The sequence below is a fragment of the Acomys russatus genome, chromosome 28 (assembly GCF_903995435.1).
Source record: "Acomys russatus chromosome 28, mAcoRus1.1, whole genome shotgun sequence".
Classification (NCBI taxonomy): domain Eukaryota; kingdom Metazoa; phylum Chordata; class Mammalia; order Rodentia; family Muridae; genus Acomys; species Acomys russatus.
Window position 1 is genome coordinate 26,162,596 of NC_067164.1, and position 144,179 is coordinate 26,306,774.

The 144,179-nt window shown below is 40.6% G+C and overlaps 6 protein-coding genes across 8 annotated transcripts; all 6 read left to right on the forward strand.

Moving 5' to 3' along the window:
• Positions 1-6,560: 6,560 nt before the first annotated feature.
• Positions 6,561-68,797, forward strand: LOC127211011 (zinc finger protein OZF-like). 3 transcript variants are annotated; one of them, XM_051170831.1, is made up of 4 exons: positions 59,389-59,535; positions 65,579-65,705; positions 65,921-65,975; positions 67,164-68,797. In XM_051170831.1, exons 1-4 carry the CDS (start codon positions 59,515-59,517, stop codon positions 68,731-68,733), a joined length of 1,773 nt encoding a protein of 590 aa, XP_051026788.1. In that variant the 5' UTR covers positions 59,389-59,514; the 3' UTR covers positions 68,734-68,797. The 3 variants fall into 3 exon arrangements, with proteins under 3 accessions (XP_051026789.1, XP_051026790.1, XP_051026788.1); XM_051170832.1 differs by lacking the exons at positions 59,389-59,535; positions 65,579-65,705 and adding an exon at positions 6,561-6,648; XM_051170833.1 differs by lacking the exons at positions 59,389-59,535; positions 65,579-65,705 and adding an exon at positions 23,926-23,963.
• On the forward strand, positions 24,089-26,386 carry LOC127210460 (zinc finger protein 709-like). The gene is made up of 3 exons (XM_051170136.1): positions 24,089-24,104; positions 24,156-24,216; positions 24,990-26,386. The coding sequence occupies exons 1-3, from the start codon at positions 24,089-24,091 to the stop codon at positions 26,311-26,313; spliced, it is 1,401 nt and encodes a 466-aa protein (XP_051026093.1). The 3' UTR covers positions 26,314-26,386.
• LOC127211010 (zinc finger protein 878-like) lies at positions 38,884-55,000 on the forward strand. The gene is made up of 4 exons (XM_051170830.1): positions 38,884-39,134; positions 50,070-50,196; positions 50,400-50,457; positions 53,322-55,000. The coding sequence occupies exons 1-4, from the start codon at positions 39,132-39,134 to the stop codon at positions 54,925-54,927; spliced, it is 1,794 nt and encodes a 597-aa protein (XP_051026787.1). The 5' UTR covers positions 38,884-39,131; the 3' UTR covers positions 54,928-55,000.
• Positions 68,798-89,738: 20,941 nt separating the features above from the next.
• Positions 89,739-100,117, forward strand: LOC127211014 (zinc finger protein 709-like). Its single transcript, XM_051170840.1, has 4 exons — positions 89,739-89,873; positions 97,221-97,347; positions 97,539-97,593; positions 98,620-100,117. The coding sequence occupies exons 1-4, from the start codon at positions 89,871-89,873 to the stop codon at positions 100,028-100,030; spliced, it is 1,596 nt and encodes a 531-aa protein (XP_051026797.1). The 5' UTR covers positions 89,739-89,870; the 3' UTR covers positions 100,031-100,117.
• Positions 100,118-116,957: 16,840 nt separating this feature from the next.
• Positions 116,958-117,908, forward strand: LOC127211022 (olfactory receptor 63). Its single transcript, XM_051170853.1, has one exon. It carries the CDS (start codon positions 116,958-116,960, stop codon positions 117,906-117,908), a length of 951 nt encoding a protein of 316 aa, XP_051026810.1.
• Positions 117,909-127,437: 9,529 nt separating this feature from the next.
• Positions 127,438-128,438, forward strand: LOC127211033 (olfactory receptor 10H1-like). Its single transcript, XM_051170861.1, has one exon. It carries the CDS (start codon positions 127,441-127,443, stop codon positions 128,386-128,388), a length of 948 nt encoding a protein of 315 aa, XP_051026818.1. The 5' UTR covers positions 127,438-127,440; the 3' UTR covers positions 128,389-128,438.
• The last annotated feature ends 15,741 nt before the right edge of the window (positions 128,439-144,179 follow it).

Sequence of the window (144,179 nt, forward strand, 5' to 3'; positions counted from 1 at the left end):
TTATATTTATTTTATTCTAAGAATTTAAAATTTTATTCTATTTTTTCCTCAGTGACTTACTAGATATTTCAAAAGTGTATTGTTCATCTTTGATTTATTGATTTTTCTAAAATTTTCCTTTATTAATTTTTAGTTTCATTTCTTTGTGGTTTATTTGATAATATATAATAATAATAATAATAATAATATTGTTATTATTATTATTATTATTATTTTATATTGTAGAATATGGTCTAGTTTAGAGTAGTTTCCATAGGCTGCTGAAAAGAATATATTCTGTATGTCTTAATTATATCCTTTATTAATATGTAGTAAACTTTTTATATCTTCTGATTTTTGTTTTTGATGTCTATTTAATCAAGGAACTAAATATGCCAACTTGGCTTACATTTCCATTCACTGGACAGATTTACTGCCATCTTTGACTCCTGTCTATGGGTATCTTTATCAATGAAGTATGTTTCTTAGAGGCATCAAACAGTTGAATCTACATTTCTTTTCATTAAAATGTTTTAAAAAGATTTATTTTGTGAGCATGAATATTTGTCTACATATGTCTATGTGCACTTAGTGCTTGCCTGGTGGTGCTCACAGAGGTCAGTATTGGGTTTAGATACCTGGAATTGCAGTTAACCACCACACAGATTGATAACCACCACATAGGTTGTTACATAGGTTGTAACATAGGTTGTTAACCACCACATAGATGCCAGAAACCAAACCAGGTCCTCTGTAAGGGCAGAAAGAGCTCGTAACTACTGAGCCATCTCACTGGTGTCTCTCCTAGCACTCTTTTAAAAACATTTATTTGAATGGGTGTTCTGCCAGCATGTATGTCTGTCCATCACTTGTATGCCTGGTGTCCTTGGACCCAGAAGAGGGCATAGAATTCCCTGGAACGGGAGCTAGAGACAGTTGTGAGCTACCATGTGTGTTTGATTGAGATTGATAGAGGTAACAGGAAAACAAAGAATGGCAGGCATCTCCAGAAGTAGAATTTTTTTTTTTCTTTTTGTTTTCTGAGACAAGGTTTCTCTGTGTAGTCTTGGCCGTCCTAGAAATCACTCCATAGACCTGGTAGGCCTTGAACTCAAAGATCTACCTACCTCTGCCTCCCAGTGTTGGGATTAAAGGTGTGTGCCACCACCATCTGGCCAGAGTTGTTTATTAATTAGAACAGGTGAGATTGAGATGGAAGATTCCTTCTGCAGGTCATCTCCTCGAAGTCTCAAAGTGGTAGATAACCAATGGAGGGAAGCTTCTTTTATTCTACCAAGTGAACTCAACTTTCCTGGCCAGAGCTTCTTGGTCCACCTGTGGCTTTTTAGGCCATTGGGTTCTGGGAATTGAACCTGGGTCCTCTGAAAGAGCAGCAAGTGCTTGTGACCACTGAGCCGTCTCTCTAGCCCAGATCTTTTATTATTAGTTTTTAAAAAAAAGATTTTATTTTTACAAGCTGTATTTATTTTATGTATATGAGGGCTCTATTTGTATGTACACCTGCATGTCAGAAGAGGGCATTAGATTACATTATACATGGCTGTGAGCCACCATGGGGTTCCTGGAATTGAATTCAGCACGTCTGGAAAAGCAATGCTTTTAACTGCTGAACCATCTCTCCAGCCCCAAGATTATATTTTTGTTACATGTGTGTTGTACATGTGTGTCTTCATGTGTGGGTGGGTACCCATGGAGTCAGATTTCCTGGAACTGGAGTGACAGTTGGTTAATTGGTGTACACACTTTAAATTTTTTATTTTATTTATTTTTTGTTTGCTTTTTGAGACAGAGTTTTTCTGTAACCATGGCTGTCCTGGAATTTGCTTTGTAGACTACATTGACCTCAAACTCACAGGGATCCACCGGCCTCTGCCTCCCAAGTGCTGGAATTACAGGCATATGCCACTTCTACCCAGCTAACACTTAACAGTCTTAAGCCATTTCCCCTAATTTTAAGTTTATTTTTAGTGTGTATGGGTATTTTGTCTGTCTGTCTCTATACCACTGTATGTCTGGTGTCCTCAGAAGCCAAAAAATGCTGTTGGATCTTCTGAAACTGGACATACAGATGGTTGTTAGTTGCCATGTGGATGCTGGATACTAAAGCCAGATCCTCTGCAAGCAAGTGCTTTTACTGATGAGCCATCCCTCCAGGTCTTGGAACTAATTTTTTAAATCCAATTATCCAGTCTGCATGTATTTATTCAGGAATTGAACCGTTTACATTTAAGGTCATTTTATTAATTCCTGTGATTCTATTGGTTGTTTTTCTGTCTGTTTGGATTATTGATTGTTTTTTTTTTTTTCTTTCTCCATTGGCCTTAAGGGTTTGCCTTCCTGACAACTTCTCCCCCAGGCAGTGTTTCACTATGTAGCTCCAGCTGTCCTGGAACAATGTAGACCAGGCTAGCCCCAAACTCACAAAGATCTACCTGCCTCTGTTTTCCAAGAGCTGGGATTAAAGGTGTGTGCTACTCTACCTGGAAAAAAAAGCTTCATAATAAATACGTACAAATAAATAAATAAAATAAATGCAAATAAATAAAAATACCACATAGCAAAATTAACCAGACTCAAAATCATACAAGGTAATGAACTTATACAGGTAGGATTGACATTTGGATGGAAATTGTAGAACTTCCCATTAAAATGTACACTTTTAGTATTGAAAATATTTCAGGCACTTATCCACCACCAAACCCAAGAAGTCGACGACAGAATTAGAACTGGAAAAACACTTAGCTTTATATCTTCATTCATAACTGCTCATAATGTTATGAATGAATGTTCATTCATAACATTACTTGCATTTAGTCCCTCTTCATTCTTGTGTTTTGTTTTTTGTTTTTTTTGTTTTTTCTTTTGCAGCTTATATTATTACTTCACTACTTTGTTTTTGTACATCTTGACTATGTGTTCTTTTTACTTGTATGTTTAGAATTTCAAATGCCCTTTGTGTTTGGATGTGTGTCTTAATTTGGGAATTTTTTCTGCTGCAATTTCATTGAATAGATGTACTTTGCCTTTACTTTTTAATCTCATGTCTTCCCCCTATCTCATGGAGTTGTAGTGTAAAACCATCTCTTCAGCGCCCCTTCCTTTGCTTTTGTAAATTTAGGTTTTGACTCCTTACCCTATCCCACGGCTCTTGGATGTTGTGATATTAATTTTTTGTCTACTGATAATTAGACTGTAGTGTTGATTGCAAGCTCTATATCGTCTTTCTTCCTCTTATCCATGGTATAGCTGTTTGTTGTGTTCTTTATCTGATTCATTGAGTTTTTCATTTCTTATTATTTCTTCTTCACAAAAATATTGGTTCTCTGAAACTTGCAAGAAGTAAAAGTGAAAGGATGAAATACCAAGTGAATAAAACCACAAAGCAAATGGCCATAGCTATACCATTACTCTAAAAAAAGATGTTTAAGAGAAAAACAAGTATCGGAGAGAAGATAGTTTTAATTATTCATGCTATAAAAGCTGAGCTTTAAAAAAAAAATGAATATTGCCTTTGCCATTGCTTATTTGCAATAATGAACTCAATGTGAATCAACTGGGGCCTTTGAAACTATGAGAATAAATATAGACAGGGTATAGGGATGATTTTCAGAATAGGACTCAAAAGCATGAACTCACTAATCGGGCTTCATCAAATAAAAAAACGCCTGGAATGGGAATGAATGAAGAGACGATTTGTAGCCTCAGAACAAATCTGCAAGGTGATGTCTGACAGGGATTTACTATCTAGACTATATAAAGAACTCAACAGAAGCATGAAATTGAAATTTACATAAATGGGCAGATAATAAAGTTCAACTGATTAACAAAAGCATGAAAATCTATTCAGGATCTTAGTTATTGTTGCAAATCCTAGAGCTGCACTGAGAATCAGCCTCAACCTGTTCACAGTGGAGGTTATCAAGAAAAGAGAAAAGGAGTACACATGTAAACACAGAGATAAAGAAACTCTTAGACACAGTCGATGTAATGTGACGTCAGCAATATGGAATTTCCTCAACGAAGTAAAATTATAGTTTCCGTATGATTGGAGAATGTAAAGGAAGTACTCACATTGGCATACAACAAAAACATTTTCATATCCAAATTTATGACTTCGTTGTATAGAATAGCCAAGTTCTATTCAGAAAATAATTTACTTTTGATTTTTTAAAAATGTATACAAATATTTAATGTGTTTTAGTTATTTTTACATGCCCTCACAACTCATTTCTTGACCTACTGAATTTAATTAGGATTGTTTGAATGAATACGAGTAGATTTTTAAGGGTCTCACTCTGTAGCTCTAGTTGGCCTGGAACTTGAGAGTTTTTCCTGCCTTTGCCTCCTACTGGGATTAAAGACTGTGCTACCACATACACTCAGCTGGTGGTTTGTTTTTACTGGAGTGTGGGCAACTATAGCATTGAACAAAATTATTCCTTCCCCAGAAACCACCAAGAGTTAACATCTCAGAAAGGGGTGGGCACTTAAGAACCCCTCATCCAGATGGATGTCTTGTGCAGGTAACCACAGCCTCTGTGAATTCAGGAGACACTGGATAGATTATGTCCAAAAGACAGCATTTCACACATCTCCTTGATGTTGCATTTAGGCCTGGGCACTCAATAGTCACTTATTCTCAGCATTTTGACCAGTTGAATGGTCTCTGCCTCAACTGTTAGCTACTGCAAATAATGTTTCCTCACAGTGAAAGCAGTACATATCTATGGGTATGTTTATAAATATTTAAGAAAAACTTTGACAGCATGTCAATTTAGAAAAGCAACAGTAGCTAGCTGGTTCCCCCTTAGGGCCTGTAACCTCCCTAGCAATGGATATCTGACCAGGTTTAGAAAACCAAGCATGTGTTCTTTCCTGTGGAGAATCCCTCAAATCCAATCAGAAAGCAGTTGGTTACCTTGTATCTTCATTAGTTTCTATTGCTGTGATAAAACATTACCAAAAACAACATCATTGAAGGAAGTCAGGGCAAGAACCTGGAGGCGGGAACTGAAATAGAGGCCATGGAAGAATGCTCTTTACTGGTTTGTTCTCTGTGGCTTGCTCTACCTGCTTTCTTATACCATTTAGGACTAACTACCTAGGGTACCACTACCAGCAATGAGCTGGGCCCTCCCACATCAATCATCAGTCAAGAAAGCGCAGTCCAGGCTTGTCCACAGTCTGGTAGAGCCCTAGACTTAGTTGAATGTCCATCTTCCCAAATAACTGTAGCTTTTGTCAAGATGATAGAAAGCTAGGCAGCACACCTCTGATGTGTCCCGGCCCGTGGGACAAATTGAACCAGGGTTCACCTGAAAGAGGGAGTGGGGATTGAAAGTAGGGTACAGAGACGCACGAAATAATGAGTCAAGTCTGGAAATTTCTGATCAAGACTCCTTTTAATGTGGAAGAGTAACTAAGACTATATATAGCAAGGTCAACAGGATCTATTCTAATCCCACTCTCCCTAGCCCCCAGGCAAGAATACAATAGCCTGAATAGCTCCCTGTAGAACTTCCTTGATCCTCTGGGTGGTTTTCCCTACTTCTTTCAAAGGTAAATAGTCCAAGGATAGCCTAGAACACAAGACCTCCTTTGGCAAAAGTCAGCAACTCGAAGGTCACAGCATGCAACCTAAGCATGGGGTTTCTAGCATGGCAGAATTTGGCATGGCTCCCCACACACCTCACTGACCTTCTTGCTACTACTGCACTTGTGGCATGTGTCGCCTGGTGGGTTGGTATCATAGCACTCTGGATTTGCTGCTGCTCAGATCATTGAAGACTTTTCTTCCTCAGCGTAGAGGAAGCTCTCGGGTATTTCAGCTTGGTCTCTTTCTTCTTCTGTGTCTTGAGTTTTGACTCGTTTTTTACCCTGCTTCCTGACTACTGCAGAATAGCCGTATCATACAACAGCCTGGCTGGATATCAGTGAATGAACTGATAAATTATGATGTCTATTAAATTACATATGTAAGTGTGTGATCTTGTGGTCTATGTGTATGTCTGTATACGTGTATAAATACTATGCTGAATTGTACTATAAAGAAGATAGATCCTGGGCGCCAGGGAGAATGGCTCAGTGGCTAAGAGCACTTACTACCTTTCTAGAGGACCCAAGTGTGACTCCCAGCATAGATGCCCTGTACCTCACAACCACCTGTAAATCCAGCTTGGGATTGGCATACATGCACTATACTAACACGTGAATACATCTTAACAGAAATATATCATAAAAAAAAAAAAAAGAAATATATCCTGTTATTTTTAGTAAAATGTTTTGAACTCCAGCACCATCTTGATAACTAAGCCAGACAGAGGAAGGATAAGTAGTATATATTGTACACTACATGTAGAAAACACACCTGAGAAGTAAAACAGAAGGTAGGAGCACAAGGAGCAAGCAGCATATATACAGGGGCTATTTGGAGACCAAAGCATGAAGTGACCTAATCAGGTGGCTATGTATCTCCCGTGTTTTCCCACTATCTTCCTGTAAATGTGTCTGCTTTATTCTAGGAGCCAGTGACCTTTGAGGATGTGGCTGTGAACTTCACTCTAGGAGAGTGGACTATGTTGGATTCTGGTCAAAAGAAGCTCTACAGAGACGTGATGAAGGAGACCTTTATGAACCTGATCTCCATAGGTAAGAAAAAAACAAAACCACTAAGATTCCAATACTTTAATCACAGCTGTTGTTTCTTGCTTACCTGTGTAGTTGCATGATTTTGAAAAGTGAAAGAACAGTGTTGTCCAATGCTTGCTCATATTATAACAGAAAAATATAATTTTGAATAAGCTTTAAGTAGTTTCTTTGGGCCGAGTTAGTGGTGCATGCCTTTAACCCAGGTAGATCTCTGTGTGTTTGAGGCCAGCCTAGTCTACAAAGTGAGTCCAGGACAGCCAAGGATTCACAAAGACCCTGTCTTGAAAAACCTAGAAAAGAAAAAAAGAAGAAAAAATAATTTCTTTGGGTTTACTTTTAGGGAAAACAGAAGAAGATATTGAAGAAGAGTACCAAAATCCTAAGGGAAACGTGAGGTAAATTAAGATTTGTACCAAGCATTTGGAAATCTGAGAACCTTCTATAATACACTGCGCTTGAGCACTTTGAACCATTGAAAGATCCTAGCAATATAAAGTTATATGACATTTTCCTGAGATTCATTATGTAGCTTCCTTTCAAAACACTGATCGAGTTACACTTAGGCTTGAATATAAGGTGTGTGAAATAAAGTGAATTTTGGGTTTAGATTTTAGATTGAAAGCCATTTTGCGTTATGAATGTTCAGTTGTTATGTGTGGCTTATGGCATATATGATTAATGTTTATGAGATGCCTGGAAGTATTACAGAACCTTATTTGATTGTATGCCATCCTCAGGACCTCTAGTTAGTGTTTAGTCATTTATTGTTAATAATGACTCTTTTTTAAGCATGTATTTATTTGTGTCTGTGTGCATTGGTACATGGTGCAGTTGTGGAGTTGAGAGGACAGCCCTCAGGAGTGGCCTCCCTCCCTTTATGCATGTCTCAGGGCTCTAGCACAGGGCTTCAGGCTTGCCAACCAGTGTCTTTGCCTATTGAGCCAGCTCACCTTCCCAAAGTTTATACAACCTTAGGGAAATTAAGTCAATATTTTATTTCTTTCCTTCGGAAAGGGTCTTTCTGTATGGTAGAGTTGGGCCCCAAACAGGCTGTTCTCCTGCCACTACCTCTCAAATACAATCATGAACCAAACATCCAGCCTGCAGTACCTACGAACAGCCATAAAACTATAGTAACTCTTTCTATTTTTTGCAGAACTCTGGTGGTTGAGAGACTCTGTAAATATGATTATGGTAGTCAGTGTGGAGAAACCCACCGACAGAGTCCAGAGCATATTATGAATGAGAAAATGCCTTCTGCAGTGTCTGGACACGGGAGAGACATGAATGCTCATTTGCCCTCTGATATGCACTTCAGACGTCAGACTGCAGAGAAGTCATACCAGTGTCAGGAACCCATGGAGAAGGCGTTTAAACATAAGAAATGGTGGAAGGGCTTCACTTATTCTGAGTTGCTTCAGATGCATAAGAGCCCTCCTATCAGACAGAAACCCTATGAAAATAAGCAGTCTATCGAAACCTCTAGGAATTTCACGTCTGATCACGATTATGAGGGAACTTACACTGAAGAGAAATCATATGTTTGTAAGCAGTGTGGGAAAGCATGGAGCGATTCCTGTAGCCTTCTCTGGCACGAGAGAAGTCATGTTCAAGACAAGCGTCACACGTGTAAGCAGTGTGGAAAAGCATTTAGTCGTCCCTCACAGCTTCACAAACATGAGAGGATTCACACTGGTGAGAAACCATATGTATGCACGCACTGTGGAAAAGCATTCATTGACCGCAGAACCTGTTACAATCATGAGAGGACCCACACTGGAGTGAAACCCTATGCTTGTAAGCAGTGCGGGAAAGCGTTTCTTCGTTCCTGCCAACTTCTCATCCATGAAAGAATTCATACTGGAGAGAGACCTTTTGTATGTAAACACTGTGGAAAAGCTTTCACCTATTCCAGTGCCTGTTATTATCACGAAAGAATCCACACTGGCGAGAAACCCTGTGTTTGTAAGCAGTGTGGGAAAGCATTTAAATGTTCTGCATATCTTCACATACATGAAAGGTCTCACAGTGGAGAAAAACCCTATGTATGTAAGCATTGTGGAAAAGCCTTTTCTTATGCCACTGCATGTCACAAGCATGAAAGAATTCACACTGGAGAGAAACCATATATGTGTGTCCAGTGTGGGAAACTATTCACTTTGTCCAGATCCCTTCACATACATGAAAGATCTCACAGTGGAGAAAAACCCTATGTGTGCAAGCAGTGTGGGAAATCTTTCACTCAGGGAACCTCTTTGCGAAGACATGAACGAATTCACACGGGAGACAAACCTTATGTATGTAAACAATGTGGGAAAGCGTTCATCCAGCGTGATGATTGTTACAATCATGAGCGAACTCACACAGGAGAGAAACCATACATGTGTGTTCAGTGTGGGAAGACGTTTACTTTTTCCAAATCCCTTCAAATACATGAAAGAAACCACACTGGAGAGAAACCCTATATATGTAAGCAGTGTGGGAAAGCGTTTACCTGTTCCACATACCTTCTCAGACATGAAAGAACTCACAGTGAAAAGAAACTCAGTGGATAAGGTTTCTATCCATGTGAATCATGGGAATGTCTTCAGCTAGCTTGTATTTTGAGGTATGAGAGAAGAAAATGGAGAGATAAGATGACGAGAGCTGCAGACATAGAATTTTGGTCCTCGTATGTAGGTTTCTGTGAGATGACAGCCTGTCCATCAGGTGTGCTGCTGTGTGCCTTTCATTCCAGCAAGGAGAAAGTAAAGGCTAGGCAATTACAGTATATAATGAAGCCTATGCTGTTTACTGGGTTTGAATTCAGCTTGGTAGGTTAATGAGCTAATTCCAACTAAATGGAATTGTCTGTAAATATAAGAAAGTTGTCTTTTACTAATAAGATAAAATTTATGAAAAACTCTCATGTGGTTGAGTCCTATGAAAGAATTGTGAAGATATTGAAGGTTAATTTGTGTTGAATATTTCTGAAAATAAACCATATGGAAAGAGTTCTGAGTATTTTTTTTAGAAGACTATTTACGTAAACTATGTTCTGTTTTGCTGAGTTTATAATGTCAGTGTGTCTCATAACAACACATATACCAAACTCACCAAAAAATTAAAAATAAAAACATTACACTAATTCACAGTACTCTGTCCCTTCTCATAATTTTTCTCTATTACATGAAATTACTAATAAACATTTGGAAAAATTAAGGCACAATAAACTCCTTGTGAGAAAAGTTAGTTGGCATAACCTGCCCATGGGTCGGTAATCATCAGCTTTGATTGAAATCTGGTGTGCTTAGACTTCCCTAAGTGAGGCCCAGTGCACATCTTACTGCCATTTGGGACAAATCACTCTGCCCTATCCTGGGATCATTCTGAACTGCAATGAGCAAAATAGTTATTTTTGTGTATGTGTGTTTGCCTGTGCACCATGTTTATTCAGTGCCTTTGGAGTCCAGAAGAGTGTGTTGGATACCCCTGGAACTGGGGTTGCAGAAAGGTGCAGAGATTTTTTTGTTTTGTTTTTGTTTTTTGAGACAGGTTTCTCTGTAGCCTTGGCTATCCTGAACTCACTCTATACACCAGGCTGGTCTTGAACTCACAGAAATACGCCTGCCTCTGCCTCCCTGAGTGCTGGGATTAAAGCATGTGCCACCACTGCCCAGTGGTTCAGGGAATCTTAACCCTAGTTTGCTGCAAGAGCAGCCAAAGCTTCTGACTGCTGAACCAGCTCTCCAGTCCCAAAGAAAGTATTTTCAAATGTAATGTTGCTGCCTTTAAGGAGGAAGTGCCAGAAGTTGATGCTATTAAGTGTGCTTGGAATAAAACAAGTCAGTCAATAATTGGATGAGTATTATTTTTAATAACTGGTCTAATACAAGGCATCTTAGCTTTTCATCATTATTATTTTACTTTTGAAAATATGTCTGGCAAGTAACTTTGGTGTGATTTTTCTTATCTGTGATCACTGCTTTACATAGAATGAAGAAGGAGAATAGCTTGAGCCCATGATTAAAGACCAACAAAATTCCCAAAGAACATCAACAGGAAATGTATTTTTAAAAAGCCTGTTTGCACTAATTAACATAAGTCTAAGATCGATAATGTACTTATACAGACCTATCTATAACTACATAAACATTTTTATAGTTATTGTTAATGTCAGTGGAAATGCATGTGCGCATTCCTGTCAATTCCTTATAATCTCTATCTCTTAAACGACTATTAATGACAAGTATATTTACATTCTCCCAGTATAAGGCTAGTAAAGGAGAGGAATAGCACCACTGTTTTCTATAAAGCTTATGTTTCTCAGAAAACATGCATTATATTGACTGGAGAGATGGCTTAGCAGAGGGCCAGAGTTGAATTCCCAACTCTGTATTAGTCTACTCACAACTGCATGTAGCTCCAGCTTCATGCCTATGGCACCCACTTCTATCTCCTTGGGCATCTACATTAATTGTACATACCCAGAAACACAATCAAATTGTTTAATATATTAAATATATATATTTATGTATAATATATTACACATATATCAAAGCATTCATTAAATGGTAGTTTTCAAGCATCCTGCACATGTCAGTGTGGTAGATGAGGAATTAAGCATGCAAAATTGAAGGATTCTTTGCTCTTTCTATATTACAGAAAGATTGATTCTTGAGGTGCTGGTGTTGATAATTTGGTGAGAAAATTAAGAGTGGTGAGCAAACACTGGACACTGACTTTCAACTGTAGCTTGTTGAAAGTCAGTGGGTTTTTTGGTTTGTTTTGTCCTTTTCAAGACAAGGTTCTCCGGGTAGCCTTGGAGCTCATCTGTAGACCAGACAGGCCTCAAAGTCAGATCCACTTGCCTGTCTCCCTAGTGCTGGGATTAAAGGTGTATGCCACCATTTCCTGGCTGAAAGTCAGCTTTAGAACATTTCTCCAATGTGGTTGACCTTGGCTTTGATACATCCTCCATCAGTAAATATTGAGGGGACCCCAGTAATGGGCTTCTTTGAAAAGAGCCCGGGTTAGTCATGCCAAAAGGGGAAGGGCAGAAGCCTATTTTTCATTAGGATTAACAATTTGTCCTGGGAATTCTATTAAGCTAATAGCAAAGTAGCAGTGATTTCTAAGTAGCCATTGGATATCAGAGAGAGGGAAAGGGGTGACAAGAATATCGGGTTCTTTTCCTAAGGTATGTAGGGCTCGACCACTGCCATTTTTAATCATACTGGCAAATGCACCCACCTCTGTTAGAATTCTAGGGGCACCACCCACTGGGGCATGGAGTCATCCCAACACGCTCTAGGGCTCATATAGGTTTTCTACAAGCATAGGGTAGGAATAAAAGATAAGGGTATCACTGGGTCATATCTTCCAAGGGTCATATCTTTTAGGGCATTATCATTTGACGTGGCCTGGGTCCCAGGTCCAGCAGGTTGGTCTAATTACTGCTTGCTTCCTAACAAGAATGGTCATACCTTAGATCAAAGGTCCCAAGGTCCTGTTTCTCACTCAGGGATGTCTAGAGTAGTTCAGGATGTGGCCTTTTGCCTGGGCACTAGGCCAGGATCCCAGACTCTTTGAGGGAGGTGGAAGCTGAGTTTTCCACCAGAGTGTCACAATTTAGCACCTGAGACTGCATGTCTCAGAAGGCTGTGGAGACACAGGAGCTCCACAAGCCTGGCATAATACAGTGTCACAGCTTCTGTAGGAGCAGGCAGAGGTCAGAAACCTGCTGGCCAAGCAGGTCTGTTGAGATGCAGGCCCGGCGGTGCTTCACAGGGGTCAGCACTGAGCTAGTGGCAGTGGTGCAGCAGGCCCAAGTGACTGTAAAAGGCAGTTCCACCATTGTTGCCTGACTGTCGGGGTTGGAGTGGGGGTGGGGATGGCCAGCAGTGTTTTCCCCCAGAATAAATGGAATCTCCGACTGTCATGGTGAGGGAGTGATGAACAAGAGTGGGAGAGCCCCAACATGCCAGCCAGCCTTTAGTTATAAACCTTGGGCAGTCGGGAGGGGTTGTGAGAGTGAATGTATCTGATTTACTAGGGCAAAGGGGTGCCAGGATTTTTTGTTCATATATGTATACAGTGCTCTGCCTGCATGTACACCTGCAGGCCAGAAGAGGGCACCAGATCTCATTATAGATGGTTGTGAGCCACCACGTGGTTGCTGGGAATCGAACTCAGGGCCTTTGGAAGAGCAGTCAGTGCTCTTAACCTCTAAGCCATCTCTCCAGCCCCAGTGCCAGGACTCTTTAATCTACATACAGTGGCATAGTACCTCATTTACATGCAGTAACATGGATTCCTATCGCAAGAAGAAAACAGTACTTAATTATTAAAGGTCATTTACTGGAGGCTAGGATCTCCTCAGCATAAGAATTCTCTGTGCTGGCTGAACAAGTTCCTTATCAGGAAAGAGTCTAGCCTGTAAATCTTCCTTGAGGACTATGTGACACTCCTTACAAAATCTGGGGTTACCAGATCAGGTGGAGTGGGAACCCCCTCTCTGAGAAAAGGGAGTCCAAGATACATTTTAGTAGAGCCCTAGAAAAAGGTTTTCTGAACTTGATAGCTTATTTTTGTTAAAATAATAACTTGAGCTGGGGTGTGGTGGTACACACCTTTAATCCCAGCACCCAGGAGGCAGAGACAGGTGGATCTCTGAGGCTAGCTTGGTTTACAAAGTAAATTCCAGGACAGCCAGGGCCACACAGAGAAACTCTGTTTCAAAAAACTAAAAAAAGCCATAATTTGAGTGTGGATGACAATATCCCCCTTGTGAATATTAAGGTATCAGAAGTCAATCTCATGGTAGAGGAAGCAATGGAAGCCAGGGTGAGCCTTCAGAGTTCAGTGTTGGGCACCTCTGCCTCATCCCTAGGGAATGACCCACTGTGATGCTCTTGGTCCAAAATCAGTGTGATCTGGAAGGTTGGTAATATTTTACACTTCTGAATGTAGTATTTCCTTGTGACCTCGGGCAAAGAAACCTCTTTGTTCAAAGCTCGCTTTTCATTCCTCTGTGGAATACTTCTGCCATGCAATTCCATTTTTTTCTCCAGTCATTGTATAATTGCATTCTTTGTTGCTCTGTTGTAATTTTCTTGGCAGAAAATGGCGTGAGAAAGCCTTAGCTTGACCTCATCTCAAAATCTTGAGCTTTCATTTCAAGCCCTCTTTTTTGTTCCTGTGCCCAGATTGATTTCCTAAGGTGATGTCTTGTGCTTCCTCTTTAGGGTACTGAGTCTGAAAGATCCACTGTAAAGCTGTAGCACTGTTTCTTGGGGATGGGGAGGTAGAGTAAGAATGGTCCCACTGCATACACAAGGCAGCGCGCACAAGCACTAAAAGTCCTGCAGAATGTTTCCCTAAATGCCACGAGTCTTCAGGTTGTGCCAGGTTTGTTCTAGTGAAGAGGAGAGGCTAAAAGGATAAAGAGTTATAGTTGTCATTTTCGCTGTATTAGCATCCTGAAAAGCTGCTTATCCCTTTAGTTCGGCTTGTAGGAGGCGGGAGAGTTTTAGTCACCAATCAATGACGCTGTTATTCCCCTGTCCAATGAGAAGCGCAGATAATCGAAGGATTCCGCCCTTTGCTGCCATTTTGGATCCTGTGCAGCAGCGGGGGAGGGTCGTGTCAACTCTGCCTCGGTGACTGTCACTTTCGTTTGCAGGCTCCTTGGAGAGGGCACGGGATGCGCCAGAAGCAGAGAATGGTGAGTGTGCCAGGAGCTCCTGGATTCGAGGGTGGCGGGTTTGTGATTCTACGGCGGCTTAAGGCAGAAGATCAGCGTCCAGATATGTCCCCTCCCTGTCCCCTCAGTGTTGAGTCTGTGCTTTGGAAGTTGAGCGTCTGCAGAAATTGCAGCTCTGGCAGGTTGGTGATGCTGACCCCAAACCGGGCTGTGAATGACAGTGGGTGGTGAGCGCTGTTGTTTGTCTTCCTGCCCTCCCAATGACGTTTGCCCTGCTTTGGTTTTCCTCTGTGATCACTGTGTTTTGCTTTTTTTGTACAAGGCAGCGACAGAGAGTATTAGCACACAGTACCCATGTTTTCAATAGGAGAAAAGAAGTGTGTGTGTGTGTGTGTGTGTGTGTGTGTGTGTGTGTGTAGTAGATGGATGGAGGGAAGAAGAAAGAGAGAGGGATAGGATAGGGATGGTTGTAAGATTTTCTAGAAGGGAAATATTTCTAAGGACTAATTGCACCCAAAACAAAACAAAACAAACAAAAAACAAAACAAAGCAAGAGCAGAGTGAGCAGGGAAGCTGACTAAATGCTGGAGCTTTGTGACTAGCACCCAGAATTGCCTCTAATGGAATCATCTCAATTCCAAATGGCTTAGGAAGCCCTTCTCTTTAAGTTGTGTTGCCCATAGCACACAAAACCTCTTTCTTGGACTGGCTGACTCTACTCCATATATGCAGCTTTTTAAAAAAAAAAATGGACTTCTCACTCTGGGAGGCAGAGACAGGTTTATATTTGTAAGTTCGAGGCCAGCCTGGTCTACAAAGAGAGTCCAGGACAGCCAAAGCTAGACAGTGAAACCCTGGGTCTCAAAGGACATCTCATCGTTACGGTTACTCTCTCCATCATCCTGAGGTCTACCTTCAGCTTGGCCTTCTTCTTTATTGTGTCATATGTTTGTCCTTAGTGGCTCCCTGGGTCCCTGGTGCAAGGCTCCTCAGCCTTTCATCGTTCATGTCCCGAACTAACACCACCTAGATGGCACTTTGAGTTTCAGTTTCTTCTTCCATCCTAGGCTCACTTGGACCACAGTAGTGTCAGCTTCTGTGTGGTGACTCTAGGGAAACAACCTCTCAGCAGAGAATACCCCAGGGCTGGATTCTCAGGTCAGGGTTTCACATGAATTTGCACTTCGGAATATTTGATGGGTAGGGTCTTACCTTAATGCAACTGTTCCTATTGCTGATCAGAACATGTAAGCCAAGTAAGTCCTTTCCTCCCCAAGTTTATTTTTTGGTGTGTGTGTGTGTTTAAGATGTATTATTTATTATATATACAGTATTCTGCTTGCTTGTATTATGCCTGCACTCCAGAAGAGGGCACCAGATCTCATATAGATGGTTGTGAGCCACCATGTGGTTCCTGGGAATTGAACTCAGGACCTTTGGAAGAGCAGCCAGTGCTTTTAACCTCTGAGCCATCTCTCCAGCCCTTGGGTTGTGTTCTTTATCACAGCAAGAGAAAACAAACTAGGACAGGTAGGGGTATATGCACAGCCTAAGTCAAGGAGAGCCCCAGGCTATTAAGCTGCTCCTTATGCCTGTCTGGCTCAACTTCTCCTTAAAGACATGTGGCCCCGGAGTAGAGAAGGCAGAAAATCAGTCACCTTGCACCGTGTCATGATGACTAGGAATGTAGATTTGGGCAGAGGCCAAACATTGTGCAGAAATAACCTTATATTCTATATCTAAAGCTGCTACATTTCTTGGACAGTGTCCAGAACCTTCTTATTCTGTTGATCCAGGGTGGAATAGACATTTACCTTGTCTCTGGTCACATGAGTGTACTTGGTTCTTCCTGTTGGTATCTATTGTTGAAGGACCATCTGTAAGTGGACCTGTGGATTCCGGATGAAACAAATTATGTAAGCTTGCTGAGAACATTTAAGTTTAAAAGTAGATGAGAATCGGGGGGGGTGGGTACTACCTAGGGGAAGAGTGCTGGTGGTATATATTTTGTAATTTTTCAGGTTTACCAATATCAAAGGACTTACTAAATAGTCACGAAAGTATTAAGGTCACACTGGAGGTGAACAATAAATGGCCAAATTAGACGGCCCAAGATAAGCCTGGCTCTCAACCTATATGATTTCAGCTTCACACAGACTTTCATTTGCCTTCTGGAGGCTTTAACGCACTGACCTTTTCTCTGTGAACTTCAATTTATAGTTCACCTTGTGGGCCATGCGTCATATTTTGTGCATGGGGAGGCCAAATATTTTCTTGTCAGTGTTAGAAAAGCCCCTTGTTAGGATCTAGTATAGATGAAGCTGAGTAGGCAGGAAGGCAGTCTGCAGGGGAGAGAAGTAGTTTGTAAAGCCATATATCTTAAGGATGATAGAATTTTAAAAAGAATTATTAGTTTATGTGTGGGCGCTTTGCCTGCATATAAATCTGTGTACTATCTGCATCCTGTGTCTACAGGAGTCCAGGAGAGGGTATCAGATTCCCTGGAACTGGAGGTACCCACGATGTATGTGTTGGGAATTGAACCTCAGTCTTCTGGAAGAACAGTCAGTGCTATTAACCTTTGACCCATCTTTCCAGTCCTGGAAGCAAGTATCTTAATAATGCAAAGTGCTCCATGTTCCATCATGGAGTCTACATGCTTTTTAGGCAGGAAAAAAAAATATTTTTCTTTTTTATTTATTTTATTTTTATTTTTTTAATTAAAATTTTTTTTATTTTATTAATTTATTCATATTACATCTCAATGGTTATCCCCTCCTTTGTGTCCTCCCATTCCTCCGTCCCTCCCATTTTCCCCTTACTCTCCTTCCCTATGACTGTGACTGAGGGGGACTTCCTCCCCCTGTATATGCTCATAGGGTATCAAGTCTCTTCTTGGTTCTTTTTTAATTATGTAGAGCTATACCAAAGAAAACGCTTAGATAGCTTTCACAGTATGTACATAACTTAAGAGAGAACCTCTTCTGTATGTGCCATCCACATACCCTCAGGCCTCGCTCAGGTTCTGTAGCTCCTGCCTCAGCATCCCCTGATAAATGCAGCTTTCACTCCCCATCACAGAAGCTTCTTTTTGCAGGAGATGGAAACTATAACAGAAAAACACAGAGAACAACAGACTCTAAGATGTTGATACATTTGACACATTTACAATTCATGTAAGGCCCAGTTGATACATGCACACTACACCTAAGGCTTAGGTAACATCATTAAAGAGGAGGCAGAAAGAGTTAAAGAGCCAGAGGACCGGAATGGATGTGACAGGATAGTGTCTATACAATAAGGGATCCGCAAATGAAATCTCAACAATATGGTCACCTAAGCACGACCTACATAATGACAACACCAGTAGAGATGGTCCTTAAGGTCTTCTGGTTTTCTCTTTTTCCTCCTCCTTTTAAAAAAAATAATTGGTTTATTTTCATATTATGCAAGTTGGTGTTTTGCCTGCATGTATGTCTGTGTAAGGGTTTCACATTTTGGCGTTATAGACAATTGTGAGCTGCCATGTGGTTGCTGGGACATGAACCCAGGTCCTCTGAAGAGCAGTCATTGCTCCCAACTGCCAAGCCATCCCTCCAGCCCCACCTTCTTCCTTTTTTTGAGACAAAGCCTCACTATGTAGCTCTGGCTGTCCTGAAACTCACTATGTAGACCAGGCTGGCTTTGAATTCACAGAGATTTGCCTACCTCTATTTCCCAGGTGCTGGAATTAAAGGAGTGTGTCATTATGTTTTTGTTTTTGGTGTGTGTGTGTGTGTGTGTGTGTGTGTGTGTGTGTAGGATACCTAGTGTTTTATGAGGAGATCTTGGATGTTTTCAGAAAGATGTACACCTTAAATTTTTGGAAAACTAATGAGTGTCTTTGGCTAAGGAAGCCAAAAGCTTTACTCAGTTTTTAAAATTTTTATTTTTTTATTTTTTTGTGCACTGGTGTTTTGCCTGTGTGTATGTCTGTGTGAGGATATCAGATTCTGGAACTGGAGTTACAGACGGTTGTGAGCTTGCATGTGGGTGCTGAAAATTGAGCCTGGGTCCTCTGGGAGAACTAGTGCTAATGGTCTGTTTAATTATCAGTCTAAACAACTGAAGATTGTAGGCACCAAGCATTGTATAATTGGCCAAATTTTATAAATAGGTTAAATTATTTGTGATATAGCAGAAATAAATGAAAATTTCTTTGTGACGGAATTCTTCCTATTGGCCTGGTAGTGGTTAGCCAGCAAGTGAGACTTTATCTGAGTGAAAAGTATAAGCATATAAACAGCATTTGGGTAAAGTTCTATCAGGAGATCTTGGCTCACTCATTAAAATAATGAAACATAAAAAAAATTAATGAAACATAAAATTCTTGTTCTTTGAGCCTTTTTTTTTTTTTGACAAATTGTTACTGAGTGCAGACAGTTATTTAAGAAAGCCTTATTGTTGTAAACTGAATCAGTTATGAGTTTTTAACCTATGAATATTGAAAGAATCAGATGAAAAGGGGGTCTGGGTCAAACTTTTTTTTTTTAGATTTATTTATTAGGGTCAGACTTTTGCCAGTGATTACCGAGGCTTTGAGTACGTGGAGGAAATTTGGCACTACAGACAAGGAGTTTCCCATGGCACCTTGTGACAGGGAGGAAGACATGGAGAACCGTCAACAGTTTTCTTTGAAATGGGTAATTTAGGGCTGGAGAGATGGCTCAGTGGTTAAGAACGCTGCCTGCTCTTCCAGAGGTCCTGAGTTCAGTTCCCAGCAACCACATGGTTGGATCACAGCCATCCATATAATATGATCTGCTGCCCTCTTTGGCAGATAAAGTACTCATATACAAAATAAAGTTTAAAAAAGAAAGAAAGAAATGGGTGATTTCCCTCAAAAGAAGACAGATCAGAATGTATGTAGATTCAGGGATATCCCCATGTGGAATCTCTGCTTTGGATGCTGAGCATCTCCAGGTGTCTAAATTAGATGACATACGTCTTCTGTGATATTTCCATATTTATAATCTATCCTTCTGTGACTGCAGGATTCCTCACGCAGGCAGCGGCTTCTGTTTCATCCTGGCTCCTGTTGAAGTGCATAGTCACACAATGATGTCTTGTGAAAGGCACTGTCTCTTGTATTGGGTTACTGCCTGAAGGAGAGTTGGTGGAAAGGCTGTACCCGTGGCTGGGAGTCTAGCTTTATAGTCATTGTAAGCATAGGATTGGGGCTGGAGAGAGAGATGGCTCAGTGGGTTAGAGGTCATCCTGACAGCCAGGCATGGTGGTGCAGGTCTTTAATCCCAGCACTCAGGGAGGCAGAAGCAGGTGGATTCCTGTGAGTTCAAGGCCAGCTTGATCTACAAAGCGAGTCTAGGACAGCCAAGGCTACACAGAAAAACCCTGTCTCAAATATCTAAACAAACAAACAACCCGAAAACCTCTTGGAGAAGACCCAAATTCTATTCCCAGTGGCTACAACCATCTGTAACTGCAGCTCCAGGGGATTATAAGGCTTCTTCTGGCCTCTGAACACTGCGTTCATGTGTGTATATTCATACTCAAAGACACAGACATAAACACACAATGGAAAGTAAAGTAAAATCTTTAAACAGACAGAAATACAAGGGTCCTGGCAAGCAGTCTGCCTATCAAGGAAGTCAATGAAGTGCTGTGCTCCAAAAATACCTTAAGGCCTCAGGGTTTTGGTAGAAAATCAGGGATTGAATATCCTTCAGATGTTTGTTTTCAGTGATTGAGTGGAGGACATCTGAGCCCTTCATCCTAGAGAATGTCTTAGCCATGGTAGCTTTTTAGTGACAGATGTCCTAATGGCCCTTAGCTTTTAGACCGTGCACACTTGAGAAAGACAACAGAAGCTTTAAAGGTAAAAGACTTAGCCAGGGGAAATGTGGTGGTTTGATAGGAATGGCCCCCATAGACTCCTTTATTTGAATGCTTGCTGGTTCATAGGGAGTGGCATTATTAGGAGGTGTGGCCTTGTTGGAGGAAGTGTGTCACTGCGGAGGCGGGCTTTGAGGTCATATATACCCAGTGTGGTACATAGTCTCGGCTTGCTGCCTGTGGATCAAGATGTAGAGCTCTGAGCTCCAGCTCCAGCTCCAGCACCATCCTTCCCGCCATGACATTAATGGACTAAACCTCTGAAACTGTCAGCCAGCCCCAGTTAAATGTCGTCCTTTATAAGAGTCGCCGTGGTCATGGTGTCCCCTCACAGCAATGGAAACCGTAGCTAAGACAGAAGGGAATCTCCAGCCAGGGGCTTGCTTTCTGGAGGATGGGGCTTTGGAGAGCAGTCTTGCCTTGTGTCTTAGTTAGGGTTTCTGTTGCTATGATGAAACACCATAGCCAAAAGCAGTTTGGGTAGGAAAGGGGGGAATTTGGCTTACGTATCTGGAATCACAGTCCATTGAAGGCCAAGGCAGGAACCCAAACCAAGTGAGAACCTGGATGCAGGAGTTGATGCAGAGGCCAAGGATGCTCCTTACTGGTTTACTCTCATGGCTTGCTCAGGCTGTTTCCACATGGTACCCAGGACCACCAGCCCAGGGATGGCACCACCCTATTTTATGTAGACAGTTTTTCAGTTGAGGTCTCCTCATCTCAGATGACTCCAGCTTGTGTCAAGTTGACATAAAGTACCTGGCATGCTTTGGGAGTGGTTGCCTTGTTTCTTCCAATCTTAGTACCATTTTTCCTCCTCACCTCTCAAAGATTTGATGTGATAATCTCTATAATCCTTTGTAATTGTCACAAGCAGAGTACCCACAAAGATTGTGTGTGTGTGTGTGTGTGTGTGTGTGTGTGCCTGTTTGCATGTCACCTGATTGTCTTCAACATGAGCATCAGACTACTCAGACACATGTGAAAACAGAAAAAGAGAAAACAAAAACAAGAATGTTAATTAAAGTAAAAGTAGCCGCAGAGTTTGGCTTAGGTCCAGAGAGCAGAAGCAATGTTAGGAGGCAGAATTTATCTTGTTACAAGGTTTCTTATTAAGGCATTGAATTCACTTGGCTTGCAGTGAGTCTCTTCCAGTCCTTCCATAGGGAGACTCCTGCTGATCCCCCTTTCCTCTTTGTTTTGTGCCTTTTTCTTTCCCTCTCAGTCACCTGCTTTCCTCTGTAAAACCACAGCACAAGACTACAAATGTCCTTAATGTTTGAATTTCAGAAATAGACACTTCATAATCTAAACAGGTGTGAAACCAGGAAAAAGCAAGGGTCAAAGGAAGTGGCCTTGCTTTTGTTTTTGCTTTTGAGACAGGGTCTCACTACATAGCTTTGGCTGTCCTGGAAATTGCTCTGTAGACCAAGCTGACTTTGAACTCACAGAGATCAACTTCCTCTACCTCTCCAGTGCTGGTATTAAAAGCGTGTACCACCATGCCCATCCTGAGAATAACTCTTAAAATTCAGTCAGCTATAGACACAAGTCTGTTCCTAAGAGCAGAAATAATTTCAGAGAATCCAGAAAACCTGAATTTTAATTTGGGATAGCAGAATCACTTCAAATGAACAAGTACACAAAGGAAACATCAAGAGGAGAGAGCAAGAGATTTTTAAAAAAATAAATTGTACATGACTAGGGTTACGTTCTGTAGCTCCACAGAGCAGAAACTATCCTAAGGAGAGGAGCTGGAATGTTTATTTTTTTCATGTTTGAACAGAGAAAGCTATTGCCTTCTTTTATTTCATTTTCCTGTCCTTTCCATGCCAGGTGAATAGCAGAGAACATCTGTCCTCAGCTGTTCTGCTCTTTATTCAGGGCAGGGAAACCTCAACTGATGACTTAATGCCTTTTTGGTTATGAGCTTAGCCTTTGACAGTTGAGCCATCTCTCCAGCTCTTGATGACTCTTTTTGACCAATTGATTACCTTGATCAGCCATTGCGGCCACAATCATCAGTATGAAAAAAATTGGTTAGGAAGTTGTGAGGGAAAGCTTTAGTAGTGGGAGACTTTTTTTTTCCTCCCTGTGAGATTTATCAAATATGTTACTGGCAGATAGAGGTCTGAACTGGGTGTTTCCAACTTCTGCTTATTTTATTTTACTTAAGTTTATGTGTCTAGCTGCCTGAGTGTATGTGTGTGTGTGTGTGTGTGTGTGTGTGTGTGTGTGTGTGTGAGCACTATATCCATGGAGAAGCCAGCAGAGGTCAAAAGAGGGTGTTGGATCCCCTGGAGCTGGAGTTACAGGCGTTTGTGAGCTGCCACATGGGTGTTGAATTGAACCTGGGTCACTGGAAGAGAAGCCAGTACGCTTAACTGCTGAACCATGTCTCCATCCCCTACTTTCAGTTTTTTGCCTTTGTTTAAACCAGTGATTCTCAGCCTTCCTAATCCTGTGGTTCTTTAATAGAATTCCTCATGTTGTGGTGACCTCCAGCCATATTTTTGTTGCTATTTCATAACTGTAATTTTGCTACCCAATGTAAAAAAATCTCTGTGTTTTCCAGTGGTCTAAGGTGATCCCTGTGAAAGAGTTGGTCAACTCCTAAGGGGGTTGTCACTCACAGGTTTAAACTATTGAGTTAATGATCTTCCTAGATTTGTAAAAGTAGCAAGGCCTAGTAAGACCATAGTACAGATGAGAAATAAATTGTGAAGACCGACACTATGGGGATATTCAAGGGCCCAAATTATTGTCTGAGGTCTCTTTTTAGTACGTGATTGAGAAGAAGTTTAGTTACTAAGGTGTGTATCATGTACAGATGGTTCTTTGTTTTTCTGCTAGTCCAATTATGATAAGCATAAAATACTAGAGAGATATCTCCAGAGATTCATTTTATGAACATAACTTGCTTATTGTGCACACACCCAAAATTAATTCATGGCAGATAAGCCCATTGCCCATAGGTTCCTGAAGCATTAAAAAATTTATATCAATAGAAACATGGTATAAGGGGAGTCTTTTCATTGCATAAAATAGGTGTATATATTTCCTGAGGAATGTGAGGGTCCTAAGTTGCTAATTGGGTGATAGATGCATTATTCATAGTTGGGTATTTGCAGAGCCTCAGTCAATGGAGTCTCCTTTTGCTAATACAGTCACTGTGCTAGCATGCGTCAGTATTGTCCCAGTGCTCAGTCCTAATCATGGCTGTTTTGTTATCTCTACTCGTCTTGTCCAAAACTTTAAGCTTGTTCAGGATCATTTTCTATGTCAAATTATTTCTTTTTCTTTAAATTCAACTTCATTCAGGTTGTTATGCTCTGAGATGAATGAAGGCAAATTTTGGTTAAAATAAAACACAAATAGCCTCTATCCCAGATTCTGATAGAACCCTTGTTTCCCCTTGAAGCCTCATGAGCCAGGCCCTGACAGTATCCATTTCTTTAAGCGTTCTCGTGGTCCAAGCTCCTGTCAAAGTGGACGATGAATCTCTGCTTTTAGCATACTTACAAGTGTCCTAACATCTTATCTTCTGCGTGATTCTACATTCTGTCAAGTTGGCGGTTCATTTTTGACTTCCCATCATGTGGATTATTTCAGGAGCCAGTGACCTTTGAGGATGTGGCTGTGAATTTCACCTTAGGAGAGTGGGCTTTATTGAATTCCAGTCAAAAGAAGCTCTACAGAGATGTGATGATAGAAACCTTTATGAACCTGATCTCCATAGGTAAGAAAACACGCAATGATTTCTTATTCAGTTAGAAAACAGCTATTTCTGGCTCAGATCTGTGGATATCAGAAGGGAGCTTGATGGTGAATGTAGCATTTCTGGTCACATTGCACAATAACAAAATGTCAAATTTAGTAAGTGCGTAATACTGAATAAAATCATGATGATTTCTTTGGGTTTGCTTTTTAGGGAAAACAGAGGAAAAAGAAAATATTGAAGGCAACTACCCAAATGTCAGGAAAAATATGAGGTAATATACACTCAAAGAAAGAGGAATTCATGTCAAATATTTGCAAGTGATAGGAAATCTGAGAACCAAGCAAATAATCCAGTACATCTCAAGGCAACTGATTTAATCTCAAATTTTCTCTACAAGTGCACTGAGCTGGGACATTGAGAATTAGAGGTTCCCAACTCTGTAGTGTCTGAATACTGCCAAAATGTAGTGTAACACTAACCCATTTAAGACTGGTTTTAGTTGTCTCATTGTCCCCAAATTGTCCTTTATACAGAAAATTAGTATGCTTTATCAAGTTACTGTTCAGCTTTGAATAAAAGGTGTGTTAAAAAAAGGGGGGGGGTATGTTCAGTAAAATGAATTTCAGGTTTAGATTGACACCTGTCATCAATAAACCACAGAAAGGATGTTTAACTATTTCAAAACCCATAATATTTGATGCACACCAGTTTTCATTAGGAATATTCAACTTTGTTAACTGTGGCATACACAGTATTTATGGAATGCCTAAAGCAGCAGTATTTAAGAACTGCATTTGCATGCTATCTTCAGGACCTGGGCTGAATGTTCAGCTCATTTATATTTGTAAATTCTTTTAGAAGCAAAATCAGCTGTGTCATTCTCCCTCCCACAGGGTCTTCATGTGGCCTGGATGGACTTTACACTAGCCGTCCTCCTCTGCTGCTTCCAGAATATTATAAAAACAGTGAACAACATCCAGCCTCCAGCCCTTCTTCTGGTGAATTATAAAAGAGTACTTAACGCTTTTCCCTTATTTTTTGCAGAACTCGGGTGGCTGAGAGGGATTGTGACTATGGAGATGGTAGTCAGTGTGGAAAAGCCCAGCAATGGATGGCAGAGCACAGTGTTCATAGAGACATGCCTCCTGAAGTAACAATATGTGCAAACAGTATGCTTGCGAGAGACATCATTGTCCGTTCACCCTCACGTGTGCACCTCACATGTGAAAGCACAGAGAACCTCTGTGGGCCTCAGGAAAATGTGGAGAAAGCATTTCTACACGAGAAATGTTGGAAGGATTCCACTTCCTCTGAGTCCTTTCAGACAAATCAAAGCCCTTTCAGAGAGACACTCTATCAAAATAAGCGACCTCATGGATTCTGTAGGAGTAACGCTGATGAGTATTGTGAGAGAATTCACGCTGGAGATAAACTCCATGCATGGAAGCAAGTGGAGAAAGCCTTCCTGAGGTACCGTTATGGTCAAATATATGAAAGAATCACCAGTGGAGAGAAGCCATTTATGTGTAAACAGTATGACAAAGCCTTGGTCCATTCCAGTCAGCATATTCAACATGAAATAATTCACCCCGAAGAGAAATGTTATCCGTGCAGGCAGTGCGGGAAAACATTCAGATATACCTCCTCCCTCCAGAACCATGAGAGAATCCATAGTGGGGAGAGGCCGTATGTGTGTAAGCAGTGCGGGAAAGCTTTCATCCGTTCCTATGACCTTCTCATCCATGCAAGGATTCACAGTGGAGAAAAACCCTACACATGTGAGCATTGTGGAAAATCGTTCACCCATTATAGCGGCTGGTACAGTCATGAAAGGATTCACACTAGAGAGAAACCCTATGTTTGCACACAGTGTGGGAAAGCATTTTCGTGCTCCACGTCATTTCGGAGGCACGAAAGAATTCACACGGGAGAGAAACCTTATATATGTAAGCATTGTGGGAAAGCCTTCACCCATTCCAGTGCGCGTTACATTCACGAGAGGATTCACACGGGAGAGAAACCCTATGTCTGTAAGCACTGTGGAAAAGCGTTTCTCCGTGCCAGTCATCTTAATAACCATGAGAGGATTCACACTGGAGAGAAACCCTATGTCTGTAAGCATTGTGGAAAAGCCTTCATCCAACGTGATGCTTGTTACAATCATGAAAGAATTCACACTGGAGAGAAACCATATGTGTGTAAGGAATGTGGAAAAGCGTTTAGGATTTCCACATCCCTTCGTGACCATGAAAGAATTCACACTGGAGAAAAACCTTATGTCTGTAATTATTGTGGGAAAGCATTTAGGGTTTCCACATGCCTTCACAAACATGAAAGAGCTCACATTGAAAAGAAACCCAGTGGGTAGAACTTAAAACCGTATACATTATGTGGAATTGCCCTTGTCAGCTTGATGTTTTGTAAAAATCGTGTGCAGGGCCAGTGAGGTGGCTTATGGTAAAAGCACTTGTACCTATGGTAAAAGCACTTGTACCAAGCTTGATAGCCAGAGTTGGAGCTTCAGAATCCTTGTGAAGAGAGAGAAATGAGTCCAGAGTTGTCCTCTGACTTACACACGTGCTATCCTTGGCATGCTTACCCTCCCACGTGCATATAAATAAATGGGACAATTTAAAATACAGTGTTTTGTTGTTTTGCTTTTGTTTGTTTGTTTGTTTGTTTTTTGTTTTTTGAGACAGGGTTTTGCTGTGTAACCCTGACTATCCAACTCTCTCTGTAGACCAGGCTGACCTTGAACTCAGAGATCCGCCTGCCTTTACCTCTTGAGTACTGGGATTAAAGGTATATGCTACCGTTGCCTGGCCTTGAAATACACTTTTCTTTTTTCTTTTTCTTTTTCTTTTTTTTAGTTTTAATTATGTGTAGGTGTGTGAGTATGTGCATGTGAGGGTTGGAGAGTGCATAGGGCAGAGGTGTCATGGTCCCCTTGAGTTGGAGTTCCAGTTAGTTTGAGCCTCCCTGTATCAGTTCTGGAAATCCAACTTGGGTCCTCTGGAAGAGCAGTATCTGTACTCTAAGCTGCTTGTCTTTCAGGCCCCATAAATGGTGGGGTTTTTTTTGTTTTTGTTTTTGTTTTTTTTTAAAGCTGGAAAAAAATAGCTGGGATAGGAAATCTGAAAATGTGTAAATTTGGACACATATGGAACATGAAGTCGGATGAAAGCCAGTTCTGTCAAATCTGCTGAGGCACAATCTTTTCTTCCCCCTTGAAAATTACACTTTACATAAATTGTAATTTATGAACATTATGTTTATGTAGGTGCATGGGTGCACATGCCAGAGTGCACATGTGATGTGGACAGCTACAGGAAGGAGTCTGCTCTGTTCTTTCTAATGTGTCAGTCCTGAGAAGGAACTCAGGTCGCCTCCGAAACAACCTGCTGAGTAACCTCGCTGGGCCCGCTTCCTGCCTCTTCCTCCCTAGGGTGGTAGAAGCTAGAGACTTACAAAAATGAAAACAGTGATTTCGAACATAAGTGGGAGCGTTAGGACCACATTGCAACCAAATGAAATATTCAACATTAAAAATGTAAGCTGTTTGTTGTCTCAGGGTGAAAGGGAATATTTTCCTTTATGTTTTAAAAGCAAGAAATTCGAACAAATGTTTTCTTTTGAAAGTGGGATTTTGTGGAATTTGTAAAAAACGTTGGCATGATTTTGCCTGTTTCTCTGCCGTTTGGGAAACTGAGGCCACCAGAATACTGTCTTGAAGAACAACCATAGCAACAGTATAAGCCACATGTATTGAAGTGATGTATTTTAATTTGATAAATCAGTTTTGGTATTGAAACAAGGGCTCACTATGTAGCCCAGGCTGGCCGCTGTTTCACTCAGATTGCCTCTGCCTCCCAAGAGATGATAGATATTAAAGGTTTGTGCCACCAAGTCATGGTGATTGCTCTTATTTTAATGGACATTTTGAAGACCAAGTAGGGTAATACCTTTTTCCATGTCATGAGAAGCTGTTTGATCCATGGAATTCAAGTGGTTTATAAGAGTCTAGTAGACTTAATGTTTATGTAATTTTGAATAATTGTGCTTCGCTTGATATTGAAAATAGGCTGCCTGTTAAGTGTTAGTTTTTCTGTTGTCCTTACATGCCAGGTTCTGCTTTTCTTAATTCATTCCTTACATTTATATGGATACTTGGATTTTCTAGTAGTAAAAATGCTTGCATACATTTTGTATTTTTTACCTTAAAATATATTTTCTTCAAGTAAGATGTTTTGGGGGCAAAATTGGGATAGTGGGTAGAAGAATTTCCTGTAAAACCTGAGGATCAGAGTTTGATTCCCAGAGCCCACATGACATCATGTGATATTCATTTGTTTGGAGAAATTCTCATCGATCTTTCCATGTGCAGCTCAGAGGTTACACCACATTTGAACAGGGAAAACAGGCACAATAACTATAAGGAGTGTGGCAAATATTTCATTTCTTTCTAATGCCATTGGAGCCATGAGATGACGTCACACTGAAGAGAACGCCTATGAAAGTAAGACACATGATGGCAACCAGTAAGGGTTAGAGGTCATGAAGTATCTCATACTTATAAAAGTGTTATGAACATAAGCAATGCGAGAAAGCTTCTAGATGTTGCAGTTGTATTTAGATTCATGAAAGAAATACCATAGGGAATCATTTGTTTGTCAGCCAGTGGGAGAGACTCACCTCACTAGAGTTGCCAAGAAGTCAAAGGATTCATGCCAAAAAGTAATAATGTGGGGGAAGTCTTTGTTTCTTCTGGTCACCTTCATAAATGTGAGGTTTCACTCTGGAGAAGCTCTGTAAGTGTATTTTAAAAGTTCCCTTTTAGTTACCTACACATATATAAAAGTGACTTCTTGGAAAGAAATCTCTTGTATGTAAACAGTATGTTACAGTTGAATGCCTTTAATCCAGCTACTTTGCAGGTGGAAGGAGAGCCTGGCATATCTGTGATTTTTAGGCCAGCCTGGTCTATATAATTCTAGGCCATCCAGGGATCCCCTGTGTAAAAAAAAAAGCTAAAAACTATATATAACAGTCTTTCCTCATTACATTTCCCTTAAAACTCACGAAAGAATTCATACTGGAGAAAAGATAAGAAGTATATAAGCCATGTGTTAATAATAACCTTAATATACATAATAGGGAAGTCTTGTGTATGTCAGCAATATGCAATGTCATCAGGTCAAAGCGCGTAAACATAATGTGTAAAGTATTACTTCCATTGACCTTCATAGGTGTTGGTGGGATGACACTGGAGAGAAACTGTGTACCTGTAAACATATGTAGGAGAAAGTATCTTAATCACTATTATACACTCGGGAAAGCCATTCTGTCCAATAATCCTCAAATACACACTCAGATTGGAGAAAAAAAAAATCATGTATTTAAGCCATGAGAGTGACTCTAATTCTAATTGCCAACATGAAAATATACTTGAGAATAAATTTAGATGCACAAAATGTACAGACCTGAACATATAGCAATATTTTTGAACTCATGAAAATTCATAGTAGCTGTGTTTTTAAAAGTGTAATGTCAAATTGCCTGTGATCAGTTTGCTTCCATCCACAAATGTGAAAGACAATGTTTGTATTTACATATATACACACACATACATTGTTTATGTATATATTCACACACTACATACATGCATATACACATGTATGTACACACACACACACAAGCTACAAAGTGCTATACCCATGTTCATTTGGCCCACAAGTTTCAAATGCACCCTGGATTAAGTTTGTCAGAAGACCAAGAAAGGTGGATGGAATTTTAAACAGTGTTAGGTTGTTTTGCCTGCATAAATATTTGTGCTCCACATCATGCAATGCCAAAGGAGACCAGAAGAAAGCATTTGATCCCTTGCAAGTTTACCTACAGATGGTCGTGAGCCATATATGGATGCAAGGAATCAAACTTGGGTCCTTTGCAAGAGCAATAAATGCACTTGTTTTTTTCCAAGACAAGTTTCTCTGAGTAGCCCAGGCTGTCCTAAAAATCACTTTGCAAATCAGGCTGGCCATGGAACTCAACAGAGATCTGCTTGCCTCTGCCTTCAGAGTGCTGGGATTAAAGGTGTGCGCTACCACCTCCTCTGTGTTTTTAACTGCTGATCAATCTCCCCAGCTCTACCAAAAATTGCTTTTATTAAAATATAATTACGTCACTACCCATCTCATGCTCATCCCCCACTTCCACCCAAATTCTCTCCCTACTATTTCACTGTTGTTCCAGGTACATATGAATGAATAGATAGGTAAATACAATCTGTTGAGCCCCTTCCGTTGCCTGCGGGTGTTTGTATCTAGGGCTAGCTACTTGGTATTTGATAAGCAATTAAGGGATTCATCTCTGGGGAGACTAGCTCTTCCTCTTTCAGTAGTTATTGATTGTAGTTCCTCATCTAGGCATGGGGTCCCTTGAGAGTTCCCCCATCTATATTGGAAAGCCAATTGCTGGAATTGTTTGGGTCTTTTTTTTTAAGATAACCATTCTGTTTCATTGATGTAGCTTCCTGGTCATATTTAGAAGAACCAATCTCACAGCTCACTTCCTGGTCCGCTGGCTCTTACAGTCTTTCTTCCCCGCTTTCAGCAAAGTTATGTAAGCCTCAGTTGCTGCAGATGTGCTACAGATATTCCAGCTGGACTGTGCATTCCGTGATCACTTTGCCTAGTTGTGCTTCCTCTAATAGAGTCTTGGTGCTGCAAAAACAACCCGCTTTTGTGAGGGGTCAGGAGGACTGCTTCTCTGTGGGCATAAGGATGAGACTTGGAGTGCCATCGTGAAGTGCACTGAGTTAGACAAGTGGACATTGTAAGGTCTCCTCTATGAACTTTGACCTTTGTAGCTGTGAGTTTCTGGTTAGGTTTGCAGTACTAGGCATTCTTAGAGTTATTTATCTCTCCCTGCTACCTCTCCTCAATTGCTTTCCCTTCCCCCTCCTGAGTTAGAAGCCCCCATTCTTCTCATTTCCCTCCATATCACCTGTGCCCTGCCACCTCCCATTCCAGAGACCTTCCCCCTGCCTCCCATCCCTTTTTTACTTTCCTGGTATCTGGCTATTTGATATTCATGTCTGAATATTCACCATTAAACCAAAAAGAGAACTTTTTGGGTTTGTCTTTACGAGTCTCAGTTGCTTAATTTATCACAGAATGTTCTAGTTCTACCGGTTTACCTGCGAATTTCACGACGTCGCTTTTCTTTATATCTGACTAGAGTTCCATTGGGTGCACGTGCCATGCTTCCGTTATTCATTCATCAGTTGATGGGCATTTAAGTGGCTTCCATTTTCTAGCTATTGTGAATAAAGCAGCAATGAATATGGCTGAACACCCATCTATAGAGTAGGACGGTGAGTCGGGTTGGCCAAAGGGTAGTATAGCTGAGTCATATGGTAGATTTATTTTCAGCTCTTTGAGAATTCTTCACACTGTTTTCCAGAGTGGCTGAGTCAATTTGCAATCCTACTAAGAGGGATTGAGGATTCTTTCCATGCATCTCTTCAGCGTTTGTTGTTTTGTTGGTCTTAGCCATTCTGATTGAGATAAAATGAAGTCTGTTTGTCTTGCTTTGCGTTTCCTAAGGAACAGGGTAATGCACAACTCTGTTTTGTTCATGATGTCAATGGTGGTGTTTCAAGTTTTTCTCCACTTAGGATGATGTTGGCTGTAGGTTTTCCATACATAGCCTTTATTATGTTTAATATGCTTTGTTGCAGAATGTAGAGAAATCAAACTGGAGGCAAGCTGGAATCTTTCTTGTGACTAGCGTTCATAGTGCCTTCCAAATAATTATGTTTGCACCCATACATTAGTGTTGCTTTCAGCCTTGGTCAGAGAGACTATTGTTTTTAATGGGCAGTGGTTTTAAGTGGCCCCAGTGTTAATGAATGGATTAAAATGTTTCATCCAATAAATGAATGATTTATATTACTACCTCCAAGGCTTATGGAAAATTGTGGAGGAAACAGAAAGAATGTAAAGGGCGGAGGATGTGGAAGAGTACTGGGCATGGCTACTTTCTGAACATGACATGGCTGTTGCACTTGTGAACTGACAGCAGCTGATGTTACCTGCATAAGACTGGGCCCAGCACAGGTTCAGTGGGAGGGTCATAAGGACCTACCCCTCCTCGAAGAGATAGAGGTAGTCAATGGCTGCTGGAGGAATATAAATCATATTCCTCAAAGATGTATTTACTAGTATGTTTGCCCTGGCCAAGTAAATAACCCTTAGTATTCTCATGAAAGCAACCCTAACTAAATGCAATGGCGCGCACGCGCGCGCGCGCACACACACACACACACACACACACACACACACACACACACGAGTAGGAGTGGGAACGTACTGGGAAGTTCAGTTGGAGGATAAAAGAGAAAATTGAAGACAATGGGGGTATATGAACAAAATAAATTATAAATAAATATGTGAATATGTATACACTTGAGGTGCTGGAGACGTGGACCAGTGGAAAGAGCACTTGGTGTGTTCCAGAGGACCTGAATTCAGTTCCCAGTCAGGTGGCTCACAAATGTCTGTTGTCTCAGTCCAAGGGAGTCTGATGCTGCTCTCTTGCTTCTGCAGATACCTGCATACAGAAAGGAACTCAGGGATATGCATAAGTAATACATAAGTTGTGAAGAAAATTTAAAATATCTTCCAATAGAGTGTTTGAGGCTGGGGAGATGGCTCAGCAGTGAGGAGCACTGTTTTGCTCTTTCAGATGACCAGGTTCAATTCCCAGCATTCGTTTACTTGGTGGCAGACAATTGTATTTCAGGATCTAGCCTTTTGGGGCACTAGGCATGCAAGTGGTCCACAGATGTACATGTGGGAAAAACACCCACCCCCACACACAAAAAGGCTACCATGATATATAGGCTTTTGAACTTTTTAAAACCTACTTTATTTGGGGTTCTTTAATGCCTCCCTTCCAACCCACCTACCCTAGAATTCTGTCTGCATTTCAGCCATATGAGCCAAAGATGTAATAGGGAGTATCAGGCATTCTGGAAAGAGCCGTTACTAGCTGAGGAGCCATTTCATGATTCAAACATATTCCTCCTTCATGCCTCACATTAAAGGCAAGTTGACCACATACAGTGACACACAGATTGCCCTTGGGCAGACTTTGAACTTCTTCAATCCTCCTTTATTTGGGGTTCTTAATGCTTATGCCCCCATACCAAGCCACCTGCCCTAGATAGGAGAGAAAAGAGGTTAATGGGAACAGAAGAAGTAGACCTTCTTAGACTCAGTTCTTTGGATCGATTCTACTCTTTCAGTGTTAGATTTTCAGTAGACCCGTTAGACGGCAAACCAGCAATTCAGCAAAGGTGACTGCAACCGCAGCAGCCAGAACCCAGAACTTTCAAGCATTGGATGGAGCATTTCTCTCGAGGAATGTCTTGCAATGGAGTGATGAACAGCCAAATGATGGGAAGCAATACCAAAGCAAACAAAGAAAAAAAGCCCACCTTCTCCTCTCTCTCTCTCTCTGTCTCTCTCTCTCTGTCTCTCTCTCTGGCTCTCTCTCTCTCTGTCTGTCTCTCTCTCTGTCTGTCTGTCTCTCTCTCTCTCTCTGAGTCTGAACTAGGATGTCTGTCAGTTGGCAAAGACCACGCCCCGCGAGAGGCAGTTTCTCTTCTAGTACACAAACACCATGTGGCCTCTCACAAGTCTGTTTCCAATGTGCAAAGACCACGCAGCCTCTCACAAGTCTGTTTCCAATGTGCAAAGACCACGCAGCCTCTCACAAGTCTGTTTCCAATGTGCAAAGACCACGCAGCCTCTCACAAGTCTGTTTCCAATGTGCTCACAAGTCTGTTTCCAATGTGCAAAGACCACACAGCCTCTCACAAGTCTGTTTTCAATGTGCAAAGACCACACACCCTCTCACAAGTCTGTTTCCAATGTGCAAAGACCACACAGCCTCTCACAAGTCTGTTTCCAATGTGCAAAGACCACACAGCCTCTCACAAGTCTGTTTCCAATGTGCAAAGACCACACAGCCTCTCACAAGTCTGTTTCCAATGTGCAAAGACCACACAGCCTCTCACAAGTCTGTTTCCAATGTGCAAAGACCACACACCCTCTCACAAGTCTGTTTCCAATGTGCAAAGACCACACACCCTCTCACAAGTCTGTTTCCAATGTGCAAAGACCACACACCCTCACACAAGTCTGTTTCCAATGTGCAAAGACCACACACCCTCACACAAGTCTGTTTCCAATGTGCAAAGACCACACACCCTCACACAAGTCTGTTTCCAATGTGCAAAGACCACATACCCTCTCACAAGTCTGTTTCCAATGTGCAAAGACCACACACCCTTTCACAAGTTTGTTTCCAATGTGCAAAGACCACACACCCTCACATAAGTCTGTTTCCAATGTGCAAAGACCACACACCCTCACACAAGTCTGTTTCACATCCACACTTGGGATTATAACAAAAAGATGTTTACGTCCACTACAGTGATAACTATTCTTTGTTGTCAACTAAATAAAACTTAAAAGTGCATGTGGGATATTTTTTGCTTAATCAAATTATTTCAAATGGGAAGACCCACCTCTAATCCGGGCCACACCTTCTTATGGAAGCTGGTATACAGGACGTGGAAGAAGGAAGGCCTTCTTTTTTTTTTGCCTTCTTGATCTTGCCCTTGCTATCAAGTCCATTCCTTCATTGGCATTAGAGCCCACATCTTTGGGATTCTGGCATATACTGAAGACTGGCCGATATGTTCAGCTTTGTGGAGAGCTACTGGATTCCTGGACCTTTTATTCATAGGCAACCAATTATTGTATTGGACTGACTTTAAATCATCATAATAAATGCCCTTTATATATATATATATATATATATATATTCACTCTATAAATTCTGTTACTCTAGAGACCCCTGACTAATACAGGTATACAGTGAGACTTTGTTCCAAAACAAACAAATAAATAAAGAGTATTTCTGAAGATTTGCAAACTCAGTGTCCAGCCTAATCTTAGCCATTTCTTTCTCATGTTTCCATATTGTCTTGGTTAATATTGATTATGATCCAGATTGTGTCCAAAGTTACCTTTAATGTTGTTGGACTCATTTTTTGCGCTATGGCTCTGAGAACCTCCTGAGAAACAGTTGACATGGTGATCAGTAAAGTGAGATAGGAAAAAACCTTGGCCTGAATGTGAGCAGCACCGTGAAAATGGGCAGAAAGGCAAAGTTGCATTTGTAAGATTTTTTTTTTTTTAATCTGGTGAATGTGATTTTACTGTCGCTGTCTTGAAACAGCAAAGTCTGCCATCTTCAGCTTTGGATTGTACTAACGCCTCTTCAGGAAGCTTCCAGGACGTAGGTTCAGAATGCTTTTTGCATCATCAGTCCCTTTTGTTGTGAGGCTTCCCACACATGGTGCTAAGTATATACTTGTTTAGTAATTTCTCCAGCCTATTATATAACAGCCAATGCAGCAAGATGTCTCCTCTAAGTCGCTGAGTTGAAACGTTTTTCTCCCTACTTCAAAGAATATGATGGGCATCAAAGAAACAAATGTAGCAAGACAGCCACTGGAGAAAAAAACTGTCCTTCAACTGCTGATAGCAGGCTGGCTGAGAAAACTGTGAACAAGCAGGACACTGGAAATTTGACTGTTCAACTTTGCAGAGACTAAGTGGTTGGTCCTTCAAAATCCCTGCTGTACAGAAAAACCTGTCAGATATTCTGGGACAGTAGGCTGAAGATTGGATGCCCAGTGACACAGAAAAACCTCTGGCGACTGTCCAGGCAGTCAACTGTCTCTGTCATTTCTAGTTCTGGAAGCTATTTGCTCTATGCTTCCTATATACTCAGTTAATATTATTTCCTTCTAAGTTTCTGATGGGGTTGAAGACTAGATAGTCATAGTCTAATTACAATTAGGTTTAGTTGTTTAGGAACTAAGACAATGTTTTAGGTCTAAAAAGATGCCTTATGGTCTAGGTAGATGTATTTAGGTTGATAGATATAAGAAAGTGATTTAGGTACAGAATTTAGCACTTTCCAGGATAGAAAAGATAGTGGTATACTTTTTCCAAGGATGCCAAATACGAATGGACTGGGCAGTCTAAATGTAATTCTTCCATGAAAATTTTAAGAGTTGATCTTTTTATATATAATGTATTCATGTTAAACAAAAGCCATTATTTTTAAACAAAAAAGGGGATATGTATGTTTTGGTTTCTTTGTAAACTCAAGTGTGTTACACAAGTATATTTTTCTTCTAATCCCAAGTGTGAAATTTTAGTCTGAGCTTTAGCTTGTCTACACACACCTCTTAATTGTCTCGTGAGGGGTGTGGCTTTGCCATCTGGTGATGGCCTTCCTCCTGCAGCATGGAGAGAGGCATGGTCTAGGGCTCTGATGATGTACTCAGGAGCCCAGAGAGCTTGGTGTGGTGTGCAGTGTTGGCGTGTGGGTGTAACAGTTGGAAGAGGCTAGAGACAGGTGTTGCTGTGGTTGGAGCAGACAGATGGAGAGAAACAATTTGGGGAGCAGCAGTTTGGAGCTGGCTGGTCTGCTGTTGATGGAGATGGGTATATCTGCAAAGAACCCAACTGAGCCTAAGCAGCTGGGAGAAGTAAAGGGGCCTCCTCTCTCCACTAATATTCTTTCTTCTATGTATGGTTGGGCAGTTGGGAGGTTGGGGCATAAACACTCCAAATAAAGTAGAATTTAGAAGAAAGAATGCTACATGGTATTTTTCATGGGTGAGAACAGGGAGGGATTTGAAGGAAAAGAGTGAGAGGGCTGGGATCAGTCTGTAAAGTGATTAAATAAATACAATTTAAAAATAAAAGTAATCTGGGAACCGGAGAGATGGCTCAGCAGTTAAGAGCACTGTCTGCTCTTCCAGAGGTCCTGAGTTCAATTCCCAGCAACCACATGGTGGCTTTCAACCACCTATAATGTGATCTGATGTGCACTGTATATATAATAAATAAACAAGTCTTTTCAAAAAATAAAAGTAATCTAATGTAAACTAAAAATATTCAAACCTCTGAAAGTAAACAACAACAACACTGGAATAAAGATAACCAGGGAAGCTAACGACAGCTTTTGGAACTCCTTGAGTTGGGCTTTTTATTGTTGATTTCGTTTTTTAAGACAACAGATTCTTACTGTGCAATCCTCGCTGCCTTTGAATGCCTCTTTTAGCCTTCCAGGTACTGAAATAAAAGGCATGTGACATCTTGCTCGTTCAACTCTACAGCTAGGATTTTAAAACACACACACACACACACACACACACACACACACACACACACAATATCTAAAGACAAAAGAAGAAACTGAGTAGAAAAACTGCCTACAGAATATGAGAAAAATATCAGCTAACTACAGAGGCTTCTCTCCACTATGAATTGTTTCATGAATGTTGTGATATGTGGAACTGGGGGAAGGCTTTTCTACAATGCCTATACACAAGGCTTCTTTTTAGGGTGAATTCATCCATGCCTCTTAAGACAAAAAGAACTGTTGAAGGCTTTTCCCACAATGCTGACATGCATAAAGCTGCTTTCCAGAGTGAATTCTTTCATGAATGTTACCATGATAAGAACTAGGCGTTTCCCCAAAGTGCTTACATGCATAAGGCTTCTCTCCAGTGTGAATTCTTTCCTGCCTGCTATGATACATTGAATGGGTAAAGGCTTTTCCACAGTGCTTACATGAGTGAGACTTCAGTCCAGTGTGAATTCTTTCATGAATGTTATGATAATAAGAACTGAAAAAGGCTTTCCCCGGGATTACATGCATACACCTTCTGTAACCCTGTTTGTTCCTTTCATCCCATTATATTTCCTCTATGCTTTCCTCTCTTCCTTGACTCCTCTCCTCACCTCCCCCTTCTCTTTCTCTCACAGGAAGTACATCTGTGATGGTCAGGTTTAATGACACTTTTTTCTTCATTTTCTTTTTCTTGTTTCCCTTTTTGGTTTTTCAGGACAGGGTCTCTCTGTGTAGCCTTGGCTGTCTTGGATTCACTTTGTAGACCAGGCTGTCCTCAAACTCACAGAGATCCAGAGGCTGCCTCTGCCTCCCAGAGTGCTGGGATTACAGGTGTGCGCCGCTGTGCCTGGCATGACACATTTTAGTAGTAGAGTCCTGGAGAAAACGTTTGTGAGTTTGATAGTTTACATTGGCTAAAACTTTGACTGTGAAAGACCTTGTCCTTCATGTGAGTATCAAGGTGCTAAAGGAAAGACTTCATGGTGTAAGGAGCTATGAGGGTCACAGAAAGGTCCTGGGGTTAACTTCTTCAGTGTCCCTCCCTCATCGCCAGAAAATGTTTCACTGTGAAGCTCTCTGTGCAGCAGTCAGTGCGTGTGATGCTGAGGCCTGAGGATATGTTTATACTCGATAACGTGGTTAATCTTAACTTTGGGCAAAGTAAGGTCTTGGTCTCAACGTCTAGATCTCTTCTTCCTCCTGGATCGTCTCTGGGGAATTCTCTTTTACGCATTCATTCAATAAGTGCCTTCTGTTGCTGTGTGTTTTCTTTGCAGAAAACGTTTAAGTCTAAACGTAAAGTTTGAGAATGCATTGGACATTAGCCTCATGTCGACTTCGTTAGTTGGCACATCAGGCCCTAATTATTGGTACTGTGATTTCACCTGACCAGGGACCCTTCCTGTTCAGGTCCCGGGTTTTCCTTTTAGGGCACTAAGTCTAGGTTGGCTAGAGCCAAATGGTGGAGCTATCTTATGTGGAATAAACAGTAGGGGCCTGCTGAATACACGAGGAAGCGAGTCTGCACTAAAATCCCAGAGGATGTTCTGTTTAAATGCAAGGATTCCTCAGGGTTACTTCAAAGGGAACGCCTGGTTATAAGTGACTATTGCTTTTACCTATCACTTTTATTTGCTTCCGTCATCGGCAAGGACGTCGACCCAGCTTACTCATGAAATAAAAAGGCGGGTCCAGCAGCTTTCGCCAATCAGGGTCGCTGTTGCTTCCTTGCTGGAACTCTCAAATGAGGAACACGAATGTTCTGAGGTTTCCGCCCCTGGCTCCATTTTTGAATCCCGTGCAGCTTTTGTGAGGTGTGTGACAGCTGCTTTCCCTCAGTGTCACCTATTTTGCCGGCAGGCCCCTTCAGAGGACCTCTGCACGCGTCCGAAGCTGGAAATGGTGAGTGTGCCGTGGCTCCTGGAGTCCTGGGCGCCGCCGACCCGACGTTACCCCTGGCGCTGTGCTGCGGTGTCTTGAGGTAGAGTGTGGCGCCTGCGGAGCCTGGAGTCGGGGAGTCTCCTTCTGTCCTCTTGCTCTGGAGCTGCTTTTTCCCAGCCCTCCCCCACAGCCTGTCATGGGGAATCCGCGCCGTGAATCTGCGCAGGGCGGACATTGCAGCGCTGACGACGGGCTGGTGACGCAAGAGTCCGGATTAAGCTGTTGCTGCGTGTTTGCCCTTCCACTTGCTTTTGACCTGCTTTATTGTTTCCTGTGACCTCCTTGGTTTTGTATTGGTTTTGCTCTAGGCTGCTTCTCCAAACAAAAGGGATATGTGATCTGGGTTTGTTTGTTCGTTCGTTCGTTCGTTTGTTTGTTTTGGTTTTATTGTTTTTCAAGACAGAGTTTCTCTGTGTGACCCTGGCTGTCCTGGGACTCACTCTGTAGACCCGGCTGGCCTTGTACTCAAAGATTCGCCTGCCTCTGCCTGTAATGTGTTTTTTGTTTGAGGTTTCTTGTAGCTCATTATGTAGACTAGGCCTACCTCGAACCCTTGGGAAAAATATTACTTTCTTCAGTTGTTTCCTTTGCCTTTATATAGTTGGTCTCTCTAGACAGTGTAATTTGTAAGTATTGGGGAACCCTTGAGAAAGTCCATCTGAGAGAAAAACACCTTTGTCTTCTACCTTCTGGAGAAAATATTTTGTGTTTGAGAGTTGGTTTGAATGTGAGCATTTAAAAATTTATTGATGTTGTTTATGTGTGACAAGCCCGTCTTTGGGCTCCCATGTCATAGCATACTATGTAGGTCAGAGGACTGCCTTGTGGGCTGGAGTTGGTTTTCCTATACATTCCCTGGGTTCAGGGATCAAACTCAGGGATCAAACTCAGGTTCTGAAGTTTGCTAGATGACGGCTTTTACCTGCTGACCCGTTCCTTTGCCCCCTTATTTTTTATTTTTATTTTTATTTTTGAAACTGGGTCTCATGTGTCCCATGCTGTCATGGCACTCCATCTGTAGCTGTAGATGGCATTGAACTTGTGGTCCCCCGGCCTTCACCTTTCACGTTTTTGGGATTTCAAGGCATAAGGCACCACACTTGGTTTGGAGTGGTGCTGGGGATGGAGCAGACAGAAGGAGTTGCTGCGTATTACGCACCCACTCTGCTAAGTGAGCCACATCCTCTGTCCTGCAGTACAGTTTCTAAAAGTAAACCCCTTTCTCCCTCAGATTCTAGAAGGAAGATCCTAAGACCTTCTGAGGTTCCTGAGCAGCCCTTGTGCCAGTTGGCTGCTTAGCATAATCCTCTTTAGTTGCAAACATGAAATGCATATTAATGAGGGTATTGGAATTTTTTTTTTTTTTCCTTTTGAGACAGGATTTTACTCTGTAGCCTCTGATGGCCTGGAACTTGCTATATAGATAGGGCTTGCCTTGAACTGACAGAAACCAGCGTGCCTCTGCCTCCCAAGCATGAGGATCAAAGGCGTGCGCCACGGCACCCAGTTTGGGATATAAATTTCTCAAGTATGTTATCAGTATTCCCTGAGTTTCTTTGGTGTCTACTGTAATGCCTCCTTTCCCATCTCTAATTTTATTAATGTGTGTCTTGTTTCTCTTGTTAAATTGATAAGCCCTTGGCTAAAGGTTTATCAATTTTGGTGTTTTTTTCAAACATCAATTCAATTTTGTAGATTTTGTTTTACCTATATGAGCATTGTTGCCTGCCAGAAAGGATATGTGGCATGTTTGCCAGGTGCACACAGAGGTTAGAAGAGAACAGTTTATCCCCTGGGAATGGAGTTCTAGATGGTTCTGATCCACTATGTAGGTCCTGGGAACTGAACTCAAATCCTATGCAGAAGACCCATGTACTTTTCTGAACCATCTCTTTACTTCAGTGAGTTTTGTTTTCTTCTTTTGTTTCATTAATTTCAGCCTTTATCTTAATTATTTCTTCCACTTAGTGATTTGGAATTTGGGTTTCTTTTTTTCCCAATGCCTTATGGTGTTTCTTTTGTTGTTCATATGAGATCTGTCTAATTTATTTTGAAAAACATATATATTTGGGTGTGTGTGTGTTCCTATGCGTGTGTGTATGTGTGTATGCTTGGGTCTCTGCAGAGCCTGGAAGAAGGTGTTGAATCCCCTAGACCTGGACTTACATACAGCTTCGAGCCACTCTGCCTGGGAGCTGGGAACCAAACTTGGGTCCTCTGGAAGAGCCACAAGTGGCCTAACTGCTGGGCCATCTCTCCAGCATCCCGTTTGGTTTTTCTGTCAAATTATGAAATCATATTTTATAGGACAAGCTTTCAGAATAATATTGCCCTAACTCTCACAATGGTGCATTCTCCCTGACTCACAGAGAGGGATGCGTAGCCTAACTCTCACAATGGTGCATTCTCCCCGACTCACAGAGAGGGATGCGTAGCCTAACTCTCACAATGGTGCATTCTCCCTGACTCACAGAGAGGGATGCGTAGCCTAACTCTCACAATGGTGCATTCTCCCTGACCTCACAGAGAGGGGATGAGTTAGGCCTAACTCTCACAATGGTGCATTCTTCACAGAGAGGGATGCGTAGCCTAACTCTCACAATGGTGCATTCTCCTGACTCACAGAGAGGGATGCGTAGCCTAACTCTCACAATGGTGCATTCTCCCTGACTCACAGAGAGGGATGCGTAGCCTAACTCTCACAATGGTGCATTCTCCCTGACTCACAGAGAGGGATGCGTAGCCTAACTCTCACAATGGTGCATTCTCCCCTGACTCACAGAGAGGGATGCGTAGCCTAACTCTCACAATGGTGGCATTCTCCCTGACTCACAGAGAGGGATGCGTAGCCTAACTCTCACAATGGTGCATTCTCCCTGACTCACAGAGAGGGATGCGTAGCCTAACTCTCACAATGGTGCATTCTCCCTGACTCACAGAGAGGGATGCGTAGCCTAACTCTCACAATGGTGCATTCTCCCTGACTCACAGAGAGGGATGCGTAGCCTAACTCTCACAATGGTGCATTCTCCCTGACTCACAGAGAGGGATGCGTAGCCTAACTCTCACAATGGTGCATTCTCCCTGACTCACAGAGAGGGATGCGTAGCCTAACTCTCACAATGGTGCATTCTCCCTGACTCACAGAGAGGGATGCGTAGCCTAACTCTCACAATGGTGCATTCTCCCTGACTCACAGAGAGGGATGCGTAGCCTAACTCTCACAATGGTGCATTTCTCCTGACTCACAGAGAGGGATGCGTAGCCTAACTCTCACAATGGTGCATTCTCCCTGACTCACAGAGAGGGATGCGTAGCCTAACTCTCACAATGGTGCATTCTCCCTGACTCACAGAGAGGGATGCGTAGCCTAACTCTCACAATGGTGCATTCTCCCTGACTCACAGAGAGGGATGCGTAGCCTAACTCTCACAATGTGCATTCTCCCTGACTCACAGAGAGGGATGCGTAGCCTAACTCTCACAATGGTGCATTCTCCCTGACTCACAGAGAGGGATGCGTAGCCTAACTCTCACAATGGTGCATTATCCCTGACTCACAGAGAGGGATGCGTAGCCTAACTCTCACAATGGTGCATTCTCCCTGACTCACAGAGAGGGATGCGTAGCCTAACTCTCACAATGGTGCATTCTCCCTGACTCACAGATAGGGATGCGTAGCCTAACTCTCACAATGGTGCATTCTCCTGACTCACAGAGAGGGATGCGTAGCCTACCTCTCACAATGGTGCATTCTCCCCGACTCACAGAGAGGGATGCGTAGCCCTAACTCTCACAATGGTGCATTCTCCCTGACTCACAGAGAGGGATGCGTAGCCTAACTCTCACAATGGTGCATTCTCCCCGACTCACAGAGAGGGATGCGTAGCCCTAACTCTCACAATGGTGCATTCTCCCTGACTCACAGAGAGGGATGCGTAGCCTAACTCTCACAATGGTGCATTCTCCCCGACTCACAGAGAGGGATGCGTAGCCTAACTCTCACAATGGTGCATTCTCCCTGACTCACAGAGAGGGATGCGTAGCCTAACTCTCACAATGGTGCATTCTCCCTGACTCACAGAGAGGGATGCGTAGCCTAACTCTCACAATGGTGCATTCTCCCTGACTCACAGAGAGGGATGCGTAGAGCCCATCCCAGTGCACAGGCGTGACAAGGGTGTGGTAGTCTTCAGAGTAACAGCAGAGTCTTCTCACAAAACCTGGGGTTGCAAGGCAGCTAGCTTCATGAATCTCACCCCTATACCATGGAGACAGCGCTTTGTGCCCTGGAGATAGGAGCTGGGGTGCAAGAGAATGAGTGGGTGGTGTGAACCCTAAGATTTATGTCTGTAGGACTGGGAGGAGATCATCCTACCTTACACAGAGGAGTTGGGGAGCAGGTTGGGAGGGGACGTGCGGGCTTCTGCTGCCTGGTGGGATCAGGTCTGAGCAGAGAGGCTCCCCTAATCCCACAACGTCAGCTTGCAGACCTATGGGACTCCATGGCCTGAGGACAAGTCAGAGGGTCAGAGTTTCTCATGGGGAGTTGGGGTGTGAGTGGGAGGTGAGTGGCATTATCCGGAGATCATCATCTCACCTAAGCGTCCTTTGTGTCAGAGGGAGCACAGAGTGATCCACTGAAGTCCCAGGTTTCCAGTTACACCGGTTTCTCTGAGACAGAAATTATTGCTTAGAGGTCATAGCGAAGCCACTGGGTACAAATCACAAATGCAAAAATGCTGGGTGACAGCTCACTGTGACTTGGCTGAAAGTCAGGGTATTCTAGATCCCTGACAGAAAGCTGAGGGATCTGAGGTGAAAGGTTGGAGGTCAGAGCGCCCGTTGTTCACTTATTTGTTGAAGTCACTGAGTATTACTGAATTGGAATTAAACTATCACTTTTATATGTAGTTGTTCTGTGATGACATTCTACTGGATGTGACCAATTGTCTTTTCAAGCCAGACAGGGAATCAAGAATAGACCAAAGTATGAGAACCAATGAGTTTTACTCACGTTAATATAGAAATATGAGTGAAGAGTTACCTTGAGAGTCAGAAATGAATCAAAGACAGCTGTGTCACTAGAGCTAAGGAAAGCATGAGTGACCTCTTAGGAAAGCTAGACACATGGAGAACTCGCAGAGCCTGCAGGCAGCTCAACAGGCTGGGCAATGTCCTTTGCAGGGAGTTAAGCTGGTCTGACTCTCTTCCAAGCAGGTCATCCCGTCTCTGTTTTTTCCAGGCCTCCCTGTTGGTAGGCAGTCCACTCTGTCTGGAAACGTCTCTTCTTGAGAGATTCATATCTCACTGTCCTGGAACTCACTATGTTGACCAGGATGGCCTTAAACCACCTGCCTCAAGCTAGGATTAAAGGTGTATGCCACTATGTCCAACCATTAATAGCTCTTAATGTTAAAATCATAATGCCTACTTTACCATCATTGATAGATACTATCTTAGGTAAAAGAATGGAAACTGGTATTCCAAGCAAATGGAAGCAAGGGGGCATAGCTATTCTTTATCTGACAAAGTAGTCTTCAAGCCAAAACTAGTCAAAAGAGATAAAGAAAGTCACTTCATCTCATTATAGAAATAATCCACCAAGAGTAAATTATAACAGTAATCCTACCCAACAATCAGAGGTATACCCAGTTTTGTAAAAGACATACCACCAGATCAAAAATGACAGAAAGACCAAATGCTCTGATATTGGAGTTCAGTAACCTACCTTCACCAGGTGACACATCATTTGAACAAAAACTAAACAAAGAAACATTGGAATTAATTACATCGTTAATCAGTGGGCCTAATAAACATGCATGAGAACAATCCACCCAAAAGATTAAAGAGCCCACAATCTTCTCAGGAACCTATGGAACTTTCTCCAAACTCAACCACATCAGGACACAAAGAGAGTCTCTATAAATATAGGGAAGTTGCATTCTATTTGACCAAAGGAAATGAAAGTGGACATTATCAGCAATAGAACTTCATAAAGTACACAGACTCATGGGAACTAAGCAGCACACTACTGAATGATAATTGGGCCAAGGAACAAATCAAGAAGGAAAAATTTTTAATGAAAAAGAAAACACAGTGTGACCAAGTCTATGGGGCAGAATGAAGACAGTTCTAAAGAAAGTTTATGGTCCTGGTTGTCAACATTAAAAAAAAAAAAAGTTGATACTTCACAAATTGGTAAGTTAATAATACACCTGAAGTCCTCGAAAAAATAAAAAAATAAGAGGAAGAATGCCATCACAATCCCCCCCCCCCGGGGCCAGTCTTTCTTTTTCTCTCTCCTTTTCGATAATTTATTTTGAGAGCAGTTATGACCTTGTAGCTCAGGCTGGCCTCGAACTAATGATCCCCCTGCTTTGGTTTCATGATCATCAAGATAGCAGGTTTGCACTGTCATGCTTGGCTTAACCACCTCTAATTGTAGGGATATTTGTAGCAAGGCTTAAAACTTAACAGGCAGACTGAGAGTTTTTCCACGCTCCTTAGTTTTTCATGTAATAAGGGCCTTTCTCCCTATTGAGAAGCACAAGCTCACAGAAGCATAGCCAACACATACAATGAGAGAAGTGAAAGGAACATTACAGAGGGTCAGTACACCAGCTGTAAGTAAGTGTGGGATCTGCAGGTGTGTTGGCAGGTTCCATCTCATAGTATCAGACAGCCCAAGGTCTTTCCCAGTCCTTTTATTCAGTAATCTTCCTAAAATATTATCCAAACTATGGTCTTGAGCAGGGTCAGGTTACACACACCATACTCAGTTTATACAACAAATAAGTAAATAAGTAATATGTTCCTGTTTCTGTACTGATTCCAAATACCCCCCATCAAAATAAACACACTGGCTTATTTTCCAACACTTCCAGGCACAAAACCTTTAGTATTTGCTATGTCCTTATCTGGAGAATTTAAAGTATCTCAAGTGACGGGACGGATCCTAGTATATCTTCATGGCCTTTGTGCCTGTATCAAACCCTGTATTTGACTCAGACTCTTAAATCCTCAGAACATCTCCTGGCACGGACTTCTGGTGATTCTCAAGGTTCCAGCTGATGAAAAGGGTATGGGTAGAAACACTAGTGTGCCCACGGTTAACTTTGTTCAATGCTAAACCATAGTACAGGTTGATTGAAAATACTCTGTGAAGAAGAGTACCAGCCAATGAGTTAGGGTACTTGGGGTTTGAATAGGAATGGCGCCCATTGGGAGTGACACTATCAGGAGGCGTGGCCTTATTGGAGGAAGTGTGTCACTGTGAGGAGGGACTTTGAGCTCTCATAGATGCTCATGTGCCCACTGTGGCATACAGTCTTCTGCTGCCTGTGGATCAAGACGTGGACCTCTCAGCTCCACCAGCACCGTCCCTGCCTATATGCTGCCATGTTTCCCACCATGACAATAATTGTTGGGTCCCAGCCCGAGGGGAAAAATCGAATCAGGGTTCACCTGAAAGAGGGAGTGGAGATTGAAAGTAGGATACAGAGACGTGAGAAATAACGAATCAAGTCAGGACATTTCTGATCAAGATTCACTTTATTGCTGACTAGCAGGAGCATATACAGGGCAAGGTCAATAGGATCTATTCTTATCTCACTCACCCTAGCCCCCGGGCAAGAATGCAATAGCCTAAATCGCTCCCTGTAGAACTTTCTAGTTTTCTGATTAGTTCCTAGCTGAGACTTCTCTATTTCTTTCAAAGGTAAATAGTCCAAGGATAGCCTAGAACACAAGACCTTGTGGTGGGGTAAAGGTCAGCAACTCGAAGGTCACAGCATACAGCCTAAGCACAGGATTTCTGACATGGCAGAATTTGGCATGGGTCCCCACAAATAATGGACTAAACCTCTGATCTATAAGCCACCCCCAATTAAATGTTTTTCCTTGCAAGAGTTGCCGTGGCTATGATGTTTCTTCACAGCAATAAAACTCTAAATCAAACAGTACACAAGGGCACCAATTATTGTTTGGGGCTTTGAGAGGAAGGATTTGTTTGGTAAAGGGAGGAGCATGCACAGAGTGTTCTGCGTTCGGACTGGTAGGGTTACATTTGATAAGACTTGCTCCCTGCACCATGTTATTTCCTATCACATATCTAATTTTAATCATATGCCTTATTCAGGGGGTACAATGATGAAAAGATTGTCCTTAAATATTATTATTATTATTATTTTTTTTTTAAAGATTTATTTATTTTGTACGTATACAGTGTTCTGCCTACATGTACACCTGCACGCCAGAAGAGGGCACCAGATCTCGTTATAGATGGCTGAGAGCCACCATGTGGTTGCTGGGAATTGAACTCAGGACCTTTGGAAGAGCAGCCAGTGCTCTTAACCGCTGAGCCATCTCTCCAGCCCTAAATATTATTTTTTTTAGAAGGATCCAAAGGATTTTAGAAACCTACAAGAAGAACATCGTAATGGGTGGATCAGGGCCCAGGGGGATCTGTTCAAACTATTGCACTAACCAAGGACAATACAAGTAGTAAACGTTGAACCCCTACTCTGATCTAGCCAATGCACAGGACATTCTCCACAGTTATGTGGAGAGCGGGGACTAACTCTGACATGAACTCTGGTGCCCCATATTTGACGACCTCCCCTTGGTGGGGAGGCCTGGTGGCACTCAAGAAATAATAAGTAGGCTACCAAGATGAGATTTGATAGCCTCTGACCCTAAAGTGGGGGAGGAGATCCCCCTTGGTCATATACCTAGGGGAGGGGAATAGGGTGAAAGTGGGAGGGAGGGAGGAATGGGAGGATATAAGTGACGGGGTAACAATTGAGTTGTAATCTGAATAAATTAATTAAATAAAAATTAAAAAAAGAGAGAGAACACAGTTTATATTATGGTAAATGCACCCCAAAGTAGCTCATTACTTTGAGGCCATTTTCCATTGCTACGTGATGTGTTCCAAAATGTATTTCAGGGGATTAGTAAGGTGTTACTAGATGGACTAGTATTGCCAATTTTTAAAAGCATGAATCCTGGCAGTGGGCATGGTCCAAGGTTGCCTACAGAAGATTGTTCATAGAAGAATATCCAGACGGTGCTAGTTGTATTGTTCAGAAAGGACTGGCTGTAAAACTCAAAGTCTCAGGGTTGCTTAGCTTGTTCTGCGGTTGCCTGCCTTCATGTTGTCCCAGTGCCTAGAGTTAATTTCATGTCAGTTACAGCTGCTTTCTTGACACCTCATGTCTAAAATTGTAAGCTTGTTTCCACTCTTCATTTACAAAAATCCTTCAATGTATTTGTCAAGTTCCTTTACATTCCTGGGTGCTACGGACACTCTCAGTCGGGTATATGTCCTTGGGAATGAGAGTTTTTGAAGCATCGGTGGACAAAGATAGGCGAGCGACAAACAGAGACAAACCCAGGGGAGAGTATTTTGCAGGCCAACAAGCCAGATTTTTATACACATTTTTTGAAACGGGGAGTGTTTTTGTGCTTACATTTTTTTTTTTTTCATTCAAGGAAGTCACAGTTCAAAATGCAGGATGCAAAGTAATAATGTTGTCATTAATCTTGAGTCACTCTTCTTAAGTCCTTAGCTTGGTGTCAGTACGCATGTGCCCCCTTTATCAAAAAGGTCAATGTTCTCTCATTGTGCCAAACATCTGTGTGTCAAGACAGCGTCTTCTTAGTTCTTCTTGTTATCTGAGCGTCACTATCTGGAGCTTTCTTAAACACTTTATTTGGTAAGTCATAATATAAACCATGATTAATACTTAGCCATGTTTTTATTAGCAAGTGGAGTGGAACTCGTTGGTAAATTCCGGGGCTGAACGGTCCCTGGCTGGAGTCCCAAGTTAGGGTGTTTCATAGCAACAGAGTCATGTCTGAAAAGTCCTGATGTGGAAGTAGGTCAGGAGGAAAAAAACAGGCAGAATGTTCCAAAACAAGAAGGCTGCAATCAGTTACTCCAAAAGGAACATCAGACCCATTCCAGGAGGCTCTCCTGGGGCAGAGGTCGTCATCCCGGGTTGTGCAGTAACCTTTGTCACACAGACTCCACTGGAGGGAGTGTGACGCCTGAGTCCAGGACAGAATGAAATAGCAAAGTAAGGGTCCCACTTCAGTTCCTGACAGAGTCCTCACTCCCCCCAAACCTAGAACCTACTTGAGCTGCACCTTGGCTGTAAGGATTTCTTCTAGCATTTCTGTCTTTGCAGCGTCTACCAGAATGATTCATTCAGATTTGCTTCTTCTGGTATACTAAGATTGGTGGGGGGGGCCAACTGGGGGGGGGATCAAGAGCATTCTTTCCCCCTCTTTTTCACAAAAAAGTTCAAAGTGTCCAGAGAACCTGATCAGGATTATTTACAATGGACTCACTTCTTTGTGTCTTAAAAAAAAAAAAAAAAAAAAAAAAAAAAAAAAAATATATATATATATATATATATATATATATATATATATATATATATATATATATATATATATATATGCTTTTCTTCTTCTTAGGCTTTTCTATGGCTATGATAAACTGCTTAGAAAAATGGCTTAAGATAGGAAAAGTTTATTTCATTTCATGCTTGAGTGGTTCACTAAATCATGACAGGACCCTTAAAACAAGAGTGACAAACAACGGTTACATCCTGACCACAGCAGCAGTAGAGTTATGAGTTATGAGGAGCTGCCTGCTCCTCCCCCTCCCTTCTTTCTCTAATAAAATCCTGCACACAAGTCAGAGGATGCTCCTGCACAGGGTGAGTGGGTTTCCTCATGTTACTTTATGTAACCATCATAATTTCTCAAGTTGGCCTTTATGTACACAATCACTTAGGGGTGTCTTCAGTAGCTTCTGTTGTAGGTGAGTCTGCATGTTGTCAGCCTTGCAGTTAAAAAGTACCCATCCTCCTGTGCACTGTTTCAGGAGCCTGTGACCTTTGAGGATGTGGCTGTGAACTTTACCTCAGGAGAGTGGACTTTATTGGATTCCAGTCAAAAGAAGCTCTACAGAGATGTGATGAAAGAGACCTTTTTTAACCTGATCTCCATAGGTAAACAGAACACTTTGTTTCCTTTGCTTATCCATTCAGAGACAACTATTTCTTCCTTGTTATGTATGTGTGGTTTGTGGTTTCAAATTTGAAAGGGAGGATGTAGTGAATTTAATATGCCTGGTCATGTCATAAGATTAAGAATATAATACATTTTTATAATACTGACTATATCATAATAATTTCTTTGGGTTTGCTTCTAGAGAAAACACAAGAAGAAAATGTTGAAGAGGATTACCAAAACCTCGGGAGCAGTCTGGGGTAATTTATAGAGAGGAATTTACATCAAATGTTTGAGAATATTAGGGCAACTGAACCTAGTAAATTATCCCAATATATCTAAGTATAAATTAGTTCTAACGTAGATGTTTATAAAACTGCATTGGATCTGTTCGTTCAGAATTTGAGTATCCCATCTCTGTAATTTCTGAACGTCACTAAAATGTGGTGCAATACTTAGCCATGTAAGAGATTTTTCCCTCCAGTGGTTCATTACATAAAAACTTGCCTTCATACTCCAAAGTATTTGATATATTTTTAATAATATTTTCTCACAGCTTTATAAATAACGGTTACGGTTACTTTTGTTGTTGCTGTTGTTAACTTGGGTTTTAGAATTGTTTGTTTTTTTATGTGTGCTTTGTTTGCATGTACGTCCATGTGCCACATTCATCTAGTGTCCTTCGAGGCCATAAGATGGCATCTCCTGTTGCAGTTATACACAGTTGTGAGCCATTGTATGAGTGCTGGGAACCAAACATGGCTTCTCTGGAAGAACTATCAGTATTCAGAACTGCTGAGTCACCTCATTAGCCTCACTAGAGCTGTCTTTAATTTGTTTGTTTAATTGCTGAGATAAGCACTAGGACAACAAAATGCAACTTTAGGAGGAGAGGGCTTATTTTGGTTCTTGTTTTGATTTCTGTATCACAGTCCCTCATCGTGGGACATCTAAGTGGGAATCTGGAGACTGGGATTGAAACAGAGGTTAGAAGAACACTGCTTATTGGGTTGCTCCTAGAGCCATCAGTTCCTCCTCTTCCTCCTTCTCCTCCTCCTCCTTCTCCTCCTCCTCCTACTGGGTTGCTACTACTGATGATGATGATGATGATGATAATAATAATAATTTACTCCTACAGATGAATCTATTGGAATTGTTTCTCAATTGTTTTCCATCTTCTCAGATGACCATATCTTGGGTCAAATTGACAAAAAAAAAAAAAAAAAAAAAAAAAAAAAAAAAATCTAACCAGCACAAGTGTCTCCTTGTTTGTCCCCATGACCTCATGTTAACAGCAAGATATAAGTCATAGTATAACTTTAGGAATCTCATGGTCTTAAAGAAATGCATAGACTTTAAATATTCAGTGCTTCTGACATTCAGAAGTTCTCTGCTGTGGGCTCCTGTAAATCAAATATAAGTTATACACTTCTTATTTTAAAGGGCAGTTAGCAGGGCAGTTAGGTCAAAGCAAACCCCAAATTCAACGGTGTTGATCAAAGTCTGTAGCTCAATGTACTTCCACCGGGCCTCACTCACAGCACACATCGCTAGACTCCAGGCTCAGGGTAGCTTCAGTCTACAACTTCCGCTGCCCTTGCCAGTTGTTTATGGCATTGGCCTCTCTAATCTGCTAGGGTCCGTACAGGCTGTACCTGCACCATTCACTTTCTCTTCAGGAACACCAACCGTGGCCCTTGTTGCACAAGCTCATCTGTTCTCAATAAACCCTTTAATTGTGGCATTTCTACTGCAGCTGGGGTTTCACCTTGAGCAGTGATACCTTCTGGCCTTTCATGGTACCCTGCCTCGGCTTCTCCATGACCTCTTAGTTTCTGCAGCTCTCATATTGCCAAAATTAAGACCACATGACAGAATCTTACACACTGTCATGTTTTGTTGCCAGTCTGAAGTGATTGTGGTCTTTGTGTGGACTGAACTTTCTGTAGCTTTCACCTCAATGGTGCTGTTGTTTATCATAGCTGAGTGACCAGAAAGTATATATTCTTAGTATAAACTATCTCCTGAAGCACTCTGATAGGCCCTTTGAGGTACTCTCTTAAACATCCTTTTGAGAGTCTGGATGTCATAGCATGAGAGCACAGCTACTCATATACCCTTAACTGAAAAGGCTGGTGTTTGTCTCTCCAGGGTAGGTCAGACTCTTTGACAAAGCACACAGCTTTGGGAGAAATGTGCTTGGAACTCTGAGGAAGGCAGGGGACACTCCTTAGCCAGCCACATCAGCCTCATCACCCTTCCACTCTTAGGCATACCTTTGAAACTTGACAAGGCAGCCTTCCGTTGTCTACATTGCTCTTAGCATTCTTTCATTCCAAGCTGTCAAAGCGGGTCATTAGTCTTTGAGCACCCGTGGTCTTTTCCAGTTGAAAGTTCTAAACACTTTCACAGTTCTTCTAAAAACAGCATGGCCAGGTAGGTCAAGGCAGTAGTACCCCATGGACCTGACCCCAATTTCCGTCTTAGGTTGCTTTCTAAACACCATAACCAAAACCAACTTGGGAACGAAAAGGTTTATTTTAGCTTATACTTCGTGTCACAGTTGATCATCGAGGGAAGCCTGGTCAGGAGCTTAAGCTGGCCAGGGAGCTGCAAGCAGAAACTGTGGAGGAGCGCTGCTTTCTGACTTACCCTGTTACTTTTTTGTTTGTTTGTTTTTGGTTTTTTCAAGACGAGCTTTCTCTGTGTAGCCTTGGCGATTACAGCTGTAGTGGACCACTGGAGTCAGTCACCAACACTTTGTTTGCCTACTTAAGATATGCCAGTATCAGAGACTTGATATCCTATGAGCATATACAGGGGGAGGAGGTCCCTCTCAGTCACAGTCATAGGGGAGGGGAGTAAGAGGGAAATGGGAGGATACAAGGGATGGGATAACAATTGAGATGTAATATGAATAAATTAATAAAATATATTAAAAAAAATATACCAGCATCAGTACCTGCTCATGTACCACAGGATTCATTTATTGGAAATACTTTCTCACATATGAAAGAATTACTGGAAAGAAATCTTAGTAATATAAACATTATGAAAAAAAAAAAACCTTACTATTTCCACTGCCCATAATGGTCTTCTTTTTTTTTTTTTTTCCCCCTCTCAGAACTCAGGTGGTTGAGAGGGATGGTGAATATGAACACGACAGTCAGTGTGAAAAAGCCCAGCCACAGATTCCAGAGTGTACTTTTAATGAGGACATGCCTCCTGCTGCATATGAAAGCGGCTTGAGTGTAAGAAACATCATTGGTAACTCATCCTCAGATGTGCCCCTCAGTGATCCAACCGAAGAGAAGCCATTTGAGTGTAAGGAAGCTGTGGCGAAGGCTTTTAAACATGAGACATGTTGGGGGGAAGATATGGGTCATTCTCAATCATTTCAGGTGCATGAAAGTACTGGAGAGACATCATGTGAAAATCAGCAATGTCGTGCAGCTCCTGGGAGCCTTAAACACAACGAAGCCACCATGATGAACTCTACATATGGCCAGAGAGACGAAGGAATCCATACGGAAGTAAAGCCATTTGTGTGTAAACAGTGTGGAGAAGCCTTTGTTAATTCCACCCACCTTATCAGTCACGAACGGATCCATATTGTGGAGAAGTGTTATATTTGCAAACAGTGTGGAAAAACATTTAGATATTTGTCATGCTTTCAAAAACATGAAAGAATTCACAGTGGAGAGAGGCCTTATGTGTGTGAGCAATGTGGGAAAGGGTTTATTCAGTTGAAATACCTTCTCATGCACCAAAGAAATCACATTGGAGAGAACTCTTATGAGTGTAAACACTGTGGGAAAGTCTTCACTATTTCCAGTGCCCATGGTGTTCATGAAAAAACCCATGGCGAAGAGAAGCCGTATTCATGTACGCACTGTGGAAAAGCTTTCACTAGTCCCAGTGACTATAATAGTTGTGAACGAATTCACACTGGAGAGAATCCCTTTGTATGTAAAAAATGTGGGAAAGCGTTCAAACGTTTGGGTCATTTTATGAATCATGAAAGAATCCACACTGGAGAGAAGCCTTATGCATGTAAACATTGTGGGAAAGCCTTCACCAGCTCCAGTGACCGTAACAGTCATGAAAGAATCCACACTGGAGAGAAACCCTTTGTATGTAAAACATGTGGGAAAGCCTTCAGCCGTTCTGACTATCTTATCAACCATAGACGGATTCACACTGGAGAGAAGCCGTATACATGTAAGTATTGTGGGAAAGCCTTTGCCACTTCCAGTGACAGGAACAGTCATGAAAGAATTCACACCGGTGAAAGATCCTTCCTATGTAAAAAGTGTGGCAAAGTATTCATTCTTTCCGGTGACCTAATCAAGCATGAAAGAATTCACACTGGAGAGAAGCCATATGCATGCAAACATTGTGGAAAAGCCTTCACCACTTCAAGTGCCCGTAACAGTCATGAAAGAATTCACACGGGAGAAAAGCCTTACACATGTAAGCACTGCACAAAAACTTTCACCACTTCCAGTACCCGTAATAGTCATGAAAAAACTCACACTGCAGAAAAGCATTTTACGTGTAACCTTTGTGGAAAAACCTTCAACAGCCAGAGTTCCTATTACACTCATAAAAAAATCCACTCTATGAAAGAGAAACTTTATGTATGCAAACACTGTGGGAAAGAATTTACTTATTGTGGTAATTTCCTCAAGCATGAAAGAATTCACGGTATAGAAACCTTGTCTATGTGAGCAGTATGTGAAAGCATTTCTGTGTCCCATGTCATTAGAAACTCCTCTAAAGTCTCATAGTGAAAGAACTCATATAGCTGTCAACAGTGTGGCGCTCTGTGTGGTCAACTTGCCTTTATTTGTTAGGTATGAAAAAAGAGTTTGGATGTACCATGAGGTGGCTCTGCTAGTTATTTTTTTGGGGGTGGTGATGGTGGTGGTCTGATCTCAATTTGAACACTGGAACTTACATGGTAGAAACAGACCAATTCCCAAAATGTGTCTTCTAAGTTCCATGTGTGCACCATTGAGTGTGTGGCAGTATGTACTCAAATGAAGCAAATAGATGTGCTAAAACAAGAAAAGAAGAAAAAAAAAAAATTGAAGTGGAAAAGTGTAATCTTAGCCCTAATCTACAAGCATGTGCAGGATGAAATCCTGTTCTGATGCATGTTTTAATGCTAGGGTAAGAGGCTAGCAAAGCAAAAACATCCAAGAAACACATTTGAATATCACTTAGGACTTTAACGGACCTGTTCCAACTAAATGTAAATTTTAATGGGAAAAAAAATGAGAAAGCTGTGTGACTTTGAGTTGAAATAAATGTTTTTGTGTTGTTTAATCTTATAAAGAGAATTTAAGCTTGTGTAGAATATTTTAGAAATAACCTGAAAGAACTACAATAAAAATATTATCATTCTGATCTTTCCCACACAAGACTTTTATTTTTGCTTTTTTTTGTTTTTAATCTTGGAGGTAAGATTTGCTTAATAATATTGACATAATTTTTCAGTCTGCCGTTCCTGTCACTTGAAAGACAGGCTACCAAGAACCTGTCCAGCAATATCAAGCATTTAAAGAAATTGTAGCCTGGAGAAACGGTTCAGTGATTACGAGTGTTTACAAACTCTTCCAGGGAGCCTTAGTTTGGCTTCCAGTGTGTGTGGTTGATTTGAAGTAGAACCGTTATTGTTTCCTATTGTAATCCCGTAGCAAATTCTTTCTCAAAAAAACCCCACTATTTCATTGCTTATTACCTTTACATGAAAAGTGTTTTTTCCCGGAGTTGCATGTAGATTTCTAAAAATTGATTGTGTTACTTGTGTGTCTGTGTTTGTGTGTGAGTGCACGCACATGCATCCAAGTGCCTGGGACCTGAAGAGTGTGCATGACCTTCTGGAACTAGATTCAGACTCAGCTGTAGTGTGAGTGCCAGGAACCAGACTCCAGTTCTCTGTCAACAGCAAGTGCCCTTAATCTTTGTCCTATCTCTCCAACTCCAATATTTACACAGTTTCTGTGTTTTTTTGGTATTTTTGTAAAAGTTTCATTGTACTTCAGTGATGATATTTTTAAACACAGTTTTAACTGATCCCCGCCAACCCCTCCCCCGCCCCCCGCACTTTTGGTAGTTTCATGGGTTTTTATAATAAATTTTAGTGTTTTGAATTCCCAGTTCCCCTCTTTCATCTTCCCTCTTATCCCTTCAGAACCTCTCAGCAGACCTACTCCTTCATGTATGAATATAAACAGGAGAATTGGTAAGGCATTCGCATTTACATGACCATTTATCAAGACAGTAATATGTACCTGCTTAGCACTGGTCGTCCACCCCTCCCCCCAGCCACAAGTTCTTGGTGATTAAGGGGTGAGATGACTGGTCATCTAAGAGTGCTTCCTAATCTTCCAAAAGCTCCGAGTTCACTTTCCAGTATCCACATTTGGTGTTACACAGTGACCTGTAACTTCCAGGGATCAAAGACTCTTCTGGGCACTGAAGGCAACCATAAATAACATATGCGCTCAGATACATAATAAAACAACTGTTTGGTGGTTTGGTCTACATTAGGCTGTTTCTCTAAATAGAAGAAATTGCATGAGGGTATACTTATTCGGTACTTCTTTTTTCTAGATGAACTTCTTCAGAGGAAAAACTATATTAGTATTTTCAATAGTGTTAGGTGTCAGGGTGCAGAGTGAAGAGACAAAAGGCTAGAAAAAGTGACCTCAACAGAGGACACTGGTCATTAACATATACAGCAAGTGACACTATCTTTTCTGCTGAAAAGTGTGCAGTGAGAGCAAGTTACCTGGAACCCTTTAGAGGGCTATTGTAAATGGCGTGAGGGTGAATTGATGTAGCTTCCTGGGCTATGTGTTGTAATGCGGTCTCTCCTTTCTAAAAGTATTTGTCCAAAAGAGGCATGCTGTGTCAACAGACGTTCCCTTCCCGGCTGACACAGAATAGTTAAATCAGGCCAGCTGAAGCCTCATAGAAATGCTCTTTACAACTGAGGCACTCTATACATTAGAATGTTTGCTTGTACAATATTATTCTTGGCCATTCATGGACATGAATATTTAAACTACTTACCATTTGAGGTTGTCATTGTCAGTGTCTTTTACCCTCTTGTTTGGGCCTATTTCTAAATAATTCTTTTCATGATGCTCTTGAATGGGATTTTGCCACTGATTTTCTCTTTCACCCTCATCTTTATTGGAGCTCAAAAATATTGTTGTTTATTGAATGTTGGTATTATATCCTGCTATGTTATTGAAAGTATCAAATATCACAAAAAGTATACATTTTACAACTTCCTCTGTATTTTAGTGTAAATTCCTGCTCAGATTGGAGAGAATATTGGCATTATTCTAGATAATTCTAGCTAAAGATAGGTAAAATGAAGGCTTGAGGTTCCAGCTGCTGCTCCCGGTTCCAGCAGCAACTTTGGTGGAATTGCTGGTCTGCTAAAATCCTGCTGACTACACCAGAAGACTCATTCCTCGGGACTGATATCCTTAAAGTTTTATTATAGTGTTCTTTAATATCCTTTTCTGATTGTTTGGGTTAGTTGGGTTATTAGGGAGGTAGGTTCATTTAATAAGTTCATAATAAAATAGATAAGAAAATTGAGCCTACATAACATAATTACATATAACAAAACCAACTTGAGCCGGGCGTGGTGGCGCATGCCTTTAATCCCAGCACTCGGGAGGCAGAGGCAGGCGGATCGCTGTGAGTTCGAGGCCAGCCTGGTCTACAAAGTGAGTCCAGGATGGCCAAGGCTACACAGAAACACTGTCTCGAAAAACCAAAAAACCAAAAAAAAAAAAAAAAAAAAAAACCAAAACACAAAACAAAAAAAACAAAACCAACTTGGTTAGTCAAATACATATGTGTCTACTTCGGTCTCCATGCTAGTAGGAATCTCAGCTAGAGTCACCCCCATATCCTTCGAGAAGCCTATCCTATCCTAGGTCACCAGCTTGACCCAGACAGAGATGCCTGTGCTCATGATTCCTCTTCTCTCTGCAGGCCCTCTGTCCTGCTCCCGCTCTCCCAAGGCCTGATCTCCACCCTCATTTCTCTCTGCATTCCCTCTCCTAACTTGTTCCTTCTCTTCAACCATTTCTGCTATCTGTTCTATTTCCCCTTCTCAGTGAGATTTAAGCATCCTCATTTGCGCCCTTCATGTTACTTATCTTCTTTGGGTCTAGGAATTGTAGCATGATTATCTTCTACCATATGGCTAAAATCTTATAAGTAAGTACATGTGATATCTCTCTTTCTGAGTCTGGGGTACCTCACTCAGGATGATCTTTCATAGTTCCATCCATTCGCCTGTAAATTTCATGATTTCCTTGTTTTTAATAGCTGAGTCATATTGCATTGTGTAACTGTACCACAATTTCTTTATCCAGGCTTCTGTTTAGAGAGTTTTAGGTTGTTTCCAGATTCTGGCTACTACAAATAAAGCTGCTATGAACATAGTTGAGCAAGTGATCTTGTACATTAGAGCATCTTTTAGGTATATACCCAGGAATGGTATCACTGGGTCTTGAGGTAGAACTCTTCCCAATTTTGTGAGAATGCATCAGATTGGTTGCCAGAGTGGTTGTACAATTATGTACTCCTGCCAGCAATGGAGGAGTGTTCCCCTTTCCACATCTTTGTCAGAATGTGCTGTCACTTGAGATTTTGATCTTAGCCATTCTGACCAGTGTAAGATGAACTCTAAGTGTCATTTAGATTTGCATCCATCTCTGACTTCAAACTATGTTACACAGCAATAGGAATAAAAACAGCATGGCACTGGCATAGAAACAGATTGAGTGGGCATGATTTAAATTTAAAGCCACTTTCAAAAGGTAGGCTGAAATTCAGGCCGAACATGGGCATTGTTTGTGATCAAAGCAATAGGGGGCCCCAGAGTTCACAAGAAGCAAGTGTGAGCAGCAAAAAGTTCGGAGCACGGTCTCCTTAAAGGCAAAGCTATAAACCGGATCGAAACCAGCTGAGCCTAGCTTAAAAAAAAGGAAAAAAAAAGCGCACAAAGGAATCTGCCGTTCTAACTGAACTGCTTTTGGGAAGGGGAATGTTATTAATTCAGATATTTAAGCGCAAGGCTGTCAGTATTTTTTTTTTTTTTTTTTTTTCAGTCAGGAACGCTGTTTTGCCCTTCAAGAACTATCCAATGAGAAGCACGAATATTCGGAAGGTCCCGCCCTTGCCGCCATGTCTGAGTCCTGTGTTGTTGAGAAGGCCTGTGATGCTGGGGTCTGCACTCTGTCTCCTCTGTTTTTAGAACTATTAGGAAAAACACCTGGATGCATGTAAAAGAGGAAATGGTAAGTGTGCGCTGGGCTGGTGGAGTCGTAAGTGACAGATTTGTGGCACTGCGGAGTCTGCGGTGCTGTTGCCTGCTGTTCCCCTGGTGCTGGGCAGCCTGGCACTGGCTCTGTGACCCCCAAAGCACTGGAACTGTGGGCATAGCAGGCGGCCGAACACCAGATCCCGCCCTGTTCTGTTCCAGGGAAGGCATTTCGTCCCAGGTCCCTGTCTTCAAGGGGTGGGGCGCCACCTGGAACCTGCGCCCCCGCAGACACTGCAGCACTGGCAGCTTGGTGATGCTGAGTCCAGACTGTGGCACAGGGGGACTTGGGTGGTGTGAGTTGTTACTCGGATGGCCTTACAGGTCTGTCTGTGCTGCTGTAGATTTCGCCTGCTATAGTCTCTCTGAATTATATTCTTAGTGCTGGTCCTGAACAGCTCCGACTCCACAGTGTGTGTGTGTGTGTGTGTGTGTGTGCGCGCGCGCGCGTGTGTGTTAGTGTGTGAAGGGGATCAAGTGCGCTCGAATGTGTGTTGTTTACATGCGTGCTCAAGGCTGCTTCGCCAATAGAAAACATTGAGACTGGGAGTGTTTGATCAGTATTTAACAGATGGCATTCTTTGAGGGGGGAAAAGCGAAGTATTTTCAGTAGAATATTTATCTGTATGCTATTATTTCTGGAAATTCATAGACTTGAATATTCAGTTTCTTTACCATTTGAAGTTGTCATTGTTGAAGTCTTTTGCTTGGGTTTATTTCTAAGTAATTCTTGTTACAATGAATGGAATTTTGTTCCTGATTTTTCTCTTTCACTCTATTGGAGAAGAGAAGTGATATTGCTTACTTAATGTTGATTTTATATCCTGCTAGGTTTAAAAAAAGTATTAAGGGCTAGAAAGAAAATGTTCACTGTATGTTTTTGTTTTGTTTTCTTGAGATAGGGTTTCTCTTTGTAGCCCTGGCTGTCCTGGACCCACTTTGTAGACCAGGCTGGCCTCAAACTCACAAGAGCCACCTGCCTCTGCCTCCCTGAGATCTGAGATTAAAAGTGTGTGCCACTACTGGGTGTGGTGGCGCACGCCTTTAATCCCAGCACTCGGGAGGCAGAGGCAGGTGGATCGCTGTGAATTCAAGGCCAACTTGCTCTACAAAATGAGTCCAGGACAGCCAGGGCTACACAGAGAAACCTTGTCTTGAAAAACCAAAAAACAAACAAACAAAAAGTGTGTGCCACCACGCCCAGCTCAAAATCTTTACATTTTCCCCTGTATTTTATTAATGCTCAAATTGATGGGAATATTAGCAGTATGCTAGATAAGTGCAGCTACTGATAGGTAAGATGAGACCAGCTTGGAGAGGGTAAAATACTTACATTGTGTATGAAAAATACACTATTAATTTGAAAATGAACTTAGATTACTTGTACAATGATTTTTTTTTTTTAAACTCTGGGTAAACAGTGTTTAGAAAAGAGCACTTTTAATTTTTGAGTAGAAGTTGAAAAGAAAAGAAATACATAACAAATTAAAAAGGAACGTTTTGGGCCTGAAGAAATAAATGCCGTAACTGTAAAGAATGCTTGTGACTTTTGTAAAGGACCTGGGTTCTATTCTGAGAGGCAGGTTGGGCAGCTCATTAACATGTGTGAGTCAAGCTCCTCACATTCTCTTCTGGCCCTCTAGAGCCCACACACAAGTTGTATACACACAGTCATGTAAAAAAAAAAAATCTTAAAGAAAATCAAGCAAATCATAATTTATTGCACTGAGAGCAAACACATAAAGAACACACAATTTTTTTATTACAATTGTCTGTCTAAATGGTAGGGGTGTGTGTGTGTGTGTGTGTGTGTGTGTGTACCAAGTAAAAGAGAGTGACAGAGAACATTAGAAGACCCAACAGTCTTTCTTATACAGGGGGATATTTTACATGTAAGAGATGGAAGTTGGTAGTTGTGGTACCATTGTTGAAGGGATTAAAAATATTAGCCATTGCTGATCAGAGTGAGATCCTGACATTCCAGCCATTGCAAGACTTGAGGTGGGAGGGTTGCTATCAGTTCACTGCCATCCTAAACTATACAGTAGTTTCAAGGCCAGCCAGGAGTAGAGAATGACTCCTGTCTAAAAACAAAACCAAACAATTTGACGGTATACACAGATGTGGTAAACATTCCAAGGCCATACTCCAAAGGGAAATGACTCTCCCTCCCCAAGAAGCCACCAGGTAAACCTATCTTCTCGGTTAAGGGTGGGGCAGACCTTGTGCGGGTAATCACAACTGTGTTTTAATTGGTGTGTGCAACAGCCGTGTCACGCACGCACACAGTGTTTCACAGTGCACGCAGCACACAGCGTTTCACAGTGCTGCTCCGCATCCTCCAGCTCTTACATTTTCACTTCAGTTTTCTGCAATGTTTCCTGAACCTTGGGAATGGGAAGGTGATAGAATGTTCCATCTAGGGTGGAGTGCACGCAGTTATTCTCATAATTTAAATAGCCGTGCTTCCCTGTATTAACTACCATGGCTTCAGTAAGAAGCTCCTTTGACTGAGATTGGAAGCAACAGAAATATGTAAATAGAAACACAAATACTTAGAAATCAGGGTGTCAACAGGACTGCTTAGAAAAACAACATCCATAGGTTCCCTTAGGACCCTTGACATTCATAGCCATGGTTTTTGACCATGTTAAATCGCCAGGCCTAAGATCTCATTGGTAGCAGTTGCTTAGCTCCAGAAACGTGCTTTCCCGTAGGCACATGTTGTCTGGCACATCAGTGTTGGAGCGTCCAGAGTCTCGCACAGGATAAAACTTTTAGTGCCTTTTCTCCTCCCCCCCCCCCCCCCCCCCCCCCCCCCCCCCCCCCCCCCCCCCCCGCAGCTTGCATAGTACCTTGCAGCAGCACTATGAAAATTAGGCGCCTGTGGCTTTCCTGCTCAGGTCATGATTGATTCACTTGTGTGCTCCAACCAAAATGTGTGGTGTTTGAACGGAAGGGTTTTTATCGTCTAGATATGGCTGGTAACCCAGAAGAACGGCAAGAGCCTATATTGCTTGGTAGGGGCCACCGGAGCCTCTCCGGCCAGTAACTAATATGGTGGCTACCTGTGTCCGGCACTGATGGTTTATTTAGTCCCTTGTGGCTTTTAGGAGCAGTGCTGTTCACTAATGTGTGATACTTCTGCTTGTGTGGATCTGTGTGGGTTTGTAGGCAGCCTAGACTGCATACAGAGTTCCAGGCCAACAAGGGCTACATAGTAAGACTCTTTTCCCCTACTCCCTTCATGAAAATGTATTTTAAATTAGCTTACAAACTAGTGGTGTTTCATAATGCTACTTTGTACATCTGTAGTTTTGGTTAAACCAGTTTCTAATCATCCTTTCCCCTGTGCTCCATCCACATCCCTCCTTAAACCTTTAGCTTCCAGGATTTTCTCATTATTCGTTCATATCATGTATATTCTACTGTGCCCTTTCACTGTGTGTATTATATAGTATGTGTGTATTCAGCACGTTATCTTGAGTTGCAAGATCATGGATGCCCAGATGATTTCTTTATGTGCACTTCATTTTATTTATGCCTTCTTCTGGCCTTTTCTTTTCCCATCTGTCATTCCCAAACCTGCTTGAGAGCCATTCTGTCCCCAGTATTCCCCTCTCTACTTACAGTGTGCCCATATTCTACACCCCACCGTCCTCCTCACCAATAACCTGGTTTTGCTTTCCTATCCTCCATATATACTTGGTGTTAGAAACACACAAAAATAAAAACAAACAAACAAAAAAAATGAACCTGGAAACCTTGTGTGAGGAAGACCCGGTGTCAGGGTTGTGGGTGAGCCAGCCCCAAGGACATGAGTATGGAAGAGCTGCCACAACCACTCATCTGCTGTGGGGTAGCATGGGCGCAGGGGTGATTCACCTCCATGCCTTGGCCACCTCTGGCAGTTGGGAAAGCTGCCCATGGGGTCAAGAGCTAGCCTTGCTCCTCCTCAGCTGCAACACTCAGAAGAGCAGGCCCTGCACTTTGTCTGGACAGCACAGCACAGCTGACTCTAGTGGTAGGATTTCAGGTGAGCCAGTCCTGGGGGAGAGAGTGCAGAAGAGCTGATCCTGCCACTTGTCTGAGTGAGATGGCATGGGTGCGGATCTGATGCCTTGCCCACCTCGCCCCTTGCCACCTGTGGCAGCTGGGAGAACTGGCCCCAGGATTATAAGATCTGGAGAGCTAGCCCTGCCCCTTGCTGGCTGCAGCACTCAGGAGAGTGAAACCTGGACTTCGCCTGAGCAGCACAGTAGACGTGGCCCTGGTGGTGGGGTCATGGGTGAGCCAGTCCCAAGAGTATGAGCAAGAAAGAAGTGGCCCGGCCTGGACAGGGGGAGATGCCCTCCATCCCCTTGCCCCTCACCACCTGAGGCAGTCAGGAGAGCTGACCCGAGGTCATGAGAGCAGGTGAGCCGTCCCTGCCCCTCTCCTGGGCAGCACAGCAGGACTGGCCCTCGTAGAGGGGGCATGGATAAGCCAGCCTTGAGGGTGAAAGCCCCCCCCCTCGACCATGATGCTCTCACCTCTCACCACCTGAAGCAGTCAGGAGAGCTGGCCCTGGGGTCATGAGAGTAAGTGGGCTGGTCCTGACCCCACAAAGAATGTTTTTTCCCTTTCTCCCTTTACTTTCCTGCTTCTCTAGGAACTACTGAGGCAGTGACACTCTGTAACTGACATGGGTGTGACACTCTGTAACTGACGTGCGTGTGACACTCTGTAACTGACGTGTGTGTGGCACTCTGTAACTGACGTGTGTGTGGCACTCTGTAACTGACATGCGTGTGAGAACACAAGGAGGATAAAATAGAAAAAAAAAAGAACAGAAAAGAAAAAGGGAAACCTAGTTTTTATGAAATGACATGTGTTCTTTTTAATTTCGCCTATATGTGTGTCAGTGTGCATGAGTGTTAATGCCAGTGAGTGCCCAAAGGTATTGTCAGATCCCCTGGAGTTAGAGTTACACGTAGTGGTAAAGCCATTCGAATATAGGTGCTGGGCACAAACTCCACTCCTATTTAAGAGCAGCTGTTATTCTTAATTGCTGAACCATTTCTCACCCCCATCCCCAAAAGAAAGGAAGGAAGGAAAAGAAAAAACAAACAAACAAACAAACCCTTTCTACCTTAAAAAAAAAAACATGTAGCTGCAAAGTTTGGGTTCAGTACTGAGAAGTGAGGGTACATAATGACCTCAGTTATGGTGTTTGGCTTCCTTTATTTTCTTAATGGAGTTGAAAATGAGTTTGGTTGCTGAGATGAGTAGCCTGCCCAAATGGTTCTGACCTTTGTTCACTGCCCATGTCCTTTTCCATAGGGTCATCAGAATTTGGTCATTTCCGTGCCCAGTTAGTTATACATAGGCATACGGTACGAAAAAAAAAGGATTTTCCTTATAGGTTCATTTGTAAAGTCTGTCTTGTTGCCCTTATACCTAAAACTAGTTCAGGCCAAGCAGTCCATAGTCGGGATGTGTTCTAATTTGTGATTGAATGGAGTCCATATTACCAAGGTGTTGGTAAATGGAATAATGTATTTTAATTGTTTAAGGCAGGTATACGTGCATCCTAATGCATAGAGGGTATTAGATTGACAATAAGTTACCAGGCACATTTTTCAGAAGTAGATACTTGCACTGTCCAAGCCAAGCACAGTTTCACATTGTTGTTACTTCCTATGCCGCCTGCCTCTCTGTTGCCCCAGTGTCCAGTGCTAATCTCTGGAATCCATGCAGCTGCTGTTTTGTCTGTAATCTGCCAAATAAGTTAATCCATTGTCATTATATCCAACTTCCTTCATGATCTTAAGTTACGAGCAGAACGAATCCAGATTTGTGTCAAAAGTAGGGATATGAGCAGCGTCTGCCTCAGTTTCTGATTTCTCTCTAAAGTGTTACTGGGTGTCTACATTTCTGTCAGCATTCTTGTCATCCGGCTTCCATCACAATGGCCTGGCCCTGGCAAGGTGGCAAATCTTGTCAGATTGGCAATAAACACTATTTCCCTGTTATTTTAGGAGCCTGTGACCTTTGAGGATGTGGCTGTGAACTTCAGCCCAGAAGAGTGGGCTTTGTTGGATTTCAGTCAAAAGAAGCTCTACCGAGATGTGATGACAGAAACATTTATGAACCTGATCTCCATAGGTAAAAATAAACACATTGATTCTTTTGCCTGTTCAGTGAGAGAACAGCTGTTTCTTGCTCTCTGTGTAGTCTCATGAATTGAAATATTGGAAGGGTACATGGTGGTGAAGGCAGCCTGTCAGGTCCTATTAAACTACAGAAAAGGTACACTGTATTAACTGCTCTCTATTGTTGGGGATGCCGTAATGATTTTTTTTTTTTTAATTTACTTCAAGGGAAAACAGAAGAAAACATTGAAGAGGACTATGTAATTACCAGAAAAAATCTCAGGTAATCCACACTCAGATATTTGCAATTTGTTTTAAGAAATATGATAAGCAAACCAATGATCCAACTACATCTGAATGTAAATCAGTTCTATGTCAAATTTCTCTAAAACCTGCACTGAGTTTGTGCATCCAGAATTGTTGAGGATCCCATCGCTGTGACCTATTAATATTTCTTAAATGTGTTACATTAAGCAGTGTAAGACATTTCCCAGTGATTTGTTGTATACAAACAAAAGTATTTAATATACTTTTATCAAGTTGTCTTTAGGACTTGGAGATATGCCTCTATGTTAATGCCAGTAAATATTAGTTTTAAATTGGGATATATCTTCAATAACTCTCATGAAGGACATTCAGGTATTTCCATTTCATCCTGCTTGAACCACGCCTTTTGCATAAGCAATGTTCCCCATTGTTAACTGGTATAGACATTTTAAAATCTTATTGTTTGGTAATTTTATACATGTATGCAATGTATCTAATCATATCAGTTTCCTTCTCCTTCCTCTCCCAACTTCTTGCAGCATCCTTCCCTGCATCCCTTTTCTAGTCACTACATGTCTTCTTTTGAAAAGATGGGTATTGGCTTTTGCTTTTGTTTCTTTGCATAACCCACTGAGTCTCGACCCCAAAGGAGTGGGTGCAGGATATTCCAGTGGAGCATGTCGAACCCACAAGGGTCCAAACTCCTGAAGAAAACTTCCTTATATAAAAGTCAAGTCAACGCTTAGATCAGGCTTTTTCTGTGGGGCCCTCAGAGTGGGTGTCATTCTGCTGCCGCCTCCTAAATACTCTATTAATAGGAGCTAACAGAAGTAAGCCACAGGCCCTAGCCTCCAGCGCTCTATTGCAGTTAACTTATCAGTATGGCCTCGGGCACCAATAACTGACACAATAAGATTATAGTGTATTTTAAAGCTGCAACCACTATGCCAGGCAGAATCTAAACTACTCTAATTGTATGGTCTCAAAACCTACATATACACCAATAACTTGCCTATCTGATGACTCCTGGGGCAGCTTCCCACTTCCTCTCGGAAGCTCCCCCTTCCACTTCCTGTCCTTCTGTCCAACTGATTGGTTAAACAATGGTTTATTGACAACTGCTACATCCATTCAAGGCATTCCTCCACACTGTTTCTCTTAGCTAATCATAAAACACTAGTTATGCTCTTTTCATTTTTTGCAGAACTCAGATGATTGAGAGAGACTGTCAATATGAAGATGGTTGTGAGTGTGGAGAAGCCCACCACCAGATTCCAGCATATGCTGCTAGTGAGGACCTGCCTTCTGCAACAGCCGTGTACGAAAGCAGTGTGTGTGCAGGAGGCGTCAGCGCTCACTTACCGTCCGATCTGAATCTCACTGGGAAACATGGAGAGCAGCCACTTGAGGATAAGGGACGTGTGCACGTAGCTTTTCAACATGAGGGACGTTATGCAGATTTCACCTCTTCTGAGTCCTTTCAGGTACTTGAAAGTCCTAGACAGATAGTTTATAAAGAGAAACACTCTAATGCAGCCTATAGGAGTCTCAATTCTGATCAAAATTATACGAGAACTTATAATGAAAGTACATGTTACAAATATAATCAGTTTGAAAAAACCATCAGGAGATACTTTCCACTATATGAAGGAATCCACACTCGAGTAAAACAATTTTTGTGTAAGAAATGTGGAGAAACCTTTACTAATCTCAGTCAACTTGTCTACCATGAGAGAATTCATACTGGAGAGGAATGTTATGTGTGTAATCAGTGTGGAAAGGCATTTAGACACTATTCATACCTTCAGAAACATGAAAAAATTCACAGTGGAGATACACCTTATACGTGTAAGCAATGCGGCAAAGCATTCATTCGTTCATCACACCTTCTTGTCCATGAAAGAATTCACACCGGAGAGAAGCCTTATGCATGTAAGCATTGTGGGAAAGCATTCAGCCATCACAGTGCCTGTTACAGACATGAAATAATTCACACTGAAGAGAAACCCTATGTCTGCAAGCAGTGTGGAAAAGCCTTTACTTGCTCTACATCCCTTCGGAACCATGAAAGAATTCACACTGGAGAAAAACCTTATGCATGTAAGCAGTGTGGCAAATCCTTTATCCAACGTGATGCTTGTTATAACCATGAAAGAACTCACACTGGAGAAAAGCCGTATGTATGTAAGCAGTGTGGGAAGGCATTTACCTGGTCCACATGCCTACGCAACCATGAAAGAACTCACACTGGAGAGAAACCTTACACATGCAAGCATTGTGGGAAAGCCTTCACCCATTCCAGTACCCGCTACAGTCATGAAAGAATTCATACTGGAGAGAAGCCATATGTATGTAAAAAGTGTGGGAAGGCATTCATTCACTCAAGTCATCTCATCAGCCATGAAAAGATCCACACTGGGGAGAAACCGTACCCATGCAAACATTGTGGGAAAGCTTTCATTCAGCGCAAGGCTTGTTATAATCATGAAAGAACGCACACTGGAGAGAAACCGTATGTATGTAAACATTGTGAAAAAGCATTTAGGTGTACCACATACCTTCGCAACCATGAAAGAACTCACACTGGAGAGAAACCTTATATATGCAAGCATTGCGGAAAAGCCTTTACACATCAGAGTGCCCGTTACCGTCATGAACGAATTCACACTGGAGAGAAACCCTACGTATGTAAAAAATGTGGGAAAGCGTTCAGTGATTGCAGCTATCTTGTGAAGCATGAAAAAATCCATTGGAGAGAAACCTTACACATGTAAGAAGAGAGAAGCTTTTATGTTTTCCACATTCCTTTATGTACATGAAAGAGCGGACAGAAAAGAAGCGAAGAACTTACAGCCGCATATCTGGTGGCCTTGTCTGTGGACAACTTACTTATATTTGAGGTACGGAAAAAAAAAAAAAAGGTTTGAACAGCTTATGAGAAGGCTCGGTGTGTAAAAGTGCTTGTGGCAAAGCGTGATAATCGGAGTCCCATCCCAGGGGCCCATATGGTGAAAATAGAGAATTATTCCTGAAGGATTACCTCTGTATCTCATAGACACAGGTGGGCACACACACAAATAAGCTCAATATTTATGTAAAAAAAAAAAAAAACAAAAACAAACGAAATGGACAGTAACTGAGACCTGCAAACGTGTAGTTGTCATCCCCGATGTGCAGCAGACACGGGGTAAAATCCTATTGCACTGGGCATGGTAGGGCATGCCTTTTGCTCTGCACTGGGTAAGGCAGGGATGGTAGTCCTTAGAGGATTATGATGGATACAGTGGGTCTGGATACCACATGAGAAGTTGAAGAAGAAGCTAGTTACAAGCAAGTGGAATTTTCTTTACAAAAAAAAAAAAAAGGAAACAAAAGTTAGAGAAGGGGTCGAGCCACTCAAAGAGGCCCTCAGTTTGCTTCTCAGTATCCACATGGGGTGGCTCACAACCAACCACCTGAAATTCAAAATGCAAGAACTGTGATGTCTTCTTCTGGCCTTTGCAAGTAGGAAACACAAGTGTACACATACATATAAATAAAATTCATCTTTTAACAGATTGTATGTAAGAAGCAAGTAGAAAGCTATGTTTTTTTCAAATAAGAAAATCTATGAAGTATTATCTTGTAACTCAGTCTTAAGAGGATAATAAATGTTGAGGCAGCAAATTCATTTGCCCAGAATATTTGTGGAAATAACCTGGAATACAGTAAAATTATGAGCATTTTTTTTTTTTTATCATTGTTCTATTCTTATACAAGACCTTTAGGTTACATTGTTGTGTTTTATAGTTTTGAAATAAGAGTTGATGAATAATGTCATGGTTTTGCCTGTATTGCTTCATGCTCGGACTGCTGAAGCCACCCAGCCATTGTCGCTCACAACCACATTAAAAAAAACACACTAGTGTCGAGGTGATGTAAGTTTGGTGAATTAATTCCAATTCAGTGGATATTGTTTAAGTGAACTGAGGTAGTGATTTTTCCATTTTACTGTAGAGTGGTTAGATTCATTGAACTGAGATGCCTCTGTAATAAAACAGTAGACTTGATTGTGCCTAACTTGTTGGTAATTGTGGCTCATTTGAAAGTGAAAATGTATGCTTCTTAAAAATATTTTCTCACCATTATATGGCATATTTTTAGAATTATTATTAATTTCCTTGCAGTTTTCTTACATTTCTGTGAAAAGTGGAATTTTCCTGGTGTTTATGTAGCTTTTGTATTTTGCGCTCTTCAATTCTTCAGTGTGTGTTTTGTTCCAATAAGAGTGGGTTGTTTTCTCTTTTGTTTGTAAACAGTATCTCATTATTTAGGCTTGGCTGGCCTAGAACTCACATACTTCCTGCCTTTGCCTCCAAAGAGTTGTAATTAAAGCTTACACCACCACACCGGGCTCAAATGAGATTTCTCTGTGTATGTTTTTATGGTATTTATTTATTTAAGGAAAGGTCTCATGGTATAACTCCAGCTGTCCTAACTATGTAGACCCATCTGGCATCAAACGGACAGATTGACCCACCTGTGACTTACAATGGCCAAGATTGAAAAAGTATGAGCCAATACACTTGGCTATGTGTTTTACAGAGATTTAAAAAAAAAAAAAAAAAAAAAAAACTTAAAAAAAAAAAAGAAATTGTTATTGGTGAGGGCGTGTTTACGCTTCCCTGAATGTGGGTGCGTGCGGAGGCCACAATCATCAGGTTGTAGCTGTAGAGAGGCGTCAGACAGCTGGAATAGGCGCCGGGAACTGGACTCGACTTCTGAAGACCAGCAAGATATCGTAGGTGCTGAGCCACCTCTCCAGTCCCTTGCTCTTAATTTTTCTGATAGTTTTACACACTTATATAATGAATTTAGTCTTCTTCCCTCACACATTCCCTTTCTATCTTCCTCTCTCTTGATGGTATCCTTAACAAGTCCCCTTCTTTTTTTTATTTTATTTTATTTTATTTTTTATGTCTTATGTGTGCCCCACTGATTCTAACTTAGGACTTGTTCAAGCATGGGTTAGAGAGCAAAATGTCTGAGCCTAGACCACTGGAAAGATGACTGCTCCTCCGCAACAACCATGAATTGGCTGTACCCTCTGCTGGGTATGTGGAGATTCATGCTGGCTTCCCCTATCCATGAGGAAATGCTCACAGACCCAATCTCGTGTAGATCTGGTACAGATAACCATAGGTGCACTGACACACACACACACACACACACACACACACACACACACACACACGCACACCACTTTTTTTTCAGACTGTATATATGTAGCCCTGGATCTTCTTGAACTGGCTATGTACACCAAGTTCTCTGCTAACTCACAGAGCTCTACCCACCTCTGCCTCCCGCGCTGAGAGTAAACGCGTATTCCACTATGCTCAGCAAGTTTTTACATCTTTTCGCTGCACTTTTTCGAACCTGTGTCTTTGTTCTACCTCCTCTTCTGCACCATTCCCTGGTCCTCACCTATTTAGGAATCAACACTCTACTTATAACATTTGGTCAGGTATGGGTTTGTATCCACTGAAGACTGTGTCCAACGTTAATCTCTGCCTGTGAGTGCTTACAGGACAAGATGACTATGTAACCATGTAGTAAAAAGCAACTCTCTCCCTCACCAAACAATGTTTCAAATACAGGAACAGACCTGGTGCCTCCAGAGAACCGTCACCCCAATCATCTAGTGTCCTGGTATGGGAAGGTACTTTCTTCTAGACTACCAAAAAAAAAATCTACAATCTTTCCTGCCTGCAAAATATGCTAGAGCAATGGTGGCACAAAGCTTGTGGGAGTAGCTAACCAATGTTCTTTGACTTAAGGTCTGCTCCATGAGATGGAACTCGTATCTGACACTGGGTGACCAAGAACCAGAGACCAGATAGCCCAGGATCTAAGATAAAACCAAATACTACTGGTCTAAAAAAAGAAGTATAAATGAAATGACCCCTAATGATAGTCTGCTATACTCATAGATAGATAGGTGCCCTATTCAGCCATTATCATAGAGGCTTCTTCCTGCACAGTTGGGAACAAATACAGAGACCCAAAGCCAGACATTATGTGGAGCAAATCTAACTGGGATGTCTCCATTAAATCCCTCCCCCTCAGAGCTCAGAAAATCCTGCAGAAGAACGGGCAGGAAAAGGGTAAGAGCCAAAGAGGGTAGAGGAACCCCGTAGAATATATATATATATATATATATATATACATACATACATATAAGCTTTCAATTTAGTACTTTTGTTTTTCGTCTTTGAAAACTGCCTCATTGCATAGGCCATTTTGAATGGGATTGTTTTCTATTTGCTTGCATTTTTGTGCTGTTATGTATTCTATGCAGGAATCCTTTGTTAGATATATAACTAGTGGAGGCTTTTCTCCCATTCTGTAGACTGCTTCTTTATTTGCAAAATAGAGCTTTTTTAGTTCCACAGAGTGACAGCAGTTGATTGTGGGCCTTTACCCTGTGTGACTGGACTGCTACTCACAGGGCCCTTATCTATGCCCGTGTAGATTTTATTTAACTTTACAGCCTGATCACTGACCCTCCCTCCTCTCCTCCTAGTGGCGCCTTCACACCCCTCCGTTCCCCCATCTCCCTGTCCTCAGAAAAGGGGAGGCTCTCCCTATGGGTATCAAACCACCCTAACACACCAGGTGGCAGCAGTACTAGATGCACCATTTCCCAGTGAGGGCACACAAGTCAGTCCAGCTATGTGAAAGGAATCCAGAGACAGGCAACAGAGTCAGAGACAGTCTCCTCTTTAATTGTTAGCGGACCCATGTGAAACAAGCTGCACATCTACTACATATGTGTAGGGGGCCTAAGTCCAGCCCATACATTCCCTTTGGTTAGTGGTTCAGTCTCTGTGAGCCCCCTTGCTCTCAGGTTAGTTTATTCTGTAGGTCTTCTTCTGGTGGATGTCCTTGGACCCTCTGGCTCCCTCAACATTCCCCCACTCTTTCACAAGACTCTCCTGTTCATTTTAATACACTCTTTACTATGTCTTCTAGTAGTTTCTGAGTTTTGGGTCTAACACTGAGCTCTTTGATCTGCTTGAAATTATTTTTCATACAGAATGAGTGATAGGGAAAATATTTTATTTTTTCCACTTGTAGCTATTCACTTTTCCAAGTACTATTTTCTGTCTGTAGGTATAAGGTTATTGTGTAATTCAAATACTAATTTCTGTATCCCCCCATATTTGGTTGCAATCATTGTTCTGAGTTCTCCTGTCTCAATGTTGTGTAAACTCTGCTTCCCAATTATTTGATAATATGCCAATAAAGCAGCTTACAGCCAATCGCCAAGCAGGGCAGAAAACAGGGCTAGCCTTCATGCCAGCCAGGGGAGGAGATGTTAGAAGAGAAAATAGAGGACTCAGCCATGGAAGAGGTCCAAGCCAGAACAGGTATCTCTGGGACATAAGCTGGAAGGAAGCCAACTTAGCTTAGAGGGTTAATATTAGTGTAATAACTGCTCAGTTCTTGTGCTGGGAAGCTTGTTAAATAATATAATAGTATCTCAATGATTTGTGTGATAACTGGGTCAAGGGAGAAATTGAGAAACAAACACAATTTTATGAAAATAACTAACACCTGTCTTGTGTCCAATATGTATATTTGACTTGTCAAATGTCACATCGCTGTAGTGTGAATGTCTACCCAGATCTTCAGTTGTATTCCCTTGATCAATATGTGCTTCTGTTCCAGTACGAAGTTCCTTTTAAAGATTATTACTATTACTATGGCTCCATAGTATAACTTGAAATCAGAAATGGTGATAGTTCCAATAATATTATTATTGTTCTAATTATTATTGTTCTAGATGTTTCTGTTCTTTTTTCTTTCTTTTTGTTGTTGTTTTGTTCTTTGTTGTTTTGTTTTGTTTTGTTATCCTGGGACTTATGCTTCCAAATTTATCTTAAAATGTATTTTTTTTTTTCTGTGAAGAATTGCATTTGTATTTAATGGGAGTTGCAGTAGACATGCAGAATGCTTTTGGTAGGATGGCCATTTTCACAGTATTAATTCTTATTCATTAGCATTGAAGGGCTTTGCATCTTCTGGTGTCTTTAGTTTCTTCAGTGTTTTTTATTCTATAGGTCTTTTACTTCGTTGGTTAGATTTATTTCAAGGCTTATTTATTTTCATAAATAGGGAGGCTACTGATTTTAGTATGCTAATTTTGTAACCTGCCGTTTTGCTAAAAATTCTTATCACCTCTAAGAGTTTCCCGGTGACACCTTTGGGGTCTTTGGAATGTAGCATGTAGCGTCTTCAAATAGGGAGACGTTGATCTATTCCGTTCCTATTTATCCATTTTATTTCTGCCTTTTATTATGTTAGCTATGACTTGAACCATTACGCTGAACAGTACTGGAGACAGTTGACCCCCTAGTCTTGTTCATAATTTTACTTGGAAATGCATTGTGGTTTTCACCATACAGCATTATGATGCTATAGATTTTTCATATATACCGGTTGGGAGGCTCCTTCTCTTTCTAGTGTCACCAAGGACTTTATTATAAAGGACTTGGAATTTTGTCAAAGGCCTTTTGTGCATCCTAGTCTTTACATCTTTAGCTCCACTTATAAAATGAAACACATTTACTAATTTGTGTTTGTTGACCCGCTCCTGTATGCCTGCAAAGAGCCTAGATTTACCATGGCAAATAACGCCTTTTACATATTCCCGGTTCCATTTCTGTGTGCTTCGTTGCTGCAGTACTGAAGTCCATTAAAGGAGCTGGGATTAGCAGAGACAAACTGTATCCATAGTTGATGGGATGCCACCTGCTGGCCTGTGGCTTTGTGGTGCCTGAAGCACTGTTTAGAGTTTGTGCTCAGTTCACAGTTTCTCATTTGCTGCTGAGGTGATGATGTTGGTTCCAGTAGCAGTTGCTCTGAAATTACTGAATAAACCGCCCACCAGCCCACCTTTTGTATATTTCCTGGTGGAGGTCTATTCACATGGTTTCAGCCTTCCAGTGTCTGGTGGCTTCTGTAGCTGCAGCAGTTCCTGCATTAGGTCAGTTACAGAAACAAATTTCAGTTTAATAATAATTAAATAATTAATAAAATAAATAATAATTAAAATAAAAATAATTAATAAAAAAAGTCCCTCCCTGTCCTCACCCATGAAAATTACCATGTAGCATTCTTTCTTCTAAATTCTACTTTATTTGGAGTCCTTATGCCTCAACCTCCCAACCGCCCAACCAAACATAGAAGAAAGAATATTAGTGGAGAGAGGAGGCCCCTTTACTTCTCCCTGCTGCTTAGGCTCAGTTGGCTTCTTTGCAGATATACCCATCTCCATCAACAGCAGACCAGCCAGCAGTCTGCTCCAAACTGCTGCTCCCCAAATTGTTTCTCTCCATCCGTCTGCTCCAAATCACAGCAACACCTGTCTCTAGCCTCTTCCAACTGTTACACCCACACGCCAACACTGCACACCACACCAAGCTCTCTGGGCTCCTGAGTACATCATCAGAGCCCTAGACCATGCCTCTCTCCATGCTGCAGGAGGAAGACCATCGCCAGATGGCAAAACCACACCCCTCACGAGACAATTAAGAGGTGTGTGTAGACAAGCTAAAGCTCAGACTAAAATTTCACACTTGGGATTAGAAGAAACACACTTGAGTTTACAAAGAAACCAAAACATACATATCCCCTTTTTTGTTTAAAAATAATGCTTTTGTTTAACATGAATAAATTATATACAAAAAGATCAACTCTTAAAATTATCAGGGAAGAATTACATTTAGACTGCCCAGTCCATTCGTATTTGGCATCCTTGGAAAAAGTATACCACTATCTTTTCTATCCTGGAAAGTGCTAAATTCTGTACCTAAATCACTTTCTCATATCTATCAACCTAAATACATCTACCTAGACCTTAAAACATCTTTTTAGACCTAAAACATTGTCTTAGTTCCTAAACAACTAAACTTAATTGTAATTAGACTATGACTATCTAGTCTTCAACCCCATCAGAAACTAAGAAGGAAATAATATTAACTGAGTATATAGGAAGCATAGAGCAAATAGCTTCCAGAACTAGAAATGACAGAGACAGTTGACTGCCTGGACAGTTGCCAGAGGTTTTTCTGTGTCACTGGGCAGCCAGTCTTCAGCCTACTGTCCCAGAATATCTGACAGGCTTTTCTGTACAGCAGGGTTTTTGAAGGGCCAATCATTTAGTCTCTGCAAAGTTGAACAGTCAAATTTCCAGTGTCCTGCTTGTTCACAGTTTTCTCAGCCAGCCTGCTATCAGCAGTTGAAGGACAGTTTTTTTCTCCAGTGGCTGTCTTGCTACATTTGTTTCTTTGATGCCCATCATATTCTTTGAAGTAGGTTGGAAGTGCTGCCAGGAGCAGATGTGTCTCTCTTTCAGAAAAGCCCTTTAATATTAAAATATTTTCTCCGATGTGTTTAAAGACCATCTATTTACCTACCACTATATAGTGTATAATCATTTCTATCTACCTATCAATTTATAATAAAGCAAAGTTGCTTATTTCCAGCTATGTACTATTTGCTTAAACTTGAAAACATATACAGGAAACTAAATAAAGCTTGTTTCTGTAATTAACTAAACTGGTATCTAACAAGATTAAAGGTAAGCTTATTTACAGATGACTAACTACCAATTGGCATCTCCAATAAACCTGAACAGTTTGCAGTAGTTAGCTCTCACAAGACTAGAATTTTATATCACGTTTTCAAATAAGCTGCATATATACAATACATCTAGCAAAAGCCGAACAAAATAACCTTAAATTTCTATCAACATACAATAAATGAGTTTCATATGTATAATGAACAAAGGAATCTCAATCCATACCAATACATATTATTTTAGACTAAAGATTCAATAATCCACCTTTTATCCTATAATCCCATATTCCCCTCCCCCCTTTTCTATCATCCCCTTTTTCATCCTTTCCCCTAATACCAGATAGAAGAGAAATATAAGAGAAAAAATAAAGGGAAGAAAGCAAAATGTCCCTATTTAAACACCCTTGTGTTGTTTTCTCCCTTTCTGTGACCAATCTATAATCCATCAACCCATCAAAAATGCTACTCCACCTTTTGGAATGGGGGGTGTTGTACTCCTAAAATTACTTCTTTCTGTCTGGGGTGAAAAACAACTTTTGGTTACCATTAAAATAAGTAGGATATTGGGCAGGTGCTGGAAAAGCTATCCGTATATTTTTCTTCCAGTCTCTGTGTTTTCTGTCTAGTCTCCAAGTCTTCTGTCTAGTCACCATGGGATAATCCTTTGAATTTGACCTGGATATAGACTCTTGAAGAAACCATAACTGAGGCAGTCTGTGAGGATGAGTGACCTGGGATACTTCCTTTATTTTCATTGTTATCTGGCATTTTTCTCTGAAAAACAAACTTTTAAAGGTAAGATTATAGGTACACCACATCTGCACCATGAGAACCAGGTAGCCAGTAAAATTCGTTTACCATGTGAAGACATTCATGTCTCAGCTAGTAGAAGGTCTTCCCTGGCCAATTCTAATCTTTATAAGTTTTGTTGGTAACTGTATTTTTTCATTCCTTGTAGATGCATAAGCATAACCACAACGGGATTCCATTCTGCTATCAACACAACCTTATAGCAAATGGGTGGATTTATTGCCACAGTTTTTTTCCCCTGTAACCCAGTGTCTCGGTTGCTGTTATTCGTTTTTTTTCACCAACATTAAAGAAATTTAGAGTTAGCAAAGCACTATGTAGCCTGGCCCTTTGGTGTCTTTACTCTTCCTTTTTGTTTAGTAAGCATCTCTTTTAAAGCATGATTAGCTCTTTCTACAACTGCTTGTCCTGGAGGATTGTGTGGTATACCAGTAATGTGCTTTATTTTATAATATGCAAAGAATTCCTTCATCTTACTGGATATATATGCAGGAGCATTATCAGTTTTAATTTCAGCAAATATCACCGTAATTGCCATTATCTCCAATAAACGTATCATTACACAATCATTCTTTCCAGAACTTAGAGAAGTTGCCCATTGAATCCTTGAATATGTATCTATGGTATAGCGTACATATCTTTATTTTCCTAATTCTTCAAAATGAAACACATCCATCTGCCAGATTTTATTTCTTTTGGTACCTCTAGTGTGCCTTCCATTGGGTAATGGAATTTGGTTATGCAGAGAACACACAGGACATTTTAAAAATTATTTCTTTGGCTTGTTGCCAAGTGACAGGAAAGTTTTTCTTTAAACCTTTACTGTTAACATGGTGTTTTGTCATGCAATCTTGAGGCTTCTAACACATTTCCTGTTATTAATTGGGCAATGTCTTCATCTCCTTGTGCCAATGGACCTGGCAAGCCTGTATGAGATCAAATATGAGAAATATATAGTAGATAGTTTTTACTTCTGATCACCTGTTGCAATTGCATAAATAACAGTTAATTCTAAGTTATCAGAGAATAAATTCATATATTTCTATATACAAAACAACTCTTTCTGCATATCAAGAGTCAGTAATTGTATTAAGATATTCAGTAAAATCAAATAATATGATAAGGATTGCATACAATTCTGATTTTTAAACAGAAGAATAAGGGCTTTGAATCACCTTGTTTATTTTGTCTAATTTATAATCTGCCATTCCCATCTTGTTTGCATCAGTATAGAATGTTGGTGCCTCTGGAGTTGGTGTTCCCTTTACAATATGTGGAAGAACCCAATTAGTTCTTTATATATATATATAAACTGTGTACGTTTGCTCTCAGGATAGTTGTTATTAATTTCTCCCAAGTAGTTACTACAAGCTCTTTGCCAATCTTCACTGATTGTGCACAATGACATAATCTCAGTATTGGTAAGAGGCACTAAGATTTCAACCAGGGTTTCCCCTGACATTTGACACAGTCTTATTCTACCTTTTATAATTAATTCAAAATTATTTTCTATGAATATCTTTATTTTTCTCCGTTTTATGTTCTAAGAAAATTCATTCCATAATACTATCTTCCCTTTGCATAATGAGCCCAGTAGGATTATCAGTTGAAGGCAAAATTACCAAAATACAATCAAGTTTCGGATCAATTTGATCCACAGAGGCATGTTGCAGTCTTTGTTCTACCAGAGTTACCTCTTTTTCTGCTTCAGCTGTTAAACATCTTGGGCTGTTTAAATCAGAATCTCCTTGTAATATTTAACCAATCACTTAACTCATAAGTATTTAATCCAGTTGTAGACCTCAGCCAGTTAATATCTTACATTAATTTTTGAAAAATTTCAAGAGTTTGCAATTGATCTGTATGGATCTATCACTTGACAACAAGCTAAAGAAAACTTTTTTTTTAAATTTAAGGCTATTTTGTTCAACTTTTGTTTAATATTGCACCTAGGCAACTCATTGGAAAATGTGATGTAAAGTTCTAGTCTCATGAAAGCTAACTATTGCAAACTGTTCAGGATGATTGGAGATACAAATTAATAGTCACCTATAAATAATCTTAATTGTAGTCTGGTTAGATACTAATTTAGTTAATTAGAGAAATGAGTTTTATTTAGCCTCTTGTATATGTTTTCAAGTTTAAGCAGATAGTAGATAGCTAGAAACAATCAATGGTGCTCTCTTTGAGTATACTACAGATAGATAGATAGATAATAGGTAGATAGATAGATAGATAGATAGATAGGTAGATAATAGGTAGATATATATGATTGTGTATTACATAATGTAGACAGATAGGTGGTCTTCAAGCACGTCAAAAATTTACAGAACATGATTTAATAATAAAAGGCTTTTTTTGACAGATTAATCTGATCCTGGCAACACCTCTATTATACTTCAAAGAAGATGATGGGCATCAAAGAAACAGAGGTGGAAAAATAGCCACTGCATCAAAAAACAAAAAACAAAAAACAAAAAAACAAAAACAACCAAAACTCTCCTTCAACAGCTGATAGCATGTCATTTGTTCAAACTGTAAACAAGCAAGACATTGCAAAGTTTACTGTTCAACTTTGCAGAGACTAAGTGGCCAGCCCTTTAAAATTCCTGTTTAAGAGAAAAGTCTGTTAGATATTCTGGGCCAGTAGGATGAAGATTAGATGTCCCAACAACACAGGGAAACCGCTGGTGACTGTCCAGGAAGTCAACTGTCTCTGTCCTTTCTATAGTTCTGGAAGCTGCTTGCTCTATGCTTCCTACATCCTTAGGTAGCATTACTTCTTTCTAAAGTCTCTGATGGGGTTGAAGACTACATAGACATAGTATTACTGCAATTAACCTTAGTTGTTTAGGAACTAAGACAATGGTTTTTATCTAAAAAGATTTTTTAAGGTCTAGATAGATTTTTTTTAAGGGTGATATATGATAAGAAAATAATTTATGTATAGAACTTTGTACTTACCTGGATAGGATAGGATAGATAATGGAATACTTTTTCCAAAGATGCCAAATACGAATGGAGTGGACATTGTAAATATAACTCTTACCTGATAATTTTAATAACTGATCTTATTGCATACAGTTTGTTAATGTTAGAGAAAAGGCCATTTTAAAAACAAAATGGGGATATGTAATGGATGTTTTGGCTTCTTTGTAATCTCAGTTACCATTATGTAAATGTTTTTTGTTTTAATCCCAAGTGTGGGATTTTAGTTTGGGCTTTAGTATGTCCATAGCTGATAATTGCCTTCTGCAGGGCATGGTCTTTCTCAGCTGGTAACAGCCTGCCTCCTGCAGCATGGAGAGGGGTGTGCTCTAGGACTCTGAAGTCAACAAATATCAGAGCCCAGAGAAAGAAGGTTCAGTGTGCAGTGTGTGACATGTGGTGTTTGTTGTGTAGCAGTTTGCAGAGACCAGAGACTGATGGAGTGGCTGCTTGGAGATTGAGGCAGAAAAATGTTTCAACTCAGTGACTGAGAGGAGACATCTTGCTACATTTGCTGTTGACATAGATTGCTATTGCCCCCAAAGAGCCCACTTACCCTAAGCAGCCAGGAGAAGTGAAGGGGTCAGTGTTGCCTCTCCACACTAACCCTTTTTCTCATACTCAGAGTTAAGGGGTTGGTGAAAGGGAAGTAGAGGCTTCAATACACCAAATACAATAAAATTTAAAAACAAGTGTTAACAGTGGACATTTGATGAAAGGAAGCAAGAGTATCCTTGATTGACTAAAGACAAACAAAACCTGGATATTCCTAATTGAAGACCCTAAAGGAAAAAGCAATAAATTTAGTATAGAAGGAATCCCTTGGTCTGTCCAGATGCAAGAAAGTGAAAGAGGGCCTGCTATGCAAACCCAAGGATTTGGAATAAAGTAAATGCATTAGAGGCTTTTTCACACTAGATAGATAGATATATACATAGATACATAGATAGATAGATATGTTAAATATATGTTATATAAATATATGCTAATACACAAATAATATATACTAATATATGTATACATATATAGGTAATATATACTTTTCTGCTGGTGTGTAAGACCAAGATCACATAGGTGGCCAAAATTATATATAATACAATGTAATATTATGATAATTTATAATATTATAAAGATATATATTTTTATGAATATATTTCCACCATTTCATTTCATTTTTGTTTTCTGTTTGGATCAGAATCTCTCTATTATATAGCACTAGCTATCCTGGAACAAGACAAGGCTGGCCTAGGACTTAGATGACTTGCTTCTGCCTCTAGCGTCTAGGATTAAGGATACAGTTCACCACACCCTGCTACTCAAACTTTTCATTTCCTACCAAGAAAATTAAAATACCAACCAGGGAATACAATTACTAAGTGCAGATTAATTACACAGCAGCAATATTCAACAAAGGATTCAAGGTGTGTTTAAAAAAAAAAAACAATTAAGATGAAGAAGTTCCTTAGCCCATTGTTAGGAGAAACATCTATATGTGTCAACACATTCACAAGTCTCAAGACGACACTGACATAGAAGTCCTTCCCTAGTGATAAGAACTCCCTGTAGTATTGGAAGTTTAGTTTGAGATTGTTATATTTTAATTTTTCAAATTTAGAATATATAGTTTACGCTAGAGGAGCATGATTACGCCAATCCGTGAACTGAGAAAGGGCGTGTTCTACCAGGAAAGTCATTCCATGTTCATTTAAGGAGAGTCATCTTTTAGCTTGTTTTCAGGGGCCAGAAAGTGTGGTCATCATCCCTTGGATTATTACAAAAAATACAAAACAAAAAAGCAGTAGTGATTATATATTGAAAATGTGTCAGACTGGAGAGATGGCTCAGAGGTTAAGAGCACTGACTTCTTTCCCAAAGGTCCTGAGTTCAATTCCTAGAAGCCACATGGTGGCTCACAACCATCTATAATGAGATATGGTGCCCTCTTTTGGCATGCAGGCAGAACACTGTATACATAATAAATAAATCTTAAAAAAAAAAAAAAAGAAAATGTGGTGAGCAACAAAGAACAATTTGGATAAAGAACCTGATGGCAGAAAATATTTACAAACAGTGTTAAGTTTTAACCATTTAGTATCAACAGTGTTAAAAGAAGAATGAAGAAAACCAGAGCATGAAATACAAATGCAGCCAGTATGGATAAGCCTAACTACGGGGATTTATATAGAGTGCATCTTGTATTATAGCTCGGGTAACTGTGATTGCCCTACACAGTATTATCAGTAGCTCATATTCAGGATTGCAGGGGAAAGACTGTGTAAGACCTGCATCATCAATTGTCCTTTTTCAAGTATTGATTGGCTTTGTCTTGTCTTATCCCAATCATTATCATCTTTGATTGTACTTTTTTGCTAGGGTGTAAGACCAAGATCATATAGGTGGTGAAGATTAAACACTAGAATTATTATTATAACTACTCTTGATTGTTCTTGTTGTTGTTTCATTGCATCTGCTGCTGTTAAAGCCAATTTAGAACCCAGGTCTTGATTCCTGGGAAGTTGGGAGGAGCTCACAGCTTCTCTTTTAGCCCTTTCCCAGTGGCTTTGCCTCCTGAGATGAACCAGGGTCCTTATGGACCAGATGGCTTCTCCTGGGAAGACTGATGACATTTTGTTGCATGTTGGCTCTCCTGTGAGCAGAATGTACACGACTTAGTTCCAACCTCTGGTTCTTCCTTCTCACAGCCTCTCTGATCTAGAGTCAGGAGACTTACCAAAGTTGGAGAATTTTGAAAGTGTCTTCTAATCTCTTGGGACTAGACTGATCTAGAGTAGGGATCTAAATATTACTCACCCGCTCTTTGTCCAAGTACAGGTATTGGACATCCAAAGGACAGTTTCTCCAGCATTGACAAAATTCCTTGGAAATTGAGCTGTTATGGCTAGAAAGACAGCATGGCAATTAAGAGGACTTGTTGCTCTTGCAGAGGACATGATTTGACTTCAGCAACCATTTGGTGGCTCGCCACTATCCATCACTCTGGTTCCAGGGACTCGGAAGCCCTTCTCTGACTTCCACAGGAACAAAGCATGCACACAGGGCACATAGACACACTTAGGCAAAACACTCACACACATAAAAACATATCTAAATTTTTTATTATATAAGATGTGGCTTGTTCTATAATAGGCTGGAGAAATTACTAAGCGAGTATAATACTTAGCACCATGTGTGGGAAGCCTCACAACAAAAGGGACTGATGATGCAAAAAGCATTCTGAACCTACGACCTGGAAGCTTCCTGAACAACCCAAAGCTGAAGACGGCAGACTTTGCTGTTTCAAGACAGTGGCAGTAAAATCACATTCACCAGGTTAAAAAAAATTCTTACAAACACATCTTTGCTTTTCTGCCCGTTTTCATGCTGCTCACATTTAGGCCACGTTTTTTTTTTTTTCGATCTCATTTTACCGATCACCGTGTCAACTGCTTCTCAGGAGGTTCTCAGAGCCATAGCACAAAATGAGTCCAACAACATTAAAGGTAACTTTGGACACAATCTGGATCATAATCAATATTAACCAAGACAACATGGAAACATGTTCTTCCTTTCTTGCTTGTTTACTTGCTTGCCTTTTTTTTTTTAAAAAAAATAAATTTTAGGAGTTTATATGCTTTCTTTCCATTTAGTTAGCTTGGTATCTAAAACCCACCAGTTTTGTGATCTTTTCAGCCAACCAGCTCTTCCTTGTATCTCTGTTGGTTTCTTCTGTAATTATTATTTTCTTGTGTTTGATTTAGAATTATCCTTGGCTTTGTGATTTCAAAGCTTAGACTATTGAGATCTTTTTTTAAATTTGATTTTGTTTTACTTAAAAAGATTTAATAAAATTACTCAGATATGGTGGCACATGCCTGTAATTCCAACACTCAGGACTTGAGGTCAGTTTTGTTTCTGTAGCGAATTCCAGGCCAGCTACAACAAAAATAAGAAACAAGCAAAGACAAAACAAAACAAAACACCAAAATGTATTTAGTAAAATTAACAGTATACATTTATTATACATACTAATGATTTCTTTCTTTTTATTTTTTTATTAATTTATTCTTGTTACATCTCAATGTTTATCCCATCCCTTGTATCCTCCCATTACTCCCCCCCCCCATTTTCCCATTATTCCCCTCCCCTACGACTGTTCCTGAGGGGGATTATGTCCCCCTATATATTCTCATAGGGTATCAAGTCTCTTCTTGGCTACCTGCTGTCCTTCCTCTGAGTGCCACCAGGTCTCCCCCTCCAGGGGACATGGTCAAATGTGAGGCACCAGAGTACGTGAGAAAGTCGTATCACACTCTCCACTCAACTGTGGAGAATATTCTGACCATTGGCTAGATCTGGGAAGGGGTTTAAAGTTTACCTCCTGTATTGTCCTTGGCTGGTGCCTTAGTTTGAGCGGGACCCCTGGGCCCAAATCTGCCTATCATATTGTTCTACTTGTAGATTTCTAGGACCCTCTGGATCCTTTTATTTTGCTATTCTCCCATGCGTCTCTCATTTAGAGTCCCAATAGGATGCCTTCCCCTCTGTCCCAGTTTCCTGGTAAGTGAAGGCTTTCGTGGGACATGCCCCTTGGGCTAGTATGCAGATATAAGTGAGTATATACCATTTGAGTCTTTCTGCTTCTGGGTTAACTCACTCATTATGATCATTTCTAGCTCAATCCATTTATCCACAAATTTCGGGAATTCCTTGTTTTTAATAGCTGAGTAGTATTCCATAGTGTATATGTACCACAGTTTCTTTATCCACTCTTCTACTGAGGGACACTTAGGCTGTTTCCATGTTCTGGCTATTATGAATAAGGCTGCTATGAACATGGTTGAGCAAATTTTCTTGTTGTGTGCTGGAGCATCTCATACTAATGATTTCATTATGACATATTGCACTTTCATCATATCTGCCCTCCCAACTACTGTTTTCCACACTCATCCTTTCTTACTTCCCTGAAACAGTCCCACATCCTCCAGTAGTCTCTCTAATACTGCCATGCTTTGTTGGTATTGTTCCTGTATTGTATTTTCCACATAAGAATAAAAGCATATGATAGTTTTTCTTGTCTGGATTATTTTACTCAGAGGCACCATAATATCCTTCATTTTCCTGAATATGACATGATTTTGCTCTTCCTTATGGTTGAATAATAATCAATTGAATGTATGTATGTATGTAAGTATGTACGTATGTATTATGCATGTATGTCTATATCTGTATATACACACATAGACTATATATGATATTCTCTTCATTTGTTTGTGCCTTGACAAGATCTAGGCAGAATCCACAGTTTAGATATTTTTGAGTAGTGCTACAACAAACATGAATGTGCATGCATTTCTTCTGTATGCTAAAATTCTCCTCTTTTCCTTTTATAGCAAAGAGGGCTGTTTTTGGTTTATTGGATGATTCAATTTTGAGTTTTGTTTGTTTACTTTTAGAGACAGGGTTTCTCTGTTTACCCCTGACTGTACTAGAGCTCTCTCTCTCTCTACACAAAGCTGGCCTTGAACTCACAGAGAACTACCTGCCTCTGCCTTCTGAGTGCTAGAATTAAAGGTGTACACCATGCTGACAATTTTGAGGGTCTTTTTGAGAAGCCTTTATATTTTAATTTCATAATGTTTGTATTAATTTGCATTCCCTTTCACAATTTATAATGATTCCTTTTCTTATATCTGGCTTTAAGTATACTTCTTTTTAAAATTTAAGATTATTTTATTGTATGTATGAGCACCAAGTAAGTTCCTGGTGCCCATGAAATTAAGAAGGTGATGGAAGTCTTAGAGTTATGATGGTTGGGAACCATCATGTGGATGCTCAGAATCAACCCCAAGTCCTTTGTAAGTGAAATAAGTGCTCTCAGCTGCTGAGTCATCTCTCCAGGCCCTCAAATGTAGTTAGTAATGAATGTATTTAAATGGGTTCCATATGCTTTATCATCTGTGTCAAGAAACTTAGCATCTACCAAGATGACACTTGATAGCCTATGACCATATAGTTGGGGAGGAGGTCCCCCTCAGTCTTAGACATAGGGGAGGGGAATAGGGTAAAAGTGGGAGGGAGGGAGGAATAGGAGGATACAAGTGATGGGATAACAATTGAGTTGTAATCTGAATAAATTAATAAAGTTAAAATAAAAAAATAAACTTAGCATCAAGCTTCACAGACTCTCAAGGATCCCATCCTCACCATTTTGTCCAAAATTCCCTCTCCATACAAGATACCTTGTGTGCTGACCTTTGGGACAATAATTTCCTTCAAATTACTTTAGCACTTTATATGTAGAAAAAGTGTGTTTGCATCTCAACCATTTTGTGTGTGTGTCTGAGATTTACATTAATTCAACTGTACTCAACTTAGACTAACATAAAGGCTTTTCTAATCTTGTGGCCCACCGCAGTGCTATGGCCATGCACTCCAACTCTTTGCCTGTGATCTAACTCAAGTGTCATAATCCCTGTGTCTGGAAGGAAACATTTCATTGGTGTAATGCTCATGTTTGGAACCCCATCATCTTCACAAACAATGATAGGGGGAGCACACTGAGGAATCCATTCTTTCATCAAACTCTTCCCCCAGAGCTCCCACTGGGCTTAGTTTTGTGACAGCCAACATAGGAGATATCAAAAAAGTAGTTTGTGAATGTTATTGCATTCTTAAAACAATATTTGCCAGTTTGGGGGTTCATGTAAAGGATGTTAAAGTTTTCATTATCTTGTTTATAAGCAAACTGTTGGGGCCTTTTGTGAACTTAGATTCACCATGTTTAACTCTTTTAACTTATTAAGGTTGGTGTGGCACAAGTCAGTAACCTGGAGTGCCTGGCTGACAATCACCCTAACTTGGGGACCTACCTTGAGCCTAAAGAGAGGTGATGTGTACTTAGCACTTAATCATTGTAAAGTACTAGAAAGTAGAAAAGAACATATGTAGGTATCATGAATCAAGTTTTATCATTTTTTGTTTTTGTTTTAATATATCTATCTCTTGCCAGGAAAATTAAAACACACCAACAAGAAAACACAATCATTCAATGAACAAAGAAAATTGTTTCATGGGGGTGATATTCCCCCAAGTAGTCAAGAGTTATAAAAAGCTTACATTGGTTGCTGATGAGATCACCTCTATCTCCTCCAGCTGTGGAACATCGTCCTGTGATGGTGGTTATTGTCTGTGCATTGTGTGTGTGTGTGTTGTGTTGTGGTGTGTGGCCTGCCTCCGAGTAGTCAGGTGGAAGGGTGTCCACAGCTCTGAAAGTTGGGAAGGTATCCCAGCCCAGAGGTGGGACAGTGTACCAAGGGTATCCTGAGGCACCAGAGCCCAAGAACCTCACAGCTGAGAGGAAGCCTCATCAGAGATGAGGCAGCTTCCAGGGAAGGTTTGCCCCCACCAAGCCCTGAGGAACTGAAGAGCTTTGGAGCCTGACCTCCACTCCTTCTTCATTCTTCCTCCTCCTCCTCCTCCTTCCAATGAAAGAGTCAGAGCAGGCAGTAAATCTTCTCTCTCTCTCTCTCTCTCTCTCTCTCTCTCTCTCTCTCTCTCTCTCCCTCCTTGAATTTACTCCTCCTGCCTCTGTCTCCTGCGTGCTGGGATTACAGGTGTGAGCCCCCACGCACAGATTTATTAGAGGGACCAATCCAGGAGAGGAGGGATGAATCCAGGAGTGGCTGCCTCTGATCCCGGCAGGAGACAGCAGAGAACTGGGCAGAAGCAGCCTTTATATAGGGCTTCTTAGGGGGCGGAGCTTTCTGGGCTAGGGGACCCTTGGATGGTTGTTGTTTTCAGACTTCTCATCCCAAATTAGCATAATCTGGGATGAGTCCTACTGAGGGGCTGCAAATGGCAGTTAGAAGTGGGTGGGAGTGGCTCGGCTGCTGGAGCTTTCTCAGGCAGAGGCCACTTTTCTACCTTGAGAGATAATAAAGTTTACAATGTGTCCAAAATTTACCAAGAGTCCCTTGTGAAGGTAGTAGGCTGAAGAGAGAAAGGTTTCCCTCATCTTGGACAGCTCCCATGGCGGCAGCAGTAGGCTTTCTGAGGCCGGAAAAGTGTCTGGTTTTCATTGAGCAGGAACAGTTACCATAGACAGCTTCCCCGGAGGCGGGAGCAAAGAGTTGGCTGAGGCAGGAATTGTCACCATGGACAGCTCCCGATGAGGCGCTGACAGGAGCTGGCACCATTTTGTTTCAATCTCCACAGCCCCAGGGTGGAAAGGAAGAGCTGACTGCCCTGAGGAGGGGAGGAGGACTTTCTACATTTTAGTGACCTGCTGCTTAAGGGTTACATAACTCTTGGGAGTGGTGATAGTGTTAGGCACTCTGGGCCGCAGAAGGGGTGGGGGTGGGGGTGAGTTATTCTGTCACAGGGTTGGAGGGGGGGAGAGGTTAGTAATATTAGGAATGGAGAAATTCCTAAATGTGTGTGTGTGTGTGTGTTTGCGTGCGCGCGCGCGCGCGCGTGTGCCTCGGAGGCGGCAGTGGTGGTGGTGGTAGCCTCATTGTTTCCCCCTACTCCCCATTCCCCGCCCCATCGCGGAGGCAGCCTTTGATCTGGCGACCCTCTGCTCCAGTGGGAGAATCCCTACCTTGATGAGAGACACCTGAGGATGTGGCTCCAGGGCCTCACCTACCTTGTATTGCTTGCTTTACCATAAACATTCTCAGCATCTTATCTAGCCCAAATAAACCATCAAATTCACAAATACTATTTCCAGGAGTTTGCTGAAATGCATCTATCTTTAATCTTGACCGCCACAGAAGTTTCGTCATGTTGAAGGCACATTTCTGAATCCAGCATTCCCTGTGAGTTATAAAACCCCAAACACTGTGCAGAGAGCAGCGTAGTGACAACGTGTATTACAAACTGAGAGAAGCGCTGGGGAAATGAATTGATCGGTAAAAGACCTGGTTATCCTTCATGAGGACCTTGTGTTTGGGCCCCCAGAACCCACGTAAAAGCTGGGCAAGCCCCTGTCTCTAAAGCTGAAGGTAGGGATGTCATGGGGTTTGTCCTTATGTCACTGGGTCCAGAATGTTCAGAACAAAGTAGTGTAAGTGGGAAAAGGCAGGAACTCACTAAGTGCCCTAGGACGTAAATGCATGCTCTAAAAATATCAAAGCATAATCTCTTTAAGTTGAATGAGAGCCCTGTATATTGCGGATTTACTCGGGTGGGGTGTGGGTGGAGGTGGCGGGGTCGGGGGAACCGGGAGATTCCGTCTGTTGGCTGAGCTCCTTTTGAAAGCGAAAGAGGTGCCGATCAGATTTAAGGAGGCTGCTCACCAATCAGGAACGCTGTTACTTTCCTGCACGAATTGTCCAATGACAAGCATGGATAGTCAGAGGGTGCCGCCATCGCCGCCCTGTTTGAGTCCTATGTAGCTGCAGGGAGGCTGGCGGTGCCTTAGCCTCGGTGGCTGTACCTTCTGCAGAAGGTAGCCCTTTAAGAAGAGCGCTGCTCACGTCTGAAGCTGGAAATGGTGAGTGTGCCCTGGGCTCCTGGAGTCGCGCGTGGCGGGTTTGTGACACTGCGAAGGCTTTGTCACAATGTGGCGTCGCCGCCCTGACGTTCCCCTGGCGCGGTGCTGCAGAGTCTGAGGTGGAGTCTGTCACCCGCGTCCTCATACCCACGTGCATTATGATTGCGTGCAGATCAGGCTGCGGGGAGCCTGGGGTCTGGTCCGGTCGGCTCTGCCCTACTCTGCCCTGCCCTGCCCTTTGGAAACTGTCATTTAGTCCCCGTGTTTTCAGGGTGAGCCTGCTCCTCCCTAGACATTGCATCGCCGGTAGTAATGCTCTGTAGCGTTCAGATTGCTGTGAAGGGGCGTCAGTGATGAGCGTTGTTACTTTCCCACCCCACCCCCCCTTTTTTTTCTTTTTTAGTACTGGGCATTGAACCTCAGGCCTTGCTCATTCTAGGCAAACCTTTTACCACCTAACTGTAACTCCATCCTGCATCCTGCATCTTGCATCTTGCATCCTGCATCCTGCTGTTTGTTTAGTGTTAATGCAAGAGAATTTGTTTGCTCCCTCTGCCCTGAGAGTTGAAGAAAATGAGCAAGGATGAAACGAAGAGAGGATTTTTCAATTTGCTTCAAAATTATTTGGATTCACCGATCAATTTGGCAATTAGTTGCCTAGGCGAAAGTGGAATTTTTGAAAAACATTTCTAGCATTGCGGGCTCTGGAAAAAAAAAAAAAAAGCACGAGATCAGTGAATTTAATTGTGAAAATAAACAACAACAGCAACAACAACAACACGTGGCTTGTTAGGCTCTAGACTTGAACAGAGGGATTGTGAAGTGGGAGTTTTTATTATGTCTGTTTCAATCTTATTAGGAATATGCTTAAGTTGTTTATGTCCTCTTTATTTAATTTTAGCGTGTATGTGACTCGGAATGTAACCATTTCTTATATATTTTGTTTCTCTGCATTTTTGAATCTGTAACCTCCCCTAATTTATTACTCATTAATTTGTATCCCCCACTTTTTTTTTTTTTTTTTTTTTATTGGAGTTTTGCCTATTTTACTTAAAAAAAAAAAAAAAAAAAAAAAAACTACCCTGAGATTGAGATTGACTTTGTGTAATAATTTTCAATTCTCTATTTGTTAATTTCTCCCCTTTTGTTTATTTCTTGCCGCCTTTGCTTTTGAATCTGGCTTGTTCTTGTTTTGCTAAGACCTTGTGTTGCATCAAGTCGAGATGTTTGACATGTCTCTTGAGTTCTCAGTGTATCTCCAGGGAAGCTGAGGTTACATTTTTGGCTTCTTGGTGTCTTTAAGTTAAAGAAAGAAAGAAAAAAAAAAAAAAAAAAAAAAGATGTACTTAGAAACCAGGGAACAATTTCAGTTTGGGATGGGGAAGAAAACAGGACAAGCTTTAAATACTGGCATTTGTTATAAAATGGCAGAGAGGCCAAAAAATAAATAAATTAAAAAATAAAAAGCCTTCTAAGTTCAACATGGAGATCATAGAAAGAGCGAGGAAGCCCAGGGCATTGAGGAAAGCATTCTTTCTAAGTGTCGAGACCTGCATCTGAGTAGAGGGGACCCAACCACAGGATCGTGTTTCCTAGACTGAAGGATTATAGTAGAGACACGTGCATCTTACTGAGAAAGGAAAGGCCTTTCCAAGAGTAGGAGTTGACTAGTGAGCTGAGGCAGGAGCCCCCAAAGGCTGAGGAAATGTGGTCCTCACTTTTTGAGACATTTTGTGAGACACTGGCAAAACGTCAGCCTCTCCCTATGCTGTGTACCAGGAGCTTTTCTTGAGCATGCTCTGTTCCTTAGTAGAAGTCCCAGTAAGAAGGGCGTTCAGATCTTCCACTTCAGATTGGCTTCTTTCATATGTTCGTCTTCAGATAGCTTTTCTCACCCCTATTTTGCATTTGTATATAAACATTTGTATCTATACGTACCTCTTGCTACTGTCTCCCCCCACCCTACTTTTATTGAAAAGAGATTTTTACCCCCTCACAATATATCCTGATTATGGCTCCTCCCCCTTCTCCTTCCAGCTCCTTCCCACCTCCCTTCTACTCCCTTTTTGTCTCTCATAAAAGAAACATGTTTCTAAGGGATATTAGTGAAATATAGTAAGGTAAAACAAAAATTAACATATCTGAATTGGACAAAATAAACAGAAGGGAAAGAGCCTAGGGGAAGGCACAAGAATCAGAGACCCATTCATTTGCACACTCAGGACTCCCATTTAAAAGCTGGAAGCCAAGCCAGGTGTGGTGGTGTATGTCTTGTAATCCCAGCACTGGGGAGGCAGAGGAACTTGGATCTCTGTGAGTTCAAGGCCAGCCTAGTCTACAATGCGAGTCCAGGACAGCCAAGGCTACGCAGAGAAACCCTGTCTTGAAAAGCAAACAAGCAAAAATATGGAAACCATAATGTAAGCATAGACCACCATAATGTAAGCAAGACTATTTCCCACCTTTTTTCCTATCAGATTCACTATATCTAGTTTTATGTTGATGTCTCTGCTACATTTGGAGTTGAGTTTTGTGCAGGCTGATGAGCGTGAGTATGTTTGGGTTCTTCTTCATGCAGCCATCTTGCTTGACCAGCACTATCTGTTGAAGATGTTTTCTTTTATCGGTTTCGTATTTTTTGGCTTCTTTGTCAAAAATCAAGTGTCCATAGGTGGAGTAGTTTGAATAGGTATGGTCCCCGTGAACTTATTTTAATGCTTGGCCCTTAGGGTGTGGCACTATTAGGAGGTGTGGCCTTGTTGGAGGAAGTGTGTCACTGTGGGGGTAAGTTTTGAAGTCTCCAATGCTCAAGCTATACCCAGTATGGACGCAGTCTCCTGCTGCTGTCTGTGGATCAAGATGTAGAACTCTCAGCTCCTTCTCCAGCGCCATGTCTGCCTGCGCGCTGCCACGCTTCCTGCCATGATGGTAATGGGCTAAACCTCTGAAATTATAAGCCTGCCTCAATTAAATGTGGTCCTGGTGTCTCATCGTTTGTAATCAGTAGGGCATTTAAAAATCAACAAAGCAAGAGAACAGTATAACAAGGAAATACAAACAGTTCTGTATAACCTACAATAAAGCATACAGCAAAAATAATTGATTTCCAAGCAGTGGTCAACATGATCTGATTATTACTTCTTAAACAATACTTGGGAAAGTTTAATCATCAATTTCCCCAAGCTAAAGCCATTGTGTTTACATGATTGTCATAGCAACATAGCTTGAGCTAAATATTCTCTAATAAAGAAAAAACTTAACATACTCCCAGTCCCAAACCAACAGGTGTGCTATCTAAGCATAGTCTAACTGCCAAGGAGTCCTCTATTATAAAATATCTGTAAAGCATGATGTTCCAAGCCCACCTTCTATTGCTCTCAAAGCAGACTTTAAAGAAACTTTTCTGCAGCTAACAGTATCTAGCCAGGTACTGTTATGCCAAGTTCTAACTTTCCTTCAAGCAGTTTTTGCTTGGTGCTCACAGTCAGAGCCAAGCACACTCATTTTCCCAAGCCTTTGGCCAGTTGCCTTCTGTCAATAGTCTCTGTGGGGAAAAGTTTTCCCTCTGAATTTCGTTAGGGCTAAGAAATAGAAAGCCAGTTTTAGAAGAAAAAGATTTCAAAGTAGTTTTAAGGCAAAATTACACCTGGGCCATTCATAATATTTAAGGGTAGTGGTGATTAGCCAGAGATCTTTGGAACTTTGTCAAACAAAGCCTCAACAGCTGTTCTGGATGTCTAGAGATCATGCTGGACAGTCAGAGGTCTCTGGAACATTGTCAAGCAAGGCCTCTGTGACTTGTCCTTATGTTTCTGGCAGTGTATTCATTTTCATTCAGTTCTAGAAAGTCTTTAATTTCTGTCTGGACCCATTTTTCAATCAGTAGAGAGAGTTTTTCAGTTTTCATGAGTTTGTGACCTTTAGTTGTTTCTGTTGTTGATATCCAGAATTAATCCAAGATGGTCAGATAGGATGCAGGGAGTTATTTCAATTTTCTTGTACCTGTTGAGATTGCTGCGTGTCCAAATACGTGGTTAGTTTTGGAGACTGTTCCATGAGGTGCTGAGGAGGTATATTCTTTTGTGTTTGGGTGAAATTTTCTAAAACTGTTAGGTCCGTTTGGTTTATAACTTGTTAGCTTCTATGTTTTTCTGTTTAGTTCTTGTCTTTATGATCTGCCTATTGTCAAAAGTGAGGTATTGGGTCTCGCACTATCAGTGTGTGAGATCCAACATGTGGCTTACATTGTAATAGTGATTCTTTTATAAACTAGGGTTAAATCCCTCAGAACATGTGGTCCTCAGGGCTCCGCTACTCTGAGACAAACCCATGGTGGTTGTCCTAACCAGTGGGCTGCATTCCATGAGTCCTAGAGCTGTTTGGCTGTTTCTTCTGCACAGGCCCCGACAGTTTGTGTGTGTGTGTTTGTGTGTGTGTGTGTGTGTGTGTGTTTGTGTGTGTCTGTGTTTGTGAGTATGCAAATTCCACAGTGTGTACAACTTGAAGAAGTTGGATCTCACTTTTGCATGAATCCCAGGGCTTGGATTCTGGTCGTCAGGCTTGGCATAAGCACAGTTATCCTTTAAATGATGTTACTGCCCCACACACTGTGTTGCTCTTAGAGTTTTAACTTGTAACTTTCAACCTTGGAATGTGTCACATATGCTTACATCTGAGGTTAGATAGAAACTATTTTCTTATTGGATCCCTGTTCTTAGGACATTTTCAAGGTGATACATTTATAAATGTCAAAAAAAAAAATAGTGCATATCTTAACAGGTGTAAATACAAACTACATTTGCTAGATATTAGAGAAATGGGACTAGACAGTAGATTGCACTGAAGTTCGTATTATGGGAAATGACAGTGTTGCAAATTTTGTTCTCGCATAATTATTTTTGCTTATTAGTTAATTTTCTTACTCAGGGATATGAATCTTATTTCCTATATGCTTTAAGATGATTAGATATGTTTTTGTTGTCTTTTCCCCCCATGTGGTCACTGTGAATTCTCATACTGATTCTTTGGTATTTTATTGACTTTTGATAGCTTTTTGCTTGTTTGTTTGTTTTTTTACATTCCTTAATTTTTATATATTAATATGTCTCTATACATTCTCTAGAGAAGGGTTTTTCCTCCATGAGGAAATTCTAATCTTATATCCAAAGATTATTTGGCTATTTTTTTAAAGTTTCACCTATATGGTCAGGCTCTAAAGATGCCTACATAGCCTAAAGCTGTGCTTCTTACTCTGTGGGTCTCAATCCCTTTGGAGGTTGAACAACCCTTTCACAGGGGTTGCACATCAGATGTTTATATTATGATTAATAACACTAGCAAAATTACAATTATGAAGTCACAATGAAATAATTTTGTGGTTGGGGGTCATCAAAACTTGAGGAACTGTTTTAAAGGGTTGCAGTATTAGGAAGGTTGAACAAGATTAGTCTAAAATGAATATAATCTCATTGTCCTCCTATGATGGCCTCATCTTTGTGTGTGTGTGTGTGTGTGTGTCTATGTGTGTAGTCACTAAACATGCACCCAGGCACATGAATGTATAGACACACAAATAACCAAAACCCTGTTATTTAGCACACCTTCTATAATTCCACCAGAAACATCTTTAGGAAAGTTGTAGTAGGTCCTTACCTTTGAGTTCAAGGCCTGCCCACTTGTTACCACAAAAACAGGAAAAGAGGACACAAAAATAAGCCTTTGAAGCTATACTAAATTATATCTTAGTATATACTCTCATATATGTGCTCGTACATGCTCCTGTTATGACACATACTTACTCATATATGCAATCTGTTATTTAGGGGAAGATTTTAAAATCTATTCATGAGAGTTTTCTCTCCTATTTGGTATTATGACCTTGTAATCCTAGTATGGTATTGGCCTTATAGGGTCAAAATTGTTTTGTTTTGCTTTATTATACAACCCAGGACCACCTGCCCAGAACTGATAATGTCTACCATGGATCAGGCCCTCTTATATCAATCATAAATCAAGAAAATTCCTCACATACTTGGCTATAGTTCAATATGATAGACTTTTTTCCCCATTGAGATTCCCTCTTCCCAGATGACCCTGCTGGCTTATATCAAGTTCACAAAAACAGAACAACCAAAACCTCTCAAACAAACCAGTGCAGTGGGTGTGTCTGTGGGTACCTCCAGAGGCCAGAAGAGTGGGTCCTATCTCTTGGAGCTGAAATTACCAGTGGGTTGAGCAGCTTGGCATGAGTGCTGGGAACTCAGCAAGTGCTCTCAGCTGCTGATCTTACTCCTTAGCAAACCGTTGACGTCACTTTTCATTAAAAGTTACAAACAACAAAATGGAAAGAGCTTGGGCTTGTTATTTCTCTTTCAGAATGTTATTCCTTGCTTTAGGTATGCCAGCGTTTTGGCTGGCTTGATCTTGTGCAAGTAACCAGAGATGCTGTGAGTTCACAAGTGCAGTGGCCATGCTGTGTTCAGAAGTCAGCATTTCCTAGCACTCTGGTCCATTTTCTGAGTCTTGCGTATGGGAGGACTGAGAAAAATGTTCTGTTTAGGGCTGAAATTCACAGTAGTCTCTCTCTCTCTCTCTCTCTCTCTCTCTCTCTCTCTCTCTCTCTCTCTCTCTCTTTCTTTCTTTCTTTTTTTTAAACTCAAGATCTTACTACAGCTCTGGCTGTTCTGGAATTTGCTATTAGATCAGGCCAATATTAGTTTTGCAGAGATCCACCTTCCTCTGCCTCCTGAGTATTGGGATTAAAGGCATGTACCACCATGCTTGGCACAGTCAGACTTGATAAGAAAGAATTTATCCAGATTTCATTGGGGTTTTGATTAGAGAACATCTCTTAAGTATGTTAGAAATAGGCAAAAAGTTGGAAAGATACTAGGAGTATTTAAAATCTTCTTTTGTTGTTATAAAGCATTGCATGGTACAAGTTAAGCTGGTTGTTTCTAATCCAGTGAATATCCTCAGTCTTCATAATTAGCAACTATTGACAAATAGATATTTCTAATAGCTACACAGGCTCCCTAGAGCTGGTATCTACTCTAATGGGTAAAGGGGATTCCAAATTAATAAAGATGCAGTGTATAGAGAGTATTGAGGCTAGCATCACAACAGACGGTCATGTTCTGGTGTTCATTTATCATATAGTTCCATACTAGCACGCACAGTGTGTGGCTGTGTGAGTGTTAGAACAAACAGTAAATGTGTATTTACTATTTGTAGAACATAATGTATAAGCAATATATGAAGAACAAAGTGTGAAGTGAAGGAATCAATTCACATTGTGTTTCTAGTGTTTTCACAAGTAGTCTTGTAAATATATGTGGATCGTTTTAGGAGCCAGTGACGTTTGAGGATGTGGCTGTGAACTTCACCTTAGGAGAGTGGGCTTTGCTGGATTCTTACCAAAAGGAGCTCTACAGAGATGTGATGAAGGAGACCTTTAGCAACCTGATCTCCATAGGTAAAAAATACAGCATGATATTTTTCCTTGTTCACTCAGAGAAATAAGTGTTTCTTGCTCATCTGTGGAGTGCATAGTTTGAAATACTGAACGATGTAGGGGAATATTATATACAGGGGTGAGAGGAGCATTAGAATGGAATGATTTTTACTGTACTGTTGAGTAATACTTTCTTTGGGTTTACCTTTCAGGGAAAACCGAGGAAGAAAATATTGAAGAGTACCAAAATATTAGGAGAAATCTGAGGTAATTTATAATTGAAGAAAATGTAGGAAATCTGAGACCCAAGTAAATAATCCAGATTTACAGATAAATGTAAATTGATGTATTCTAAAACTTCAAGGAGCGTGAACATTCACAATTGGGAGATCCCAACCCTGTAATATAATCTTGTACAATGCCATGCAACTTTAAGTTATATGAAATATTTTCCAATTCTCTCATTACACAAAATGTTTTGTTTGTGGACAAAATTATTTAATATACTTTTGTCAAGTTACCTTTAAACTTTGAATAAGACGTATATGTATGTTTGGGATATATTCTGACCCATCTTCAATAAATCGTATTAAAAGTATTTGGCTATCTCAATTCCATAAAAGCCTGACCCACACCATTTTGCATAGGGAATATTCAACTTTGGTGCCTTTGGGAAAGACCATGTTTGCCAACTATGTGCCAATATGATATAGGAAAATTTAAAGAACAAAACATGAAGTGAGCTTAACAATAACACAATGTATCTGCAATGTGTTCTCACCATTCTTTTTGTAAATGTTTGTATATTATTTGAGAAGACAGCAGTGATATTAGAGAAACTAAGAAGACTGTGCTGTTCTCCTGGCCTATGGCTCAGTGTTCAATCCTGTTAGGTCCATACATTCTGTGGCAATAAAGTCAACGCTCCTTTTTGTTCCCCTTAGGATGAAGTCTTTCTTGTTTTTTGTTTGTTTGTTTATTTGTTTTGGGGTTTTTGTTTTTGTTCTTTGAGACAGGGTTTCTCTGTGTAGCCTTGGCTGTCCGGGACTCACTTTGTAGACCAGACTGGACTTGAACTCACAGCGATCCTCCTGCTTCTGCCTCCGGAGTGCTGGGATTAAAGGCGTGCGCCACCACACCCAGCAGGATGACGTCTTCCTGGCGGTTCCTCTGCCCCTGCCTCCTAAATATTGCAGTAACAAGCGCAGGCTCACTTACCCAGCCTCCAACACTTCTCTTGGCTAGCCATAAAACTATAGTAATATTCTTTTTAATTTTTATTTTTTTTTGCAGCACTCATGCGGTTGAAAAACTCTATGAGTTTGAACATGGTATTCAGTATGGAGAAACCCACCAACAGATTCAAGCGCGCATTGTTAATGAGTACATGCCTCCTGGAATAGTAGTGTATGAAAACAGTGTGTCTGAAAATGATGTCATTGGCCTTTCACAGTCAGAGATGCACCTCGGAAGTCCAATTATAGGCAAACCGTATAAAGATCAGGGATGTGTGGGAAAGCCCTTTAAGCCTAAGAAATGCTGGAAAGATCTTACTTATTCTGAGTCCTTTCTTACCCATGAGAATCCTTCCAGAGAGAAACCCGATGGAAATAAACAATCTAATGAGCCCCGCAGGAGCCTCACTTCTGATCAAGGTTATGAGACAACTCATGCTGGAGACAATCTCCGTGAATATAAGCAACTTGAAACTGCTCTCATGGCGTGCGGTTATGTGCAGTCATATGAAAGAATCCAAGCTGGAGAAACACCGTTTGTGTGTAAGCAGTGTGGAGAGGCCTTCATTAATTCCAGTCTTCTTGTCAAACACCATAAAATTCATACTAGAGAGAAGACTTTTGCATGCAAGTACTGTGGAAAAGCTTTCATCCATCTGCGAGCATGTTATAATCATGAGCGCACTCACACCGGGGACAGACCTTATGTGTGTAAACAATGTGGGAAAGCCTGTATTCATTCCTACCACCTTCTCCAGCATGAAAGAAGTCATACCCGAGAAAAACTTTATGCATGTAAGCAGTGTGGGAAAGTATTTGGGCGTTCTTCATACCTTCGCAAACACGAGAGAATTCACACTGGGGAGAAACCTTATTTGTGTAAGCACTGTGGAAAAGCATTCAGTGATCCCACAACCCGTAATAATCACGAGAGAACTCACACTGGGGAGAAACACTATGTTTGTAAGCAGTGCGGGAAAGCCTTCATTCGTTCTTCTCAGCTTCTCATCCATGAGAGAATTCACACTGGAGAGAAGCCTTACTCATGTAAACACTGTGGGAAAGCCTTCACCTATTCCAGTGCGTGTTACATTCATGAGAGAATTCACACTGGAGAGAAACCCTACGTTTGTAAGCAGTGCGGGAAAGCGTTTACGTGTTCCACGTACCTTCACAAGCATGAGAGAATTCACACTGGAGAGAAACCTTATTCGTGCAAACAGTGTGGGAAAGCCTTCATCCAGCACAGGGCTTGTTACAATCATGAGAGAATTCACAGTGGAGAGAAACCATACGTGTGTGTGCAGTGTGGGCATGCATTCACTTTCTCAAAATCCCTTCAAATACATGAGAGAAACCACACCGGAGAGAAGCCATACGTGTGTAAGCAGTGTGGCAAAGCATTCACATGCTCTACATATCTTCACCAACATGAAAGAACTCATAATGAAAAGAAATCCAGTGGTTAGAGCTTACACCAATGTAAATCGTAGGAGAGTCTTTGTATCCAGCTTACTTTTCTTGCAGGGAATGAAGGAAGACTGGAGAGAAACCGAGAGCATTAAGACCAGCAGTCATGTAACTTTTACTTATATGTCTAAGAACACATAGGGATGAAACCTGTTCTTGTACTAGGCTTATAGGTGCAAGCCTTTTATCCAACGCTAGGGCAATGGAGGGTTAGGGGACTATAACCTGAAGTTCACAGAGTAGGTTTGAACACTACTTGGGAGATTGAAGAGGAACCACTTCAAACCAAATGAAACCGTCATTGTGAAAAGTAAAAGAAAACTGTATGTTTCAAATTAGAGCCATTAAATTTTCTCATGTAGTTGAATATTGTATTAAGCGAGAAACGTCAAGAACCAAACGCAACTTTTTTTTTTTTTTTTTGGTAGAATAATACTGAAAACCCGAAATACACTAAAAATTTTATTTTTTACTTTTGTCCCATTCTTACGCATAGTCAAGAACTCTTGACTTAAGTTTTTTGGTTTTTTTTATTTTTTGATTTTGTTTTTAGCATGGTTTGACAAAATCACTTTAGCATTATTTCACCTGCATGCTCCCTTTGATGGCTGGAAAGCTAGACCAGACAAGAACTTGCACCCATAGTTAAAGGGACCAGGACGTTCTGCAAGGAACAGAAGTAACAACGGTTAAAAAACTACATAAATTTTGGTGATAAAAGTCTGTTTGGTAAATTAATTGAATTGCAGTTTAATGCTATCTTTAAATCAAGTAATACAGTTTCTTTTGGTAGAAAGCTGTATTGGAACTATTGAATTCAGATGCATTTGTAATCAACCAATGTGCTTAATTTTTAGGTGCATTTTGATTAATCATGTTTCCTGTGAAGTTGAAAATGTATATTTGTTGTTAGTATTTTCCTGGCTGCTATTTTATGGCATTTTAAAATACTATTATTAATTGCTTGGCAATTTCCTTACATTCAGGTGCATACTTGGATTTTCTCAGAGTAACATTCTTACGTTGATTTTTATATTTTGTAGTTATAATGTATATTTTGTCCAGTAAGTTTTTGATGTTTTATTTATTTTGTGTGTGTGTGTGTGTGTGTGTGTGTGTGTGTGTGTGTGTGTGTGTGTGTGTGTCATATCACAGGTATGGAGCTCAGTGGACAACACACAAAGAGCTGCTGCCCTGCCAGGTTTCCTCAGCAAGCACTTTTACTCACTGAGCCTTGTTGCCAGCCCTAATTATGACTCTTATGTTTTTGGCTAGGAGCCTAAACTTTAATGGCTGAACCACACTCCAGCCCCAAAACATGATTATTGTACTGTTGTTTTCTTTTGTTTTGTGTGACGCAGTCTCTCTACATAGCTTCAGGAACTCACTGTGGAGACCAGGCTGGCTTTGAATTTGTAGAAACCTGTCTGCCTCTCTGCCTCCCAAGTGCAGGGATTAGGAGTGTGTGTACCACAGTGCCTGGTTTTTGTTTTTGTTTTTTAATACTTTTTTCTTTTATATTTTTTAACTATTTTCTAATAAGTAATATTAACTTCTCCATTTACTCAGAAGGGACCGTTAGTTACTGTTTCATATTCAACGAAGTTGAGAAGTGGATAAGTTAAAACCCGTTAGTCATGTTCAACAGTTTGAAATTGGTTTTTAACATGTAAATTTTACTTTATGTTTCAGTTATTCAAGTTTTACTACAAGTTTTTCATTCATTGCTCATTAAAACAAGAAGTATGGTGGTTCTTTGGTCAAAAATTACTAAGAGCATACCATTTACCCAATAAAATGTAATGAATCCTAGTGAGTATTTCCAAGTAAGATTAATGATGGTGTTATTCCTCATTAGATGCAGTTTCTAAGCTGCTTGATACTTGTTTTAAATGAATTGATTGCATTTTAATGTAGTTTGGTGTTTCTATTTGTTAGAAGTACTTTGTGGTTGAACATAATTCTGTCCTTTGTAATAGTAATAATTGTCTTCCCAGGATATAGAAAGAGGAAGTAGTAATTCACTAATACAAATTATTCACAGTTTTTGAAAGGTGGCAGTTTTCTTCATTTTCATGATTTAGTAATGTTTGAATTTTCAGACAGATGTCCAGGATGTGACTTTTTAACATATCCTAGCTACTGAGGAGGACTGTCTACTTCTGCAGGTGCTGCTTTTCTAGGCATTCATACACAATTGTGTGGACTTGCTTTTCCCTGCTTCACTTGCTGTCTACTCAGTGTTCCATCAAAATATATTGAGCTTGGTTTCCATTCATACCACTGCTTCTTGGATTCCATAGGATTGCATCCTAATAAATCATGGTAAATGGAAAAACCGAATGAGATGTATTTTTAATACATCCAAATGGTGGACATTAATCCTTAGCCTATGCTGTTACGTTGCTTTAACTACTTAGTGTAAAGTTAATTTAAAACATCAACTGATGCGTATTTTGTAATAAATTATTCATTTCGGTGTAATGTACTATTTAGTACTTTCTAATTTTGTGTATTTGTATACACGATGCACAGTGCATCACTACTGCTGCCCGTAATAGTTATACCAGAAATAATAATAATTCATCATATTGCTACTGGCATGGGATTAGGCTTTAAGAGTGTATACCATTTATTCTTGATCTTTGTCTTATTTTCTATTCATTTGATCATTTCTTGTTTTAGGGATTCTTTGAATTCTTGGTGTGTGTGTGTGTGTGTGTGTGTGTGTGTGTGTGTGAGAGAGAGAGAGAGAGAGAGAGAGAGAGAGAGAGAGAGAGAGAGAGAGAGAGAGAGAGAGATGGCTCATGTGCACCTCATGCATGTAGCAGCCCTCAGAAGCTAGAAGAAGACATAGGAGACCCTGGAACTTGAGTTGCACATGGTCAGTTAACCTCTGCAAGTGCTGTAAGTGCTCCATATGTTTCTCCAGCCTAGTATCTAGGTTTTTTTCTTATTTACTTACATATGAAGATAATTGTTTGCATACATAGTAATCCTTTGTAGGCTATGCAAATTGATCCTCTATCAACAAAGATTTTCTTCTATAGGCTTTTCAGTAAATTGTCCCTTTTCCTGTACTGCAAGGTTTTAATGAAATTCAGTATGTTTAATATCTGGCCTTATTTCCCAAATACTTGCAGGGAGGAGTTTTTTTTTTTTTTTTTTAATCTGTGCAGAATATTTAACAGAAAAGAAACAGGTTCCTTTCCACATTTTCCAGGTTGTGAAAGATTTTCCCAGTGAGCTGAATGGATGGACCAAATGCAGAACTCCATAGTCCTTTCAGACACAAAGGAAATAGGAGCAGGCTGGACTCTCCCTAGGCGCCCCAGCACCCAGGCCAGGCTAGAATAGTTGGCCTCGCTCTTCTGAATCTTTTTAAGAATGTATTTTCCTACATCTCCTTTGAACTGTTTTCCTTCTGTTTCTTGTAACAGTTTTGGAGTTTCAGATCTTATATTAATTTTTCTGTCTTCTATGTGTAGCTATCCAGCAGTACCTGTTTGTGGAATAAGAATCTTTTCTCCATTATAAATTTATGGCATCTGTCAAAATGAGGTTGCTACAGCCATCTGGGTTTACATCTCAGCCCTCTGCTCTCCGTTCATTTGTGTCTCTGCATTTGCTCTACTATGCTGCTATTTGCTCCAAGTTTCTTTAATTTTCTGTGATTTCTCTCAGCATAACTTTCAGATTTTTTAAAAATTTTATTTCCGTGAAGAACATTTCTAAACTTTGATACGTATTGTATGGAATCTGTAGATTGCTAATAGACTTACATTTTTACACCATTTCTTCCCATCCATACACACGGCGAGTCTCACATTGTGTAGTACTGTCTTTAACATTTGTCTTCAGTCTTTAAACTTCTCAGCGTTACTTCTTTATTTAGGTTTATTCCATCAGGGTTTTGTGATGATGGTTTTTTTGTTTTGTTTTTTGAGACAAGAGTTTTCTCTGTGTAGCCCTGGAATCACTCTACAGGTCTCCAACTCACAGAGATCCGCCCACCTCTGCCTCCCAAGTGCTGTGATTAAAGGTGTGTGCAGCCATCTCCCAGCTTATGATGTTTTTAAACATGCATCTCCATGTGGGCTTGTGTACAGAACTGCAGGTATCTGTAGAGGCCAGACAGCCTGTAGCTGGACTCAGAGACATTTGTGAGCCATCTGGCATTAGTGCAGGGAAGCAAACACCTTTGTAAGAGCAGCAAGTGCTCTTAATCATTGAAGCCATCTCTCTGCGCCCTCATGTGTGTGTTTTGAATATGATTCTTTCTGGTTTCCTTTATAGGAAGGAAACTTCTGATATTTACGTGCATGGTCTACATAGCAAGTTCTAGGCCAGCCAGGACACACAGTAGGACTATCTCAAAAAACAAAAACACTTTTTATATAGTCATACGTTATACTAAACTATCTTGTCAACTTTTTGCAGTTGGCCCTGGAAGCCCTGGAACTCTGTAGGTAGACCAGGGTGGCCTCAAATTCAGAGATCCACCTGCCTCTGCCTCCCCAGTGTTCGGATTAAAGGTATGTGCCACTGTGCCAGACACCTTTGCAATCTTTGTCTTACACTTTATTTATTTATTTAATTTGTTTATTTATTTATTTGTTTGTTTATTTATTTATATGTGTGTGTGAGAGAGAGGAGAGAGAGAGACAGACAGACAGACAGACAGACAGACAGACAGACAGACTGATTATGTCTGAATGCATATGGAAGGCTTTAGTACAACTTACTTGCTGGAGTTAACTGATTCCAACATATGGATTGAAACGTGATGGAATTAATGCTTTGTAGAATTATCTTGTTTTAGAAGCCTGGGTTCTCTGTTTGTGTATCTGACCTTGTACAATCCTGCTTCTTTAACGATGGGACCATGTGTAGTTCTAGTGTATGCTTTACTAGCAGATCTTCTCATGAGAACCTGAGTTTGAGCAATAAATAATGATAGTTGTCATTTCTACATAAGCTATTTAGCTGAAGAAATTTCCAAAGATTGAGTTCAATGACAAGTTTAAGGAAAATTGTATATGATTTCACATTAATTCATATTACTATATCATTAGAAACAAAACTCTACTCTCTGTTTAGAACTTAAAACTGTTTTTTTCCCCCCCTTTTTTTTGAAGCTTTGACTTGATTGCCTAGATATTGTGAGGCAGTTTTCAAAGTCTAATTGGTTGGTTCTCAACCTTCTTAATGCTACAACCTTTAAAAAAAAAATATAGTCCTTCATGTGGTGACCCCAACTCTAAAATGATTTTGTTGCTACTTCATAACTATAACTTTTGCTAACTGTTATGAGACATAATGTAAACATCTGATATGCAACCCCTGTGAAAAGGTCATTTGACTCCACAACGGATCATGACCCACAGGTTGAAAACCACTGGTCTCGATACACCTACAGGTTCCTGAGACATTTTATAGTTTTTAAATGACTTGCTAAGATATATTTCCTCCATCCATTTACCCACTTTCTTAAATATTTTATTTTATTTATATGGTGCTTTACCTGCATGTATGTCTCTATCTTTTGGGGGTTGGAGGGTCAAGACAGGATTTCTCTGTGTAACAGCCCTGGCTCTCCTGGAACTTGCTCTGTAGACCAGGATGGCTTCGAACTCACAAAGGTCCATCTGCCTCCCCCTTCCTATTCTGCATCTTGTGTACTTGGTGTATGTGGAGTCCAGAAGACGGCATCAGATCCCCCTGGACAAGGGTTACTGATTGCTATTTGCTACCGTGTGAGTACTGGGAACCAAATCCTGGCCCTCTGGAAGAGCTACCAATGCTCTTAATTGTTTGTCTTGGGGATCAAACTCAGGCTTGGAAATAAGGTTTACCCACTGAGCCAGCCCTTTGGCCTCACTTTCCGAGCTTTATCTACTACCTATAAAAAGAAATGGATTTTTTTTTTTTTTTTAAAGAAAGGATTCTTCACCTGCTAAACCATGTCCTAAGCCGTATTTTTTTCTTTTTCTTTTCTTTTTTTCCTGGTACTGATGGGAGGATGCTACCAAACAATTTGTTACAAGCAACACTACAATTTTAGGTATCGCAGCATAAGCCACTAATGAACAAGAGAGCAGCTAAGATACACAGCCACATTTGACAGAAAGGATTCCAAAGTCTATGACGTGCACAGTTATCAGAAGCCCTGGATTGATGGGGCAGCAGCATATTGTAGGGCACTTGATGGCCGGTGAATACAGTGTCTCTGTATTAGCCTGAACCAGTTTTGAAAAAGCCCATAGTTCAGTGCTTTCTCATGAATTGTGCAGAAAGCAGAACATTTATCCAGCTCTGAAAGCTGTAAACATAGCCCTTTCATTGTGTCACCCTTACCGTAAGGAGCAAGGACAAGATATTATTAATTTATTACATGACAACCACAATTGAATTATTGTGGAAAAAAACACCTTTTAAAGGAGAAAAACAATGCAACCACAAGTATTAGGAACTGAGTTCCATCCACAGAACTCAACTGAAAGAGGAAAAGTTGATCATAGTGACATAACCTTATAACCCGAGTTCTGGGAGAGGTGGAGACAGATGGAACCCTGGGACTCTGGCCAGCTATCCTAGCCTGTGTATTGAGCGTTAGGCCACTGAGAGACCCTGTCGCAACAACAACAAACTGTGGAAAGCACCTGAGCAACTGACAACGAAAGTTTGACTTCCATGTGCATGTATATATGTACACATGATATAGCAACTGAGTCATGGGGTTGGAGAGATGGCTCAGGAGCACTTGCTAAGTTCAAAGCCTAATACCCCAATGGGGTGGCTAATAATAGCCTATAACTCCAACTCAAATGCCCTCTAGATTCTGTGGGCACTCACACGGAAGCGAATAGACACACACAAATGCACATTTTAAATAAGGTTAAATTTTTTTTTTTTTTTTTTAACATAGGAACAGGTACAAATGAAAGACAACGATCCTTGCCTCTGAGATTGAAACCAAAATTAAAATGAAAGACTGGGATAGATATTATATTCATTGCAAAGGTCTTCAAATGTCATAAGACATACTTTTTTTTGCTGTTATTTAATGGTATGGTCTATAGTTATTATGAAGGTATTTTATTTTTTAATTTAAGTTCAATTTTTAAAAAATGTATTCACTTTACATCCCAATTGTAACCTCCTCCCTCATCCCTGGGTCCCACCCCATCACTCTTTCCCCCAGTGCCCCTCCCCTAGTCCTCAGAGAGAGGGAGTCCTTCTATCAACTGATCCCAGGCTACCAAGTCTCTTCAGGACTTCCTGCGATCTCTTCCATTCTGGCCTGGTCAGGTATCCCACCAGGGAAATGATCTATTTGCCCTTCTGAATGCTAGGGTGAAAGCCTTCTACTGCAGAAAGGCAGAGAAAGCATGCAACTGACCTTCCTACTTGGCCAATGTCAGAGAAGGAAAAAGCCTGTTCTTCTTCTCCATGTTTTTTTAAAAATTACTCTTCATCTCAAAGCCCCACTTTCCTGTGTTTTCCTGTGTTCATTCCTTGTCAACTTGTTGCTTGCTCCATCTCCTGACCTATGGTTTACTTTATTTAGCTCTTGCTTACAGGAAGCTCTTGGGTTGAAGGTGTGTGCTAGGGCTGAGCCACATCACAACAAGCAACACTTTTTTTTCCCAGTTCACAATCTTGGGGTCCACAACATGATCAAATATCCCAACAGGAGACCTGTATACACCAATGGAACAAAACAGAAGACCCACACATGAGTACACATAACTGTAACATAACTATAGCCATCTGATATGTGGCAAACAACACATGCATTTATTTACTTGTGAAAAAAGAAAACATGTTCAAGAAATGGTGCTGAGAAAACTGGATTCTTCCATAAAGGAGAATGAAAATTATCCCTAAATGGATAGATGATCTCAATCTGAGAACTAAAGTGTTAAAAGTGCTAGAAGAAAATATAGGCAGTACTCTATTGGATACTATGGAATATTTTCTAAGTACTTTCACCATTTTACCAGGAATTAAGACAAGTGGGAACTCATAAAACTAAAATGCTTCTGACACATAAAGAACAATCAAGTGAAGAGGAATGCCATATAATGGAAGAGAGTCTTTGCCAGCTATATATTTGGTGGAGGATTAGTATCCACAATATATGTGTTACTATGAAATGAGCCAAGGAAACAAAGGACCCATTTAAAAGTAGTCTACGAGAATTTGAACAGAAAGTTCTTAAAATAGGAAATAAAACTGAGATATCTGAGAAACATCTAAAATACTCATCATTCTTGGAAATTAAGGAAGTGAAATTTTTTTTTTTTTTTTTTAAGTTGAGATTTTTATCCTTCCTCAGTCAGAATGGCTAAGGTTAAGAAAACAACTGACAACAAGTTCTGGAAAGGACTGGGGAAAAAAATGTGTATTAACTGTTGGTGAGATTGCAAACTGGTGCAGGCACTATGGATACAAGTGTGAAGAATTCTCAAAAAATTAAAAATGAATCTACCATTTGATCTAGCCAAAGCAATCTTTGGCATATGCCCAAAAGACTTGACCCACTACTCCATAGATACTTGCTCAGCTGTGATTACTGTTGATCTTTTCCCAATAGCTAGGAAGTGGAAACAACCTCAATGTCTTTCAGATGATGAATGGACAATGAAAGTGTGGTACATAAAAGCAATGGGCTATTATTCAGCTATTAAGAAACTTTGCAATTAAATGGAAAGAATCATAAAATGTTATATTGCATGAGATAAGGCAAACCCAGAAACACACATGTAGCATTTTCTCTTTCATCTGTGGTTCCTTTGTCAAATTTTCACATGAGTATATAATCTGGAGTAGCCACAGAAACAAAGTAAAAAAAAAAAAAATCACCAACGTGTTAGAGATGAGTGCTAGAAATGGGACTAGCAGGTTGCAAGTTAAATGAAGCAAGAAATAGGAAAATGGGGCGCTTTTATTGGGGAGAGAAAACGAGGTCAATATGAAAAAAGAGAAGCAGGGGAAATAAATCATTACATGTGATTATTGAAAAAAAAACTATAGGAAATAATTTTCTATTTACTTAGAATTATAATGTATATATAAGTTACACTGATACAAATATTTTTAGTTTCACTGAATTTGTGCTTGGGCAGACAATACTTCCCACAAGAGACATAGATTCTGGAAGATACTCCAGTGCCAGGAATGAGAACCCTCTTGTCTCATTGTTGTTCAAGGGCATATAAGTGACTGCTCTTCCAGAGGTCATGAGTTCAATTCCCAACAATCACATGGTGGCTCACAACCATCTATAAAGTGATCTGATACCCTCCTTTGGTCTCCTCAGGCAGAGTACTGTATACATACTAATAAATAAATTAATTAATTAATTAAAAAATAGGCTACTGATGTTGCACTTGGTTGCTTCCTAGAAGTAGAAGGTAAGTCCCTGCTGCTGAGGACATGGTGCACTTCAGACACAAGACTTGGGGGATTCAAGGTAGATCTCTTCTGAAAGCTTCCCTAAGGATGTGCTTTCATAATACTGGAAGGTACTATGTAAGCTGTCCAAAAGGGAAGCAATCAATAGCCCTACAGAGATGTGATACCTACCAATCACAACGATGACCAGCATTTCAAGGTGCCCCCTCATGTCTTGACAGTAACCAATAACTTCCTGCTTGGACTGATCTGCTCAACAGGACAAAAAATTATGCTTTGTAATGGAAAGCTAGACAACTGCTCATGGTCACTGAGGTAATGGATAGTAGAGGAGTACTTTACTAAATAACTGTAGTTTATAGTCGAATTCTATATACTTAGCTTTATGCCAACAGATAAGCATAGCTCTCACCTTTCATCAAAGAAGCTTCTCCTTGCAGCACATGGAGGCCATTACAGAAAGCCATAGCTGGTCAAGACGCAGAGATCACGTGATCATTGGCTGTTCGGCCCATTCATTTACAACACACCCTAAACACCCAAGGCTCAAGGGTCACCTACAGAGAGAGGTGGGAAAATATAACAGCTCAGGAAATTTGCTGTAAGATTGCATCTACTAGAAACGACAAAGAAGCTACACCTCAACAATATGCCTACCCAACTAAGAACCAAACAATGACAATACACACAAGCAAGCTAACAGGGAAGGGAGGTGTCTCAAGGGATCCCACTCATAGACAAAGAACTACAGGCAGCCTATGACCTCTGAGGCAGAGACTACAAAGTGTCCACTCCTGAAATTACATACATACAAGTAATACTACTTGGACTCAGCAAGTTCTCTATATATTTATGTATTGTATATGCAACAATAATTAGAGGCCATTAACTTGAGAGGGAGCAAGGAGGGGATATGGCAGTGTTTGAATGAATGAATGGGAGTCCCATAGACCAGCTTTGGGATCAGAGAGAAGGGAAAGTCTTAATGGTTCTGAGGTAGGGAGAATTGAGTGGGAGTTGGAGGCGGGAGTGGGAACAGCTGGCCAAAGAGACTAACTGGGAGCAATTAGCTATAGTAACTAATTGTTGAGGAGAGGTTGAGGGATGGAGAAGAAAAGAAGTACTGAAGCCCAGGTATAAACTGTGGTAAAACTGAAAGGTCTTATATCCCAGGAGAACTTTATTTTTCTTCTGCTTCTCTCTGTTACTCCTTGGGCCAACCCCAGTACGTTATTTAAAGTGAAGTTCAACTTTTTCATTACAGATTACATCATGATTTTCTCACCTTTTACAATCAGTAGAGCATCTAAAAATCAACAGAGCGAGAAAACAATCTAGCAAAGATATACAAACAGTCCTGTATAACCTATAATAAAGCATATAGCAAAAAATCAATCAATTTCCAAGCAATGATCATCATGACCTGATTATTATTTCTTAAACAATCCTCAGGAAAGTTTAATCATAAGTTTCCCCAGGCTAAAGGCATTGTGTTTACGTGATTGTCATAGCAACATAGCTTGAAACTAAATTTCCTTAACACAGAACAAACTTGACTTATTTCCAGTCCCAAAACAACAGGTGTGCTATCTAAACCTAGCTAACTTTCAAGGGGTCCTCTATTGTAAAATATCCATAAAGCATTATGTTCCAAGCTCCCCTTCTATTTATTACTTTCAAGGCAGATTGTAAAGAAACAAGTTTTACTTCTCTTCAGCTAACAATATCCAACCAGGGACTCTTATGCCAAAGTCCTAGCTCTCTTTTCAAGCAGTTTTGGCCTGCTGCATACAATAGTCAGAGCCAAGACTCTCTCATTGCCTCAAACCTTTGGCCAGATGCCTTCTTTTAGCATTCTCTGAGGGGAAATTTTTCCAGTGCATTTTTCATTAGGGTTCATTGTCAAAGTGAGAAATATAGAGAAAGACAGTTTTAGGAGAAAAAGCAGATTTCAAGGTAGCTTTTTTAGACAAAATTACACTTTGACTTTAGACAATATTTGAGGGCAGTGGTGATCTGCGGGAGACCTTTGGAACTTTGTCAAGCAAAGCCTCAGCAGCTGTTCTGGATGTCTAAAGATCATGCTGGGCAGTCAGGTGTCTTTGGAACTTTGTCAAACAAAGCCTCTATAACTTGTCCTCATGTCTGTGTCATGTCATGAGAGAATGATGCAACTATATTTTAATGTTTAAAATGCAAAAATAAACAATAAAGGAATTAAAATAAGAATAAAGATGAGTGATATATTGAAACTGAGACAATGTTTATAGGGATATTATAGTATTTTGATAAATTGTTATGTTTTTAAAATTAAATATTGTTAACTTTACTGTGCTAAATTTATAAATTAAAATCTGTCAGAATATAATATATATGGTGTTTTTAAATATTTGCTCTGGGTGTTAGAAGATATGCTCTTCACCAATATGGACATGATTCCATTTATTTAAATACTTTTTTTTAATAACATAGAGGCACATCATTAATGTTAGGCTGACTTTCATCACTAGGAAAATGTAGTTAAAGTGACCAGTGAGAGAGGTCAGGCTGTCTAGTGTTACCAAAAAATTCTGAATTCATATAGTGCCCAAGAAAAAGCATGATTCCACATAGTGCTTCAAACTGCCCAGATATTTTGAAGCCTTCAAACGCCTTTACCACAGAATATAGTCCTGGCTTTCCACTCTGATCTCTCCCAGCTCCTGTCTCACTGTGACACTATCTTGACCTGAAAGAACCGAAGTCACCTCTTCCCAGTTTGTCTCTCTAAAGATTTGGAGTGCTTCATCCTTGGCAGAGGCTGAAAATTCTCTGAGGAGAGGTGGCATGGAGTGTTTGTTATGTGTTGGAAGGAGTCAAGACCTCTGGTCCCTAAAGGACCATTTAGGTCCTTTCATATTCCCAGATGCTGAGTGATACTTTCCCAGCTTGGTTTCTGAAGAGGCCTCTTGGGAATAACTTGTAAGAAGGCATAGCATTGGCGGGGTTGGAGAACCAATTCAAAGCACCCTGTGTGCTGGCCACTAAACCTTCCAATGGGGGTCATGTTCAAGTCTCAAGCAGAAGCGCCTTTACTCTCACAGAAGCAGTGGCCCAGGTAACAAGAAACCAGGAGGCAGAGGATGAAAAGGCACAACAGGATTAATTTTTGTAGACTGACATAGCCTGGTACTGGGGTGTAGTGCTAGGAACACGGGAGTCTTACAGCTCTGAGGCTGCATGGGGTGTTGGCCCAGAGTGCCTTTATCCTCCGTGCTACTGGTTGCTCACTTTAAGTACTGTGCTAAAGGCCTTCATTAAGTGGTGACACTGATCCGCAGGAAAATGTGAATGTGTCTGGAAAGAAACAGAGACAGACAGAAGGAAGACGAGACAGACAGGCTGAGCTACATTGGCACGTGGGTGGAAGCCAAGCATGCTGCTCTACCTCATACAGTGCACAAGACGTCATTCACTCTAAGAAAGTGTCAGCCCCCCAGACAGCCCTGACACTAAGGTTGAGGAATCCTGATGCAGGTGTCTGGCTCCCCCATTGCTTCAACATTGGACAACCCAGAATAGTTCCAGATACATATGATCCCAGCATTTCCAAATACAGTGAGGCTCCAGAGTTCACCGTGGTTTTGCTTTACTAACTCAGCATTATTTACAAGAACCACTCACACTGTTGTTCGTATTTCTAATTCCCAGCAGTCGGTCCATCGTTTGCTTCCCCTCCATCTTGCCCCCCTTCTCTGCAGCTATGAATGAGCAGACACTAAGCAAGCCCCCTCACTAAAATTCATCCGACAGGAAACATTTGGCTACGTGCTCACTCACAAACAGGTTGGGAAAATGTTATAGACACCTCGGAGTAAGCTTACTGGATTATGTATCATGAGCCTATGTACAAATTTAAACTTTATTATAGATTTCCACTTACTTGCTTATTTACTTTGTGTGTGAGGGGAGGGGATGGGCAGGGCAATCCATGAAGTGTGCTCCAGAGGTCAAACTCTAGTCATTAGGATTGGCTGTAAGTGCCATTACCTCTGAACCATCATACGGGACTGAGCCTATTTAAATTCTTAATTTCTAATTTCTACATTCCTAGCAGCATTTCTGAGGCTTTGCCATACCTCCAGCCCAGTCAACACAGGACGCTTACCGTTTCATGGAATTTTACTGTCGACAGTGAATTCAAAGCCTGGTTTCATTTCTGCCCTTCCTGTTTCCTACCTATATTCCCTTTGTTCTGATTGTTCCTCTAGTGCTATAGTGACCCCTTTATTCTTACTAATTTTTTCTTGCATCAGAATTACTACTTAACTTGCTTTAACTGATTTCTTACTTGTTCTAGATGCTTCTGTTGTAAGTTTTAGACAATGTAATCATCTTCTACCACTTTTTCATCTGCTTGCTAACGTTAGCTGAGTATCTTGTTGACCAGAGGTCTATAATTTGACAGTTTCCTGATGGTGGAATTTCACATATTTTAGTCTTTCACAGTCTAAGACAGCAAACTTACTCTCCTACACTTTATATATTCTTTTAATTAATTTTTTACATATATTTATATTATTACATCTATATAAAATAAACTACATACAGCAAAAGAGCCACAGAACATTCAGGAATTACATTCATAGTGCTTTGGCTATTTGTATTTGTACTTTATATCTTGATATTTATTTTTCATATCTTCAATATGTCTGGATTCCAACTTAACATGGAATTAGATGCAAATGAGATTTATGTAACTTCATTGACAGCATTGTTACAACAAATGAGTAAACAATCTACCTCTTTCTCTTGATGTGTATTGTCACGTTTTTAAATCTTATGTTCAATTTTGAGTAATTCAAGATTTTAAATCTTCTACTAAGTTTAATCTGAGGAGCTATTTAGAGTTGATGGCTGCTGGAAAGGCAGACTTGGTTTTCTTTAGCGGTGAGGTGCCTGGTTGATCAACCACACTAAGTACATGAGCATGTGGGGAGCACAACCTGAAGTCGGTAGGTTCTAGAAAATGGGATGAAGTTAGGAGCAAGGGAGGTGAGGAGTGGATCTAGGCAGAGTTAGGGGAAGAGTCAGGGTGGAACATGAACAAAGTACATCATGCATGTATGCATGCATGAAATTCTCAAAGAAGACAAATACATCTTTAACATTACTATGTAATAAAATTATACTGTATGAGAAAATAACTTATTTTCAAATTTAAAAGGGAAAGAATTACTATGACTATATACTTATCCCTGAAACTGGGAGAAGACAGCTCTCTCCCATTCCTTTTTTAGAAAATTAGTTTAATCACACTTTTTTCCCTTGAAGGAATTTGGGGAGATTTTTGAAAAATCATATTTAGAGCCAAATCACTGGGATTGCAACTAAAATTCCACTGTGGAGGTGATTTGCATATCTTATATAATAAAAGATTGTCCACTTGTGACCATAAACTTTGGGTATTTAAATTACTTTTATTAAACTTTATTGACACTTTTATTAACACAAAATTTTCTTCTTGGAAAATATTACAGATTTTTCGGTAAATCCGTGTATGTGGTATAGAAGATGTTTTTAAAATATCATGGGACATCTACTGGGTATCTTTGAACCCGTATCTGTGTCTACATGAGTTACTTCTTCTTAATGACACAATAGGAGGTAATTTTTCAGTTAATCAATATATCTCTATGGACAGAATAAAAACAGACAGAAGCATTTGGATGTCACATTTAACCAAGACATATTATGTATTTGTAAAAACATTAAATAATTTAAAACATTATCCATTTAAACCTCTAATATGATTTAAAAAAAAACTGCTGTTAACCCAACTTAAAAGGCTCTTAGGATCTTCTGTTTTTATTTAGTGTAAGGGAACACACGCACAAAAAAACAGCATTTGAGAACTTCTGTGTGTGTGTGTGTGTGTGTGTGTGTGTGTGTGTGTGTGTTTGTTTGTTTTGAAACAGAGTTTCTCTATGTATCTCTGGTTGTCCCAAACTCACTCTGTAGAGCAGCCTGGCCCAAACTCACAAAGATCTGCCTGTTTCTTCCTCCTGAGTGCTGGGATTAAAGGTGTGCGCTACCACCACCCAGTGAGGAACTGGTTTTCCATAATTCTCTTGTTAATGGGAATTGGTTGCTTTTCTCTAAATGACATAGTTGAAGGATGATTATTAATATGAGAGGCACTCTGTTGATTGCTAATTAATATAACTTATAGAACACGCTGCCTCTTATTGTTATAATTGGTTACTGATTCTCTCACCATTTCTACTCTTGTCGCTTCCCTCATAATCCATATGTAGCTTATTTAGTTTCACGTGACAAGACAGCAGAGACAGTGAGTACTCTCATTTTTAAAACAACTCATTTCTACATTTATTATCATATGTGCTAATTTTGTTGTATACATGCTCAGCTGAGATAAAGGAATTCCCTTTTGAATTTGTGTTTTGAAATCACAGGGTAAATTAACTTTTATTTTATTTTATGTATTAAAGAAAAATAAATGTATATTTATTAACAAGTGTGCAAAAGAATTCCTGAGAGTAGTGGGGCTTCAAGGGAAGATGCCCTAATACATTTTTATAAAATGGGTTTATGTCAGCATTGAAACAACCACACGATATTTCCACTTAATTGGTTGATGTGGGGAGTCACAAGGCACAGTTTTTGACACTGAATCATCCTTGTTATTTAAAAGACAACTAATACCACTTGACCTCAAAAACCTTAAGTATGCCCCTGTTATTAACTGGGTAATTATTTTATTGTGAATTTTTAAATTGGCATGCCTCATGAAATGAACGCATACTTTTTTCTTTACATAACCATTATTTATTATTTTAAATCTCGCTCTCAGTGTGTGTGTGTGTGTGTGTGTGTGTGTGTGTGTGTGTGTGTGTGTGTGCAGGTACCTATCATGACCAGAGAGCATGTCAGACTCCTGGATTTGCACGCCATCGTGAGCTGCCAATGCAGATGCTTAGAAGTCAACTCTGATCCTCTGTAAGAGCAGTGTGTGATCTTAACTGACCAGCTCATTCTCTTTTGTTTGCTGCTTGGTTAGTTTGGTTTGGTTTTCTGAAACAGGGTTCCTCTGTATAGACCTGGCTGATCTGGAACCTACTCTGTAGACCCGGTGAGCCTGTAACTCAGAGGTCGACCTGCTTTTGTCTCCTGAGTGCTGGGATTAACGAAATGCACCACCACACCCGGCCGCCCGTGACCACTCTTACCTGGGTTTAAATGAACCTCGAGTTAGCATGCTAAAATGATGTAGCTCACCTTTTTATACCTTTGAATAATACTAAGTGATTTGTTTTTCAAATATTAGAACTATTCATCGGTAAGCTCACCAGGCTCACAATTTTAGGCGGGGGGGGCGGGGGTGGGGGAATGAGACCCAGAAACTTTCAAGTAAGATTTCCTAACACAAAGCTTTTAAATTGCTGTTGCTCTGTGCCAGAGCTGTGTTTTCATGGATGTATTTCTGACCTCATCAGCTCAGAAGCCATGCCTGCTCAGAACCACAGCATCATGTCTGAATTCATCCTCTTCGGCTTCTCAGCATTCCCGCACCAGATGCTGCCTGTTCTCTTCCTGCTGTACCTGCTGATGTATCTGTTCACACTCCTGGGGAACCTGCTCATCATGGCTGCTATCTGGACAGAACGCCGACTCCACACACCCATGTACCTCTTCCTGTGCGCCCTCTCCATCTCTGAGATTCTCTTCACTGTGGTCATCACCCCCCGCATGTTGGCTGACCTGCTGTCTACCCATCGATCCATCACGTTTACAGCTTGTGCTAACCAGTTGTTTTTCTCCTTCACATTCGGCTACACTCACTCCTTCTTGCTCATGGTCATGGGTTACGACCGCTATGTGGCCATCTGCCGCCCCCTGCATTACCACGTGCTTATGAGCCTCCGAGGCTGCGCTCGTCTTGTGGCCTGGTCTTGGGCCGGTGGTTCCCTCATTGGGATTACAGTGACATCCATAATTTTCCGTCTCGCCTTCTGCGAATCTAATGTGATCCATCACTTTCTCTGTCATGTGTTTTCCCTCTTGAAGTTGACCTGTGGAGAAAGCACCGCTTTTGTCTCTATTGTTGTGATACTGGTGTGTGTCACACCCCTCATCGGGTGCCTGGTCTTCATTGTCCTGTCCTATATATTCATTGTGGCCGCCATCTTGAGAATCACCTCCACTGAGGGCCGGCACAAGACATTCTCCACGTGTGTGTCCCATCTCACTGTGGTGATTGTGCACTATGGCTTTGCCTCTATAATTTACCTCAAGGCCAGGGGACCCCATTCTCTGTATGTCGACACCCTCATGTCCACCACATATACAGTCTTTACCCCCTTCCTTAGTCCCATTATTTTCAGCCTCAGGAATAAGGAGCTGAAGAATGCTATAAACAAAAGCTTCTCCAGGAATTTCTGTCAGCAAAGTGCCTAAGGGTCAATCCTGTTGCTGTGAAATAAGATAGAAGGGTGCAGATTTCCCTAGAACTCTTGACGTGATTAACTCATGTAAGTCTGTGTTTGGTTCATGCTTGTGATTTATTTCCACACTTATTCCTTAGTCTCAGGAAGCTGTGGTCCCTTGTGTGTGATCTGGTGTGATCATATCCTCTGCCTTCATCCATGGTATTGCCATGCATGCGTGTTGTTTTTTAAAAATATTTTTATATCATTTTTGATATATTGTGCACTTCTAGTTACCTAATTTTTAGCAGATATTTTCAAAGTGCAATATACCTACCCGTCTGTCTGTTGCCCCCTGTTCGTCAGCCCTGAATTAGAAATTCTTTAATTACAAGTAAAGATATATTTTTATATTATACTTCAGATAAACAAATTGGCCATGGCGAATGAAAAGCAGTTCTTGTGGGAGGAACTTGTATCTGATACTTAAGCCAGTGATATATAAATTTACAGAAACAGGGAAATATGACACCCATACATGTGGTCATGTACATGATTCAGATTAAACAAACAAATGAAAATATAATTTATGGCTGTCCCAGTAATATAGCAATAGTAAAAACAGACCTTAAAGCTCCCATATTAGTTCTTCCCAGCTCTCATAATAGAAACATAGTAAAGTAGGTATCTTAAAAAACAGCATTTGATTTTTATAGTTGAAATGGTTAGTACATGAGAGACTATAAAGACAGCTGATTAAAGAGGACTTTCTTGGTTCATACCCAGTGCCTTCTCGTTCTGTCCTTGCTTTAAAAAGTGGGTAAATAATCTTTCTTTTACTTGTTAAAATTTATTTGTGTGTGCACATGATGTGCGGAGGGGTCCATATGCCAAAGCACTCTTGGGGATAAAAACTGTGTAGGGTAAGTTTTTCCTTCTACTTTGGCATGCAATCCAGCAAACAGAATAAAACCATCCGGCTTGTTCAGCAAGCTCCTTTACCTGCTCCTCTTAATCACCAGGCCACTTTTCCTAAACGATAGATAGATAGATAAATAAATAAATAAATAAATAAATAATTTATTAGCTAGGTTTGTTTTTTTTTTTGACATTTTCATATATGTATAAAATGTGTTTTAATTACTCATAACTCAAACCTCTGTAAATTCCACCTGCTTCCTATAAATCCTTTTCCCACGTGTATGTCTTTGCTTTCTGACTCACTGAGTTTAACCAAGGCCATCTGTGTTACCACAGGTTTGGAAGCACGCACTGGAGCTTGGTGGGTTTACTAGTGAGTGCACAAGTAAAAATAAAAAGTGATTCTTCCTTTCCCAGAATCGTCCAGTAGCTGATAGCTGATCAGGAAGGAATAAGGTCCCATAAACTCCTCCCCAATTCACCAAGCCAACCTTGTGCAGGCCCAGTGTTGCTGCGGTGGCTGTGTCATGCCATTATTAGTTTGCAGATAACATTAAAAAAGATGAGCCTTTAGAGAGAATACATGTTTGACAATATCAAAATATTATATATATATTTTCAGATTTATCAGTCGTGTCCACACTCAGGAGGCAGGAAATTAAACATTGTTCCTATTGTCTTGGTTATATAATGAGACATTTTCTTAAAAGAAAAAAAGAGAAATTCCTTGATTTCAACACTGCACGAAGACTGTATGTATCAAAACACCACATTGTGGCTGGTAAGCTTCCTCAGTAAGTAAAAATGCTTGCCACCTAACCCAATGTCAAGGATTCCTTCTTGCTGGAGGTTCTATGGTAAACATTCTCTCTCTCTCTCTCTCTCTCTCTCTCTCTCTCTCTCTCTCTCTCTCTCTCTCTCACACACACACACACACACACACACACACACACACATACACACAGACAAAAAAATTCTAAAATATCATACTATACTCCATAAAAACGGACAATTGCAATATAGCCAACAAGATTCACGAAAAAATGAATAAAAGGGAAACCACAAAACATCCAATGGGCAGCTTCTTCCCCAACTACCAATGGAACTTGTATTATTGTCAAGAACTTGCTCAGAGGCTAGAGAGACTGCTCAGTGGTTAAGAGCATATACTGCTCTTGCAGAGGACCCAGGTTGGATTCCAGCTGGTCTACAGCTTCAGGGTATCCAATGCCCTCTGTGAACTTTCTCAGGCAACCTCACACGTGTGGCATACACTCACACAGACTCACTAGCCATCCCCCAAAGGTAAAAGAAATAAAAATGCATCTTAAAATAAAGAAATTCACAGAGGCAGGTATTGTAATGATTTGGATGAGACATCTGATTCAAATCTCTAAACATCAAATTTCTCAAAGTGCTTAGATGGTCAAAGGTTTAGCCCATTCTGGATACCCAGTATTGGTAGGATGAGGTAAGGAAATGCTATACGAGTTTTCATTTTCTTTCTTTCTGTGTGAGTGCCTGAGTGTGTGAATGTGTGAATGCAAGTGTGTATGCATGCATATGCACAAGCGTGTGTGTGTGTGTGTGTGTGTGTGCTGTAGGTGTGTTTGTGTGGGTGCACTACAGAAGGACTTTGGGTATCCTATCTAATCCTTTATTTAACAAACCAGGTTCAGTTAAACACCCTGGCACAAAAGAATACCTGAACCTGGTGTTATGCCTGTGGCCTGTGTGCCCCCTCAATCTTCATGTCTCTGCTCCTTATAATTCTGGGGCTACCGGCATGCACAACTACATGCATATTTTTATGTGGGTACAGGGTATTTGAACTCAGGTCCTCGTAATCACGCTGCCATGCTCTTACCCACTGAATCATCTCTCTAGGTTTCTGATAAGATTTTCTTGAAAGGTGGAAATCTAAGTTGAGATCTAAAGGAAGAACTGACAGAGAAATATTAGAAGAAGTGTGGGAAGAAGAGCTGTCCCAAATAAAATAAGGAGAGAGGAAACGAGGAAAGGGGGGCTAAAGTAAGAAAAAAAAAAAAGGAAAGGAGGCAAGTATACAGAAAGGGAGAAGAAAAGAAAATAATAGATATTAATAGGTAGAGATGATAGATGGATAGATGGATAGATAGATAGATAGATAGATAGATAGATAGATAGAAAAATAATCTATGCATAGGAAGGAAGGTGGTGCATTTCAAGCTCCCTAGGTCTCTGGACTTATGGGACCATGAATCCCTCATCACCAGGCGAGTTCAGTGGAGGGGCACATCTGGGAACCTGCCACTGGGGAAGTCACCTGCACAGATAAAACTCTTGTCCTCCACTATAGCTCTAGTGTTCTATAAACTGGTCTCTGCATACTGCACTATAGACCATCCCCAAATTTCTCCACGAAGGTAAGTAGAGCCTTTTCTTTCCAGCATAAATTAGCCAAGTGCTGTGAGGACTGAAAAGGAGGAGACAAAGTAAACAGAGCACAGAGAGGGCTTGGATTCCGGGACAGAAAAGGAAGGGAGAAGAGTGTAAAGTGGGTTGTCTCCTGACACAGGAGCCTGTCTCTGCGGTCAGGGCCTTTTCTTGTTCTCAGTGGCCCGCTGAATCTATTTCTTTTCCAGAACGTCCCCTTCCGATAGTAGTCACAGCTTCCAGGGCCCATTCTGTGATGAGAAATATTTTTATGCTGGGTGGAAGGGAGAACATTTCTCAGACAGGGCAATAAGAAGTATCTGTCCTATATGCTTGTGTCACCTGTGCTGTATGCATGTATGCATGTATGCATGTATGCATGCATGCATGCATGCACATAGTTGTGTGTGTATGTATGTATATATGTATATATGCATGCATGCATGCACATAGGTGTGTGTGTGTGTGTGTGTGTGTGTTGATCTATATTAGAATGGCATCAATGCCATAGTAAATTACTACAAACAAGAGAAATTAACTCTCATAGCTCTGAAGACTAGAAGCCTAATACAAATGTGTCAACAGGGCCACACAGCCTCTGAAGGCATCATGAGAGAATCTTTCCTTGTGTTTTGTAGCTTCTAGTGGCAGCATCATTCCAATCCCTTGCCTTTATCTTCACAGCTTCTTTCTATTTGGCTTCTACTATTTTATTTTAAATTTAAAAACCATCCATGTATTTACTGTGATTATATGACTGCAGGCATGCAGGTACCATAGTGCGCAGAAGTCACAGGACACCACGAGAGTCAGTTCGTTCCTACTTTGTGGGTCCTAGGGGTCAAACTCAGATCCTCAAGTAGGCAGCCAGCACATTTATCTACTGAAATATCTTCCTGGCCCCTACTTTTCTTATAAGGATGCCAGTATCTGCGTACAGATTGTGTTGTAATCTAGGATGCGCTTGTGGTTAAAATCTACAAAGATCTTATTTCAAATTAAGGTCACAGTGAAGGTTACAGGTGGACACTCACCTCCGGAAGACCTAGCTCAAGAACAACATCAACATCAAAACCCCAAACCCTTGGATGTGTTGCTGCTGTTCATCCCTAGGTTACTGAGCTCTCAGATAAGCACCAGGTGCCTGGTAAGTTCTCAGTGGGCGTGTACAAGGTGGATGGATGATGGTCTCCACTTGTTCCTGTCTACAGGGTATAACCAACAGTGTGCAATTCAGAAGCAGGGTGTGCTTGACTGCTTTAATTTTCCTCCTTTGTACCACGTGTTCACAGTTTTAGGTTGCTAACACAGATATATAGGCAGACAGAGCTACATAAGTTTTGTGATGTTTCCCTTGAAAAGGGAGGGCACTGGGTCAGGATTGGGGGGCTTTGCCTAGGCGTTGTGTCTGTGAAAACGCCCTTTCTATTTTCACAGATCCAGTTTTCTGTAGGTGACCTGAAGAGCTCTCTTGGAGAGTTTTGCAAAGGAGGTGTTCTGAGAATTTGTAGAATGGAGCTTATACCGGAAAGAAAGGAATACAGGAGAGCCTGTTCATATTTTCAGTAACATTTGTACATTTAGAAGGACTCCTGGAGCCTGTGAGTGCTCAGGGTTCAGAGGTAGGCAGAAACGGGAGTAATTATCTTGGAGTGCAGCTGAGATCCTGGAATGACATGTGCCCTTATGGCTCAGCTGGCATGTGGACGACAGTCAGCTTATAGACATCAGTTGGGGACTACATAATGGTGACTCTAACAGTGACAGCTGGTGGGCTTTATGCTGAGTAGCTGGCAAGGCATACCCTCAGCGGTTCGATGAGTTCAGGTAGTTGGTTATCAAACTAATTAAAACCTGTGACTGGAACCATAGATCTGCATGATTCCACATCCTATAATCAACTCAGAGAATTACCTCTACTGTGAGAAAAGACAGGGAAGAAAAGTAGAGAAAATCATAAGGTACAGTGGGTCAGCAGACGGGATGCAAGACCAATGCTGAGGCGAGGTCCATGCAGGGAGTGAGGTTCAGAAATGGTGGCTAGCAGATGGGAAGGCAGGAGAAGCGAAAGTTGTCTCTAGTGCTAGGTATGAGCTCAACTTGCAGGGCTTCCTGTAGCCTATAGCGCTTCTTTCATGTGTGGTATGACCCTTCCTTGAGGAAAGCTGAACTGTTCATTCCCTAGTATTCTAATTTTGCCACAGACGTCACAGTTAGCAGAAATCCTCTGCCTGGTAGAGTCAAGTTTGTAATAGTGGAGTGAATCTCGTTGCATAGTGAGCATTTGAAAATTTGTTTTCAAAGCAGTAGTTTAATTAGCCAATGATAGAGACACATAGGTACATGCATGAAAATATCTACACACAAAATCTCGTGAAACTCAAAATGCAGACTTTTGAGTTCATTGTATTCCACCATGTGACATTTAAAAACTTTCCTAAGTTTGTGTGTGTGTGTGTGTGTGTGTGTGTGTGTGTGTGTGTGTGTGTGTGTGTGCGCGCGTCCAGGTGTGTGCCTATCTGTCTGTGCATGTGCACACATGAACCAGTGTGTATCTGCATGTGTGGGTATGCACCCACAAGTGTGCAAATGCATGTGTCTGTGCATGTGTGCAGGAGTATGTGGAGGTCAGAGAACAACTTGCAAACACCAGTTCTCTCCTTTTACCAGGATCAAACACAGGTTGGAAGGCTCAGGGCCCCCAGGATCACATGGGCTTCTGTTTTCCAATGTATAGCTTTAAAAAAAAAAAAATCTTTTTTTTTTTAATCAAATATGAAGATGACCCAATATTTCTTTGAGTAGCTATACTTTTATCTTTCACATTAACATTTAAAGTTTTATTACATTTATTTATTTATATTGTGTGTATGTGTGTGTGTGCGCGCGTGGGCGCGCACGTGCGTGTTTTGTTCAAATGTGCCAGGGCGTGCATTTGGACGGCAGAGGACAACTTGTGAGAGTTGGTTCCCTTCTTCTACCTTGTAGGTTCTCAGGGATTGAACTCACATCCTAAGTCTTGGAAGCAAATGCCTTTACCTACCAAGCCATCTCGATAGCTCTTTCAGTGTTTCCGTTCTCCTTTGATTGTGATCTCCCATGGAGGCCAGCTCTGGCATCATCTCTATAGAAAGATACTTTCATCAGCAGCATCCCCTAAACAATTCCTTATTGGTCTCTGAGTTTGTGCCTTAAGAAAAGCCATCTTTGTACTTCTTTGTACCTGATGTCTCCCTCATTCTGAAGGGCCGGTCTGTTCGGTCTTGCTCTGCATCTTCGTGCTTTATTTGAAACGTTTACTCACATGGCTCCGTGTCCTAGAAGGGACTTTCTGCTTGCCCCTTCTCTTCATGATTTTCAAGGTTGACTTAGTTATTTGTGGATCTCTGCTCTGTTGTGGATTTTTTGGTGTTCTTGTTGTTAATTTTCACTTTGTAAAAAAAAAAAAAATCCAACTGTCGATTTGAGAGCATATTTTTTTTTTAGCTCACTTCAGCCAGAATTGACATCTTTCTACTACTGTATTTCAATTTCATCAGTTTATTTAAATTACCTGTTCTTTGCTCCTGAGAGGTATAATTGATCTCCATGGAGGACTTTTATGATCCTGGTTAAAGTAATCCTTATGTATTTGATCAATTTTTCTGCTACTTTGAATAGAGACTGATTTTGGGTTTTTGTTTGTTTGTTTGTTTTGTTTTGTTTTGTTTTGTTTGGAGACAGGGTTTCTCTGTGTAGCCTTTGCTGTCCTGCACTTGGTAGACCACGCTGGCCTTGAACTCACAGCAATCTGCCTGCCTCTGCCTCTCCAGCACTGGGATTGAAGGCGTGTGCCACCACACCCGGCCCTAGAAACTGATTGTTTTTACTGCTTTTCTTCTTAGCTAACTTTGGTCCTCCCCATCAAAAAAATCACAAGCAGAGGAGAGAAATTCGTTTTATTATATTTTTAAATATTTATTTTATTTTTAATTATACATACGGGTGGGTGTGTGCACATGACTGCAGGTGCCTGAAGAGGCCAGGGGAATCAGATGTTCTGGAGCTGGGTTACAGGTGGTTGTGAGCAATCCAATGTGGGTGCTGTGATTCAAACGTGAGTCTTCTGACCTCAAGGATACTAAAGGATCCTCTGCCTCCTCTTTCTAGCAGTACACATAATCATAACACAACTACAAGGCTATTGACATCTATAAAAATACTTTTAAAGAAGCTGAACATCTTAAATTTTGTTGCTTTTTCTGTTAGCATCCTTTCAATATTCCTGTATCAATTTCTTTCAGTTATTGTAATTTTTCATTTTGATTGAGTTTTTAGTATTTTCCTCTCACTTTGTTCCTCTCACCTCGTGTGTGTGTGTGTGTGTGTGTGTGTGTGTGTGTGTGTGTGTGCGTGTGATGAGTGTGTGTCTAGTGTATGTGTGCACGTGTGTTCAGGTGCTGAGACCAGAGAAGGACATCAGGTGTCCTCTATCACTTTCAACCTTACTGCTTAGAGACCAAGTCTCTTACTAAATGAGGTTTAGTTTCTAGCATCCATGTTGGGTGGCCCACAATTGCTTATGACTCTAGTTCTAGGATCCCCCTCTGGATTCCTCAGACACTTGCATGTATATATACATGGACATGTTTGTGTGTGTGTGTGTTTGTGTGTGTGTGTGTTTCTCCTCTTGATTTGCTTGCTTGGCTTAGATTTTTCATTCACCATGTTTTCTCAGGAGTAGGTATCCTCTTTACGTTAGAGTTTTCCTTCTAGTGCCTTCTTTTTTTTTTAAAGATTTATTTATTTATTATGTATACAGTGCACATCAGATCACATTATAGATGGTTGTGAGCCACCATGTGGTTGCTGGGAATTGAACTCATGACCTCTGGAAGAGCAGTCAGTGCTCTTAACCGCTGAGCCATCTCTCCAGCCCCTTCTAGTGCCTTCTATAGGGCTGGATTTGCAGATAGATAGTGCTGAAGCTTTGCTTTATCATGGCATGTTTTATTTTCTCCATCTACTGTGATTGAAAGTTTTGCTTGGTGTAGATGCACAGAAGCGCGTGTGCACTCTCCCGCCCAATATGCACTCATGTTAACACATAAATATTTTAAAAGATTATTTAGTCATTTTATTTATGTGTCCATGTATGTGTTTGGGTGTGTGTATGTGTACTATACATATGCAGGCACTTATGGAGGTCAGAGAAAGTGTCACGTGCCCTGGAACTGGCATCATGGATATCTGTGGGCTACCCAATATGAATGCTAGGAACCAAACACAATTCTTATACAAAAGTATCAATTGCTTTTCATGGATAAGCCTTTCTCCAGGCCCCAAATAAATCATTCAGAAAACAATGGTAATAATACTTGTGGGTTATTTTCTAAAAATAAATATTACTATTTAGTGAGTTCTAATTCCCATGTACTTAGCATATACATGGTTTTGTTTGACCATGAAAATGTTATTACAGTCTGTCTTCAGTATCCATGAGTTTTATTTGTGCCTAAAATGTAGTTAGGCCTAGAATTTATGTATTTGCTTTGAGATTAAACTACCTTTTTTTCTTTTCAATGTGTGTGTGTGTGTGTGTTTATGTTTCTGTGCTTGCACATCGTTCTTCAGATAACATACGCTTTGTTTTATGAGACAGGGTCTGGGCTTGACTGAAGCTTACTGACATGGTTATGCTACATGACTAGTGATACCCAGGGATTGTCCTTTCTCTACCTTGGCAGTGCTTATCCCAGACATTGTAAGTGTAACCCATCACACAGCTCTTTAAAAATGGGTTATGGAAATAAACTCAGATCCATATGCGATAGCACCGGCCCCTTGTCCTTCATTGAATAATTCAGTATAACAACTACTTATGTGATATATACATTGTATTATATATTCTAAGTTATATAGATATGACTCAAAGTCTGCAGAGAATCTGCAAAGGCTATGAAAATATAACCTCATTTTACATAATGCTGATGAGTAGGCAAAAGTTTCGGTGCATGATAGGGAGTCTGGGAAATCCTTCCCTGTGAATACCAATGGCCAACTGTATTTTCACAACTGTATTTTTACCTATTTTCCAAGAAGGTATACTAATCATGTTTTAGACATATAAAGGAGCTTCTTAGATATTTTTAAGAAGAGTGCACACACACACACACACGCACGCACGCATGCAGACACCAGTGATATTAATTGCTTCGTCATCTTCATCCTTTTCAGGTGTGGCTGCCATGTTGGAACTAAATTACACCTTTGTGTCAGAGTTCATCCTCATCGGCTTCTCTACCTTCCCTCATCTTCAGCTGATGTTCTTCCTGCTGGTCCTGCTCATGTACCTCTTCACACTGCTGGGAAACCTGCTCATCATGGCCACCATCTGGAGCGAACACAGTCTCCACACGCCCATGTACCTCTTCCTGTGTGCTCTCTCCATCTCTGAGATTTTCTACACCTTCGCCATCATCCCACGCATGCTGGCTGACCTGCTCTCCACCCTTCACTCCATCGCCTTCCTGGCCTGTGCCAGCCAGATGTTCTTCTCCTTCACGTTTGGCTTCACCCACTCCTTTCTACTCACCGTCATGGGCTATGACCGCTACGTGGCGATCTGTCACCCACTGCGCTACAATGTGCTCATGAGCCCCCGTGGCTGTGCCTGCTTGGTTGCCTGGTCCTGGGTTGGTGGTTCATTCATGGGGACAGTGGTGACTTCAGCCATTTTCAACCTCACATTCTGTGGACCCAATGAGATCCACCATTTCTTCTGCCACGTTCCACCTCTGTTGAAGTTGGCATGTGGAGAGAACGTGCTTGTGGTGGCCAGAGGTGTGGGGATGGTGTGCATCACAGCCCTCCTGGGATGCTTCCTCCTCATCCTCCTCTCATATGCCTTCATCGTGGCTGCCATCTTGAAGATACCATCAGCTGAAGGTCGGCACAAGGCTTTCTCCACCTGTGCGTCCCACCTCACAGTGGTGATTGTGCACTATGGCTTTGCTTCTGTCATCTACCTCAAGCCCAAGGGCCCCAAGTCTCTGGAAGGGGATACTCTGATGGGTATCACCTATACAGTCCTCACCCCCTTCCTCAGCCCCATCATCTTCAGTCTCAGGAACAAGGAGCTGAAAGTATCTATGAAAAAAGCTTTCCTCAACAAGTTATTTCTTCAGAACTCCTGAAGACACTGGCTTTCTTATGGGAATGTGGTAGGGGAAAAATCTCCTGTCTTCCCTCTGTCCTTCCATTCTCTCTCTCTCTCTCTCTCTCTCTCTCTCTCTCTCTCTCTCTCTCTCTCTCTCTCTCTCTCTCTCTCTCTCTCTCTCTCTCTCTCTCTCTCTCTGTCTCTCTCTCTCCCTTTTTCTTCTCTTCTCTTCTCCCTCCTCTCCTCACTTCCCTTCTCCTCTTCTTCCCTCTTCCTTCTTAATAACCATGAGTTATATGTGTCTCCCTTCCAAACTTAACATGCAATATAATTTACCATTTAAACATTCATTCAATCAGTAACTGCCACTTTACAACCTTTAAAAAAACTCATCTAGGGGGCTGGAGAGATGGCTCAGTGGTTAAGGGCACTGACTACTCTCCTGGAGGTCCCAGGTTCAAATCCCAGCACCCACATGGCAGCTCACAACTGTCTGTAATTCCAAGATCTGACACATTCACATAGACATACATGCAGGCAAAACACCAATGCACATAAAATAAAGGTAAATAAAAAAATTCATCTAACCCCTCTTCTGAGCCCTAGCTGGGTTCAGTGTTGTGCAAATGTGATTTCAGTACTTGGCTATAGAAGGATAATAATAAGAAGACCAGCCTGAGTTATGCTGTGAGTTAAAGGCATGCCTGGTCTACATGGGGGATGGGGAGAAGTTGTTAATGTTTCCATATGTGCTGGTGTGCATGTATGTATAAAGACAGAGGACAACCTCAGGTGTTATCAGAAACACTATCTACTTTTCTTTTTCTTTTTTTGAGACAGGATTTCTCTGTGTAGCCCTGGCTGTCCTGGAACTCACTCTGTGAACCAGGCTAGCCTCGAGTTCAGAGATCTGTCTGCCTCTCTGCCAGCAGAGTCCTAGCACTAGAAGAGTGTATCACCACTACTTGGCATAAGTGTCTACCTTTCATTTTTGATACATGGTTTCTCATGGGACCTGGGACTCACCAAGTAGGGTAGGCTGGCTGGCCAGCAAGCCCCAGGGATTCTCCTGCCTCCGCCTCACCAAGGTTAGAATTACAAGTCGTGATGAATACTGTGGATCAAACTCAGGTCTTCAAATTTGTGAGGCTGAGCCACTTCTCCAACCTGGAAGAAACCCTTAAACATCAACCACTAGTCTCTTTTCCTCAGTCTATGCTAAGTACTAATATACTGCATCTGGATTTGTTTCTTCAGGTGTGTTAAATAGATAAAACCACACAATATGGAAAACTTATGATGGATCTTTCTACACAGCATCATGTCCTCAAGAAACATCCACACTGGAGTCTGGAATGTATTGCTTTTCATGGGTGCGTGCTGTTACTCCATTGACTGGGCAGTCTACATTCACCCAACAATTGATGGACACTTGCATTAGAGTCACCTTTCAGGATACTATGAATTATGCTGCTATAAATGTTTATGTACAGGTTTTTGTGTGGATGTATACCTTCATAATTTTTACTATCTATATTAGAATGAAATTTATGGGTGATAAAGTAAACTTATCCTTAATTATTTTAGGAACTGCCATAGTGTTTTCTAAAATAACTACCTCATTTTATATTTCTGCTACCTGAGTATGAGGCTTCATATTTTTCCACACCCCTGACATTATTTCCTGACTGTCTGATTATACTTATTCTGGTATATCCTGGATCTTATTTTATTTTATTAAAATTTTTAAATTTTCTGTTACTTATTATGTGTATGTATGTAGATGTACTGTGGCGTTAATGACAGAGGAAAACTTTGTAGAGTCAGTTGTCTCTTCCACTTTCCTCTGTTAAAACTTAAGAGTCTCCTTTACTTGCATGGCTAGCACCTTTACCCATTGAGACATTGTGCTGGCACCTTTATTTTAATTAAAAATTGCAACGCTGGTACTCAAATCAAGAGGACAGTGTATGCTAGGCAGGTATTCTACTACTGAGCAAAATCCCTTAATGGGGTTTTGATTTCTATTTCCCTGAAAAGTAATGAGATGTCTTAAGTTAAAAAAATATGTATGTATGTATGTATGTATGTATGTATGTATGTATGTATGTATGTATGTATGTATATGGTTTTTTTTCACTTCACAGAGGAGGTGGGGCAATTGGTCCAGTTTTGAAGATGAGGAAACTAAGGTATAAAAACTCAGTTAGCTAAAGTCCTGCCCTGTAAGCTACAAAATCAAACTGGAACTTACTCTTAGAGCAAGCATGTTTTACATGGGTTCTGGTTCCGAGAAGCTAGTCTTTTCTAGAGTGGGATGGAAAGTTCATGGGGAACAAGGGACAACATCTGGAAAGCATCAAGCAAACGAGTCAAAAGTGAGGGCGCATACTCATATTGTGGGTTGGAAAGAGGCATTCAGTGTACAAGACTTGGGAGAAGGTACATAGCCAGACAAACTGGCTAGCATATTTTAAGGGGGAGGTTGTGGATGCATTAATGTAGAAAAGGACATCACGAACAAATACAGGAAAAATTTCCATTATTTAAATGTCTAGAACAGCAGTGTTTTAAGTCATTTTTTTCAGACCTTAGCATATGCCCATATATATATCTTGGGTATAGGCTCCAAATGTGGACTCAAAGTTTATTTATGTTTCATAAGCACCCAGTGAACAAGTTTAACACAACTTCCTGCAACAATTTAGTGTAACTGCATTTGGGCTGTGTGATCCACCACACAAATGAGGAATTTTCTACTTATGGAATTATGGGGCATTTCAGATTTTGAACTTTCAAATTGGAGATGCTTAAGCTATACCAAATTATTTATCCTAAATTGGCCATGCCCTCTTCTGAAGGAAGATTTGTGGCCAGTGACATGGATTAGAAGTAAAATGTCCTTGGCTACTGAGCCTGTTTTGTCCTTGGGACTCACATGGCAGCAGAAGAGAACCTACTGCCACAATCTGTTCTCTGACCTCCACATGTGTATCATGGCATGTGTGCACATAAGCACCTCTCCTCCACCCTCTGACCATTAAAATAGTAAATAAATGCTTTTAAAACTAAGGGCAAGTTCTTTGGTTATATTAGAAATTGTAGGGTTGTAAGTCACTATACTGGGATGGGACTTTTTTTGTTTCCTATAAAGCATGAAGGTGTTCAGGTGCTAAGCTCTCCCACTCAGCAATGCCTGGAATTGTCACAGATGAGAAAAGTCCTCAAGTACAGTTAATATTCTTCTAGAGAAGTTGCTAACAGCAAAGAGGGCTTATTAGTTTTACCTTAGAATTTTTTTGGGGGTTGGTTTTGTTAGTTGTTTGTTTGTTTGTGTGTTTGTTTTTGAGATAATGTTTCTCCATGCATGCCTGGCTGTCCTGCAACTCATTCTACAGATGAAGCTAGCCTCAAATTTAGAGACACTCCTTCCCCTGCCTCCCCAGATCTGGTATTAAATGTGCGCACCACCACTCATGGCTGGCATCCTAGAAACTTCACCATAGTTTCCCTTCGTAGGAGAAAAATACAACTAATTGTTTTAACTAGCTAAATATCAAATAATATGAAGGGAAAGCAAACCTTGGGCCATCAAGATGGCTCAACTAATAAAGGCACTCAATGCCAACCCTGATGAGCTGAGTTCTAGCCCTGGAGCACATGAGGTGGAAGGAGAAAATCGGTGTCTGCAAATTGTCTTCTGACCTGTACACACATACCTATGCAGACACACACACTCACACACACAAACACACTCACTCACACTCACCCACACTCACTCACCCCCCCACACTCACATACACACTCACTCACACACACACTCACTCACACACACACTTAGGCACATACACATACTTATTTTTTAATTAAAACAAACCATATTCTTTGCTTTAGTTAGCATTAGTTGTTGTATAGGTAATGGTGAGGGAGACAAGAGGAAAGCATGCTATTCCCTCTTCATTTAAAATGTTGATATACCTGTTTAAAATTTTTCAAAAATATTTTTATTTTTAACATTTAATATTCATAATTTTAAAAGTTCTTTTTGAACTGGATGTAGTGGCACATGCTTGTAATCTCAGCGTTGGGGAAGTGGAGGCAGGAGGCTAATGAGTTCAAGAATTATCATCAACTACATATCAAGTCTGAGGACAGCCAGGGACACATGAGACTGCCATCAGAAAGAAATTAATTTTGATTTTACATGCATCAGATTATCAAACTGTACCATATATATAATATATAATTTAAAAATAAATAAATATTGAGTAAAAAGTATTATATGACACATTATTTATGTTGGTTACTGAAATTTTTGGTGTCTCCTTAAGTTGAGTGCTCACGGTGATTGTTTCTCCTGCTAACCTTTTCCCCAAAGACCTCAAAGGCTTACATTTCTTTTTTTCTCCACAGACTAAAACTAAAAACCACCTTAAATTTTCTAGTGACAAAATACAAGTAAATGCAAAGAGGACTGTAAATGCAGAAGTTCTAGGATGATGACAAACCACATACTATATGAGAGGACACAGCCTACAACTCAGACCACTAACACTGGTCATTCCCACCAGAACCCAAAAGCCCTGTTCTCATTTCTCTGTTAATCAGGTTCCAGTTTTTGAAGTCCCCACAGCCCTGCATTCTTTATTGTTTGCTCTTCCTTCTTAATGGTTCCCTCGGTGGATTCTTAGGTCTCCCCAAGGCAGAGCCCATAGAAGCAATTAAAGGGCAGGTGCACACAGAGAGGTCTGTTGACGTGGAAGTCCCCAGGCTTTCAGACACCCCTTTCCCAAACTAATTGGAGCTGAGTGTTCTGACACTAATTACTAGAGAACAAGGCCAGCGTGGGACAGGAGATGTGCTACCTTCAATCCACTATTCTTCCTTCCACATTCATCCAGTGCCCTTGCTAGCAGATGAAACTCTAAGCTCCTACTCAAGAATAGTTCTCTTCTCTTCTCACAATCTTACCCAGTGGCCAAATGGAACACTTCCTTGTTAAACCCTCTTATTCTAGGTATATGGTGAGAACTGTGATGTGCACCCAGAGCCACTTTGTATCCCCATTTAAGCCCTGGCTTTTTCAGCTTTCCAGCAGGAGTGTCCTCCCGTGGAAAACTAAGTGAGCTCACACCTCAGGGCCCTTGCATTTGTTCTAGCATCTGTCTGGAGCTCCATTTCTTCTATGTCTATATGCATTAAGGTTTGACCTCTTTAGGGATGTTTTCATTGAATTCCTCCCAATGGCTCACCTCCTCTACTAAAATAAACTTTTAGTAGCTCATTTATTAACCTCAATATTTTGTCACATTTTATTATACATATTAATTAGTACATTAATTTGTGACTATCTATGAGAACTGGCTCTAGGATACCACTGCCCAATAGAAAATTCTGACAATATTAAAATTCTTTATATAGAATACTATAATATGCAATAGAAACCCAAAACAATCCATGTACTTTATATAATCTGTAGATGATTTGAAAAGGGTAATTCAATATAAACTACATATATGTATACACACATATGTATATATATGGTTATTATCCTACACTGTTTAGGCAATAACCAGAAAACAGTATATAAGTCATATACAGGGCCAGTGAGATGATTCAGTGGGTAAAAGTGGTAGCCACTCAACCTGATGACCTGAATTTAATCCCTCAATCCATCATGATGGTAGGAGAGAACTGATTCCTGCAAGATGTCCCTCCACATGTTCACAGAGATATAGCACATACATACATCACACACACATACATGCAATGCTGTTTAATATGTTCAACTTGGATTTGGTTAAATCTGAGAATGTATATAAATGTTACATTCATAGTGTTTTGGTTATTTGTATTTTGGTAGCCTTGAAGAAAAAACATCTTTCCCATCTTGATGTGTCTAAAATTCTGAATGTAAGCCAATATTTATCCTATCTCGTCATTATCAACTTAAAACATCTATCTAGACCCCAAAACATCTTAACCCTTAAACAACTAAGCTTCATTGTAAAACTAACCTATCTGGTCTTCAACCCCATCAGAGACTTAAGAAGGAATAAAATTTATAGAGCTCCTGATTGTTTCATGATTCTTCTTGCTGTAGGTAGTTTATTGTATATACGTGTCATAATATAAATGTATATGTAAACAATAAAAAAATTAAAAATTAAAGAATAAATAAAACATACAGGAAAAAAAAATCTAAGGATGTGGAACCCATAGAAGTAGAATTCTGGCCTCACAGTTGTTTATACATCCATACATCCATGCACATACATGTATACATATATGACCTACATGTTACATATATGTCATACAAACATTTATATGGTATATGTAGCACATATATAACTTATATTTGCATAATAATTTGTATAACTTATATTATATCTGCATATGTAATACATGTGTAATATGTGTTTATATCACACACACACACACACACACACACACACACACACACACACCCTGTCAAGTGTAACCACTGAGCCTGCTGTTCTTGTCTAAATGGATCACAATTTTATTTATTTTTAAGAGTTTATGTTCATGTTTAATTGTATGTGTATATCTGTGTGTGCGTGCATGTATGTTTGTGCAGGTTTGTGCATATAAATTAGTGCCTACAGCAGCTGGAAGAGGGTGTTGGGTTCCTGGGAGCTAGAGTTAGAGTTGGTTGTGAGCTGCCTGGTGTAGATACTGAAAATTGAACTTGCGTCCTCAGCAAGGACGTGTGCTCTTATCCACTGACCTCTCTCTCCACCCCTGATTCAGTGTCTTAAACTTAGCAGTGGGAAATTGTCTGATACACAGCAGGAGCTCAATTTATTTTGTTGAATAAATATAGTGGAGCTTGCCATCTGCTATATTTGCCACATGTCCCTTTTCATGTTTGTGTACATGCCAAGTGGAGAGAAGGGGCTCTTCTGTGTATTGTAAGATACCAAGCAACATTCCTGTCTTTGTTCTGTGAGTTGCTGTGTCACAAACTCCTTGCCTTCCATCATAACAATCACAATAACTACTGACATTTCCAAATGCCCCAAGGAGTGGAAAAACCACAGTGATAAGAAACTGGGGTACAGGAGTGAGTGAATCTCAAATCAGAGCATTTGGGGGGGGCATGATAGAGACAGGGTTTTCTGTGCAGCCTTGGCTGCTCTAGACTCGCTTTGTTGACCAGGCTGGCCTCGAACTCACAGATATCCACTTGCCTCTGCCTCCCTGGGTGCTGGGATTACAAGTGTGCACCACCATGTCTAGTTCTCCATGGAATTTATAAATATTTATTTATTTATTTATTTATAAACTTTACATCTTGATCATAGCCCCCACACTCCTCTCCTCCTGGTCACACCCTCCTTTTCTTCCCTCATCCCCTATCCTCTGTTCTTCCGAGAGGGGATACCTGCCACCATCAATCTACCCCAGCTTATCAAGTCACATCAGGACTGAGCTCATCCTCTTCCCCTGTGGCCTGGTAAGGCAGGGCCGCCAGAAGGGAAGTGTTCAATAGCAGGCAACAGACTCCACGTCAGAGAAAGCCCACACTCTGCTTACTAATAGACCCACATGAAGCCTGAGCTGCCCATCGGCTGCATCTGTGTAGGGAGCCTAGGTTCAGTCCAGCCATGGTCCTTGGTTGGGTGTTCAGACTCTGGGCCCCTCTGGGCCCTGATGAGTTGGATGGCTCTGTTGGTCTTCTTGTGGTATCCTATCACCTCCAGGTCCTTCTATCCTCCCCCCCTGACTTTTCCACAAGACTTCCTACGCTTGACTCAATGTTTGGCTTTGAGTCTCAGCGTCTGTCTTGATGGTTGTTTTGAGAGGATGGGTAGAGCCTCTCAGAGGACAACTATGGTAGAAGAGCCTATCAGAATATCGTTAATAGTGTCAGTGGTTGACTCTTTGGCATGGGGTGGGTCTCAGGTTAGGCCAGGCATTGGCTGGGCATTCCCTTAATCTCAGCTCCATCTTTATCCTTACATATATTGTAAACAGGGTAAAATTTGGGTCAAAGTCCTTGTAGATGTTTGGTGTTCCCCTTCCTCCACTAGGAGTCCTGTCTAGTTATAGGGTGTCCTCTTCAGTGTCCATGACCCCTGCTACAAGGAATCTCAGCTACAGTCATCCCTATATCCTCCCAGAAGCCTACCCTGTCTCCAGCTTGTCACAGAGATGCCCCAGTTCGCAGTTTCTCTTCTCTCTGAATCTATGAACCACATATATATCATGTTGTTATATCTCCTTGATTCCTGGTTCTGATCATGGTTGGAGCCTTAATACATCTTTGTGTATCTACTGAACTCCAGAGGAATATCTCAAATACAACAGTCCATCTCTTGTACTCCTTAACTGAACACAGGTATTGAAACATGAAGCAGATGATTGTTAAAGCTGGTCATTCTTAGCCTTTTACTTTTAAAAACAATCTATATTTATTTATTGTGTAATACATATGTTTCATAGAGTGCATGACAACTTGTGGGCATTGGTTCTCTCCTATCATGTGGATCACAGGGATCAAAGTCAAGTCATCAGACATGATGGCAAGTGTCTTTACCCCTCAAATTGTCTTGTGGACCTCTTTGTGAATGCTTTCTGTGTATCATGAGATGTGCTACTTAATTCTAGGAGCCATCATAAAACTCATACACATTATTATTACACCAAAATTAGTCCTGGGAAACCAAGACTAATAAAGGACAATTAACCCAAGATGATTTTATACGTATCATTTAACCAGTGCACAGGCATCCCTACAGGTCATCACTTCTCTTTGAAATCAAGGTGCTACATTTGTAACTTTCCATAAAGTGCTACCATATGATGAGTAATAGGCCCCATTCTTGGAGGCTAGGCATCATGGAGAGTAGGCAGTTCCTGGCAAAGGGGATTGTGGAGGAAGAGACTATGACTCTCAGTCGGAGGTGTGTTAATAACTTATCCCAATGTCTCTTCTTGGTAGACTGCAAGCTTTTATCTAGGGTCCTGTAGACTCTCCCACACTAAAGGCCATTAAAGTTTCTGGTCTTCAAGTGGACAGTTTCTTGTCTCACATTGGTCTAAAGCAAAATTAAAGTAAAACTTACAGTATGACACAAATATGCTATATTCGAGTGTGTGTACTAAGCACTATGCTGTGACATTCACAGACCTTGCTATAACAGTCTTAGAAGGCAGGCACTTCTTTCTTATAGGGCAGGCTCATACACAGGATATTAAAAAAAGCTCATTTCTTCACATTTACTACCCAGTTATAATAATTCTGGAGAATGTTTACAATTGAGTAGACAAAGAAATGTTTCTCATGGATAGATTTACTTGTTGGCTCCAATTTCTTAACAATTCTACTTTACTGGGGATTCATTAAAGGCATGCACCTCCCTTACAACCTGACTACCCTAATTAGGAGGGAAAGGAAATTAGGGGGAACAAGAATGAAACCTTCTGGGTATCAGTTCCGTGGGGCAATTCCCCTCGTGTATTTCTCAGGAATCTAGCTATCATCTATCTGATAGAAGAAGCTGCACTGTCCATGGACCGAACTTGGAGGTATCCACTGAGATCACAGCAGCTGTCAGTCTTGAAATTCCAAGTGTCTTGGGCAGGAACCTCTGATCTCCCTCTCCAGTTCCCTCATCTTCCTCTCTCCCCCACTTCTTCCTCTAAATCAATGGTCATTTTTGCTTTTTGTTGTTGTTGTTGTTTGGTTTTGGTTTTTTTGAGACAGGGTTTCCTGAGTGTAGCCTTGGCTGTCCTACACTCACTTTGTAGACCAGGTTGGCTTTGAACTCACAGCGATCTGCCTGCCTCTGCCTCCCGAAGATGGTCATTTTTGGGATACAATACCCCAGCCGGAATTGCCAACCCCTGTCTTTTGTCTTGGGCTAATACTTCCTTCCTCTGAGTCTATACGAAGATGTTTATCAGTTTGTGGAAACAGAGTCTCAGTGGGGTCAAGCATCCCAAGACTATTTTCACCTTGGGCCCAGAGTATGGTAAGATTACATTCTCTTCAGACATCCCCCTTTTCTATTAAAAAAAATAAACGAAAAAATAAAAAATAAGCAAAAAACAAGAACGATATACATAAATATCCAGATATACAGAATTATCAGGTACAATTTACATGTACATAACCCAGTCGTTTTGTATTTGACAATCTTGGAGAAAGTATTCCACTATCCTCTCATAGTGAGTCCTCTCCTAGTGTCCAAAGTTTTCTAAAATCTCTTTATTAGAAATTACATTTATCCACCTATAAACATGTTTTTAATTCTTATACTAAAGCTTATAGTAACACTGTGCCTACCTAGTTTTCAACCCTATCAGAGATTTAAGAAAGAAATATTATCTAATATGAAGGAAGTATAGGCAAGCAACTTCCAAAAGCAAGACAAGACAGAGAGAGTTAACTGCCTGGACCATCACAGGTTGGGGCATCCCTCTGGCCCAGTATATCTGACAGACATAATTGTGAGTCAGGAGTTTTGAAGAATTGGTCCAATCAGCCTCCACAAAGCTGCACAGCCAGTTACCCAGTGCGCTGCTATGATCACACCTATGATCAGTATGGCTGTCAGTCTGCTATCACCAGTAGAGACAAGGACAGTACTTTGGTCCAGTGGTCATTCTGCCACACTTATTTCTTCTATACCCATCATCTCCCTTGAAGTAGATTGGAGGTGTTGTCAGGAGCAGGTGTGTCTCTCTGTCAGAAAAGCCCTTTATTATTAAATGCCATATTCTGTAGATCTCTGAAGTGTTTGAAGACCATCTTTCTAAATACTATTATGCATATTCATATCTATCTGTTTAGTTATATATTTATTTATCATTTGCTTAACTTATCTACCTATCTTAATGCATCTAGATAAACAAACATTGCTCATTTTTGGCTATTTACTATTTGCTTAACATATATATGAGAGACTAGATAAATCTTAGTCTGTAATTAACTAATCTAATACCTAGTAAGATTTATAGGTGACTAACTACCAACTTTTATCTCTGACTATCCTGAACAGGTTATGACAGCTTTCATAAAACTAGAACTGTGCATCACCTCTTCAAATGAGTTGCACATGTACAATACATTAAGTAAATGTTGAACAAAATAATCTTAAATTTCTACCAACATACAATATACAGTTAAAATTTTTATCAACATACAATATACAATATATAAAGCAAAAGTTGAATGAAATAGTCTTAAATTTCCACCAATCTACAATACCAATGTAAAATATTTGAGGTTAGTAGATTCAATAATCTACCTTTTATCCTATAATTCTATATCCTCCCCTTTTAACCTTTCCCCCTTTTCCCTCGTTTCCCCTAACACTAGATAGGATAGAAAGATAAGAGAGAAATAGGATAGAGGGAGAAAGAAAGAAATCTCTAAATGTAACCTTTACTAACTTATAACCACTTATAACCAACCCCCATAGACAATAACAAACACTGGTCACCCACCAAAAACACTCACTCCATCTATTAGGAATAGGTGTGTGGTGTTTCCAAAATTACTTTTTGCTGAATTCAGGTAAAAACATCTTTTGGGTACCCTTCAAAAAACAAGATACTGGCCAGGCACTGGAAAAGCTAGCTGTATCTGTTTCTGTCCAGTCTTTTTTGGGCTCGGTCCTGTTAATGTTGATATGTGTGCAGTTTCTTCAGGAAACAGTAGCTGAGGCAGTCTTCAAGGCTGAATCATCTGGGCTACCTGCTTTGTTTTCATTACTATCTGTTTTTTTTGTTTGTTTGTTTGTTTTGTTTTTAAAATAAGCCAACTTTTAAAAAGTATTAGGATAGGCACATTTCTACACATATATGGAATATGCAAGGTGTACAAATTACCTTTATACATCGACTTTGTACATCTGTTTGAGTTGTAGTGTCTATGCTGCATGAAAGAATGGCATGTCATAAGGATCAGGTAGTCATTATGATTCCCTTGCTATACGAACACATTTATGTTTCAGGTAGTAGGAGGTCTTCCCTGGTAGGTTCTAATCTTTATCATTTTTATTGGCAACCATATTTTTTTCACTCCCTGTAGATACATAAGCATAAGCATAACCATGTCCCCATCTCAAAACTATTACAGGTTTCCGGTCCATTGTCAACAGATCTTTATAGTATATTGGTTGTCCTAGTTCCTCAGTTTTTTCTATAGCCCAATGTCTCTCAGCTGTTGTTGTCCCTTTTTCAATGAAATTAAGAAAATTTAAAGTCAACAAAGCATTATTTGATCTGTCCCCGGGGGTCTTTATCCTTCCTTTTTGTTTAATAAGCATCTCTTTTAGGGTATGTTTGGCTCTCTCTACAACTGCTTGTCCTGTAGGGCTTTGTTGTATACCAGTAATGTGTCTTATATTATAATATGTAAAGAATGTCTTCATCTTATGGGACACATATGGGGGAGCATTGTCAATCTTAATTTGTGTAGGTATTCCCATAATTGCCATTATTTCCAATAAATGAGTAACTATACAATCAGCCTTTCCAGAGCTTAAGGCAGTTGCCCATTGAAACCCTGAATATGTATCAATTGTATGATGTATGTATCTTAGTTTTCCAAATTCTACAAAATGAAACACATCCATCTGCCAGATTTCATTCCTTTTGGTACCTCTAGGGTTAATTCCAGCAGGTAATGGGATTTGATTATACAAAGGACATGTAGGACACCTTTTAATTTTATTTCTCTGGCTTGTTGGTAAGTGATAGGGATTTTTTTCTTCAAACCCTTATTGTTTTTTTGTTTTTGTTTTTGTTTTTTTCCTTTTGTTTCTTTCTTTCTTTCTTTCTTTCTTTCTTTCTTTTTTTTGGGGGGGGGTCTGGTTTTTTTTTTTATTAATTTATTCTTGTTACATCTCAATGTTTATCCCATCCCTTGTGTCCTCCCATTCTTCCCCCCCCCCATTTTCCCATTATTCCCCTCCCCTATGACTGTTCCTGAGGGGGATTACCTCCCCCTGTGCATGCTCATAGGGTATCAAGTCTCTTCTTGGCAACCTGCTGTCCTTCCTCTGTGTGCCAGCAGGTCTCCTCCTCCAGGGGACATGGTCAATGTGAGGCACCAGAGTACGTGAGAAAGTCATATCTCACTCTCCACTCAACTGTGGAGAATGTTCTGACTGTTGGCTAGATCTGGGTAGGGGCTTAAAGTTTACTGCCTGTATTGTCCTTGGCTGGTGCCTTAGTTTGAGCGGGACCCCTGGGCCCAAATCTGCCTATCATAATGTTCTACTTGTAGGTTTCTAGGACCCTCTGGATCCTTCTACTTTGCTATTCTCCCATGCTTCTCTCATCTAGAGTCCCAATAGGATGTCCTCCCCTCTGTCCCAGTTTCCTCGAAAGTGAAAGCTTTTGTGGGACATGCTCCTTGGGCTAGTATGCAGATATAAGTGAGTATATACCATTTGATTCTTTCTGCTTCTGGGTTAACTCACTCATTATGATCATTTCTAGCTCAATCCATTTATCCACAAATTTTGGGAATTCCTTGTTTTTAATAGCTGAGTAGTATTCCATAGTGTATATGTACCACAGTTTCTTTATCCATTCTTCTACTGATGGACACTTAGGCTGTTTCCATGTTCTGGCTATTATGAATAAGGCTGCTATGAACATGGTTGAGCAAATTTTCTTGTTGTGTGCTGGAGCATCTTCTGGGTATACTCCAAGGAGTGGAATAGCTGCAAACCCTTATTGTTATCATGATGTTTTTCATGAAATTTTGTGGCTTCAAACACATTTACTACTAATAATTGGTAGATTTCCTCACTTCCTTGTGCCAATAGACCTGGTAAACCTGTATGGGATCAAATATGAGTAATATACAAGGGATAGTTTCTACTTCTGATGACCTGTTGCAGTTCCATAAATAATATAGTTAATTCTGAGTTATCATGAGTAAATTCAGGAGGCTCTATATGCAAAACAGTAATTACATTAAGAGATGGAGGAAAATCTAACAATACCATAAGGATTGCATACAATTCTGATTTTTGAACTGAGGCAAATGGGCGTTTGATCACCTTAGTTGTTTTATCAGACTTATTACCAGCTATACCCAATTTATTTGCATTAGTATAGAAGGTGGGTGCCCCTGGAGTCGGTGTCCTCTTTACAATACTTGGAAGGATCCAAGTAGTTCTTTTTATTAACTGCATGTGTTTGTTTTTCAGGTATTTGTTATTAATTTCTCCCAAGTAGTTACTACAAACCCTTTGCTTGTAGTATTAGTAAGAGTCATGGAAATTTCTGCTGGGTCAGCTCCTGACAGTTGATGTAATCTTATTCTACCCTTTGTAACCAATTCAGAAATCTTTCTATGTATGTCTTCAATTATTTTACTTTGTTTTTTCACTAAGAAAATCCATTCCATGATTCTATCTTCTCTTTGCATAAGGATCCCAGTAGGAGAATGTGTTGAAGTTAAGTAGCCAAAATGTAACCAAGTTTAGGATCAATTCTATGCCTTTTGTAGCTTTTACTCTACCAGAATGAACTCCTTTTCTGATTCAGCTGTTTAAATCTGCATCTCCCTGTAACATTTGAAACAAGTTACTTAACTCATAAGTAGCTAATCCAATTGTAGTCCTTAGCCAGTTAATATCTCCCATTAAATTTTGAAAGTCATTAAGAGTTTGCAACTCATATCTACAGATCTGTACCTTTTGTGGTCAAGTTTTTTGTTCAGTTACTTTATAGCCTGAATAGATAATTGAATCTCCTCTTTGTGTTTTTTCTACAGCAATCTGTAATCCCCAGCATGGCATAATTCTTTGTGTTTCCTTAAACATTTTTCTAAAGTATCAGGATCAGAATCAGCCAACAAAATATCATCCATGTAATGGCAAATTATAGATTGAGGAAACTGCCTACCAGTTATCTCTAATGGTTGTTGTACAAAATATTGGCACAAAGTTGGACTATTCAACATTCCCTGTGGAAGTACCTCCCAGTGGTTAGCTCTTCACTGGACCATTACTGTTAAAATTAGGTATGGAGAAAGCAAACCTTTCCCTATCCTTTTCATGCAGAGGTATAGTGAAAAAACAATCTTTTAAGTCAATCACGATTACAGTCCATGACGTAGGTTACAAGGAAGGTAAAGGAATTCCAGGCTGCAAAGGACCCATTGGTTGAATTACTCTATTCACTGCTCTCAAATCTGTTATCATCCTACATTTGCCTGATTTCTTTTTTACAACAAACACAGGGGAATTCCAAGGGCTGGTAGTCTCTTCTATATGCTGAGCCTCCAGCTGCTCTTGTACTAAATGATGAAATGCCTGCAATTTTTCTTTTGCTATAGGCCACTGCTTTTGCCACACAGGTCTGTTTGAAATCCATTTTAGGGGCAAGGCTGTTGGTATATCATCAGTGGCCCCTCCTATGAATTTGGAAACTCAATGCCTGAGAAGTTCTGTATTTAGACAATGGGCATAGCTTGTGGTTGGTCCTGATTACTCATATTAATATCTTCCCCAGAAGCATGTACCATTTCATCCCTAGCTCCATCATTGTTTGTCTCTGTAATTGCAGGAATATTAATCTGATTACCCCACTGTCATAAGAGATACCTTCCCCATAGATTTATGGGTATGTCAGTCACATAAGGTCTCAGCTTCCCTGTCTGCCCTTCTGGCCACACATACTTAATCTACTGTATGCTTCATTTTATTTGAGATAATTTATCAACTCCTATAATTTCTGTATAAACCTTCTGAAGTGGCCAATTTGGATTCCAATGCCTGTTGGAATGAATTGTGACATTGCCATCAGTGTCTACCAGACCTTGTATTTCAACACCAT

Excerpts from the sequence above, each read along its gene's own strand:
- LOC127211014 (XM_051170840.1), top strand. Across the intron at positions 97,348-97,538 it reads TAGCAACCTGATCTCCATAG|GGAAAACCGAGGAAGAAAAT; the intron begins GTAAAAAATACA and ends TTTACCTTTCAG. Across the intron at positions 97,594-98,619 it reads AATATTAGGAGAAATCTGAG|CACTCATGCGGTTGAAAAAC; the intron begins GTAATTTATAAT and ends TTTTTTTTGCAG.
- LOC127211022 (XM_051170853.1), top strand. The coding sequence starts at position 116,958 with ATGCCTGCTCAGAACCACAGCATCATGTCTGAATTCATCCTCTTCGGC.
- LOC127211011 (XM_051170831.1), top strand. The coding sequence starts at position 59,515 with ATGCATGTAAAAGAGGAAATG. Across the intron at positions 59,536-65,578 it reads TGCATGTAAAAGAGGAAATG|GAGCCTGTGACCTTTGAGGA; the intron begins GTAAGTGTGCGC and ends CTGTTATTTTAG. Across the intron at positions 65,706-65,920 it reads TATGAACCTGATCTCCATAG|GGAAAACAGAAGAAAACATT; the intron begins GTAAAAATAAAC and ends ATTTACTTCAAG.
- LOC127210460 (XM_051170136.1), top strand. Across the intron at positions 24,217-24,989 it reads AATGTCAGGAAAAATATGAG|AACTCGGGTGGCTGAGAGGG; the intron begins GTAATATACACT and ends TATTTTTTGCAG.
- LOC127211010 (XM_051170830.1), top strand. Across the intron at positions 50,197-50,399 it reads TTTTAACCTGATCTCCATAG|AGAAAACACAAGAAGAAAAT; the intron begins GTAAACAGAACA and ends GTTTGCTTCTAG. Across the intron at positions 50,458-53,321 it reads AACCTCGGGAGCAGTCTGGG|AACTCAGGTGGTTGAGAGGG; the intron begins GTAATTTATAGA and ends TCCCCCTCTCAG.
- LOC127211033 (XM_051170861.1), top strand. The coding sequence starts at position 127,441 with ATGTTGGAACTAAATTACACCTTTGTGTCAGAGTTCATCCTCATCGGC.